The sequence below is a fragment of the Ailuropoda melanoleuca genome, chromosome 2 (assembly GCF_002007445.2).
Source record: "Ailuropoda melanoleuca isolate Jingjing chromosome 2, ASM200744v2, whole genome shotgun sequence".
Lineage (NCBI taxonomy): Eukaryota > Metazoa > Chordata > Mammalia > Carnivora > Ursidae > Ailuropoda > Ailuropoda melanoleuca.
The window spans coordinates 2,810,812-2,954,434 of NC_048219.1; the positions used below are offsets into that span (position 1 = coordinate 2,810,812).

The window sequence follows — 143,623 nt, forward strand, 5'->3', positions numbered from 1 at the left end:
GTTCTAAGAATCTTGCAAAGATCAACTCAGCTAATCCTCATCTCTTATAACTCCCACTCTGGTGATGAGAAGACTGAGGCAGAGAAATGCAAAAACTTGCCTGAGGTCCCAGAGCTGGTGAGTGGTAGAGCCAGAGGATGAGATTGGACGGTGGGCTCTGGAGTCGGTGCGCCCACACCGTATCTTTGTCTCTGTGGAGCCTCGTTCATTCATTTGACAGATACTAAATGAGCTCCTACTTGAGTCAGACATCGGGGAAGAAGTTAGGGATACAGACAGGAGCGCCTTCCACTGACATCTACAGAGGACCTACCGTGTGCCTCGAGGACAGGACTGAGTCTCGCTCACCTCTGCACCAGGCATAGGGTATGTGACAGTCGGGCCTTGATCATGTTTGTCGAGTGACTGAAAGTGCTGGAAAGAGTGCTGAGCGTGGAGTCTGGGAACTTGGATCCCTCCTGTCGGGAAGGAAAATGTTTTGACAAGCTCATCCATATTCAGGTATGTTATATGTCCCCAGGGGCTTATATTGAAAGAATGGAACTGAGATAAGGCAAGAATATCCTCCAAAAGAATGAAGTATTAATGGTGGAATTTCAGGCATCCACAAAGGAGATAATTCGGTGGGTGGGTGGCCCCAATCACACCCTGTCATTGATTGCCTCCTCTAAAGGCCTGGGAATGGGACAAATATTGTCTGCTAGAAGGTGCCAAGCGCTCCACTTGGGGCTGTGAGTCACTGGCTGGTCACACTGGAACCTGGCAGGGAGGAGAGAGAGCACATCCACCCTGCAGACAGCTCCATCCTCAGGGACAAGGCAGGGTCTGTGGAAGCCGATCAGGGGCCTGGCCCTCCAAGCCGACAGAGGAGGAGGCTGCCAGCAGCCCCAGTCTTGCGCCTGGAACTGGCTGGAACTGGCATAGCTTCTCGGAGTCGGAGCCGGCTGAAGCCGGGGGAGGGGCTCGCGAAGGATCTGCGACCGAGCTGGAGCCCGCATCACCTGAAGCACCCACGGGGGCCACTCAAGGCACGCTGGCAGCCAGCAGTGGTAGGAGCTTCCCAAATTCAGTTGGCTCAGCTCGGGGGTGGGCAGAGACTGCTAGACGAGCCTTCTGTCCTTAAGAAACAACACCCGCTGATAGTGAGAAGTGTGCAGTTATCCCTGACACACGGCACCTCATCTGACTTAATCCCGGCCCTAGCTCTACGAGGGGGGCTGTTCCTCTCCCCTTTCACAGAGGAGGCAGTGAGGCCTGGAGCAGCGAAGGCGGTTGCCCAGGGCAGCTAAGGAGGAGTGAAGCCCGGCTGCCACGTGCTGCTTCTGAGTCTGGAGCCGGGCACAGAACCACAGGGCCATGCGACCACCTGCTGGGGACGGAGTCCAGCCCTCAGCTCCTGGCTGCCTATCTATGCCCTGGGCAACGGACTCTGGCATTAGTGGTGGCGTCCACACTGATCCAGGGCTTGGCCATCGTATCTGACACTAAAACCTGCTAAAAGCCCTTCTTGGATCCGAAGCTTTAAGTGTGGCTCATAACAGACGTCAGTGAATCCCCACCCGCCCCCCACCTCCCCGCGCACACACATACACACACTCGGGGTCCACCCTGCCCTTTCTGGGGTCTCCCCAGCCTTGTCCCTTCCAGGTGCCCTCCCATCTACCCTGACTTGCTTTCTCACTCTCCAGGGAGCCAGCTGCCCCTTCCCCGAGCTAGGATAGGTGGTGCTTGTGGCATGGACCTCTGCCATTGGTGGTTTTAGTACTTAGAGTTAAGTACTGCCCCTTCTTGAAATAGCGAGCACATCGTTTTCCCCCCACGTACCTGGTAATGGCATCAGGAACAACCTCGGGGACAGCTTCTGTTCCCCACAGTCAAGCAGGTCCTAGACAGTGGCCATGAACGAGCCCCTGAGAGGCTGTGGAGACCCACGCTCTCATGAACAGATGAGGAGACGAAGCCCACCGAGGCTCAGGGATTCGCCGCAAATCACACAGGGACATCTACCTAAGAATCCAGCTCTGTCCTCCCCCTGCCCCCAGCTCGGGCCATTTGTTAAAGTCAAGTTTCTAGAAGCACCGAGAGACCTCTGGCAACCTCCAGCACAAGTACCCACCCCTGGGACCCTGTCCCCGTGCCCGGGGTGAGGGCAGCTCCTGTCTTGTCCATGGCTGTTCCTGTTCCTGAAAGCCTGCCTCCCTCTCCCCATAACCAAAACAAACATTTTCCCATGCTTCATTTCATCACCAAACAATAGAAGCTGACTTTCCCCCCCTTAATGGAAACGTTAATTTATTCTCTGTCATGCAGGCCAGCTACACGGGGTGGTGCGGCCAAGCTGAGCGCGAAAGGCCAGGTGGGCAGCAGCGTTCCTGAGAGACTGAGGTGTCTCAGCCTTCGTTGTGCGGGTCATGCTCCGTCCAGCCAAGCGGGCAGGAGAGAAGCCCCTCAAACCCCTTCCCCGGCTGGGCCAGAGCCAACCGGGCCCCTGTCCTGACAGCCCTCTGGCTGGAAGGCTCAGCTTCTCTGCGGGGCTGGGGTGGGGGGCCTGTCCCAAGGCACCAAATTAAGACTGATAAAAAGTTCATGGTCAGAAAAAAAAACAGAAACCTGGAGCACGCGTGGCTGGGCCAGCTGATCTGCACCCAGCTGTCCAGGGGTTGGCTGTCTGTCTTGGGGTTCCACCGTATGTGGGCATGTCACGGAAGCACAGATCCCAGCACAGAACGCTCTGAGACACCCCTTTTCAGTGTGTTACTTCAATGCCCCTTTACCTCGCCCCTCCCCAGCATGCAATCCAACAGCGATCCCCCCCCCACACACACACACCCTGCCGGCCCTGGCTCTACCTTTAAAATATAGGAGGATCTGACCACTTCTCTCCATCGGCACCATCACCTCCCACCTGTGCCATTACAACAGCCCCTCCCTGGGCTCTCCACTTGTCCCCTCCTGCTCCCAGTGACCTACCTTCCATATAGCAGCCAGAGGGGTCCTTTAAAACGGACATCAGATTTCTTTCCTACCCTGCTTAAACCCTCCAATGGAGTACAAGTTCAGATCCTCACTTTGGCCTACCACGTCTTACTCACTCTGGCCACCCTAACCTCATCTCTTATGGGTCTCCCACTTGCTCATGTCACTCTTGCCCAATACACTCCTGTCTCAGGGCCTTTGCACTTGCTATTTCCAGGCCTCATTTACTCTCTTAATTTAAAATATTCCCTCCTCTGAAAGCCCATCTCTGGTTCCTATACCTGAAATATCACTCCTTACCCTGTCACTCTCTGTCCCTATACTTTTCTTTCAAGCACTAATCTTTCTCTAACATTGCATTTTATCATCTATGTGATGGTGCCCCCCTCTAGAATGTAAGTTCTATGAGCGCAGAGGCTCTCTCTGTTCTTTTTCATCTCTCCATCCTCAGTGCACAGAACAGTGCCTAGTGCAGAACAGAGGCTCGCTAAACATTTGTTGGATGAGCCAGTATTCTGTTTTGCATAGGGCTGTATTTGCACGTGTAGCCACACTTCCCACCTAGACGACATTCTTACGGAGGGGAGGTATTCTGTACCCCAAAAGCAATTTCCAAAGTGGTATCCAAACTGTCTCGAGCAATAGTGGTTTTGTTGGCATAACAGGGGTTAAATAATAGCATCCTTGCTTCTATTCTGCCCTTCCACTCCCATAATAGGCATTATTTATGGATCATGGTTCACCAGGCTTTTCCCAAATGTGGGTTTGAAATCTTGGACAGGTGATATTACGAACTGCAAGTCTGTGTCCTGCCCAAGTTCATATGTTGAAATCCTAACCCCCAGTGGGATGGTATTGGGAGGTGGGGTGCATGGGAGGTGATTTAGTTTAGATGAAGTCATGAAGGTGGAGCCCCATGTTGGGATTAGTGCCCTTATAAGAGGAAGAGAGAGGGGCGCCTGGGTGGCACAGCGGTTAAGCGTCTGCCTTCGGCTCAGGGCGTGATCCCGGCGTTGTGGGATCGAGGCCCCACATCAGGCTCCTCTGCTATGAGCCTGCTTCTTCCTCTCCCACTCCCCCTGCCTGTGTTCCCTCTCTCGCTGGCTGTCTCTATCTCTGTCGAATAAATAAATAAAATCTTTAAAAAAAATAAAAAAAGAGGAAGAGAGAGATCCGCCAAGTAAGGACACAGCCAGAAGGCAGCTGTCTGCAAACCAGGAAGAGGGTCCTCACCAGACACTGGATCTGTTGGCACCTTGATCTTGGACTTCCCAGCCTCCAAAACAGTAAGACATAAATGTTGTTTAAGGCACACAGGCTACGGCAATTTGTGAGGGCAGCCCCGGCTGACCAAGACAGGTGAGGCACTGCTAGGGTCGCTCTCATCCAAGAAAGCACCCTGACCTTGTAAGTCTGCATGTTTTCTTTGACGTGAGTCGCACGTGGGGGAAACCACAAATGTGGCCGAGGACAGAATGCCCAGAGGGGCTAGACTACCCATTCGCAATTGACATACTGAAGTTCAAGCAAGGTCAATGTTGTTCTTCATTAAAGTTCCCGAAAATCAAGCATTACAGTCTCTCCTAAAGGAATAATATAGAATGTAGATAGAGATTTATGTGTGAAACTGTTTATCATGACCTTATGTATCTTAGTGAAAAACCAGAAGCAACTCCATTTCCAACAAGAGGGGATTGGATGGGTCAAACCTCGTGGATCTACGTGAGGGAGGCACTACCAGACAGCAGGGCTTTTCGCCCTGGCACCATCAGCACCTGGGGCCAGAGAATTCTTTATCGTGCCTCGTGGGCTGTGTTAGCAGCCGTAGCCATGCCCCCCTCTCCCACCAGCTGTGGGAGTCTCGAGACACAGCCAAATGCCTTGTAGGGGGCAAAATTGCCCTCAGCTGAGAACCACTACTGTACATTCAAGAAAAATAACACTTCTTTTTTTTTTTTATTAATTTATTCAACAGAGATAGAGACAGCCAGCGAGAGAGGGAACACAAGCAGGGGGAGTGGGAGAGGAAGAAGCAGGCTCATAGCAGAGGAGCCTGATGTGGGGCTCGATCCCATAACGCTGGGATCATGCCCTGAGCCGAAGGCAGACGCTTAACCACTGTGCCACCCAGGCGCCCCAAGAAAAATAACACTTCTTAATACCATGGGAAATGCTTGTGTTATGAAGCTGGCTTAAGAAGAAAAAGACACACGATGTGTTTTCAACTAGATCCATATATAAAATAGAAAGCAGTTTGGAAGGTAACCTACCAGGAGGCTAGCAACAGTCTCTGAATTATAAAAGCTTTTCTTTAACTCTTTCTAGGAAACATCCATTTATTCATTCCGTAGACATTTATTGAGTGCCTACCACATACCATATACTGTTTTAGGCTCTGGGAGCAGGCTGTGTACAAGACAGACACACGTGTGTGTATACGCAGAGCTCTGCCTTCACGTAGGTGAAGTTCTAAGGGGAGACGGACGTTAAACCCAGAACCTATACGGAACGATCGTCTGAGATAGTGAAGGGAGCGGTGAGATACATAGGAACAACAGGAACAAGGCGAAGGAGAGAGAACTGGCCTGGTGCTGTTGTGTTCATTGAATAGCTTTTGAATGAATGAAGAACACTTCCAGGATTTTAAGAAGGGGAGAGAAATGATCTGATTTCCATCTAAAAATAGTTACTGTCAGAAAAAAAAGTTAGTTTTGGGAAGTTAATACCTGTTTGTTCTTAGGAACATTCAAACGGTCTCAAGGAAAAGCTAGACGGGGGAATATAAAGATCCCATGGAATGCAGCCACAGGGAACAGACCCCACAGACATGTTCGTGGCCATCTTTTCAAGCATCCTTCTCGTTCCCTCTCTCTCTATTCCTGTCTATCTCTGCCTCGCTTTATAAATATATAAAAGCGTTTCATGCAAGTGGATTCAAACCATTCATGCTGATTTGTAACCTGCTCTTTTCCTGCCCTTTGTAATTTTATGCTCATTGTAAACTTTCCACAGTGGGCATATATTACTTTTATAATCCAGAACATAAAAAAAAGCAAAAGACCACAAAAAATAAAGTGAAACCCACAAATACAGGATGAGGGATCGCTGGCTGAGCAATACGGCTGTGAAGAAAGGCTTTGGGGTTTCGCTGACCACAAACTCAGCATGAGTTGACGGCATCGTGTGGTTTCTAATTTCAGCTCAGTTCATTTTATCAGACCATTCCCCGGCTCCTAGTATGGGAAAAGCCAAGGGCACTATGAACAGGCTTCTTTGGGCTCAGCTCAGAGTAACTCAGTTCCGCTCAATCCCCTGCCTTACCGGTTTTGAAGCATCTACTATGTGTGAAACTGGGATGATAATAACAGTTCAAGTTTGCTGAGCACTGACTCTGTGCCAGGCGCCGTGCTAAGAGCTTTCCACATATTAACGCACTTAACCCTCGTCAGAACCCTACGGCATGGGCACCGTTATTGTTCTCATGTTATTGATGAAGAAACTGAAGCCCAGAGAGGTTACCTAAAACCTGCCTGAGGTCACGCGGCTCAGTAAAGTACCATGAGAAATACCAAGAGGACCAAGTTATGGCTCCGCCTTCAAGGAGCTGACAGTCAAAAAGGCAAATATGATAACCCCTCATTAATTCATTCGGCAAACACTCACTGTGCCGGGGTCCCATGAATCCAGTCTCTCAGCCTAGCCTTGGCAGATGCTCATTATTCAGTAATCCAGCACATTGTTACTGAGCACCAACTATGTCCCAGGCACAGTGCTAGGTACTAAGGAAAGAGTGGTGAACAAGGCAAAGCCCCACAGTTCAGCCTACACCTGAGTGGGAGAGAGAGACAAGCAAGTAAGGACCTGGTCTAATTTAGTCCTGTAAGGAAGAAAGTCCGGTGAAGAAAGAGAAGGCTAGGGCAGGGGCTCTAAGCGATGGATGTGGGAGTCTGAGCAGGAGAGCCAATGTAGGTCATTTAGAGAAGACCATCAGGGACAGCCTCTTAAATAAGGTAGCTTTGGAAAAGTGATCTGAACAAAGAGAGGTAACAATCTTGGGAACCTGTGGGTCGGTGCTCTCCAGGCATGAAGAATGTGCAAAGGCCCTGCGGCATGAACAAACTTAGAAAGGCCGAGAACACCGAGGAGGCTGATGTGTCTGGATTAGAGAGAGCGAGGCAGAATTGTAGGAGACGCAGGCTGAGAGGCAGTCAGGAGTCAACAACACGCAGGTGGGATTTGGCTGCCAGGTAGGACGGTATTACATCCAGGCCAAGAAGCCCCTGAGAATTTTTAGTAGGGAAGCAACAATATCTGATGTCCGCTTTTGAAAGGTCACTGTACCAGAGGGCAGCAGGGAAGAGGGGAAGCCGGGCTAGTTAGTAACAGGGACACAAGCTGATGGGATAGCCTAGGGTGCTCATGGGAGTCAAGATTCATTATTAAATTAGCACTGACCACACCTGTGGCTGGATCGAACTCCGGATATGAGGGAAACGGAGGAGGCAGGATGACTCGAGGAATCTGGGCTGAAGCAACCAGGGATGTCATTGACCTAGGAGCAGAAGACAGAGGGAGAGCAGGTTTTGGGAACGTGATCTGGTTGAAGATGCAGTGGGTCTCCTCCAAGTGGGAAGCTGGATAGAAGAGTCTGGAGGTCAAGGGAAAGACCTGGTCTAGAGATAGACATTTGGGGGCTGTCAGGGTATAGAGATTCCATCTACACCATCAGACGGATAAGCCTACCTAGGGAGGGGACAGAGAGCCCCAGGGTGCTCCAACATGTATCCATTTGGGAGAAGTGATAAATCCCAGAAAAGAGCCTGAGAAGGAGTGCCCAGGGAAGATGGGGGAAAACCAAGAAAGTGTGGTGTCCCGGGAGCCAAGTGCTCAAGGCAGGAGACAAAGACCAGCATCCTGAAACCCACACTTCTCGATACCCAGCTCCAGCCACAGACCCCCCAGCAGCCCCGTGACCCCTCCTCGGCCCATACAGGTGTCTGGCAGAGGATCCCAGAAAACACCAGCCAGTGTGCTGGCATGGCCCTCCAGGTCCCAGCAGGACAGACCATCCTTCCCGGTCCAGCAGACGTATGCGGGGTGCCATTTCCCAGAGACTAGTAGCTCCCTCCTCCAGATGGCTGTGAGGGTCACAGAGGCTGGAAGGAACCCTCGTCAACTCAAACATAAGGTAACGTGCCTTCCATATGAGCTCCGATCACGCTCATCAGAAACTAACTTCTCCTTCAATGTCATCTCCTCCTTCCCACTCCTCCCAGAGGCGACTCACCATCCCCGGGGCTCCCCTGCTCCCCCAAGTTAGCCATCTCTTTCCGGGGTCTCTTTGGCCATGTGATTGACAGTTCACCCCAGTCGGCTCAGCCTTCCTTCCCCTCCTCTGCTCATCATATTCCCCACCCCCCCCAGGAGACAGAAGGATAGTAGAGGTGAAAGTGGGGATGATGAGGAGGAGGAATGCCCACGCCCCCACCCCAGCCTGACCCCGTGAGACTTCCCATCTCCTGTCCCTGCAGCCGCCAAGTGGCAGAGCTGTCCCTGACACCTGCAGGTGCTCTTTAGGCACTTAGCACACGCCGGTGTGGGATGGACACCTTCTGCTCACTGCTTCCATCTGGCCTCACATCAACGGTAGGGGATAAATACTCAACTTCAACAGGCTGAGTTGTTAAGTAAAAGAATAAATCTTGGATCGGAATTCAAAACTCGGGGTGGAAGCAGAGAGACTCCAGAAGCAACTGCTAACCATGGTATCACCCTGAGTGCCCTGAGAAATGCAGGTGTGGGGTGAATTGTGTGTTGGATGGGGGAGCAGGGAAATGCGCAGCCCCGCTCGCCTGGGAGTCCTGCCCGGAGGGAGAGACCCCTGGGTCCTTACTGGTGAGAAGTGCGAGCGCCAGAGGCGCCAGTGACTTGAGTGTGTCCCATGGGGGACTGTGGCGGTCTTTGCATTTTTGTGGCATGAGGTGGAGATTTGAAACAATAAAGAAAGGGTAGGGAAGAGACAGAAAGGAGAAAGAAAGAAAAAGCAAGGAAACAATAAAACGTTACCATCTTGCAGGCGCCAGCCCGGGCGATGAAACCGCTAATGAGCCCAAGGTTCTGCGGAGCCCAGCATCTAANAGCCCGGGCGATGAAACCGCTAATGAGCCCAAGGTTCTGCGGAGCCCAGCATCTAATTCAAACCAGACAGATAACAGCCCCAGACGCCCCTATCCAAGTGCTGAGAACGTGCCCTCGAACCAAGGCTGGGGTGGGTGTCCCCGCCCCCGACCATGTTGCGCACCCATCCAGCAGCCCAGCTGGGGCCAGTCAGGGTGGAGGACAGGAGAGGAGAGGGGACGAAAGGTAGCTGGAAACAAGGTGAGAATACACCCACCAGCCGGGAGCTGTCCTGTTGTCTCCTTGCCAGGGAACATTCTGGAGCATCTCCTGAGGCCAGCTTACCTGCAGCTAAACCCGCTCCCCATTTCAATCAGCGTTTCATGTTGGGGGATTTAGATCTTACTAAACCTTCAGGGAGACTTCCCCTCTGATTGTCTACCTTTGAGCATTTTAAGGATTTTTGTTTTATCTTACTCTTTCTTCTTCTTTTTTAAGAAGGGAGGGGCAGAGGGAGAGAAACAATCTTAAGCAGGCTCCACGCTGGGCTTGGAGCCCAACACAGGGCTCGATCTCACGACCCTGAGATCATGAGCTGAGCTGAAATCAAGAGTCAGATGATTAACCAACGGAGCCACCCAGGAGCTCCTAGGTCACTTTTCCAAAAGCACTTGCCCATTTGAATAAGCAGCTGTACTTGTCTCTCGATCGCTGTACTGTGAGTTTACTCTTTTCCAAGTCTTGTGACTACCTTTCAGGGATCTTAGAAGCACGATAGTGCGGGGAAGCTGGAGTACGGCTACCTGGGTTTGAGTCCCAGCGTCACTGGTAGTAGCTGTGTGATCTTGGGTGAAGAATTAACCTCTCTGTGCCTCGGTTTCCCATCTTTAAAATGGAGATAGTGAGAGTGTCTACCTCCCAAGGTAGTTGTCCAGGCCTTAAATGAGAGCATGAAATGAAATGGTATCCATGTAAACCTCGTCACTGAGTAAACATTGAACGAACTTAGCTGTTTTGTCTACTTTGACACATTTTATTTGTTTAAGACTCAGTATTGACTGAGCATTTCCTGGAGCCAGGTGCTGGTCTGGGAACTAGGGAGATAATAGCGAACATGACAAACAGGCCCCTGCCTTCACAGTGCTCCCCGAGCCGTAGGAAAGAGAGACCAGCAAAGAGATGATTACAACACAGTGCATTAGGGGGGATGGGGCAGAGGTCTATGGCAGAACACAACAAAGGCACCCAGTCAGCCATAAGCCATCAGAGAAGGCTTCCTGGAAGAGGTGACAACCCAATTAAGACTTAAAGGATAAGCGGGCATCAGGCAACATAGAGGGACTAGGCATCCCAGGTGGTGGGAACAGGGTTTTGCAAAGGCTCACAAGCATGCTCTCGGAGACCAGCAGGATGCTCTCAGAGAACAGAGAACACTGCTGGAAAGTTGGGTAGGGGGACAAGGCAGCTGACCAGGTCGTGGAGGGAGGCAGGGGCCAGGCCACAAGGGGTCTCCTAAGCTTCAAATGCTGTGCTGAGGAGCTTAAACACTATTCTGAGGTTGGTTTGAAACTTATTTTCGAGCTCCTCCTTCCTCATCTATAAAACTGGGGTGTCTCGCAAGCATTGGGATGACCCAAGCACTGTGCCCGACACGGGCCCGTCAGGCAGCCCCAGCTCCACACGTGCAGGCTGTAACGAGCACCACCATCCTAGTCTGGCGGAATTATCTGGAGAGCAAGTGAGATAATGCAGGCAAAGTTCTCAGCACAGCATAAGAGAGCATGGTGGGGAAGAGTCCGAGTTCTGCAGCCAGGCTGCCTGGGCTCCCTCCCACCTAAGAGCGGCATGAGCCCCCTTGTGATGGTGATGTGAGGATGAAGAACGTGGCAAGGGCCTGAAATGTTTCTGGCCGATGACAAGGGCTCGACGAAATGAGAAAGTTGGAGATCATGAGCATTTAGCCCTTACCATCTCTGCGTCTTCCCGCCGTTACACACAATGCCTTCGATTTCCAATTACACACCAGACCCTTGGAATGAAGAGTTTATTAGCCGGCAGGTGTTTCATTGTTGTTGTTTTTAGGATGGTAGGAATAAATCCAACTCAAATTTTACTGCTTTTCCAATTTGGTGAGGATCGCAAACCCATTAAGGTCATTGCACAGTTAGCAGGTAACTAAGTACTAGTAATAGTTAGTAGGTAACTACAGGTTCCCTGCTGAATGCTGAGTCCTGGACACGCAATGTAAATGGTCCGTGTTATTAACAATGAGCACCTGCCTGGCACCATACTTTTAACAAAGGGCTTTCGTATCCAGGTTCTTTGAGGTGGGGCGGCATCCGCACTTGGCATTAAGGAGATGGAGAGTCAGAGAGATCCCTTGGCAACCAGCACTTGGACTCCAAGCCTGTGCCCTGAGTCAGGCTGTGTGATCTCTCCTTGGGTAGGAGTGGGTGGGGTCTTAACCTCCTTTACCAGCCTCCCTATCTCACTGTCCATTATGAAGCTTATTCAAAGCCCAGAGGGAGGAGACCTGTCCAAATCACACAGGGGGGAAAACGGCAGTTCAGAAGTGTAGCCAGACCCTCCTGGCTCTGGAGGAGAAGGGCAGAGAACAGATGGGGAGTGGAGGGTAAGGGGAGGTCTCACAGTTGGGAGGCTAGGGGAAGAGGGAGGCTAGGGAGAGGAAGGAGGCTGGAATTGGAAGGTTAGAGGCTGGGAGAAAGAAGGGAGGCTGGGACGGGGTGGGGATGGGAGGAGTAGGGAAGCCAAGAGGAGGAGGAATCTTTCCCCTCTGCCCAAGGCATCGGTCCTGTTCACAGATATGTCCCCAGCTCCTAGAGGAAGGCCTGGCACATGGAAGGTATTTAATAAATATTTGTTTCAGACCCTGAGGCAAAGGAAAGCCATCTGTTGACCTTTCTGCCCTTGAGCGGGGTAGACCACTGGCTGGCCTTGGAGCTCAGGCGAGCTGGGGCTGAGGTTAGAGCTGGGAGCAGAGTCAGGCCCGGCTAGGGTTGAGTTTTTGGACTGGACTGGAGCTGCAATGCATCTGAGGTTAGCCTGGGGTTGGCTGAACCTGAGCTGAGCTTGAGATAGACGTGACGTCAGGCTGAACTGTAGACAGGGCTGGGGTGAGGGTAGTTACAGAGATGCTTCACGCTGGGGCCCTGATGAGGACGGAACAGGGTTTTGAAGTGGGTGCTGATGTCCAGCCTGAATTTAAGATGGTCTGGGAATGGCCCTGGGATTTGGGTTAAGGCCGGTTCTGGAGCTGATCGGGGGATAGGGCTTAGGGCCCCCTTCCCGCCACTGCCCTGGCCCCACGCCTCTCTCCACCAGCCCGCCCCACGGGTCCTTCCTGAAGTCCTACCTGCAGCCCACGCGGGCCCAAGCAAACACCACACCTTGACCTATGGCCTGTGACGCAGACACATAGAAGGGCCCCGGGGTGCCGGGCTGGGCCCCAGCTCCACGAGGAGAGGGCACCCTTACAGCTCCACTGGACTGGCCGGAAGCAACGGGGCCCTGCCATTTACTGCGTTTCAACACCTAACATAGACCAAGCGAACCTTTTTTAAGGCAACAATAGGTACCAGTGTGTGGCTTCCTCGGCCCCTGATTTATGGGGGACGTGGGCTGTGGGGCAAGATTCCTAGCAGGGGCTGCCCTGACCCTGTCACGTGTTACAGGCTTGAGTCCAGTTTCTACCCCTCGGGGGTGGGCGGGGAGGTGCTGAAGGGGCCAAGAGCTGCTCAGAACTCTGCCAGCTGGGAAGAAGGAGACCCACCATGAGTCTCAGCTCTCACCGCCGCGTATTAGCACAGGCTTTGCGGTCAAGCAAGCCTCAGATTTCATCTCAGCTCTGGGACCTATAGATCGGCTACCTTGGCTACCTTGTCTCCCTGAACCTTGGTTTTCATATCTCTAAAATGGGGATACTCTCTCCCTCATCGCGCTGTTGAGAGGATACGCCCAGCTCGTGTCTGGCTTACAAAAAAGGTTTGCTGTCCCTTCTTTCTTATAGGGGTTGAGAGATTAGGCTCAAGACTCAAACAGGCCTGGGTTTAAATCTTGGCTTTGCCATTCGTTATCGGGGGGGCCCCCCGAACAAGTCACTTCCCCTTTCTGAGCCTCAGGGTCCTTATCTGTAAAATGGGCAAAACAATAGTATCTATCCCATAGGGATACATTGGTCAGAGCAAATGGTTGCAAGCAACAGAACCCGACTCAGTCTCTCATGAGTGCACAAGCAAACTTACTGGAAGCATATTGGGAGCCCACATATGAACAAACACCACACCCAGAAAGTGGATAGGAAGCAAGGAACGATGAAGGGCAGGGCAACAGAGACCAGAGTAAGTGGGAGCAGCCCAGATGCAGGCCACTGTAGCTACAGGGATGACTTCAGGGGTCCCTGGGCCCTCACATCACTTGCTCAATGTTCCTAACCTAACCTGTGTTATATGTCGATGCCCAATTTCTTTGGTTTCCATAGAGGGCAGCATGATCTCCCAGCAATTCCCCAGGAATTATCCGGGTGCTCATGGGAGGGAGATTAGGAGGTAACCACAAAATTTCATAACAGGGGTCTTTGACAATGAAATAAACACACATGGTCCCTTCTGTCCCTGGCACCAAATAACGCTCCTTGAATGGCAGCCATCCGCTGTCACCGCAGCCTTTTCCAGCACGGCCCCTGCCTGCAGAGACTCCTGTATGAAAGTGGCAAGTGTGGACAGAGCAGGGAGTTTGGCTCGCTCATGAGACAACTGTCTACTCCTCAGGCAGCACGATGTGAAGGAAAGAGCACTTGACCAGGAGTCCCACTCCGCTTCTCGTCATCCCTCTGCCATTAATCAGCAGTGCAGTCTTGACAGGCCCTTCGCCCTCCCTGAGCTCCCAGTTTCTCAGCTACCTGCCCTGGTGGCTAGGGCACCAGAAGTCAGGAGCAGCATGTGTGATAGCATGTGGGAATTTTGTTTCATGTTTTCTAACAACTTTTACGTATTTTTAAGTTAATAAATTTACTCATATACCATAAAATTCCCCCATTAAAGTATATGTTCCTTGGCATATTATCATATTCACAAGGTTGTGTAGCCATCCCTACTAATTCCAGAAAATTTCATCACCCCCAAAAGAAACTTTACACTCTAATAATCCATTTTCTATCTCTATGGATTGACCTCTTCTGGACAGTTCACATAAATGGAATCATGTACTATGTGGTCTGTTGCATCTGGTGTCTTTCATTCAGCATGTGTTCAAGGTTCATCTGTGGTACCATGTGTCAGTGCTTCGTTCCTTTTCATGGTGGAATACTATTCCATTGAATGGATATACCACATTCTGTTTACCCATTCATATAGATTATTCTTATTGACAATGGCCCACCGTTGGGGACTTAGGTGTTCTCAGAAGGAGGGAGGTCAGCACAGAATGAGAAGTGACCACATCAGCACGGGGAGGTGTGTGCAGCCTGAGGAGCTCAGTCTCTGGACTTATCTGTTCTCAAAGTGCCTAAAGGGATTCTAGAAATTCCCTGGATTCCAAGCATGGAGAATTATTGCTACCTAGAATCTGGGCTCTCTATCACCTTTGCCTCAAACCCCAGGTTGCTGTGAGCACCAGCAAGGATTTCCTGGGTGAGGGAAGATAGCTGACGGGGCCAGACCAGGCACATGGTAAGTGCTCAGCAAATACTTGGATGGATAAACAGATTGATAGAGATATATGGATGGATGATGGATGGATGGATAGATGGATGGATGGATGGATGGATTGGTGGGTGGATGGATGGATGGATGGATTGGTGGATGGATGGATGGGTGGATGGATGGATGGATGGATGGATGGATGGATGGATGGATGGATTGGTAGGTGGATGGATGGATGGATGGATGGATGGATGGATGGATGGATGGATGGATTGGTTGGTGGGTGGATGGACTGGTGGATGGATTGGTGGATGGATGGATGGATGGATGGATGGATGGATGGAGCTAGCTCTACATATTGTTAACACCTATTTTATGCAGAGGAGAGAGATAAACTTTCTACCTAGAGAGAAATCCTAGCCAAGGTATTCTTGAACCAAAGGACCTATCATTTATGTACTAACTCCTATTCAGGAGTAGGAAAGATTGAATCTCGAATCTTTGGAATTTCAAGTTAAAATTATTTAGGGGCACCTGAGTGGCTCAGTCAGTTGAGCATCTGACTCGTGATCTCAGTTCGGGTCTTGATCTCAGGATCATGGGTTCAGGCCCCATGTTGGGCTCCATGCTGAGCATGGAGCTTACTTAAAAAAAAAAATCTACCTGTGCTAGGTACATAGTAGGTGCTTCATACATCGTGAGTGAATGAATGACTTAAACAATGGAATGAACCTATTTCCCACCCATTTTATGAATTAGGAAAATGACAGTCATTTATAAATAAGGAAAGTGGCATCTAAGATCACCCTGAGACCAGGGGCAGAATGTGGTGTGGAATCTAGGCCAACTGGAAGCCCACCATTCTTCCCCCAAACCAGGCAGTTTTCTGGTTCCTGATCTCAGTGGGGACATGTCAAAACAGAGGAGTCATTTCCAGACCTTGGATTTTGTGTTCTCCTACCTGCAACAAGGAGATCACTGAGCTGACCACATATCTGTTCGATGTTTGTTTGAGAGAGTGTGTGTGTGTGCGCGCGCACATGTGGGTGTGCATGCACACACGCACACTCAAGAATGGAAAGGCAAATATGTCTTGTCAGTAACTTCCACCTTTCCATGGCCCAGCTGTGGCATGTCAGGTGTACGGGACACTTGAGATAAGCTGCTTTGACACACTGCAGATGCCTTCCTACCTCCCAGGGAGGTTGTGACAGCCGCATGTGACAGGTACCATGACATTCAACATCTGGGTAGCAGCTTATATGAGCTAATGACAGCCTAGCATGCGGTAAGTGCTCAGTGAATGGTGGCCGCTTTCATTAAATAATCACAACCCCTCTGGCCCACACATTCTTATCAGGCTTCATGCTTCTCAGTGCCACTGGACTGGGGATCGGGGGGTCTGGTTCTAACCCCAGCTCTGCCATGCACTCCCTGTGGGGCCATGGCTGTCGAACTTTCCTGGACCCCAGTCTTCTCATCTGCAGAATGGAGATAACCATATCCTTCTCACAGAGCTGCTGGGGAGACAACAAGGGGAGATGGGCTATGACGGTTCTTTGCATGCTGCAGGCTAAACAAGGAGCAGCAGACTACAATGGGCCAAATCTGGCCCACTACTTGTTTTTGTAAATAAAGTTTTATTGGAACACAGTCACGATCATTCACGTGTAGATTGGTTGTGGCTTCTTTTACACTACAACCACAGAGTTGAATAGTTACGATGGAGACTATAAGACCTGCAAGGTCTTAAATATTGACTATCTATTCATTGACAAAAAAGTTGGCAGACTCAAAACCTGGCAATCATTCCCAGGTTTTAGCAGCATAGACCTCCTCTCTTCCCTGGGAGCTTGTCCCAGGCTCACCTCAAGGTTCTAATTCAGTAGATCTGAGGTGAGGCTTGGGTATCTCCTTTTTGATTTTGATAAAGGGAGGTCCCTAACCCAGATCTTGCAACACACTATGGTAGACAGCCTGGGATCAAATCCCTGCTCCCCCACTTCATAGCTGTGTGACTGTGGGCAAGGTACCTCATCTCTCTGAGTCTTGGCATCCTCCTCTACAAAATGAGGACAACAAGGCCTGTCCCTTAGGGCTGCTGCAGAGATTAAATTAGAATCTCTGTAAGGTGCTCAGGAAGGCCTGGGGACTCAGGGCTCAACAGTGCTCTTTCCTTCCTGCATCCCCGGATGTGCATTCCCCCATAAGTCCTGGGCAGGCCGCATCTCCAAGTTCTCTCCAAACCCTCCCCACTGCCCTCCTCAGCCCAATGGCAGCTGGCAGGTCCTGCTTCCCCAGCATGTGGTTAGGGGCAGTGTCAGAGGGCTGGTCTGTTAGAACTTGGAGTCCTCGGCCTGTTTCTGACACCGAAACTGCCACCAGCTCCTTGTTGACACATTTACTCTCATAATATTTGCTTTCCGTGGCCATTATTTGCCCAGGGGCTGACGTCAGATGAAGACAGTCAACTCCCCACTAGAGCTTTCAAAGAGCAAGGTCAACACCGCCCTGTCCCTGTCCACTGTCCCATCCCCTCTCCTTGTCTGTGTTTTCTAAACTGACCACATTCTGGACGACAAGTGACTTGGCAAAATGTGTTGGTGTGAGACAAGAAGAATAGGCAGGTTCTGGTTCCAACCTGTCGCTGACCTTGGGGCTACCTTGGGCTGGTCTGGACCTCTTCCTGGGCCTCAGCTGCCGCAACTCAGCCCCGAGCGCTCTGGCTTGCCAGCACCACGATTCCACGACTCTGGGACTCCAAGAACTCCCCAGCTTGGGAGATCTCAGAGTTCACCTTGCTGTCACTCCCCATCTTCACCCCTCCACTCTTCTCAAGTGAGGGAAAAGTAAGGAGACAGAGAACAGAAATTGTGAAAAACTAAGCCAGACTTCCATTTATGTATAACCATGCAAATAGCACAAACTTTCTGTTATTAAGATACAAAATAAAAGCCGAGAAAAACTACAAGCCCTTCAATCGGACCATCTCCTGGAGGTGTGTCCTTCTCCCACCACAAATACCGTGCAAGCTTGGTCAGCTTGCAGGGAAAGCTACTCTGCATCCCAGGGAGGACGAAGAATCATGCCCGAGTCAGGGGGAAGAGGAGATGGCGATCTGAATTCAGAGTTCCCCACCCTATTGAAATGTGCCACCATATCAAGGACATTGGTTTGTGGGCAGGGTATTGGGAGAGCACCCACACCTCCAAAGGACTAAATAAAGGGCATTCGTCTGAAATCTCGGCCTTAGAGACTTTGGTGAGTTGCACCAAATTCCCTCGTGCCTTGGCACAAAGTGGTGTGGGATCATGTCGTGGTTGAAGGGAAGTCTGTGGCGCTAGACCGACTAAGGCTACCCAGTGGCTGGGTGACCCTGGGCAAGCCAGGTCCCCTCGCTGGGCCCCAGTTTTGTCAACTGTGAAATGGACATGATAGTAATTTGTACCTCGTGGGGCCATTGTGAGAATGTAAAATGATCTAAGAAAAGTTACCCAATGCTATTCTCCTCCCCAGGCAGTGGTTATGGAATGATTCTTTGAGGGTAATACTACAACGAGAAATACTTTGGCATAAACAACACCCAAGTCCTTGCAAGCACTCCCACATGATCTGCCCCTGAAAACATTTCTCGCGACAAGCCCACAGGCATCACTGTCCCCATTTTACAGCTGCTGATACAGGCTCAAAGAGGTGAAGCAATTTGCCCAAAGCTCACCATGCATGAGTCAGTGGCAGACTGAAGCCCAGGGCTTCAAGCCCTGGTCATCACTCTTTGCACTTCCTTCTGCAGGGTCACGTCCTCCTGGCCCCATATGGCCTGCGTACACCCAGCTGTGTCCATAGGCCTCCCAGGTACCCGCCCTGGGCCTCCCAAATTCTCTCCTGGCTCAAGTGGACGGTCAGGGCTGGTGGAGGGAAGCTCACCCAGAACTGTGGGGACACAGCGCCCTCCAGTGGTTGATTGCTGCAATGAGGGAAACTGAAGTCAGGGGGAGCCTCCATTTCCCAAGGGCGGCAACCCAAAAAACAGAGGCACAGACCAGGCGCACATTCCAGCTCCTACCCTCACCTGTCCACTAAGTGCCAGGCTCACTGGCTCCTTTACACCCTAAGTAATCCCTCTGTCCAAGGCTCTTAGAATCACATTACTTTAATCTGGAAAGAAACTGCAACACCTCGTAAGCAAACTCTCTCTTTGCCCAGAGATTATTGAATCCAGGGTGGAGACAGCATGTCCAAGGTCACACAGGGAGTCAGGCAGAGTAGAGACCAGAGCCCGGATCACCTGCCTCCCCCTTCAGCTCCAGCAGGAAGCTCAGGGAGGCTGGATCCAATAATGCTGTCGCATCTGCCCCTGACCCTCCCAGATCTTCCCCTCTGTCCCCTCCCCCACCTGCTCCTCTGCCCTCTCCCCCATCTTCCCCTCTGTCCCCTCCCCCTCACTGGCTGCCAGACACAGCAGGTAGAGGGGGACAGGCTAAGGAGTAAGAGTGACACTCAAACTGTTGATGGCTGTGTGACCTTGCACGGGTTACATAACCTCTCTGTGCCCCAGTTTAAATAATAGCACCTATGTCACAGGATTGCTGTGAGGACCAAATAAGCTGCAAAGGAAGAAAGGTCCGTAGATAGTTACCAGCCCCCAAACACGGTAAACCTTGCTACAGTGATTATTATTTGTGCCGTGTCTTTAATTCATGGGCTCACAGGCTCTCTCAAGCACAGCTCCCCTCCCTTTCTCTCATGCCCTTTATGCTCACCAAATCCCAAAGTGGCAAATGAATCCCCAGCACCTGTATCCCATGTCTATCCCGTCAGAGGAAGTGGCCTGATCAGGGATTGAAGGGTCGACACCCATAGGCACGGCCCCTTTGTGTTAAGCAAGGCCACTCTGGCCCAAGGTGAGCTTGGCCAAGTTTGAGTCTTGGAGAAGGGTTTCTCTGGAGCCAAGAGGAGAACAGGTTGAAAGACGCTGTCAATACCTTCCCGGGCTTCTGGAATGATCCTGAGGGTCCAGCTGTAAAAATTGGACACCACCAGGTTTGGGTTTCATAATGGAAGCCTTAAAAATCCCTCCTCAGTTTTTCTTTTCCCACCAGGTTTGGAGCCAGGCAGACATGGGTTTACATCCTGGCCCTGCTGCTCGTGAGCTGTGTGATCCCCGGAAAAGACGACGTCTCTGAACCTTAGTTTCCTTGTCTGTGAAGTGGGACGATGATGGCATTGTACAGAGCTGTTTCTGGGGTTGGGAATAACGTGCACAATGCAGTACCTGGAATGTGGATTTTTTTTAAAGACAGAGATAGACAGCCAGCAAGAGAGGGAACACAAGCAAGGGGAGTGGGAGAGGAAGAAGCAGGCTCCTAGGGGAGGAGCCTCACGCCTTGAGCCGAAGGCAGACGCTTAACAACTGCGCCACCGAGGCGCCTCTGGAATGTGGATTTTGATCTGCTTATTCATCAGCAACTCAAAACAAATTCACTATCCTTCTCCCCAAATTCTGCTCTTCCGCCCGGATTCCCTGTCCCAGTAGATGGCAGCATCCGCCCAGCCATCCCTGGAGGGGCGGCCCCTGTTCTCCCACCTGTGTCAGCTCAGGAAGGGAGGAGGTCAATCCCATCACACCTAGCCCTTGCCTCCCTGCCCCTCTCCACCCTCCTCCGCCCCTGCTCTTGTTCCAGGACTGGGTTATGGCAGGTTACGCCTCATCAGTTTCCTCCTTCCACCGTCTACACAACTACCCTGGGGATTACACCACCCCCTTGACATTTACACACCTCACTCCGAAACCACTCACTTCCCTGCAGCGTGGAGTCCGACCCGCTCAGCAGAAGTGGGACGACGGAGGCCCTCTGTGCTCTGAGCCCCTGTGCCACCCACCTCCCCGGCATCATCTACTCCCACTCCTGCACCCTGGCTCCAGACCCTGACGGCGGGCGCCCTGCTACCTCAAGCCTCCACGCTTCTGCCCGTGGCCACAGGCATCCAGAACATCTCCCTCTAAGACCACATCTGCGAGCCCACTGTCTGCCCCGGCCTCCCCTGTCTTCCCTCACGGAGGTGAGCACCCCTCCTCCGCCACCCCCCCCCAGTCTCTCTCAGACCTCCGTGGCGGCCCTCCTTTCCTGCATTTGGCACACTTACCTGACCAGTCAGTCCTGGAATACCTGAGAGAGCGCTGGCTGAGACCATGGCCTCTGGGGCCAGGTCCTGGGTCTTTGTGATGACGTGCTGGGAGGACGTGTGTAAAGCCCTAGCCCAGCACCTGCTGCATAGCAGATGCGCCATAAATGGAAACCATTCTTTCTATGACGATTCCCCCACAAGACTACAAATTCCCGGAGGGCAAGTGTCGGACCCGATTTATTTCTGCATCCCCGGCATGGGATCTGGCCCATAGGCAAAGTTTAATAGATGGACGAAGGGATGTGGCTCAGAGGAGGAAGAAAACATAAGAGCTGCCGTTGGTCTGGTAATTAGGGAGGGACGGAAACATGCCGAGCACTTTAAGAAGTGGTGTCACTTAATCTTCACCCCACCACGGAGATGGAATCTATTTTCGTCCCCAATTTCAAGGCGGAGAAACTGGCTCCGGGAGGCGAAGACGCCTGCCAGAGCCCTAGAGTGACGATGATGGTGACGGAGCAGAGAGTCAAAGTCCCTTCTCTCTGGCTGCAAACCGCATGCAACTTCTGTTTTTCTGCACCTGCTCCTTAGAAGGGGACAGTCGGCATCATAGCCGGCATCTGAAGGAAATAATCATCGGCATTCATTGAGAGTTTCCTAAATGGCCAAGTGCTTCATACTTACGTCATTTAATCCTCGCTAGAAGGCAGGCTATGCTCATCCCCATTTTACAGATAAGAAAACCGAGGCATAGGGAGTGGGTAACTTGCTGGCGGATACAGGGCTCTTTGCTACCGTGTGAGCCCTCTGCCTCCCAGGTGCCTAAGGCAGCACGGGAGGGGGAAGCTGGTTCTGGGTCTGAAAGTCAGAGACACACAGAGGCGAGGAAGCAGAGGTGTCAGCAGACGTTCAGGGCTCGGTCTCAGGGTTCCCGGGAAGTGTCGCCGTCATTACTGTCACTAATAGCATCCTCTATTAGTATAATGCTAGATAAGAATATACGATTAATCTCTTACCTTGTCAAGGCACTTTACAATCCTCGGAGCACTTTCGCACGCCCCACTAATTCTTCCTCACCAAAGTCCTTCGAGATACCTGAGGCAGGGATTTTTATCACAGACTTACGAAGCAAATAGCTTCAGAGGGGTTATGTGAATCCTCCCCAGGTCTTAAAGCTAGTACACGGTTGTCCCGGGGTCCCAATCTGGGCTTTTCCAACTCCTGATCTGTGCTGTTTCTCAGGCACCTGCAGCCTCTCCAAGAACCTCGACGGGACAGTACAAGTGGCGGTCAGCAGGTTGATGTGAGTGTTGATGGAGAGAGAGAGACAGCAGAGATGGATGAGAAGAGAGGAAGCGGGATTATTAGGAAATAAGAAGGGAGGCTCTTTTGGGGACAGGGAACAAGACGAGAGACATTCCAGGCCCCTCTGGGCTTCTCTCTGGAACCCAGCGTCTGCTCAGAGCCACGTGCCAGGCCGGCCACCCAGAAGCTGGCACAAGATGGCGCCCTTGGCTAGCGAACCAGCCACAGTGGGCCTGAGGGGGAGACTGTCAGGGCTGCTGGGGAGGCGGCTCTGGATTCCACCCTGCCTCTGGTGAGAAGGGGCGTCTCGGCACATCGGCTTGTTTCAGAAGGACCCTTTCAGGCCTCCTCTCCTGAAATCCTATGACTGTACTCAAATCCACAGTTAGCCAAGCCACGTGGTTAGTCAGGGGCTCGCAGTTTTTACCAGTCAGGTGCACCCGAACACGGTCCAGTCCTCCAAAGTACGTCCTCGAGGAAATGCAAAGTGGGGGGTTTAGGCAGAGATCTTTCTAAAGTTTACTGAGCCCTTCTGATGGGACAGGCACTCTGCTAAGTGCTTCCTCTGCACGTGAGGTTGTCCGATAGAATACAGGACACCCAGTTAACTTTGAATTACAGATACACAGGGAATAATTTCTTAGCATAAGTATGTCCCAAATATCGCATGGGATATGCCTATACTAAAAAAAGCATTCCTTGCCTATCTGGAATTCAAAGTTAACTGAGCATGCTGTATTTCTGCTTGCTAAATCTGGCAACCCTACCTGCATTGTATCATCCTTACAGTCACCCAGGAAGATTCTGAAATTCATCTCCACTTAATGGGCATCATAACTGAGGTTCTGAGAGGTGAAGGAATTTGCTGATGTTCACAGCAGGTGAGCAGCGGGGGGCCGCCCTACTCCCAAATCCACGCCCTCACCAGCCTCCTCCCCAACCAGCATGAGGGACTGAGAAAAGAGGCTGAAAACCTCTGTTCTCTCAGGGAAGAACCCCTTAAAACTGGACTCTGAAGGCCTCAACATGAGAGTAATAGAGGTCCCACTGTAACACAGAAATGGCTCTTATCAATCATGCAGCCGGAGGCAGCTCAGCTTTGGGGTTAAGAGGTGGGCTCTGCTTCTGCACAGCCAAGGAAACAGTCAAAAAAACTAAGAGACAGCCCACAGAATGGGAGAATATATTTGCAAAGGACACCACAGATAAAGGACTGGTATCCAAGATCTACAAAGAACTTCTCAAACTCAATACACGAGAAACAAATAAACAAATCATAAAATGGGCAGAAGATATGAACAGACACTTTTCCAATGAAGACATACAAATGGCTAACAGACACATGAAAAAATGTTCAAAATCATTAGCCATCAGGGAAATTCAAATCAAAACCACACTGAGATACCACCTTACGCCAGTTAGAATGGCAAAGATAGACAAGGCAAGAAACAACAATTGTTGGAGAGGATGTGGAGAAAGGGGATCCCTCCTACATTGTTGGTGGGAATGCAAGTTGGTACAGCCACTCTGGAAAACAGTGTGGAGGTCCCTTAAAAAGTTAAAAATTGAACTACCCTATGACCCAGCCATTGCACTACTGGGTGTTTACCCCAAAGATACAGACGTAGTAAAGAGAAGGGCCATATGCACCCCAATGTTCATAGCTGCATTGTCCACAATAGCCAAATCATGGAAGGAGCCGAGATGCCCTTCAACAGATGACTGGATTAAGAAGCTGTGGTCCATATATACAATGGAATATTACTCAGCTATCAGAAAGAACGAATTCTCAACATTTGCTGCAACATGGACGGCACTGGAGGAGATAATGCTAAGTGAAATAAGTCAAGCAGAGAAAGACAATTATCATATGATTTCTCTCATCTATGGAACATAAGAACTAGGAGGATCGGTAGGGGAAGAAAGGGATAAAGAAAAGGGGGGTAATCAGAGGGGGGAATGAAACATGAGAGACTATGGACTGTGAGAGGCAAACTGAGGACTTCAGAGGGGAGGGGGTGGGNGAAGGGGATAGCCTGGTGATGGGTAGTGGGGAGGGCACGTATTGCATGGTGCACTGGGTGTTATACGCAACTAATGAGGCATCGAGCTTTGCATCGGAATCTGGGGATGTACTGTATGGTGATTAACACAATATAATAAAATAAAATTTAAAAAAAAAAAAAAAAAGAGGTGGGCTCTGGAAACAGGTTGTTGGAGAAAAGCCCCAGCTCCATTTGTTACCAGCTGTGAGACTTTGGGCAGATTACGCAACCTTTTGATGTCTCAGTTTCCCCATTGAGAATAGGAGGAAAATACTACCCATGTTGCAGGGTTGTTGTAAAGATTAAAATGAGGTAATAGGGGCACAGCATTCAGAACAGCGCCTGGCACTTGTAAGGGCCCCAAATTATATATATCGGCGCCGTGAATGCAGTCCAACCACTTTACTTCACGCAGGCAACACCGAAGCCCAGTGGGGGAACTGCCTTGCTCAAGGCCACACAGCACAGGAGTGGCTGAGCAGAGTCTCAAGCCCAGGTCTCTGAAGGGACGTTTGTGATGTCAGCCTTAAAAGAAAAAGAGAGAGGAATCAGCATCAGTGTCAGGCAAAACCCCGTTCCTGATCTTCCGATCCTGACTTCTCCCGTGTCAGTTGGTAGAAAGGAATCCTACCGCGTCTGAGGTCATTGATAGAATTGAAATCTTCTGGTTCTTCTCCACCAGTACAACACTGTAAATTTGTATCTTCCTTAGCTCCACAGACATTTACTGGGGGCCTGCTTCATGCCAGGCTGTGTATTAGGCACATGGGATGAAAAAGCAAGTAGATACCAGGAGACAATGGTGTGATTGGCACCAGGAGTGGGGAGCTCAGGGCTCATGGAAGCCAGAAGAGGGACACCTGGCAAGGTGGTGGGAGTGAGAGAGAGGCAAGTGATAGCTGACCTGAGTTCTTCAGAACAAGGATGGTAGGCCAGGTAAAGAAAGGGCAGAAAAGGTCTTCCAGGCTGAAGGAACAGCATGTGCCAAACCCTAGAGGCCATCAAGAAAATATACCACAGGGTATATCTGGGTGAGCCAAATGCCCCCCCCCAATACTGCTGACCTGTGCAGGGTGGCCAGCCCCCATCCAGTGGGATGGCTGCCCCATGGTCAAAAAGCAGCCAAGCCAGAGGTGTTCACTGAAACCACTGCTCAGTGTAACTGCCAAGCGGCACCCCAATCAATGGCATTTAAGTCTTGGGTTTGGCCTTTGTGCTGCTGTGAATATGAATTCGTCCACCACTGGGTAACTGAACCTGGAGTGGAGGCCAGGTGTCATTGTACCCCGAGAGTCCCCAGTGTAACGGCTGGGGTGCTGGCTGAAGGCAGATCTTCAGCAAATCTCCATCCGTTTCATCTTGGCGCCCTCAAGGCGGAAGACGAATTCGAATTGCTACCAGGCCAGAGAGGCAGGCAGCCGTGCACTCTGAGGTCAGGATGGCTCCAGCTCTGGACTGGAGTTTCCTCCAACTGGCTTTGCGCTCACTTGGATCTTCCTCTGAAGGTCATTACCACCAAGGGCATTGGCAGCACTGCATCTCTGGGAGGCCAGAGGTATTTGCTGGTTATTGGATGATATTTCTTCCAGCGTCCTAAGGGAACCTCTGTTGTGTGAACGCCAGGAAGTCTGAAATGCCTGCATTGCCCAAACTGTTGACATCATCTATGCCCAGCTCCTCCCTCCACTGCAGGTGCTCTCCCCTCTTCTACTGGGAGTTATTCCCCACACCCACCCCCACTCCCTAGAAGAAGATGGAGGCAGATTTAAAGAGGGCATGAGTGTTGAGTCAGTGTCTTCTGGAATCGCCGGAGCCACCCCAACATCATTCTCATGGGCTTGAGGTCTCACTTCTGGCTGTAGGCAGGTTACAGCCACAGGCTATAAACGGCACCGCAACGAGCCAGTTAGTGAAGTCCAAGCTATGGAGACCATCTTTGCCTCCTGTCTGTCCTTCAGACCCCCTGGGCTTCAAGTCTTGGAGCTATTCCCCTCCCAAACCTCTCTGTTCACTTTCTCCACCAGCCCTCCCTCCCACCCTGGTTAAAGCCACGTCATCTCAAGCCTGGGCACCGTGTTAGCCCACCTGGCAGCCTGTCCAACAGCCTACAATCTTATCCCGTGTGCTCTATTTGCAATTCTACAGCTAGAGTGATCATTCTAAAGTTAGAATATTATCTCCCTGCCCCAAACCCTCCCGTTCATTCGTTCATTTAGTCAGTGAGTCATTCACTTTATGCCATTAGGAATACCTCGAAACAAAGCCCCTGCCCTCATAGCATTTACCTCCTAGAAACATACTAGGAGCTGGGGCGCCTGGGTGGCTCAGACGTCTTAAGCGTCTGCCTTCTGCTCAGGGCGTGGTCCCGGAGTCCTGGGATCGAGCCCTATATCAGGCTCTTCTGCTGGGAGCCCGCTTCTTCCTCTCCCACTCCCCCTGCTTGTGTTCCCTCTCTTGCTAGCTGTCTCTCTCTCTGTCAAATAAATAAATAAAATCTTAAAAAAAAAAAAGAAAGAGAAAGAAAGAGAGAGAGAGAGAGAGAGAAAGAAAGATACTCAGGAGCGCCTGGCTGGCTCAGTTGGTTGAGCGTTCAACTCCTGATTTTGGCTCAGGTCATGATCTCAGGGTCCTGGGATTGAGCCCCACGTTAGGCTCCAAGCTCAGCACAGAGTCTGCTTGTCCGTCTCCCTCTGCTCCCACTCGCTCTCACTCTTGCTCTCTCTTTCAAATAAATAAAGTCTTTTTTTTAATCATTAAAAAAAGAAATCTACAACTCCACATGTGACAGGAACAGTATAAAGTGGACAAGATAGAAAATGATGGAGAGGATGGCCATGTTCTAAGAGTGGTAGGGGAAGGGCCCTCGGAGAACCCTGTGAGTGGATACCGGAATGAAGTACGGGCCGGCCAGACAAAGCTGTGGAATCTTGGAGAACGTGTGAAAACACTTGCTCTACGGTACATCAAAACTTGTTATAAAGCGCTAGAAATGGAGAGAGTGAAGTGTGGGCACAAAGACAGAGAAATCGAGGGTAGAATAGAAAAGCCAGAAACACGCCCTCAGCTGTCTGGAGATTAGATTTATGACAAAGGGGTGGATGATGGTCTTTTTGATACATGGCTTGGGGAAAATTGAATATCTATATAGAATAATATTTATCTCCTATCATTCCCCCTGTGCCCCCCCAAAATATCCAAGTGGGTTGTGGATCCTCATGTGACAGACAAAATAATAAAACTTCCAGAAGACAGTATAGGAATAGTTATTCTCATGACTTAATGGTAGGAAAAGATCAAATTGCACCCCTTCTGCTTGGGGGACATTCCATCATCTCTCTGAGGCTTGGTTTCCTCTTCTTTAAGGTGGGGGCAATATTACCTACTTCTGGTTCCTGAGAAGCTTAAAAAAATAGCAAATACTGTACTTCAGACAAAGCTTGAGGCAGAGCTGGAGAGCATTACCTCCCCCCTTCCTGTTACTGTTACTCCATCTTTCACAGCCACACCTCTCGACAAAGGCTTCCCTAAGGAGGGAAGTCAGGTGGTGGGGTTTCATTACCAGAACCTTCCAACCTCCATATACCCTCTTTTGTTAAAAAATGCACACATGCACCAGAGATCCTGGTTCAGATCAGAGGCGATCTGTAGCTTTCCAGGTGATTCCAAGGTGAGGTTTCTAGACCAAAGTTTGAAAAGCACTGTCCTGGAGCTGGAGGGGGCATGAACACTCAGGCAGAGATCAAGCTGGATAGCCCAGGAGAAATAAGAGCTCTGTAAGATGTGTTCTAAGCAAAGCCTAGCTAAAAAGCGCAACAATCTGAGTGCAAAATATCATAGTTAGTGAAAAACAATATCCCATAGGAGACAGTATAAAGTTTTCTGAGTATATAAAACTTAGCAAAAGAGAGTAGGCTGGTCATCCTTACAAAAAGCCAGGTATTTAGAAAAACATGTATTAGCTGTACAAACTTGAGCAACTGACTTAAGCACTCTGTTTCTCATCTGTAAAATGGACATTCTACCGTTAGGACCTATTCATCACGTCATTGTAAGGACAAAATGAGCATATCAAGTGCTTTAGCGTGGTTTCTGGTCCATGTCAGCTATGACTGGAATCACCACCAGCACCTTTTAATGGGGATCAGGGACCCCTTTGGGACTGATGAAAAACGTGCACATGTGCACACACAACTCAGCACACAATTTTGGAGGTTCATAGATTCCCTGAAGCCCGGCCCCCGTGGTGGGGAAGGGGCACGTGCACGGAGCTCAGATGCCTCCCGCTCCAGATTCAACTAGAGAAGCTCTATGTTTACCTGTTTTATGCAGCCGCACATCCTATTTCTACGTGTGATTTCATGTGAAGAAAGGCTATTTTTAAAATATGAGAAATGCTCATCTTTCCCTTCTCACTCTGCAGATGAGGCAACGGAAGGTCAGAGAGGGGAAGATACACAGCCCAAGGTCACACAGTATATTAGAGACACTCCAGGACTAGAGTCCAGATCTCTTGTCTCCCAGGTTCACCACCCCACCCTCAGAGACAAATATAAAAAGGAAATTGGTAGAGGCCTCGATGGGTACAAATGGTCCCATTGGAGTGGGCACAGCTCAGCGGATGAGAACATAGGTCTGGGAGACAGGCCTGGCTCTAAATCTTGAATCAGCCACTTAAGTTTCTTAACCTCTCTGCCCATCAATTTCCTTGTCTCTAAAATGATGCAAAAAATACTAAGGTGTATCAAAAGCCCTTTCTCGTGAAAGGGCAGTGTTGAGTGTCGAATGGAAAAGGCAGCTGTATCTAATCGGTTTGGCATCACTTTCAAATATGTCTTAAAGCCCTCATGACCCTGCATGTCTGCGTTCCTTCTGCATAAAAGCCTTGAGTGATAAGACAGTTGCTAAACAAATCTGTGAAGTTGAAGGCCAAGGTGTGCTTGATGGGAAAAGAGCATCAGGAGGCCCTGGGGAACAGGTGGGGGCGGGGCGAGAGGCGAGGCTGTGCAGGGGCTCTGCACCTGCTCCACGTGGTTGTGCCCTGGATGCCGCTCTCCACAAGCCTCCATCTGGCTTTGACAAGATAATTCTGTTGTTTTAGTTATTGCTCATAAACCGCACGCTTCCAGGAAAGAAATTATGAGACACTCTAATAATATCGACTTCGTGGGATTGTTGCGGATGTAAGGAGATTCATTCCGTGCTTAGCATGGAGTAAACTTTTAGTATGGGTCTACCAATTTTAGAAAGGTGAGGTTACTGTCATTGTGAAAGCAGAAGGAAGAATTTTGAGGCATGGTCTGTGTCATTTGCCTCAGGACCCCCAGCACTGAGGACAGGATCTGGCAAACAGCAGAAGCTCAATAAACCTGCTGAAGATTAACAGCAAATGGGAGACATGTTTTGGAGTTAATTATAAGAAATACATTGAACCGAACAGGAGTATAACGGAGAAGTTTTTACAAAACTTCAGAAAATTTCTCATTCATGCAGGCAGTGCACATTGAGTGCTTTCTCTGTTCCAGGCACTTTTCCCAATGGGGTGGGGGTGGGGCAGAGGAATTGAACGAAGGAGACAAGGTCTCCGTTCTCCTGGAGCTCACGTTCTTGGGGGCAGGGGTGGGGACAGATAATAGATGAATAAATGTATAACATGATATAATAAGTACCAGTATGAGGAAAAATAAGGCAGAGTAAAAAACTAGAGAGTAGGGGAGATGCTGTTATGAACAGTGAAATTTTTTCTCGGAAAAAATGACATTTGAGCAGACCTGTGAGTGAATCCCGGTGACTCTCTGAGGGAAGAGATTGCCACACTTGGAAACAGTTGAAAAGAGAGCAGACTCATTGCATTCAGTACCTAGGCCTCATTTTCAATCACCTGAAACAAAATAAAGACTCTTTGTAGTGCCTCGCCTGCAAGTTGAACAGAAATATACTCAGCATGAAAGGCAAACCTTTAGTTAATCTGTTTTTGTTGTTATTGAAATCTTAAGTACCTCCTTTATCGCAGATGGCTCGAAACCTGCAGGGAAAGAGATACTTTCGAAACACAATTCCAAATGAAAAACAAAAAAACCCAGCAATGATAATGGCCTCACAAGAAATAACTTGAAATTGTGAATGCGCTGCCTGATGAGATTAAACAGTTGGAGGCAAATGATGTAAGCCCCAAAGAGGAAAATATTCATATGAATCATTACACAAATCCCACGTTGTAACACATCAGAACCCGCGATTTTATGCTTGGGAATAGTCTTCCATTCATTCAAGAAACATTGTGGAACACGCGATTATTTGTAAAACTGGGTGTTTTGTGGCTTACAGGATGAATGGACCCCAGATCTACATTTAAGGAACTTTCATCTTGCTCCACGTTGGTACATATTCATTATTTACTTTTATTTATTATTTTATTTTTTTAAAGATTTATTTATTTATTTATTTGACAGAGATAGAGACAGCCAGCGAGAGGGGGAACACAAGCAGGGGGAGTGGGAGAGAAAGAAGCAGGCTCACAGCGGAGGAGCCTGATGTGGGGGTCGATCCCAGAACGCCGGGATCACGCCCTGAGCCGAAGGCAGACGCTTAACGGCTGTGCCACCCAGGCATCCCTATTATTTTATTTTTCAACCTAAGTTTTTCTGTTCATCTTCCACGTCTCATCTGTTCCCCTATAACCATAGGCACTATTCTCAGGTTTTCTGTCCATTTTATTTACACTTATTAATGCATTTACATTTTAAATACACGTATGTCTATTTACGCAATACAACATATGGTATTGTTATGTGTGCATATTTCATGTACATAAGTGATATATTGCCATATACCTCATTCTGCTTCTTTGAGATCTGTTCATGCTGATTAAAGTAGATCTAGTCCACTTCTTTTGAGTATTGCATTATATTCTGTCATCTACGTGCAATATATTGCGTTAGTAATTCCTTATCGAAGAACTTTGAAGCTATTTCCAACTCCGTTATTATAAACTAATGCTGCAATAAACATCCTTGAACATAGACCTTGGTGCATTTAACCAAGAATTTCTCTGGGGTTTATATGTTTATATATGAGAAAGGATTTGCAGTGTAAATTGATGTGCATTTTGTCGCTATCACTAACTACCTCTGAAATGCAAAATGCACCAGTTTTCACTTCCCCCTAGCAATGCATGAAAGTCGCATTTTCCCCATATCTTTGGCAGTTTGATATTGTCACATGTTTAATCTTTGGATGCAAAGAAGTATCTATTTCTCACTTTATTTTGCATTTCTGTGATTATTAATAAGGTTAATCATCTCTTTATCCATTAGCCTTTTAGATTTCTGAGTTCTTCTGTGAATTGCTTGCTTTTCTTTCCACATTTGTATATAGAAATCTCCTCCTCTTTTTTTTTTTTCTTCTGCTTTGCTGGTTTCAGATACTAATGACAGTCATATATATTGGAAATATATTCACCCAGTTTGTTAATTGCCAGTTAACTCTATGGTGTTTTTCTCTCTCTCTTTTTTTTTTTATTGTATAGCTACTAGCTATCCCCAATAACTGCTCTCCTTTTCCTTGCTAATTAAAACAAATAGACAAACTGATTTTTAACTGAATACAAGGCTTTCCGGCATAAAAACTGTATTTCCCAGCATACCTTGCAGGGTGTGACCATGTGACTAAGTTCCAGTCAATAGGACATAAGAAAGGGTATTATGGGAAATTTGCAGGAAATTTTCTTAAGGAGAAACAGATCCTTTGTTTCCCCTTTTCTCCTCACTGGTTGGCATATTGGATCATGAGTTGGGAGCCACAGGCTAAGGATAGGGAAACCACAACAGAAAGACTGGATCCCGGATGCCAGCCATGGACCACTTATTTCTAGACTGCTTGCTTCTCTCAGAGCTTAACCTCAATCTAACTGATGGGAACAAAAGTCTTTCATTTTGAACTAGTCTAATCCTTTTGTTTTCCTCTTTAAAAAATTCTTACCAATTGCAGTCACAATGACATTTGCCTACATTTTTCTTCTAATAATTTGTATAGCTTTGCTTTTTCATATTAGGTCTTTCATCCATGTGGAGGTATTTTGATTTATTTTGTGTGTGTTTTTAATAGCATATTATAGGCGGCTATGTTCACTTTTTCTACATTGTGAGTCAATTATCCCACCACCACTTATTAAATAATTCATTCTTTCCTCACTGAGTTGTAACTATCATATACCAGTTCCCAGTACTCCATTGGACAGTAGTGGTATTGGGAAGTATATTTGTCTGGTTTCCATATTCACTAGAAGTCCACATTTTTTTTCATTAAATGTGGCGTGTTGTTAGTTTTTAATAGAGAATTTTTATCAGGTTAAGAATGCTACTTTAGGGGCGCCTGGGTGGCACAGCGGTTAAGCGTCTGCCTTCGGCTCAGGGCATGATCCCGGCATTATGGGATCGAGCCCCCACATCAGGCTCTTCTGCTATGAGCCTGCTTCTTCCTCTCCCACTCCCCCTGCTTGTGTTCCCTCTCTCGCTGGCTGTCTCTGTCTCTGTCGAATAAATAAATAAAATCTTAAAAAAAAAAAAGAATGCTACTTTAATCACAATAGATCTTTTTCTTATATCTATTGATATACTGTATTTTTTTTCTTTAATCTGAAACACCTTGATAGATTTATCTGATGCTAAATCATCCTTACATTTCTAAACTATTCCCACTTGGAGTTGTTTGAATTAGGAAATTTACATCTATAATTATAAGTAAAACCAGCCTAAAATCATCTTTCCTCATACTGTCCCTATCTGCTATAATATCAAGGTTTAACTAGATTCATAAATTGGTTGGGTGACTTTCCCTCCCCTCTTCTCTGGGAAAACTTGAATAATATAGGAACTAGGTGTTTTCTAAGTTTGGTGGAATTTACCTGAAAAATGACCCTGGTCTGGTGATTATTTTTGTTATTGGCAGGGTGAGGGAAGTGGGTATGAGAGAGTCAGGAGGGGTGAGAGAGGAGGAGTTGTGGTGCTTATTAATCACATTTTTCAAGAGTGCCTAGCACTTAGTAAGTACCCAATAATTACTTATTGGATGAATGGATGAATAGATATTTTATACAAATAGTTTTCTTCTTGTGCCAGTTTGGATGTTTCATACTTTTCCAAGCCCTTATGCATTTTGTTCAGGTTTTCCAAACGTTTGGCATCGAGCTTTTCATAACAATAGCAGACACGTGGACGGCAGTCATCTCCCTCTACCTTGTTTTTCTCCACTTGGTCACGTACTTCAGGAGAGTGTAGCCCCCTGCAGCCTCAGAGAGCCATTTGGACAGTGACCCAGGTCTGGCTGATGCCAAACGCAGTGGTTCCCTGTTGCTTGCCAGCGATTAGCTCAGACGTGAGTATATGACGCAGCAAGACAGAAGAGTACAATTGACCCTTGACCAACGCAGGTCTGAACTGCACTGGTCCACTAATACGAGGATTTTTCACAATACGGTACTCGAAATGTATTTTCTTTTCCTTAGAATCTTCCTAATCTTCCTAATGCTATTTTCTTTTCTGTAGCTTACTTTATTGTATAATACATATAACATACAAAATACGTGTTGATTGACTATGTTATCAGTAAGGCTTCCCATCAACAGTGGGTGAGTAGCAGTTACGTTTTGGGGGGAATCAACGTTATACACACATTTCTGGGGGGCCTGGGGGGCTCTGTTGGTTAGGCAGCCAACTCCTGATTTTGGCTCAGGTCATGATCTCAGGGTCCATGAGATGGAAACCTGCATCGGGCTCCGCACTCAGCGAGGAATCTGCTTGAGAGTCTCTCTCTCTCTCTCCTTCTGCCCATCTCCCCCACCTTGCATGTACTCTGTCTCTCTCTAAAATAAATAAATAAACCTTAAAAAAAAACCTTAAAAAAAAAATATATATATACACACACAAATTCCTGACTGCACGGGGCTGGAGTCCCTAATGTCCACGTTGTTCAAGAGTTAACTGTATATGGTAGAGGACGAGGGGCCTGGGGCAAAGATTTTTTCCTCTGACAAAAATGGGAAGCTTGGAGCCACTAAGCTATTTGTGTATAGGAGAGGAGCTGCTCTGTGGCTGAGTTTGCTGCACTGAGGATGGAAAAGTGGAAGGATGAAAAGAAACTTGACTTTGATGTCTCCATGAAGGTACAGCTAACCAGTCCCCGAATTATCCCCCCATGCACTTCCTGTTCTATAAGAATAAATTTCTTCTGAAAATCAAGTTAGATCTATTTCTTTTTTTATTATTTGCAGCCCAAAGCATCCTGATATGGCAAAACTCTTACAGTTTTTATGTATTTTTTTCAGTTTTATTTTAATAGCATTAAAATTAAATGGAAATTTCCATTTCTGCTGTAGCTACACTTATTTATTCATTTTTATTATGCATTTGGTTTATTTGTTCTGTCTTTGCCAAGAGTTTGTCTATCTCAGTTTTAGGGGTTTTTTTCCTCCAAAAAGCAACTTTTAGTTTTGTTAATTGTCCCCCCCCGCCCCCGCATTTCATTGATACTTGCCCGTACATTATCTACTATTCCCTTTCTTCTTTGGGAAGATTTAGGTTGTTGTTTATTTTTTATTTTTTAGCTTCTTTAAGATTTACTTCATTTTATTCGCATTTTTTTTCTAAGAAATGCATTCAAAGCTATCATTTTCCCTACAAGAAATGCTTTAACAACATCTCACTGATTTTCACATACCTGTGCCTTTAATAATAAGTATTTCTTTATCTCCCTTATTATATTATCTTTACCCCATGCATTATGTAAAGGTATGATGTGAAATTTTCAGACATATGGAGTTTTTTCAGCTCTCCTGTTTGTTACTACTTTCTACTTCTATTGGATTGGATTTAGGCAACTGACCAGGGTGGTGCTGATACTTAGAAATTTATTAATAATTCCTTTGTAGCTTAGCATGTGATCCAGGTTCACCTATTTCATGTGATTTTGAGAATAATTTGTATTTGGGGTTTGAGGATGCATTCACCTGTATTAGCTTATATTCGTACATTGCTCAAATGTTCTATATCCTTGCTTTTTTTTTCTGCTTTATCAGTTTCTGAGAGGGGACTGCTAGCATCTCCAATCACCACGATAAATTCAGCTACTTGGCCTTGTAAGTCTATCAGTAGTTTAACGTATGTGTAAGTTGTATTATTAGATGTTTGTATGTTTGTAATTATCACGTCTCCTCGGTATAACATTCTTTTTACTGATACATGTGATCTTTTTTGGTCTGTATGGGTGCTTTGGTCTCCCAGCTTTCTTCTGATTTGTATCTGCTTGGTATATATTTTTCATCTTCTCGTACTTTTTTAAAGATTTTATTTATTTATTTGAGAGAGAGAAAGAGCAGAAGAACGTGCACAAGTAGGGGGAGGAGCAGAGAGGGAGGGAGGGGGACAAGCCAACTCTGTGCTGAGTGCGGAGCCTGATGCAGGGCTCAATCCCAGGGCCCCAAGATCATGACTTGGCTAAAACCAAGAGTTGGATGGTTAACCAGCTGAGCCACCCAGGCACCCCTCAGCTTCTTGTCTTGAATTTGTTGAGTAAATCATATGTTTATATGATTCAAACTCAGAATAATATTTGAAGGTACACAGTGAAAAGTTCTGCTCCTATCCAGTTTCCATCCACCCCGTGCCAGCTCTCATTTCTTTGCCTCTATGTGCTAGATTCACTCTACTTTATGTTGCTTTGTGATACTGGAACGAGACCCTGTAAACATTTGTCCTTTGGCAGATGGCATAATGCTGCCTTATCAGCAGAGGGTGCAGAGGGAAACTGCAAGAGGAAGAAGCTTGCTTTCCAGTTCTGGTGCTTTGCTTTCCAGCTTCTGTAGTGTGCTGGCTTCCATATAGCAGGTGCTTCTCTGTCAAAGGTATGTAGGAAACCCAGTGATACACACACACCAGCATCCCATGGGCTACAGCTACCCCCTCTCCAATGTGGTACAGATCTCATTGGGGGGGGGCTCTTCCAAGTTTGTTCCTCCTTGAGTACAATCCCTCAGCTTTCGAGCCAGCAGCTTACCCCCCGCACCTCTGCCCCTGCAGTAGCCACTAGCCAAATGTGGCTGCTTGAATTTAAATATAAATAAAGTAAAATCAAATTTTAAAAATCCAGTTCCTCAGTCACAGTAGCTACATTTCCACACGTGGCTCATGACCACTACACTGGGCAGTGAAGACACAGGACACATCCAGTGTTGCAGAACATTCTATTGGACTCACTGCTTCAGAGGTCTCTCTATTGCTCTTAGAGGTTCATCTCCTTTATCAGCTAATAATTCTTTACATTCTCCTAGTTAGTATTATACTGGTTATATTACTAGCTATTAAATCTTTTTTTTTTTTCTAAGTAGGCTCCACGCCCAGCACGGAGCCCAATGAGGGGCTTAAGCTCACGACCCTGAGCTCAAGACCTGAGCTGAGACCAAGAATCAGATACTTAACCGGCTGAGCCCTGCAGGTGCTCCACTAGCTAATAATTCTTTTATTAAAGTTTCTCTGTTCAGATTTCCCTGGTTTCCTGTCTCCTCATTGGCCCTCCACAGATACATACCCCATTTGTCATATGTATCTTTTCAACGTTTTTTAAGCAAATAGAAGCAAATACAAATATATATTCTTATCTATACACACACACACACACACACACACACACACTTATTTACACAAAAATAACAAACTATTCATACAGTGTAGTGGTCTGACAAACTATCAGCAGCACGCCAAATCCAGCCCGGTCTGGCCATACCTGTTTGGTTATATATCATCTGATTGCTTTCTGGCTACAATGGCAAGTCAGCAAGTAGAACAGATTCAACAGAGATTGCATGGCCCGTAAAGCTGAAAATATTTAGTGTCTGGCCCTTTACAAAAAAAAGCCTTGTTGATCCCTGTTCTGTCTCTTGCTTTTTCAATTTAGCAATATATACTGGAGTTCTTTCCCTATCACTATTTTAGAGCTTCCTTGCCAATTTTTTTAAGCTGCATAATATTCCATTGAATAAATGCATCACAATATACCTAAGCAAATTTTTTTGGTTTAAATTCCATTTTGCTCCTAGTGCATGAATTATTTCAGTAAATAACCTTATATAGGCATCATTTTGTACACATGCAGGTACGTGTATAAAATAAACACCTGGAAGCGAAATTATTGGGTCAAAGGGAAAACACATTTTTAAATTGTGATAAATATTGTTAATCTACATAGGAACTGTACTAATTTATATTCCAACCTGCAGTGTATGAGAGTGTCTGTTTACCATCACACTATCAAACTGCCAGAATCTTTCCCAATTTTATGTGTTAAAAAAAGATATTTCGGGGCGGTTTTAATTTGCACTGCTCATAGTATGAATGGGTCGAGCATCTTTCTGTGTATTTATGGGCCATGTGTGTGATAGGTCTTTTCATGTCTTTGCCCATTTTTCTAAGATTTTCAAGAGAGTTTTGTTCTTGTTCTTATGAATTTCTAGAAGCTCTTCATGTATTAGGGAAATTAATCCTTTTAACGTGAGCTGCAAATATATTTTCCCAGGTTGTCATTTGTATTTAGACTTTGTTCATGATTTTTCTTTTTCTTTTTTTAAGATTTTATTTATTTATTTGACAGCGAAAGAGAGCACAAGCAGGGCAAACAGCAGAGGGAGCAGGAGAAGCAGACTCCCTGCTGAGCAGGGACCTCGATTTGGGACTCGATCCCAGGACCCTGAGATCATGATGCCACCCAAAGGCAGACACTTAACCAACTGAGCCATCCAGGCACCTCTGTTCATGATTTTTCTTAAAAGTGTGGTTAAATTGATCAGTCTTTTCTTATTTGGTTTTTGGATTTTGAGTCAATTAGAAAGAACTTCACCACCTCAAAGTTATAAAGAAATTTGCCCACTTTTTCCTAGTACTTTAATGTGTACAATTTTTTAGCTTTAAGTCTTTGATCTATTTTTAGTTACCCTAGCATAAGATGTGGGATAAAATATCTTTTTCAAATGATTACCCAATTATCCCCAAACCATTAATTACAAAATTTACTTCTTCTCTCTTACACTTTTAGCATATACTAAATTTCTATGTATAATTTTGGTCTATGCCTGGACTTTTTATTTTGTTCCATTGGTTTCTTTGTCTTTTTGTGTGTTAATTGCCCACTATTTTAATTGCTGAGGCTTTAGAATATAGTTTAATATCTGGTAGGGCTGGTTCTCCTTATTCTTTGTTGTCTATTTTTCCATTTAAACTTTATAATCATCTCCTTTGCAGAAAAAAAACCCAAACCGTGTTGGTGTGTTTGCTGAGAATTAACATTTTTATGATGTTTAGTTTAGTCTGCTTGCTATTTGCTATTTAAGAAATGGTTNAAAAAAGGTTTTTTTTTTTTTTTTTTTTTTTTTTTTTTTTTTTAGCGAGGGGAAGAGAGAGAAAGAAAGAGAGACAGAATCTTAAGCAGGCTCCATGCCCAGCACAGAGCCCAGCGTGGGGCTTAATCTCACAATCCTGAGATCATGGCCTGAGCTGAAATCAAGAGTCAGACACTGAACCAATCGCACCCCCCAGGTGCCCTGGTATCTCTTTCTGTTCAGATTTTCTGTTGTATCCTTCACTGATATTTTAAGTTGATACATTGGTATTTTTTTCTCTTGTTGCTGTTGTAAATACAGTCTCTTCTTCCATTAACTCTTCTAACTGGGTTCTGTGTAAAGTCTACACATTGATACATCAGTCATGGTTCTCCAGAGAAAAGGAACCAACAGCATAGAGCTCGAGATTGAGATAGAAATATATAAGAGGAGAGGTATTTTGGGAACTTGCTCTCACAATTACAGAGGCTGAGATATGCACTGATATACCCTCTGCAAGCTGAAGAACCAGGAAAGCTGGTAGTATAATTCAGTCCAAGGCCAAAGGCCTGAGAACTGGAGGAGCTGATGGTGGGACTCCCAGTCCAACGCGGGGGGCCTTTGTCTTCTAGCGGGTTTCTGCATGTTTGTCTGATACATTACCACCTTACTTTACCACCTTCTCCTTCTTCTCCTTTCCCACATCCCCTCTAGCTTTCTCTTCCTTCTCTCTCATTCTTTTTTTGAAAAAGATTTTACTTATTTATTTGAGAGAGAAAGAGAGAGAGAGAGAGAGAGAGAGAGAGAGAGTGTGTGTGTGTGTGTGTGTGTGTGTGTGTGCAAGCAGGGGGAGGGGCAAAGGGAGAGAAAGCATCTCAAGCCGGCTCTGTGTTGAGCGTGGAGCTGGACATGCAGGGCTGGCTCTCACAACCCTGAGATCATGACATGAGTCAAAGTCAAGAGTTGGCCGCTCAACCGACTGAGCCACCCAGGCACCCCTCTCATTCTTTTTCTTATAATTGGTTATTCAGGAGATTCTTTCGGGTTTTCCAGGTATTTTTAATCCTATTATCTCTCTTTTCTCTTATCTGATTGTGTTGAGTAATACATTCAACATAATGTTTAAAAAAATAGGGGTGGTGGAGGCTGCCATCCTTGTGTCGTTCCTAACTTTTCGAGAGAGAATGCACCAGGTTTTCCTCATTAAGCAAGTGCACTGTGCTAATAGTTTTCCTCCTAAAAGGAAAAATCGATAAATTGGATTTCATGAAAATTCAAAGCTTCTGTTCTTTGAATGACACCACCAAAAAAAATGAAAAGGCAAGCCAAGACTGAAATATTCATAATGCATAGATCTGATAAAGGACTTGTATCCAAAATATATAAAGAATTTCTATAACTTAATAATGAGAAAAATAACAACATGCAAAAGGAAATGAAAATGAAAACCAAAAGCAGATACCCACTTCACACCCATTACAATGACTACATTTAAAAGAACTGACAATACCCAATGTTGACCCGGAGGTGGATTACCTGGAACTCTCAGCATTGATGTTGGGAATAGAAACATTACAACAGCTTTGGAGAACTCTGGTTGTTTCTTATAAAGGTAAGTCAACAGCTACTGTATAATCTAGCCATTCCATTCCTAGGTGTGTACCCAGGAGAAATGAAAACACACATCTGTGCAAAGGCTTGCACACAAATAGTCATAGCAGCATTATTCATAATACCCTAAAGCTGGAAACACCCAAGTTAACAGGTGAATGAATATATAAATGGTGGTCTATCAAACTGAAGGGCCCAGCAATTAGAAGGAATAAAGTATCCATGAACCTAGCAATGTGGATGAGGCTCAGCTTAGTTATGCTGAGTGAAAGAAGCCAGGCACAAAATACTACTACATACCATATAATTTCAATATATGAAATTCTAGGACAGACAAGAGTCACCTATACTGCGAGCAAGTAGATTAGTTGTGGCTGGGGGGAGGAGGCTGCAGAAAGGCAGTTGAACAGGGAGGGGGCACAGGGGAACAGCGCACTTTTTTAGGTGATGAAGTGTCTTAGGACTCTGGTTTTCTAGCCTAGCACGAAAGAAACTTGGAAATAGCCACTCTGTCTTAACAAGCAAACATCTGAATAAACTAAAAAATCAACTGCTCTTAGATCCATCAGAGAAGTGAGGTCACAGGGCAAACTGCTGCCCCCCAAACTGAGAAACAGACAAGTGGACACAGAGAATCACAACTTACCTGAGCAGAAACCCATGAGCAGAAACCTTGGTGGGAACCAGTGTAGGGACAGGGAAACCTGAACTATAGTTGATAAGATGCCGGAGGTTCAGTGTGGACAAGTCTGAGAGTTAAAAACTCCAGAGGGATCGGGTCATGGGGGAGGTTAGTCTTGTTAGTTTTTGTTAGTTTTGCCTCCTGGAGCTCCACTAATGAATATCAGAGAAAATTCCCTTGGTGCTTTTGGCAGGGGGAGCGGAAAGGAACAATTTTGAAATACACCAGAGCATCTATTCTTCTTAAGAATAAGGTCTGCCCTCCGTAGGAAACCATTTAGCCAGAGTCTAATCTGTTGAGGTTTTATCTGAGCCTAACTGACCTGAGGGAAGGGAAATAGCCAATTCTAACCCACTCTAGATATCCTGTACCAGTTAAGAGGCCAAAGTGATTCCAGAGTCTATATGGAAAGGCAAAAGACCCAGGTTAGCCAACTCAATATTGAAGAAGGAAAACAAAGTTGCAGGACTGACAGGACTCAACTTCAGGACTTAACGATAAAGCTATAGTAAATAAGATTGTGGTATTGGCAAAAGAATAGATCAATAGAACAGAATAGCCCAGAAAAAAAAAAACAACCTATATGGAGTTAACTCATATTTGAAAAAAGTAGCAGAGGCAATACAATAGAACAAAGATAGCTTCAACAAATGGTGCGGGAAAACTGAACATCCTTGCGCAAAAAAAGAATCTAGACACAGACCTTACTCTTTATAAAATTAGCTTAAAGTGAATCACAGATCTAAATGTAAAATGCAGAACTATAAAACTCCTAGAAAATAATAGAGGAGAAAAATCTAGATAACCTTGGGTATGGTAATGATTTTTTAGATACAACACCAAAGGCATGATCCCCGAAAGAAAGGATCGACAAGCTGGGCTCATTAAAATTAAACTTTCTGCTCTGCAAAGGCACTATCAAGAGAATGAGAAGATAAGATACAGGCTGGGAGAAAGTATTTGCAAAAGACATACCTGCAAAAGGACTATTATCCGAAACATACAAAGAACTCTCAAATCTTAGCAATAAGAAAACAAACAATCTGATTAAGAAATGGGTCAGGGGCGCCTGGGTGGCACAGCGGTTAAGCGTCTGCCTTCGGCTCAGGGCGTGATCCTGGCATTATGGGATCGAGCCCCCCATCAGGCTCCTCTGCTATGAGCCTGCTTCTTCCTCTCCCACTCCCCCTGCTTGTGTTCCCTCTCTCTCTGGCTGTCTCTATCTCTGTCGAATAAATAAAAATAAAAATCTTTAAAAAAAAAAAAAAAAGAAATGGGTCAAAGGCCTTAACAGACAGCTCACCAAAGGAGATGTACAGATAGCAAGTAAGCATATGAAAAGATGCTCGCATCATATGTCATCAGAGAAACACAAATTAAAGCAACAATGAGATATCACTATTATCACCTATTAAAATGACCCGAATACAGAACAATGACAACACCAAATGCTAATGAGGGTATGGAACAACAGGAACCCTCATTCATTGCTGGTGGGAATACAACATGGTATAGGCACTTTGGAAGACAATTGGGTGGTTTTTAATAAAACTACACATATTCTTACCATATACTCCAACAACTGTGCTCCTTGGTATTTACTCAAATTTAGAACTTAGGTCCACGCAGAGGCCTGCACACAGATGTTTATAGCAGCTCTATTCATAATTGCCCAAACTTGGAAGCAACCAAGGTATCCTTCAATAGGTGAATGGGAAAATATACTGTGGTCCATACTGATGATAGAGTACTATTCAGTGCTAAAAAGAAATGAGCTGTCAAGCCATGAAAAGACATGGTGGAAACTTCAATGCACATTATTAAGTGAAAGAAGCCAATCTGAAAAAAGCCACATACTGTATGATTCCCATTATATGACATCTTGGAAAAGACAAAACTATAGAGACAGTCAAAAAGTCAATGGTTACCAGGGGTTGGAGGGAGGGAGGACAAAGAGGTGGAGCACAGAGGATATTTAGAGCAGTGAAAACTTCTGTATGAGACTATAATGGGGGATATATGCCATTCTACATTTGGCCAAACCCACAGAATGCACGAGAAGAGCGAACCCTCACATGAACTATGGATCTTGAGTGATAATGAGGTGTCAACGTAGATACATCAACTGCAAGAAATGTATCACTCTGGCAGGGAAGTTGATGGTAGGGGAGGCTATGCATGTGTATAGGCAGGGGGAATATTGGAAATCTATGTACCTGCTTCTCAATTTTGCTCTGAATCCAAAACTGCTCTAACAAATAAAAACGTTCTGTATCTTGATTGAGTGGTGGTTATACAGGTGTATGTGTTTGCCAAAACTCAACTTTGAGTATATTTTCTTTTATGTAAATTATGCTTAATAAAGTTGATTTTAAGTGACATGAAAAACTATGCTGACTTGCATCTGCTGAACAAAGTAAAGGATATCAAAAGAGGCTGGAGAATGAGGACATTACAGTGGGTGAGAGATAAAGGTCAATTGGACATTGGCCATGGAAATGGAGAGTGTATATTTAGAGTTAAAATCAGTAAGACTAGGTGACTGATGGAGCGTGAGCAACAGAAATGACAAGGGCAACTTCCAGGTGTCTGACCTGAGCAATCCAGCAAAGAATGGTGGGTGGGTTCTTTCTGAGCTCAGTTGCTGGAGAGGAGAAGCAGGTTTGGCTGGAAAATCATAGCTTCGTGGATGCTCCATTTCTGTGGAGATGTCAATTTCATTTCATCATTCTAAATGCAAAGCATCTTTTGTTTCGGGGGAAACCAAGGCAAGGGATTCATTCACAATATATGATATTGGTAGGACGAGACCCACAGAATGGCTCCAGAATCCATTGGCTGGGCAGCCCCTTTGCAGGGAGGCAGTGTCCCTCCCCCGAGTCTTTTGTCACGCCTGGATGGATGAGCAGACCGCTGACCTTTCTGAGTCATTCAGCAAATTCCAACAGCTTTCTCATCTGAGACTCGCTGGTATCCACTGGGCAAGATCTAAGACCGAGCTTCATTTGGATTTGAGAAAAGGGTAGTGAAATTTGAACACTTGAAAAGCCAGGAAAAAAGAATGCCAAGGCCCAGATACCCTACTCTAACAAATAAAAAGCGTATGTCGAGCATCTAGCAAACTTCACTTCTACAAATACCGCCACTGCCTGAGGGAACAGCAGAGACATTTGACCGGGTAGCAGCTGTGGACAGGGTGCTATTTAAAGACTCAGCTTTTGCAGCCCAAGGACTCTGGGCTTAGGATTTGATTAGAAGGTGGAGAGGAGACAGCAAAGACGGAGGAAAAAACCAGATTTGGGGAAAAACATCACTGGGTGGTTGGCTGCTGGTGTGAACCCTGAGTATGTGAAATGAGTTCGTTTTAATAAAATTATGTCTCTCCATCTCTCTCTGAGTAAATTAAAGGTGTTAATTCATGGAAAGCGATTGGAACAGTGTCCAGCACATAGTTCAATACTGGAGGGAAACTCATTCTTATCATTGTTATCCCTCCGTCTACCCACCTACATATATATGCCCAAGGATGGAGAAATGCTCAGCTTTAATGGTATGTTACTGCTAAGTGCTAGGATTTATAGTGATTCTATTTTTAAATCTCTTGTTCATTTTTTTTCCTGTAATCCTTGAACTCTTTATAATGGACACATACATTTTGTAAAACCCTCAAGTCATTATCCTGAGGGGAAAATGTGAAGACTCTGGAGTCAGACTTCCTAGGTTTAAACCCCAACTCCCCTTCTTGGGAGGTGTGTCACCTTCTCTGAATCTGTTTTCTCTTGCATAAAGAGGGTGATAATATCACCTACCTCTTCGGGGGGTGATGAGAATTCAATGAGATAATCTAGGTAGAGCTTGGCATGGCACCTGGCAGAGAATAAAGGCGAGGTAAGTGATGCCTGGCTCTTATTAGCAGTAGAAGCGGTGACGGCTCTGCTGTTACCTACAGCAGGGACCATGCCCTATTCACCTCAATGTCCTTGGCATGTAGTAGTCACTCCAGAAACAACTGGCAGTTTAGCAGGAGCCCCCTCAGGCATCCACCTGGGAACATTCTCTGTCAAGGTACAAGAAAGGGTGAAAAGTTCTCACGTACCTTCCTCCTTTAGGTCAAGGATTGGGTCCTTCTGGCAATTGGGAAGCACAAATTATTTCTCCAAAAATCCTTGAGGCTCTCTGAAGGGATGAAGTCCTTAGAGGTTCCCGTCCTTGTTTTCTTACTCTCCCATGTGATGGCCAGATGGAAGCCGGCGCCATTGTTTCCATGACCCTATGCTGTTCTTCATGAACTGTAGGCAAAGCAGTCCCCTGGGAACTTCTAATAATGCAAAACCTCACGTAAACAGTCATGGAGAAACTGCAGCCACTGACCCATGACTGTGTATGAGTGTGTGTTGAAGGATGGCATGTTTTGTTTGTTTGTTATAGCTAAAACAGTCCTTCAGAAAGAAAGAATCCCTCCTATGTTTTATAAACACATATTCCTTTTAAAATAAGAAATACAAAATTAAGAAATCCTAGTCTTTGTAATTGTGGTCCCAGGAATTCATATACGTGGTAGCCACACTTCTCGTGTTTTCTCCTAGTCCCAGTAGGATGCAGAAACTTGTAAAACGGAACAGGGAGGACGAATCATGGCTGAAAACTTATTCTTATTGTTTGAGATGTTTGAACTTCAAGCCATTCACATTTACATACAGTATATCAGCAATAATACTGTTTTGCAAAAAAAAATCCATTAATTGGAGAATTTTTTAAGCACCTACTATGTGCCATGTACCATTCTAGGTATTTGTTGCTTGTTTGCCAATTCTGGCAACCCTGCATATTGGGGGCTCCTATTAAAGGAGAATGCAGAGATGGTGGAAATGAATGATTGGGGGAGGACAACAGCTGTGGTGTGGCTCTAGTGACTACAAAAGTGACTGGATGTCCGCTATAGTAAATCTGACCCTGAATGTGACAGTGACATGGGAGTATAATAGTGAAAGTGACTAATTGGGCAGTAACGAGGACAGCTGTGTACCCAGTAGGGGCAGGCTAAATATTGGCTTGACTATGGAGCTCTGAAAGTAGCTGAATGACAATGACAGTGAAAACAACCGAAAGGGTGACAGCTGGGCACAGAGTCCAATTGCTACACTGTACGGAACTGTTTGAAGTTTGTGGTCATTGACAGTGGTCGCCTATCGGACAATGACAGTAAACAATAATGAACCCAATGACAGCAACAACGCAAGTGACAGTTCTGCCCAGCAGGTTGAATTTGTGATTAAAAATGGTGATGGAGTGGGAGTCAGTCTGACAATGACAGCTCTCAGAACGACCGAATTTTGACATTGTGGATGTAACAGCTGTAACCACAGAGGGAACTCGGCATTGTACTGAGACTGCTGGATTTGGGCGGCATGACTGGCAGTGACAGAAAAATTGGCTGCGCGTCAGTGAGAGTGACAGTGTGAGGTTCAGTGGGCCAGCGCTGATGTGAATTTATGTGATACTGTCTGGATCTGACTTAATCAGTTGGGCTGCATGAGGGAGGCAACAGGAGCCCCAACGTGGAACACTCACTGCGCAAGAAAGCGTGTGAAAGAGAAACTGAGCAAAAAAGCTATGCTCGCCCCCCCCCCACACCCTAAATTCCTGAGGGGTAGGAGGGAGAGGAGGGATCAAGATATCTTCAAGACACTACGATTGGCAGACTCGATCCTGTTAGCCTATCATGACCGAGCGGTGCCAAGCCTGTCGACCAATGAGGATGCGTCTGGGGACGCGGCTCAGGTCACGTCTCCGCCTTGCACGTGAACATGTTTTGGAAAAATGTAGAGAAACCTTTGTGTCTACTTTTGTGCCATTCTTGAAATAAGATCTTAAGCCTAGCACTGCCCCAGCAAAAGTCCGTGGAACTCCGCTAAAACTTTCAAAAGAGAGAGCGGGGAGGGGACGGAGTGGCTAAAGGTCACAGGTCAGAGAACAAGCCCGCAACGCAGCTAGACCCTGCGTCTTAGCGTTGGTGGAGGGCGCGCGCGACGCAGGCCCCGCCCCGTGAGGCCCGCCCCCGGCACGTGACTGTGGCGCGCGGGGCAGGTCGGGCCGCCCCTTCGCTGCTTATACTCCTTACGCGCCGGCCTCAAAATGGCCGCCTTCTGGCGTCTCTGGCGCTGTTGAATGGAGAAAGCTTTATTGTTCCCTTCGGGCAGGAGTGTTCGTGTCCTCTATGGCGCTGTCAATAAAGAACGGCAGTTTGAATCGGTGCTGAACAGGTAACCATAGAAACGGGGCTGGGACTCAGCGTGGAGACCCCTTTAGTAGCTGAGGCCCGAGAGGCGCCCCAAATGAGGGGCGCGCTGAGACCCTTCGGCGTGCGAACTCCGCGGGTTCTGCCAAGTCCCAGTCGCTTCCTCTCGCCCGGGACGCGGACCCCCTGGGGCAGCTCCCACCCTGAGCGCAGGCTCCGCTGTAAGTCTGCGGTGGGGAGAGGCCGCCGGGCCCCGTCGGGGCGTACCCGGCTTGGACCCCGCCTGGGGCCTGCCCTCGCCCCTCACCGTCTGCTACTTGGCGCGATCTGAGGCCTCCTCGCTGTTGCTTCTCGAGCCTGTCCCCCCCTTCTTCTGCCAAGTGCACCAGGCGTCGGCAAACTCCGGCCTTGGGCCAATCCCCACCCCACCCCATTTTTGTCTGTTGGGAACTAATAGTGGTTTTTACATCTTTAAATGGCCGGGGCTGGGGGCGGGGAGAAGACTTTCGTGTAATTTGTGAAATGTGTATGAAATCAAATATCAGTGTCCACAAGTGAAGTTTTATTGGAGCACAGCCATGTTCATTGTTCTGTATCATCTGTGGCTCCTTTCTTGTAACAAGGGCTAAGTTGAGTAATTGAGACAGATACGGCATAGCCCACAAAGCCGAAAATACTTAGGCCTGGCCCTTCGCAGAAGTGTGCCAACCCCGGCTCTAGACACAAGCAGACTGGTCAGTGTCGTCCAGCGGTTTTTCTGATCACTTCTCACGGAATGGCAAACTCCAATTAAAACTATCCCGTACACCCAAAGCCCTGGTCTTATTGATCTATTACTCAACGTGGGAATTGTTTCCCCTATTTTTGATAACAGAACCATCCATCTAATGCCTACAATAAGCCAGGTGCTTTATTTATGTTCATATCCGAGGTTTTTTTTGTTAACAATACTTGATAAGTAAGTGTCCATGTTTCCACCTAAGAGAGGAAGACCAAATTCTGAGGTTAAGCTTCCTAAGGGTGCAGTACATTATAGGTCTGGCAAATTGAGCTCACCCCTGGAAGCCCTCTGCTTGGTAACCCACCTCATGCCACTTCAACTTCTTTCAAGTCTCAACCTGGGGCTCCATGGTTCTGGCTTGAAATTGTATCCAAATCTGTATATGGTTTATGGAGACATAATTACAACCTCAAAATGAAGTTTTTCTTTACTTAGCTAAATCTTCAAACTTCTGCCAAACCCTACTTTCTGATTTTAGATGACTTTCTTCTATGGCAGTAGTTCCCGAACCTAGCTATTCCTTTCTAGTTTAACTAACAAATGATTTCAGAACACCCCATGCCTGCCTGCATGCTTTCATGAATCATTCAGTATTTGTTGAGCACCTACTATGTACTAGGGATGTTCAAATCCCCGGAAATACAGTGGTGAACAAGGTCAACGTGATCTTAGCCTTTCACAGAATTTAAATTCAGTAGGGTCTTGGACAGATGGTATACAAGTAAACAAAGGTAATTTCAGATACTGCTGTTATAGCATCATAATAAAATTAGTAGTTAATATTTATTAAATGATTTCTGCATGCTAATGCACCATGTGCTTTTTTTACGTGGATTATCATTCAGTCTTCTCACCAATACTATGGCAAAGGTAGTATTAATATTTCCATTTTAAAGATGAGGACACTGAGACTCAGAGAAGAGAGATGTCTGAGGTTACATAGCGAATGTTCAAGGGAGCTGAGATCTGAACCTCAGCTGATCACACCACCCTGTATTATCCCATGTGTTTATTATCTTTTCTACCAACTTGGGATGCCCTCAAGGGCAGGAGCGCACCTCACCTGTTTTTGTATCAGCTGCTAGCCTGTGCCCACGGCCTGTAGTCTGGTAAGTTTTAAATAAATTCAGGCCATTGGTTGAGCAAATATTTGAGTGCTTGCTATGTACTAGACACCACTGTGCTAGGCCTTATGATTACCATGAGCAGGAGGGACCTAACACCTTATGTCTAAGACAAATAGTGACATCTGTGATGAAGGCAGTCAAACAGTGCTAACCTGGGAGCCCCCCCTTACCGGGATGGCTCAGCAAGCCTCTGGTGAAAGGTAGTTTGAGCTGAAACTTTCTAAGTGACAAGGACCCAGTCCAGCAAGAAGGGAGAGGGGAGACAGGAGTCCTTCCTGGGAAGGAAGAACTTTTTAATAGGATAAGGGATTGTGAGGTGGCAAGAATTTGGGGTGTTGGAGGAGTGGAAGAAGTGAGTAGTGGTGCTATGATTCAGTCCTGTGCTCCGAGTCTCTGGCCCTAAAGCCAGATTTACTGCTGAGAGAGCGGCCCACCCATGGGCCGGTTACAGATTAATATGTGAAAGGCGGATGATGGTACCTCCTCAAAGGTGGTTTTGTGGATTATTAAGAGAAAATGCAATAACCTGTTGGGTGTTTTCTTTTTGTTGTTGTTACACATGTTGCTGAATTCCAGTTAGAGAAAACTAACCAAAGTTGGCCCCAAATGGAAGTTTATTTGAAGTGCTAAATAATAACAAAAATCTAGGATTATGTTACCAACAGAACTGAGGTTATGTATGTATGTTTCTCTCTTTGATGGGGTGCGGGGACAGGAACAGATCTTATTTTTTCTTAATGTTTCTGTTGAGAGAGGAACTCTTCCAAATGACTTTTAATTTTTTTTTCAACCAAATTATACAACTGTCTATTCAGAGCACTTTTCATTATTTTAGCGAGTTCCTCCCTTGAAGGCATGTGCATTTTCTTAAGGCAGTCTAAGATGATAGGTTTCTTCTAGTTGGCGGTCATTTCAAAGTTTGTTTGCAGATGATTTTGGGTTTCCTCTGAAAGCTTTCAAAATAATGTTGCATACTTTATGCAAGGCATTGGATGCTTTAAAGCAAGTAGCAGACTTTTGGTAAAAAAAAAAAAAAAGGTGTTTGGGTTCATGAATGTGAAAAATTGCAGAGGCAGTAAGAAATCAAGCAAACTGTATAGGAAGATCAGCAATGTCAAGTTTTGCTTTAAATTGTGTCTAGTAACCGGATTGCACATGTCCTTAGAAGATGTAATCCAGCCCAGCAAATGGAGCAAGGAACTGGACAGAGAATGGCATGTTAATGCAATGTTAACAATAAGCCCTGCATTAAATTGCTATTTTAGGTTTGGGTGGGACCTTCACATTTCAAATATTCCAGTTTTACTCTGTGATTTGGGTCTGTTGGGTTCCCGTGAAGAGAAGGTGGTAACACTAGTTTTGAAGGATAATATAAAGCTGCAGGAGGAGCAAGGGCATACCAATTTGTTTTTCAATCTATTTTATTTCAGTTCAAAGCATCATTGCAGACAGGCACTGCAGGAAAACAAGCCACACTTTGGCAATACTCAACTGCTTTTGGGGATTGAAGAAGACTGAGTATAACCAAAGTGTGGCTTATTTTCTTGGGCTATCTGTCTGCAAAGAAGCTTTGAACTGAAATAAAATAGATTGAAAAACAAATTGGTATGCCCTGTTGCCTCATACTGAGTATTTACGTTACCCTTCTGGAGTACTGCCTGTACCAGCACCCCAGAGGAAGGCAGTGACCCCTCAGCCGCTTTCAGCTCTTCAAGAAAGTGAGCTCTTTGATTTTCACAAGGAAATTGAATTGGAATTTATGGTTTTCCAGATCTTCAATAGGCTGCCTTCTAAAGCCATCATCCCGATGATGCGAAGAAAGCAAGCTGGAGCCATGTAGAGGAAAAAATTAAATATTAAGGGCATTTAAATTCAGAGATGAGATTGTCACTTTCTTTAAGTCATGGAGGGGGTTCGGTGTGTGATTTGCAGAGACCATTGCAGTTTGGAAGCTTCTGAAGCCCTCTCGGGAAATAAGGGTAAGGAAAGAACGTTAGCTTTCCTTATATTTCCCCAATGTTGTTATTTAACCCCAAATCCTCAAATTCATGACACCAAATATTTCATTTCCTTAAATGAAGTAAATACATTATAGCTGATCCCAGGTTGTTAATCTGGGGTAAATGGTTGAGTTGCAGGGGACCCACAAATCCTTCGAATTTGCCTGCAAATTTGTCTCAGTGTCATTTTTCTGGGGAGTGAGCCCATCTCTCTAATTAGGTCTCAGAGGGATCCTTGACCCTCAAGGTGCAGAGCCAACAATGAAATGTCACATGTAATACCACTGGCCCAAAGTAGTGTTGAGAATCCCCCTGAAACCAGTTACTTCTTACTGCTGTGTGGTCTTGACTGCAGTTTTGAAAGTATCTTTCCAGGCCTTGTTTCCTGTCAAAAGTGGCCAAGCATGGTTGAGAGTGATCATGTCTGGTAGAGGTACTTACCCAATGAGCTACTTCAGAAATGCCTCAGAGGTCATTGTCATGATGTTACAGGAGACTGCCACGCTGGCGATCTGTTGTCTTGGCAACCTTGGTAGCAGTTGCCGTATTTGTTTCTTCTGACAGGTGAAAGGAAGAGTGGTAGCAGCCTAGCACTTTGGCTCTAGGCATCAACTTCATGTAGATGGACTTGGTGCCTCAGGGCCATAGGAAAGTAGGGGTAGGAGGGAGGGAGGAGGAGGAGAGGGATGGATTCAAGGAGGCAGAGACAGGAGTGAAGGAGGAGGGATATTGCCCCTGCTTTGTCCTGGCATCCCTCTGTGTCTGTGAAGGGAAACAGCTCTTTCTGAAACCAAACTTACCTCACTTACCTAATACTAGGACCTCTGAAAAAGTCAACTCAAAGATGCAATTTCTGGTTTATTAGTACTCAAATGGAAAGAAAAGGAAGGGACTATCTTTAAGTCTATCTTGGGACGTTTTGCAAACATGGGACCTCAGTAGGAAACTGCTGTGGCCCATGGTATGTTTGGCCCGTACAGTGTTTATCAGTGAGTTGCTTACATTTACAGAGAGAGATTTTACATCTGTCTGACCCCTGGAGGTATTTGCATGAGTGACCTCTGCTATTAGCAGACAGTCTAATTCTGGGACTCTCAACGTTTCATCAAGTAAATTTTTATGAAGGAAAGGGAGGGCCCAAGAAGGGTGAGGGAGATTAGAAACAAAGGATTACTAGCTTTTGAGGCTCTAAATATTGGTTACTTGAAATTTATTAAAATATAAAAACAAAGTGAACAGTGTGTGGTTCTATTTCTGATTTTGGGAAAATATTGCAAGAGGTCATCTAATCTGCTAGTTTCATCTGTTTCTCAGCTTTCTAAGACTACAGCCTGACTGTTGGATCTTTGACCTTGACTCCTTTAGCTCCTTGTCCCCACTGGCTCTGAAGGATGATGTCAGGGGCTCTGGCAGCAGTGAACTTGCCATTTTTCTTCCATCTGGTATTTATCTTCAGTTCCTAGTCTCAGTGGATGGCACCACAGAGTTGCAAAAGGCAGAAAGTCCCCCCACGTTCTTCCCTTTCTGTCAACCCCCCACCCTCCTTCCACTCCCTACCCGCAAATAGCACACATTTATTTAGGCTACAAGCCTATTGATGTCCCCTTTCTCTTTTGGTTAAAGCTACTATAATCTCTTGTCCTGAATTACTACAACAGCCTCGGAGCTGGCCAGCTGGCTTCTTCCTTTGTTCCTTTCTAATCTATTTTGTACACTGTTGCCAGTGATCTTTATAAAGCACAGATCACGTGTGACTGTTTCCCCCTTGCTTAAAACTCTCAAATGGCTTGCCTGCCCTCAGGATAATGCAGGCCTTGGCTTGGCCTGTGCTGCCCTCAAGCTCTGGGTAGGCCTGTGTCAAGCCTCATCTTATTCTCTCTCCTCCCCTCTCACCCTTCTATTTGAGTACCAGTCCGTCATGCTCAATGGGCCACAGAACTTCATCCTTCCCAGGACAAGTGGGCTGCATCCTGGGGCTTTGGATTTTCCCAGCCATGTTAGTAACCAGCAGTGCCACTGTCTGCATTGACCATTAGATCACCGAATGTTGTTTGAGTTTTTTTATGTGGTTCCTTTGTCCCGAAACTGTGTGCTGCCTCAAATGTGTAGTCAGATACTGTCCTCAGGTCAGTTGATGTATTTATTTTTCTCTGGTGCTTATGCCACCAACTTGATAAGCTTTATCAACAGGCTCACTTGTTTAAACTTTAAGAATTGCTTTTAGGGGCGCCTGGGTAGTGCAGTCGTCAAGCGTCTGCCTTCGGCTCAGGGCGTGATACTGGTGTTATGGGATCGAGCCCCACATCAGGCTCCTCCTCTGGAAGCCTGCGTCTTCCTCTCTCACTCCCCCTACTTGTGTTCCCTATCTGGCTGGCTGTCTCTCTGTCAAATAAATAAATAAAATCTTTGAAAAAAAAATTGCTTTTAAAAATCTAATTTTGTTTTTTAACTATGTAAACCATTTACGTGGTTCCAAAATCAAAACTACATAACAAGGTGCACTCACAGAAGTTTTTATTTCATACCTGATCCTCCTTCTCTGTTTCTCTTGAGTCTTCTTATCAAAGTTTTGGGGGTTTTGCCCATCTGTTAGGTAAGAAATAATTTCAGTATAGTTTAAATTTGTTTTCTCCTTTAAAATGAGATACAGGATATCTGTCCAATGTCTGTGGTTTAAGTTGCAAAAATATTTTTTCCAATTTGTCATATGCCTAACTTTGCATATGTTGTTTTATTGCTGTACAAAAGTTTTACATCTTTATATATTGTATTTATGGGTCTTGCAGTGTATTGCTTTAGGAAGTTTGCCCTGCTCTTAATTTATGGGGAATTCATTAATGTTTTCTTCCAGTATATGTATGGTTTTGCTTTTTATTTTTTAAACATCTAAGGTTCTTTCTTATCCTTTTGAAATTTATCTTGACGAAGGATCCAATTTTATCTTTTCCCCAATAGCCAACCAGGTGTTCCAACACTGCTTATGAAAAGTTCTTATTAGGGCACCTCAGTGGCTCACTCAGTTAAGTGTCCGACTCTTGATTTCAACTGAGGTCCTGATCTTGGGGTCATGGGGTAGGGCTCCACGCTGGGCGTGAAGCCTGCTTAAGACTTTTTTTCTCCCTTCCCCCCTCCCACCCCAGCCCCATCCTTTCTCTCTCTCTCTTAAAAAAAAAAAAAAGAAAAGAAAGTTCTTATTTTTTGTCTATTGATTTGAGATGCTCTTTTAATTGGATACTAAACTGTTGTATACATTTCGGTTTCTTACTATTTTGTTCCATTGATTTGATTGTCAATTCATACGCTGTTACAAAACCATATGAATTTTAGAGGCTTTATAATTTTTTTAACATCTGGAAGGGCCAATTTGTTCATATTGCTCTTTTTTAGTGTTTTCCTGGCTGCTTTTGCTTGTTTATTCTGCCATATAAACTTTATAATCAGTTTGTCTAGTTCCAGGCAGCAACAAATGGATGGTATTTCTATTGAGATTATGTTAAATTTATTAATTAGCTTAGAGAGAACTGACATCTTTATGATGTTGAGTCTTATCCAAGATTGTGGCCCGTCTTTCCATTTGCTAAGGCCACTTTTGTGATTTTTCAGGAGTGTTTTATGTTTTTTCCTATAAATTTTGTATGCTTTTGTTAAGTTTATTAGATTTTCAGTCTTAACTTTAAAAAAAAATAATTCCTCTTAGAATCCCTCCAGAACTTCTCAGAGGCATGTACACACCCGCATACTCAAAACTTCTTGTATATCATTTCAGATGGTTCATAGATGTTCCCTCCAGCCCATCCTATTAATATTGCCCCCTCACAAGCCCTTCTCTTGTCTGTCCTCCTCCATTCTCACTACATAGCTCTGTGTCCTACATACAGTAGGCAGTCTGTGCATGTTTGTTGAACGGATGAATAAAGCAGGAAGGGGAAGATGAAAGTAGATGAAAGAGTGAGCCTATAAGACCCATATATGGAAAGATTGTCCTTGTACAGACATCCAGATATTCCTAAGCGTACAGTCTGCAGCTATTAATTCACTGGCTCGTAGAATTTTGTTCTCCTTGCCCTCATCCCAGAACTTTAAAAAAATAGCATGTTGATAATGATAGTTATCATTTATTGAATACTACAAAGTGCCGGGGGCTGGCTAGGTATTTTCTGTAATTATTTCTTATAATCCTTATAGCAACTAAGCAATAGGTATTAGTATCTCCCTTAAAATAGGGACATTTCAAACATGCAAAAGTATGGATAGCATTATATATATAAATGTCACCTCCCTTTTACAGTTGAGGAAACAGGTTTTGAAAAATTAAGTAACTCAGGGTTACAAAATCAAAGTCAGGTTTATAACCCAACTCTTTTTAGCTCCTTAAGATTATTTTTCAAATTTTAAACTCCCAACTGGCCAGGGAAAAGCGGAAGCAAGGGAGACAGTCAAGAACCATTCTAAACTCCATTCTAACTCCAGCTCATAGTATTACCTTCGTCTCCTAATTCATGTCACAAAGATTTCCCTCACTTCTGTTTGCAAAAAGGAAGACCTCCTATCACCCCTTCCCTCCTGCTTCCCTTATGCTCTGCTCTCACTTGCCTTCTCTTGGCCTAGTTTTATTAATGTAGTCCAGAACTAGTTGATTTCTAAGGCCTGCCAGTGTTTTGAGTACCCGGCTCCCAGCATGATAGTGGGAACATAGTAGGAACTTACAAATTTAAATAACAGTAAAATGCGCTGCTCTTATTCATTTAGCCCATAGGTTTAGTGTCACGCTGTAACTCGTGAATGATGCTCCGAAGCCCTGGCAGGCGTTAGCTCTGACCGCCCTCCATACCGGCTGCACATATAGCTGGCACTCTGCTGTCAGCTGCCCTCAGTTCTAGGCAGGTTCAAATCTTTCTAAGGTCAGACTCCAAGACAGCAGAATAATTGGCCTCTAGAGTTCTGGATTTTTTTCTCAGGTAGTGAAGTGTTGAGGATGAAATTTTCCATGTCTTCCTTTGAACATTTTTGAGCAAATACTACGGAATCCCATAGGCTCTTTCCCCAAGTTAGAAGCAATAGAGAAGTTATCCTCTTTGCATTTGTTGTTGTTGTTGTTAGCTCCTCAAGTTAACGCTTTTGTCATACACCTGGTGATAAACAAGAGAAAGCTAGAGATGAAAATAATTCCTGCTTCTTCAAAGACAAAAGCTTTCAGCACTCGGAGTTCATCTCGAAGTGTGCACAGAGGTCTAGCGAAGGTTGGGTGATCTGCAAGGTGTCAGAGGGCAGTAATGTGGGCGGTGGGAGCTCCCTAGTCTTGAGTAGTTGAGTCTGATACTCAGCTACTGAGGTATAAGAAGAGTAGCGTTCCAAGCTGAAAGTGATCTGTTCTTACGTGTGCCATGAGGGTTCTGAGAGCAGGATTATGCTGAATTTCTTCTCTATGTAAGGACAGCTTTAGTTAAGGGTGTTCGGCTGGGCTCAGTAAAGATCTGCTGGATGGACAGGCACACACTGTCCCCTGACTAAGGAAATGGGGCCTTAGAGCCTCGCTAGGGCTGCATGGGCTCCACCTCCCCCAGCAGCACCATCACGTGCTTCGTGGCTTTGGACAAGTTGGGGGGCCCTGACAAGTGTGTGTGGCGCCTCATATAGCACAGAATAAGTAGCCTCTAAATTAGTGGCATCTCCTCTTACTTTAAAAACACTTCATTTATGTACACTATCAGTGATGAGCCCTGGCTAATGTACAGAATGATTGAACCTCTATATTGTACACCTGAAACGAATATAACACTGTATGTTAACTCTACTGGAATTAAAAACAAACAACAGCAACAACAAAAGCCCCCAGTTTCTTTACCACGTATCTCTGCACTGCCTCTGAACAGAGAAGTTACCAGAAAAGTAGGAGAAAGACTGAGGGATCAAGAGCTTCACTGCTTTTTCCGTTCCCACGCTTGGGCAGTATCCAGTGGTGAGGGTTCCGGCTCTGGAGTCAGACGGCGTGGGTTCATCTACGGACTCTGGCACTCACCAACTTTGTGATTTGGGGCAAGCCGTTTCCTTTTGATAGGACTCTACTTTCTCAGTTGAAAGAGGAATTAATAATAGTAACTACCTCACAGGTTTTGCAAAAATTATGTAAGGCTACCATGCAAAGTGCTTGGCATAGTGCCTGGGATATAATAAACCTTTGCAAATGTTAGCTCCTATTGTTAGATCCCTACCTTAACCCTTCCAAACTTTGTCTTTTTCCCTTTCCAAAATGTGTTCTTCATTGCTTTCCACTTAGACTATGTACCAAAAACATGGGTAACTGACCTGGAAGATCTTAAGACACTTGTCAACACCTCCGTTTCCTCATCTACAATATGTTGGAATTGGACCAGGTGATTTCAAAAGTTCCTGTATCTCCTGCTAATTTTCAATGAGTTTAGGACTTCGAATTCTCTCACATTATAGCCCAGCACTCTTGTTATGAGAGGCCTACCCACCCCATTTTCTCTCCCTTTCCTAGCTGACCCCCATCTCAGACCAGCTGTTTGAAACTAGCAGTGTGGTTGTCTATAAAGTCTGTTCTTTAAAAAAAAAAAAAAGCAGTATTTGACATATAGAAGATACATGTGTAACGTATATAAGTGATGAGGCGGAGTGATTGTTAAAAAGTACATATCCAACCTAAGACCTATAAAATCAGATATTTTGGCAGGTGGATTTTTCTGCTTCCTTTTGACATTTAATGAATCTTTACAATGTTACAGGAAATGTTCTTTACATGTATTGACTCATATACATGCAGTGACTTATTACTGCTTATAGTCACCCCACTAGTAAGCACTAATATCCCCGTTTTACATATGAGGAAGGTGATGCCTAGAGAGTTAGGCCACTTGCCTAAAGTCACACAGCCGTTGAGGGGGACAGTGCTGTGATTCGCCCCTGGGCGGGCGTGCGGGCTTTAGAGCCTCTGACCTTGATCATTAGGCACCTGGTCTCTTGAGTCACCAGGCCTGGTTTGGTATTGTGTAGTTGCCTAAGTTCTCTAATTTTTATATTAAATGGGTATCTTTGAATTTGGGCTTTGGTGCGGTGTTACTGTGTGTCCAGATTGATGATTCGCTGCTGAGAAAAAGCATATTCTCAAGTTGGTGAAACCTCAGAACTTATCCACATCTTCAGGTCACTCAAGATGCCTGTCAGTACCAGTGACAAAGCCAAGAGTCTTTTTTTTTTTTCTTTTTAACACCTAAGAGGCTGGCTATAGAAGCATTGGCACAGTGATTTCTTGTTGAGACTCTCGACTGTAGGATGGAAGAGTGGCCGTGGGCGGAATGCAGTCGCAGCCCCCAGTCACTCGGGAGATGACTGTGTTGCTCCACAGACTGCCGTTTGGCCTGCGGAGAGTCATCATGGGTGAACTACCGGATCAGAGCAGCACGGCCAGAAAGGCAGGCAAAAGACAGATAAGCCTCTCAAAGCCTCCTTCCATTAGAATCGTCTTGAAAAATCACTTGTTTCTGGGAGTTAGAAGATACGAGGACACAAGCAGTTGGTTACGTGGAACGTTTCGATGTTTTGTCGCATTGTGTGTTATAGCCTGCCTCAAAAGGAGAGTTTCCGTAGAAATGGAGAGAATCTGGAAAAAGAAATTAGTTTAATACAGTGGTTATTATAGGCTTATCAAGAATCAGATGCTGCCAGTTTTGAGATGTGGAAAACAGCCTTTCCAGTGGTCTTTAGTCCATTCTGTCTCTGCCTCCTTGAGAAGTTGGTGGTGGGGGGGTGGTGACGATAGTGGTTGGCAGCTCGTGCATTTATTGAGCACTTACTATGTCCTCCGAGCATGGTGCCGGTGCTTTAGGTGTATTAACTCATTGAGTCTTCTAACCACCCGGTGAGAGAAGTATTATCATTACCTCTATTTTGTAGATGAGAAACCTCAGATCACACACTTTGTGATTGGACATTCAAGCTTCTCACCAGGTAGTCGGGCTCCAGCTCTATCCTTAAAGCACTAAGGCACACTGCCGCTCAGGACAGCCGCGGGCCCTCTGCCCCACAAAGTGTGCAGTTGGACAACATTGCGTGTCATTTAGAGAACACATGGGCTCTTCTTCCTTTTCCCAGTCTGTGGACTCAGGTTTAAACCCCACGCTAGACTTGCGTAAATTCCCTGCAGGCAGAGATTATATCTTATTTCATTTGCGTGGTACATAGTAGGAACCAAATAAATGTTTAATGAATGAATAGGTTGTTGTAAATGACACTGGCTTTGAAGCCAGCCAGACCTACCTGGGTTTCTATTTTTAAATTCCCTTGTTATAACAATAATACATGTTTACTATAAAAAATTCTGAAATGTATGAGGAAGAAAATAAATCCCCCATCATGACACTACCTAGGAATGCAGTTAGCATTTTGATATATTTTGTCTTTTTATTTATTTATTTATTTTTTAAAGATTTTATTTATTTATTTGACAGAGACAGAAACAGCCAGTGAGAGAGGGAACACAAGCGAGGGGAGTGGGAGAGGAAGAAGCAGGCTCATAGCAGAAGAGCCTGATGTGGGGCTCGATCCCATAACGCCGGGATCACGCCCTGAGCCGAAGGCAGACGCTTAACCGCTGTGCCACCCAGGCGCCCCAAGTCTTTTTAAATGTTAATGTGTATATGTATGTACATATATTTTTAAACCAAATTGGAATTATATATACAATTACATGCTGGGTTTTTTTTTCTTTTAGTATATGGAGAGCATTTCCTCATGTTATTAAAAATCTTTGAGAGCCTAATTAAAAAATTTATTTAGATATAATTCACATACCATACAATTTACTGTTTTAAAGTGTACAGCTTAAAAGTCTGTGTAACCATCACCACTTTCTAATTCTAGAACATTTTCGTCACTCCAAAAAAAACCCCATACCTATTAGCATTCACTCCCCAACTCCCTCTCCTCCCAGCCCCTGGCAACCACTAATCCACTTCCTATCTGTGTGGATTTGCCTGTTCTAGACAGTTCATACAATGAATCCTCCAGTTTGTGGCCTTTCGTGACTGGCTTCTTTCACAGAGCATAGTGTTTCTAAGTTTCACCCCTGTTGTCCATTTTCTGTATTCCGTTCCTTTGTATGGCTGAATAATATTCCATTGTATGGATATACAACATTTTGTTTGTTCATTTATCAGTTGGTGGACGTTTTGGGTTGTTTCCAGGTTTTGGCTGTTACGTGTAATGCTCCCGTGAGCATCAGTGTACAGGTTTTTGTGTGGATATGTGTGTTTTTTTTTAAGATTTTATTTATTTATTTGACAGAAAGAGAGAGAGACAGCCAGCGAGAGAGGGAACACAAGCAGGGGGAGTGGGAGAGGAAGAAGCAGGCTCTCAGCGGAGGAGCCTGATGTGGGGCTCGATCCCATAACGCCGGGATCACGCCCTGAGCCGAAGGCAGACGCCTAATGACTGAGCCACCCGGGCGCCCCAGTGCGGATATATGTTTTCATTTCATTTGGGTTAGACCTAGGATTGGAATTGCTGGCTCCTAGAGTATCTCTGTGTAACTTTCTGAGGAACTTGCAAACTGTTTTCCACGGTGGTTGCATGTTTTACATTCCCACCAGCAATGTGTGAGGGTTCCAATTTCTCCACATCCTCAGCAACACTTGTACTTTCTGTCTGTGTGTGTCTGTTTTATTACAGCACCCTAGTGAGTGGAGAGTGGTAGCTCTTGGCAGTTTTGATCTTCATTTCCCTAATGACAGCTGATACTGAGCATCTTTTCATGTGCTTATTGGCCATTTTGTATATCCTCTTTGGAGGGACATTTATTCCAATCCTTTGCCTGATTTTAATGGGCTTATTTGTCATTTTGTTGGTGAGTTGTAAAAGTTCTGATCTGTATTCTGATATGCTATATTTATATATTCTGGATAGTAGACCCTTATCAGATAAATGATTTGAGAGTATTTGTTCCCATTCTGGAGTTCTCTTTTTGCTTTCATAACAGTATCCTTTAATACACGAAAGTTTTTAAATTTGATAAAGTCCAATTTATTTATGTATTTATTTATTTTTGGTTGCTCGTGCTATAGGTATCCTATAGAGAGCCTAATTTTTACTGGCTGCATATTTCATAATATGTCTGTATACCATATTTATTTAAAAACCTCATATTGTACGTCTAAGTTTCCAGTTTTTTACCAGTGATGCTATTCTTCTGAATTCAGTATACATAAATATTTCATTATATCTTTAATTAATTATTTCCATATAGATGGATTCCTAAAAATGGGTCTAAAGGCATAAATGTTAAAAAATTGTTTTCTTCTATTATGGACTTCTCATTTTTTTTTATTTATCTATAATTATACAACTGATGTGTAAACATTCTGGTAAAACATTCAGACAGTACACATAGAGTATATCCTTCCCAACCCCCCCAAATTCTCATGTCTCCCTCCAGAGACACTTTTTATGGCTCTAGATGAGCAGATTACCTACCGTATTACTTTTCTGAAGGATTTTTACCAATTTATACTTTCATCAGCACTGTGTGGGCACCTGTCTCTATGCTCCCTCCCTTGCATTATGAATACAGGTAATATTTTTATAATAATAGCTAACATTGAGCATTTACTGTTGACAGGAACTTTGCTAAAACAATTCAGATGCATTATCCCATTTCATCTTCACACACACACACATACACACACACACAAACTGTAAAGACATTAATGTCACAGTGATCAAGGTGACTTGCCCAAGGTCACTGACCTTGCCCAAGGTCTAAAACTACTGCTTCTCAATTAAATATTATCATTGCAAAATTTTTCCAATTTGATCGCCCCAAAATAGTGTTAATGTTTTAATTTGCATTTCTCTAATTATTCATAAGGGTGAACTTTTTAAATCCTTTTGATTTTTTAATTTCTTTTGTGAATTTTTTTTTGTCCATTTAAAAAAATTTTTTAAATGTTAATTTGTTTTCTTTGTTGATTTGTATGATCTTTCTATTCTAATATTAACCACTTATTTTTCACTTGATATGACACATTTATCATTTATCTTTTAGTTTTGTTGATACTGTTTTTTGGACGTTTATGTTTTTATGTAATCACATCTATTGATTATTTGTGAATTTCTCCTGTTTCCTTTATGTGTAAAAAGGGCTTCTCCATCATGACCCCAGTTACTTATTCATTAAATATGTTATCTTTTAAGTATCTTAAATAGTCACTTTAAAAATGTGGTTTTTCTTTCTTTTGTTCTTGTTAAGTCACAAATCTACCTTACAGTTCTAATGACGGGAATTTGCAATCATATATTCCCTGAGACACTTTTGGGCAGTTTTCTGGCTTGAGGTTGATAATTATTTTTTCATTGAAAGAGCTATCAGTGGTTGATATTTAATCAACATTCAAAGAAAAAAAATAGTAAATGTCCTAGCACACCTAGTGCTAGTGGCTGCCAGTCTATGAGATACCGAGGAAGCCTTCCCCATTGAGCCCCTCCTCTGTTGGGTATGCTTAAGAGTTTGGTATTTTGGTTCAAGTGCTGGCTTGAAAAACCCAGAAATCTGGGTCCTGGGTTTGGCCCTGCCATTATCCAGGTACATGACTTGGCAGGTCACTTAATTTCTATCAGTTTTTTCATCTCTAAAATGATAGGCCTGAATTACATAGTCTCTAAGGATAATTTTAGTTGCAAAATTCCCTGATTTTTATTATCCTTCTGATCAAGAGTCATTTCACGTATGTGTGGTGTTGATAAATATTTTTTAAAAAGTTGTCATTAGTGATGTGTGGTGGAGTGGCTGAAGGGACGCAGAGTGACAGATAACGGACGTGCATGGGAGCGGGAAGTGGGTGAGGAACAGGGAGAAAGGAAGGGAGTGAGGACTGAATCTGGTAGTGGCCAGGGGAAGTTAGAGGGTGGCTAAGTTTGACGTGCGCCGAGAGCTTCAGTGGGTGAAGCTCCTTGCAGGAGGGGTAGTTCTGATCTGACAGATGTTCGGAGCACTGAGTGGCAAGCCTGTTGGCAGGGGCAACAGGAGGGCGCTGCCTGCATTCTGAGAGAGACTGAAAACTCAGCCCACAGTCAGTGCTACAAATACCTGCGCAAGCTTACCTCAGAGACAAAGCTGAGTCCAGCTCTTTCAAAAGAGAGACTGGAGGGGCGCCTGGGTGGCACAGCGGTTAAGCTCTGCCTTCGGCTCAGGGCGTGATCCCGACGTTATGGGATTGAGCCCCACGTCAGGCTCCTCCACTATGAGCCTGCTTCTTCCTCTCCCACTCCCCCTGCTTGTGTACCCTCTCTCGCTGGCTGTCTCTATCTCTGTCGAATAAATAAATAAAATCTTTAAAAAAAAAAAAAAAACAACAAAAGAGAGACTGGAGCCACAGAAGGGTCCAGGTGATAGAAGGGACACGACAGAATGCCTTGAGGTGCCTGTGTAGTGTGCATTGACACTCAGACTCTCCCTGGCCAAGTGAAGACAGATGCCCCAAGTTTCCACTGAAGGTTGGTGGCATACAATCTTGCCGGATGATACTTGACCTCACTGCTAGAATTGTTTCACACGTAACTGTAAAGAGTAGGCCTATTTCACTAAGAAATGAACTAATAAATTCACTTTCTGATTTCTGCTTCTTCTCTTATGAGTTTAGACGGTGTTATCGAACCTCCAAAGTCCAATTAACTGTGAGACTTTTATAGGATGGTGTGTTTGTATCTGCAGGGTTGACAACTAGACCTTTTGGCAAATTAAGTTCAAGCCATCAAGGGAAGTCTCTTGGCAGCCAGCCAGCCAGCCAGCCTGTTCCAGCGGCACTCTTTCCAGATACACATCTCCATCCATCTTTCAGCAGAGACCAGCAAAAGAAATACGGCATCTCAAATGCAGGTGCTCCTGTCAGGCCAGCCAGCAGCCATCTCTGTGGAGAGCGGTTGAGGAGTGATAACACTAAACCCAGAAATCCTGTCAAGCCTAAGGTAGTAATTAAGAACAGGGAGCCGGCAGATCTGCATTTGAACTGTGCTCAGACTTATTAGCTGTATGGTCTTGGGCATAACCTGTTAGACGTTAGTTTCCTCATCTGTACATTAGGGGTAATAATGGTATCTATCTCATAGGGATGTTAGGGAAATTGAATGGAAAAGTGTATGGACAGTGCTTACTTAGCACAGTGCTGAACGTTATTACCCTCATGGAGCAGTTGATGACCTTGCCAAAGGCATTCAAGAGATTCAGGCATTCGAAAAGAGCAGAGGCCAGTGGATTGGGCAATAAGGATGATTTAATCACCTCTTATTCACCCTGTTGCTGAGGGAAGAATTCCTACCCTAGGGTTATGGGGATGGGTGGACACACAACACTGGACACTGGCAGGTGAGACTGACCACAGCTTTTACATCACATATACCCGCAGCCCCAGAGGAGGACACAGTTTGCTACTCTGGGCCACATGGGGTTGCCCTCAGGAGCAGAGTGAACAATCAGGGGCCGTGGGAGGCAGGCTTTGTAGTATCAAAAGGGTGGGGTGCTGGTTTCTGCTGGGGGATGTGATTGGCTTGCTAGAATAATCTTGAGGGCTGATAAGGAACTGAAACCCACTACCCAGGGATAAACAGGACCTGGACCTTAGTCCCTTTGATAAGGAGGATTGTTTGGCTCAGGGACTTTGTCCACCAGAGCAGAGTGGATAGTACAATTTGTAATTCGGTCATTTGAGGCCTTCCTGATTTTACCAGATGGCAAGGCAGCACATAATATTGAGCCTTGATTTTAGACTTTGTGCCTCAAAAGAGAATGCAGGCCTTGAAATGCCGTTCAATACAGCTGTCGGGGACACTGGGTAGAGGGCTATGGAAGACAAATGGTGTAGTGGCTGGAAAGGAAATACCACAGTAGTTCATAGGTAGTGTCATAAGCTGAGGAAATACCACAGTAGTTCATAGGTAGTGTCATAAGCATCCATTCATAGATTGGCCTTACCATCCTAGGCCCTTCCAAGGCTTAACCAGGTTCAGTTGACCACGTTAGATCAGGAGCAGTTTGACCTCTAGTTACTTTGGCATCAGCCGGGGAAGCTGGACTAACCCCAGAAGACCAGATCACTGAAATGCATTCTGCAGGAACTGGGGTTGGTGTCAGGCCATAGAGCTGTTCACCTCAGGCATGGTTATTGGAGCGTTCCATATTTTGTAGGTTTTATTCCCAGAGCTATTATGGAGTTTGTTTTTCTGACTGGCGCCAAAGGCGGGTGCCAAAGGGAAGGATTTGAAGATGAGATTTTTTAGAGGTGAAGGGTTGCTTAAGATGTAATTTGATATAAAAAAAAAAGTGATTGGAGAACAGACAATGTTGTATAGTGCTTTGTTCCTCAGAGAGGGTTCCTGGACCGACAGTATCCATATCACCTGGAGCTTATTAGAAATGGAGAATTCAGGCCCCACCCCAGAACTTCTGGATCAGATTCTTTTCTTTCGACAGGATCCCAGGTAAGAAACCTTTCTAGTGGATAGAGGGGCAAGAGCTTTAGGTCAGGCAGATTGGATTAAGATCTCAGTTCCTCTACTAATCTGCTGTATGGTCTTGGGCCGTTTCCTCAACCTTTGCACTATTAGGACTTACTGTAAGTTGGGTTTACCTATCTTGCTGGATTGTTAGTATTAAAGGAGGTAGCATTTAAAGTGCTTAGAAACATAGTAAGGTACTTAATTATTAGTAGTTCTTAATGTTTAATAAATAATATTTTATATAATTTGACAGAATATGAAAAGAAAGAGCAGGATATCATTAGGGCTAACTCTGTCATGAGGCATGAGTTGATAATTGAGAAAAATACGGTCTCCTAAGCTGATGGGGCAGTGGATGTGTTTGGCTCATTAACCAGTTCCCTCAGGGTGAGACTAAGTATACTTGTTAAGTAACCAAGAGTTGACAGCTATGCTCTTAATGGCTGCTGAACTACTGGAAGGGAAAATTCTCTACAGAAGTGGTAGCTAAGTCTTGGCATCCAGCAAGGCCTTCACGTTGTAGAAGACAGAACAATGGCTTGAGAATTGAGACTTGGGCTTGCTTCTGCCCCTTGGTAACTCATGACTCTTAACCAGACATTTAACATCTCTGAGCCTTAGTCTTCATCTGTAAAACAAAGATAAATGGGATGAGGTGTAAATCCCGGTACACAAGTAAGGGATTATCATCTCCATGTCATCCTTACTTGGTGTCTTCCATATCTATCACTAGACAGCATCCAAAGCCCCAGAGGTGAATTTTATACTTGATGCCGACAGCCACTTGAGAATCTTCACTCTTGGGGTTCTTTGGAGCTATTCAGGTTACTTGGATTTCCCAATGACCAGAGTGTACCTTAGGAAAGCACATAGGCCATTCAGGTATTGCTATAAATCTCAAGGACTAGAACTGTAGGAGACTAGAATGGAATGGGGATGATGGTCATAATACCATTAGAAACAACAATGACAACACATATGATAGGATACTACCACAAATTCAGGAGTGCCAAATACGGAAACCTCCATCCCTTACACTGCATGTTACTGCCTTTCAGGCCCTCCGTGTAAGAGACAGGACCAAATGACAGCTGCTTTTGAACTTGAGAAATCAGGGCCCACTAAGAGCTGCAGTCACCCTTTTCTGACCTCACCCATCCACCTTGTATTCTCAGAAATAATTGCTAGTGGTTCTCTTTTAACTTAGCTGATTCCTTAGATACCTTACATTTTAAATCATCTTTTTGTGTGTAGCAAATGCCCCATTTCTTGTCTCTGAATGTGTGATCTTTGGTCTAATTATGTTGAGAGTGCCTGTTATTTCACCTGACTCTGGTTGTTTGTGAGATACTAAATAGCCTTGGGGTTAAAGCCGACTCAGATCAAAGAGCAACTCAGCCTCTCAGGGCCTCAGTTTCCTCCCTTAAAAAGGGAAGAGATTGGACTAAGGTCATTTGGTCATGCGACAAGAGTACGTGATAAAGTAATGAACTTCTGTTTGCTGAAAACAATGCATAGGGCTCTCCAAGGTCTCTTCCAGCTCTCTGGTTCCAGCAGAGCCCAGGCATCAAGGTAGAAGTAAAGATTTTATTCAGGAGAAAGGGATTATCAACAGCAACACACACACACACATACACACACACACACAGAGAGAAAAAAAACTTTGAACAGATAAGGTTGCATTGAGCCAGACCATAAGAGGTCTCAGACCATGAGATAGATGTGCCCAAAGGAGAGTGCAGAATTGTTAGGGCAACTAGAATCGAGGACCCTTGATTAAGTAATAGAATGGCTTTTCTCACTTGGATGTTGGAACACACAAATCCAGGCAGAGGTGGGCCCAACTTCTCCATGGAACTCCATAATATAGGATGTCTAAGGCAACAACCTGTATAGACAGCCAATATAGACAACATAATGGAGGAGTCCTGTTCTTCCTTTCCATTGCTAGCCACTTTCCTTAGTAGTCCAGTCCTCCTGTCACTGGGAAAGCTCTGCTTTAATTATGCTATTCCTGCTTCAGAAGCTCCTCCCTCAAAGCAAGAGGAAGTTCCCCTGCTCATTTTCTGGCCTCCCTAACCTAGGTAGTCTTGTGCTCTGCCCTTCCTCTTCCGTGAGTGTTTTTGGAGACCCACCTTAGCCAGCCTGGTGTCCACAATAATGATGGCAGCTAGTTACTGGATGCCCTCCTAGAGCCGGGTGCAGTGCCAGTGTCCTGGATTTCCAGCACACATGCCAGGTATGCCTCTCCTGGAACTGAGTTCATGGCTCTTCCTCTGTCTGGAGTTCTTTACCTTTCACCCTGGCCTGTTGAGAGTTGTACCTCACTTGTGTTTACTAGCTGTAGCTCTTGCCTTTTCTTTGCCACTCCCTGGGATCAGTCTGTCTTGTCTCTTATGGATTGAGTCCTTTTAAGAGATCTGTTTTCAATCATTCTAGCATTGGGTCAACTTTATTACCAGCTCCCTGTGGACAAAGCTCTTGTTCTATAGTTCATGTGAATCCCTCACAGCACTTAGCAATGTGCTGAGGAAATAATAGGCAAATGACCCATAATTAGGAATTGGATGACATGTGTGTATAGTATAATAATTGGGGAACACTGGGTCCAGTTTCTGAGGTGCAAAGAAGAGCTTCCTACTCTCCAGTAGTGATAGCAAAGGCCTTTGTTTGAGTGCTTTGCTAAGGACATCACCTGCACTTACGGATTTCGGAACATCTATTTTATTTAATTAAGCAGTGCGTATTGAGAGTAAGTCTTCAGTGTGGTATTCCTCCTTATTCAGTAAAGGGATTCCATGTTTCCTACGAACTATGACTTAGTTCTCATTTTTGCTTTTTCTGGTTTTTCTCTTGTTTCTTTTTAACTTAACTTTCAAATCCTTTTTGGAAGTAGACAGAATAAAAATTTAAATAAATAAATAAATAAATAAATAAATATTCATCGTGCTCCTTTTAGAAAGCTGGCCTAGTTTCCACTTTGTGTTGAATTCCCATTTGTGTTTTGGGTCATTATGCAGCACTTGGTTCAGCCAGTTAAGTTTTTTCTTTCTAAGTATCTTTATTCTATATCAGTGTAGTCTTTTCTTGAGGCTTTAATATTGTTCCTTTGAGTAACATCCATCTTTCTGGTGCTCTTTTGTTGCTTAAATGTTCTTCCTTTGGGACCTTTGACAATTTTCCCAAGCCTAGCAATTTCAGTAAGCGCTTAATAACATAATTTAGGTTGCCTCTATACAAGAATCTACAGGACTTCACTTAGAAATTCCAACATGCAGTGTTCTAACTCTGAAAGGTACACTTTCACGACATTATATCTAATGCTGTATTCTCTCTCCTCAGTTTAACTTCCCTACGAAGGGAATTAGGGGAAACATTAAAATATGTTAGAGGCTCTTACATTTTAGTTGTGAGATCAGCAAAGTATAGTTTAATCTCTATAATACATTTCAGTAGCCCCCAAATCACCAGTGTATCCCTCATGATTACATATTAGATTTATTTAATAACAGTACTCTGTACCTGAAAGTGGTCTACAAAGATTATCTAGTTTGTTTATTTACAGATAGATACTTCAGCTGTCAAGTCAGATGGCTAGTTGCAAAACTATTTAATGAGGATGATTCACAGTCTCTAGAAATAATAACTACCACATGTAGTAGTTTCTGTGCGCCAGGCCCCGCTTTACGTGTAAACACGCCCACTCGTTAATTCTCTTATAAGTAACATATAGCTGACTTTTTAAAAACCCAAAGAACCTCTCTGCCTTTTAAAGATTTATTTATTTATTTTAGAGAGATGTAGAGAGCACGCATGCGTGCGAGCTGAACACAAAGCCTGACGCAGGGCTTGGTCTTGATCATGACTGAGATCATGCGACCTGAGCTGAAACCAAGAGTTGGACACTTAACTGACTGTGGCACCCAGGGGCCCCATCTCTCTGCCTTTTAACAAGAAAGTTCAGTCTGTTTATTGTGATTACTAAAACATTTGGAGTTATTTCTGCCATCTTCAGTTGTTTTCTATTTAATGCGATCGTCTTTTGCCTTACTTTTTTCCTTTTCTCACTTGCTGTTGGATTAATCACATTTTCTTTATTTTCTTTTGTACGCCCTGTTTGCAAATATTTATCTTGCTTCTATTCGCCTGCATCCTTATCTGTTAATATACATACTTCATTTAGGCTAAAGGCTAAAGTCAATCATTGTTTTTGTCATCCTCTTGACTCTTGGAACACCCTGACTCTGGTCTCCTCTTATCTTCCATGTTGTTGTTGATTGTTAATTTCAGAGGGACGTTGAACTTCTACGAATACAGACTTTAGAGCCTGGCTGCCTGAGTTTGGACCCCAGCTCTGCCACACATTAGTGTAAACCCTAGGTAAGTTATATAACCTCTTTGTGCCACAATTTTTTTAATCTGTAAAAGGTGGATAATAAGAGTACCTACTCTGTAGAGTTTTTGAAAGGATTAAATGAGTTAATATACGCAAAACATTTAGGCCAGTGCTTGGCACATAGTGAGCTTTCAGTAAGTGCTGGCTACTGTGGTTGTCATTATTCTATTTTGTTTTTAACCTCTCCTTCCAGTACTATTTTTAAACAGTGCATTTTAAGTATACCAACACATTTCTTACTTTCTTTTTTATTGAGATACAATTAACAACTGAGCTTAGGTGTTATATTTGAAGAGGTTTGACAAATACCTACTCTTTAAATACCACCCAAAATAAGATGTAGAACATTTCCATTTCCCAGAAAGTTCTTTTGTGTCTCTTTCCATTCACTTCCCTTCCTTACACCATCCCCACAACTATCTGATTCTTATCGCCATAAATTAGTTTTACCTGTATTTCTGTTTCCTGTGAGTTGAGTCCTATATATGTACTTTTTGTGCCTGGCTTCTTTGACTTAACATAATAGTTTTAAGGTTTATCCATGTTGTTGCATTTATTGGCAGTTTATTCTGTATTATAAGAAACCTCCACATAGTTCTCCCAGGTAGTTGTACCATTTTACATTTCTACCAGCAGTGTGTGAGAGTTCCAGTCACTCCACATCCTCACCAGCGTTGATGTCGTCAGTCTTTCTGATTTTAACTTTTCCAGAGGATTTGTTTAGCAGTTTCTTTGCTTGCCATTTGCTATTTCTTCTTATGTTCTATCCTTTTTTTTTTTTTTCTGGTTCAGTTTCCTTCTTAAAGTAATTCTTCCAGTGATAGTCTGTGTCTGAAGATAATTTTATTTCAATCTGGATATTGATACTGGATTGTTATTTTCCTTAATATTCAAAAACTGTTCTTGAATTTTCCTCTGGCATCTGTTGTTATTAAATAGAAAGTCTGTAGCAGTCCAGTTGTCATTCTTTTGTAAGTAATGTCTTTTCTCATGGTTTCCTTACAACTTCCTTTTCTCCATGTTGTTAATATTTTGAAGTTTTCTTCTGAAGACTTGTGTTTGTCTTTAATTCTAGAATATTCTCAAAAATTATATCTTGAAATTGCTTCTCCTACACATTTTCCATTGTTCCATCTGGAACACCTTCTCTGTCTTCTGTGTCCTTTAATTTCCCTTTCATATTTCTGTTTTTATAAACTCTGCTACCTTCTGAGTAATTTTCTCAGACTTCTCTTCTTAACCACTAATTTTTTCTTTAGCTGTATCTAGTCTATTTAATTTATCAATGGATAAATGTCAGTTACTTAATTTTTTGTAACTAGAAGTTCTTTTTCACATCTGACTCTCCTTTTTCCATATTATCTTGTTCTTTGATTTTGACTTCCTTCACTTTGCCTGTTTATTAAAATGAAATATAATTAATTTATAGCATTTTTCATAGTATTCTATTATTTTTATGGTTTTCAGTTCTTGGGGGCTGCTATTTGTGCTGATTCCTGCATTTAATGATTTCCCTTCTAATGATTCTGCATCTCCTCCTCAGGTGACTTTTCAGTTTTACTTTTTGCCTTTTGGGGGTGGTGCAGGGAGCCCCTCATCTGTGACGCTCTGGGATTTCTCTGGACAAGGCTCCCCTTGTTCAATTTTATTTTTCTTTCTCACCTCCAACACCTACTCTCATTCATTCCCCTCCCAAACTATAGGCACCCACTCTAATGTATTTGATATAAAGTCTTTGGCTACCAGTGTGGCTTTATCAAATATATAGTATTGCTTTGATTATGTGTTTTTGACTTATGTAAATGCCATTATGCTTTAGATCTCATTGTGGTTGTTATTTTTTCATTCAACACTGGGTATCTATCCATGTTTCTGTCTTAGTAGCTAGTTGTTGCTTCTTTCTAATGCACTGTTTTCCATAGTATACCTCCTGTACATTTACTTATATTCTTTCAGTGATGGACATCTAAATTGCCTTTGATCTTCCTGCTACTAAAAACAATGCCCCAGTGATCTTTCTGGCCATGCTTCCTTATGGACCCATGTAAGAATTTTTCTAGGATATGTATGCAGGAGTATGATTACTGGGTCACAAGGCATATATATACAGAAAATTTCACTAAATATTAGAATGTTTTTCAGAACAGCTATATCAATTTATATATGCACCAGTGGTGCCCTAGATTCAAACTCGAGTTCTACCATGTGTTACAGTGAGAGCTCAGAGAAATTACTCAACCTCTCTGGGCCTTAGTCTCCTCATCAGTAAAAGGGGATAATTACAGCATCTGCCTCGTCAGGTTGTTAAGAGGGCAAAATGAATTGATATATGTAAAGCATATTCCTGAATACAATAAACACTTCCTGAATATAATAATCATCAGATAAATGCTAGCTGCCATTATTTTATTTTAGGATTTTATTTATTTATTAGAGAGAGAGCACGAGCAGGGCAAAGGGAGAGAGGGAGAAGCAGATTCCCCGGTGAGCAGGGAGCCCGATCTGGGCTTGATCCCGGGACCCTGGGATCATGACCCGAGCCAAAGGCAGACACTTAACCAGCTGAGCCTCCCAAGTGCCTCTGTTACTCCTATTATAACAACTACTATTACTACTTGTCAATTAATTAAAAGTAAGCTTTTCCTTCTCTGAATTGCCTGATTACATCATTTGCTCCATTTTAATTTTTTTCTCTAGATTTGCAGGAATTTTTTATGTCTTTTAAGTATTAATTCTATGTTGCCTTTAAACTGCATAATATTATCTCCTGATTTTACCATTTGTCCATTGTCTGTTAGTCATGTCTTTGATAGAAACCTTTACTATCACTGCAGTCAGATTCATCATTTCCCCGTTTTTTGGCATTTGCGGCATTCTTTAAGAAGTTTCCCTACCCCTGCTTCAAAGACACCTTCTGACGTTTTCTACTGTCAGTCTTTATAGATTTACCTTTCACATTTGTGTTTTCCTCATACGGTTTGTAATAGTGAGCTCTGTTCTATGTTTCTCTTCTTCACTGTGTGAGTCTCTGTGCCTTGGGTTGTGAAAGTACTCGGGTTTTTTTCTGCTGCATGCCGAAGACAAGTTTTTGTGTTAATTTCTCAGCTCAGGATTCCTGTATGATACAAATTTGCATACATACACATGCCTCTGTATGGCATAGGCCTACATTTTAGATTTCTTGTGGGTGCCTTTTCCTCTTCTTAAGGCCTAGATAATTAACAACTTTTATTGCTCCTTCCCTGAGCCAGTGAGCAGAGATTTTTCAGACTGCATATCAAAGAAGGGTAGGTATTTGAGGCTCTGGGCTTTGTGCAAGGGTCTCAGTTTCAACTCGTCCACCTTCTACCTGCCTGGAGCTGTATTTCTAGGCTCCATGTGAGAATTAATGCTTTTTCCTCCAAGCCCAGGGCCTGTATTGGAGTTTGAAACCCCTGTGGGCCACCATGGTCTCAACACCCACTTAATGTTCCAGTTTTGATTTTGATGTCTCTTTCATTTTAGGTGCCTGAGGATTTCCTTTTTTTTTTTTTTTTTTTTAAAGCTTGACTGTATATTTTAAAAGCATTTTTAAATGTTTTACCAGCATTTCTGTATGAAGTAGGAGAAAAGGTTCGTTTACATCAGCTTGGCGTGCCATTTTGCCAAAAGTTTGCTCTTCAATCAGTATTCCTATTAATCTTAGTAAAATTTCAACTTTCAGCTTTGCCAGCTTACATTCATTGAATAGCTCTTGATCACACTTGAAAGTTTTCTGCCTTACCTGTCTCCATTCTCCCTTTACTGCAAGTTTATAAGCATGTTTTTTTTTTCACCTATTTAATCCTTCTTAAGTAGTTTTATTGAGATATAATTCACAAACCATAAAATTCACCCATTCAAAGCATAGTATTCATTGGTTTTTAGTATATTCATGGAGTAATATAACCATCACCATTATCTGCTTACAGAAGATTTTCATCATCCCAAAATGATTACATTTAAACATATGATTAATTTTGGATTAATTTTTACATGTGGTGTTAAATAGGGATCCAACTTCATTCTTTTTATAAGCATGTTTTTAATACCTGTGTATTGGTAAGCCACGTAACTCAGTACAGTTTTTTTGAACCTTGCTCAGTTGCTTATTCTGCTATAGTTATTCTGTTATTTCCCCCATCTAATTTATTTCTCTTAAAGATTTTATTTATTTCAGAGAGAGAGAGTGTGTGTGCACACAAGCATGAGCCGGGGGAGGGGCAAAGGGAGAAGCAAACTCCCTGCTGAGCAGGGAGCTGGATGCCGGGCTTGATTTAGGGCTCCATCCCAGGACCCTAGGATCATGACCTGAGCTGAAGGCAGCTGCTTAACTAACTGACTGAACGACCCCGGCATCCCCCCATCTAATTTATTAACAAATAATTGAAATAGTTCTGACCCCCCAAGGTTCTGTAGTTAATGCTCAAAATACCTACCTCTGGATCATTGCTAGATCTTTATTTTTTTTTAATCTGATGAAAGATGTAGATAACTTCCCCCAGAAAAATGGCCAAGAAACATCTTAAGTAAATTCGTCCTTAAAATATAATCCCAATCACTTCTTTCATATTAATAAGAATATTTAAAAAGATCTAATGTATGTCCAGATAAGTCTTTTGATTTATTGAATTCATTCATACGGCTTCTCTTAGGGGAAAAAATCACATTCTACTGATATAATTCATTCTTTAGAAAAACTTTAGTGCCTGTTTATTAGTTTATGCTTTGTGTTATTTGCAAATTGAATTCTTATTCCGATTTTTTCCTCGGTTACTAAAATAAGTTAATTTACAAATTTTAAGAATTATCCTCTTTTTAAAAAAGATAGTCCCTACTTTTGTCTGTTTAAATCTTACAGAATCTTTTTGTTTTGTTTTGTTTTCCACCAGTAGCAGGAGATAGGAATTCCAGGCCTGCCCCTGCCACTGCTGTTAGTGTAAGTATAGCAAGTTGGTAGCTCCTAGGCTGCAGTTTATTTGTTTTTTAAAAGTACGCATTTTTACAGTACGGGTATTAAGACAAACAGTAGGGCTAGATGTTCTCAAAGATACTCTGAATAAACTAAAAATAGTACATGAATTCATGAATGTTCCATAGTATTAAATACCATGGTATAGATAGGGCTTGGGGTGATGAGAACTGAAAACCTTACGTTCATTTTACGAAGTTTCATAAATAAGTGAACTTTATTTTTTAGAGCAGTTTTAGTTTATGGCAAAATTGGGAGTACACGGAAGCCTCCCCCACTACCCCACAAAACAGTGGTATGTTTGTTACAATCAGTGAACCTACACTGACATATCGTTGTCACTCAAAGTCCATTGTTTTTTTTAGGGTACACTTTTGGTATTGTACGTTCTATGGATTTGGACAATGTATAATACATGAATCCACCATTGTGGTATCATGAAGAATAATTTCACTGCCTGAAAATTGTCTGTTCCGCACCTATTTATCCCTGCCTTTCTTTAGCCACTGACAACCACCGATCTTTTGGCTATCTCCATAGTTTTGCCTTTCCTAGAATGTCGTATAGTTGGATTCATTCAGTATATAGCCTTTTCAGATTGACTTATTTCACTGAGCAATATGCATTTACGTTTCCTCCATGTCATTCTTTGGCTTGTTAGCTCATTTCTTTTTAGCGTAGAATAATATTCTGTTATCTGGATGTACCACAGTTTATCCATTTACCTACCGAAAGACATTTTGATTGCTTCCAAGTGTTGGCAATTACTACTAGAGCTACTATAAATATCTGTGTGCGTGTTTTTGTGTAGATGGTTCATTTGGGTAAATATCAAGAGCACAATTGTTGGAACATATGGTAAGGATATGTTTAGTTTTGTAAGAAACTGCTAATCTGTCTTCCAAAGCAGCTGTACCATTTTGCATTCTCATTAGCAATAAATAGGAGTTCCTGTTACTATAAATCTTCACTGCATTTGGTATTGTCAGTGTTGTGGATTTGGCCATTGTAATAGGTTGCTTTAATTTGCAATTCTCTTATGACATATGTTGAACATTTTTCATCCCTTTTATACTTGCTATCTGTATCTCTTTTTTGGTGAGATGTCTGTTAAGGTTTGGTACATTTTTGAATCAGGTTGTTTGTTTTCTTACTGTTGAGTTTTAAGAGTTCTTTGTATATTTTGGATAGTAGCCCTTTAATAGATACGTCTTTTCCAAATATTTTATCCCAGTCTGTGGCTTGTTTTCTCATTTTGTTGGTATTACCTTTCACAGAACAAAAGTTTTTTTAAATTTTAATGAAATCTAGCTTATCGGTGATTTCGTTTAGGGATAGTGCCCTTGGTGTTGTGTCTGAGAAGTCATCGCTGTACTCAAGTTCATTACAGTTTTCTCCTGTGCCATTTTCTAGGAGTTTTATAATTTTATGTTTCACATTTAGGTCTCTGATCCATTTTGAGTTAATTTGTGAAGGTTTTGAGCTGTGTGTCTAGATTCGTTTTTTTACATGTGGATGTCCAGTTGTTCCAGCACCATTTGTTGAGGTACTATCTTTGCTGCATTGTATTATCTTTGCTTCTTTGTCAAAGGTCAGTTGACTATTTTTGTGAGCTAATTTATCTGTTCTTTCACCAATGCCATGTTGTCTTGGTTACTATAGCTTTGTAGTAAATCTTGAAGTTGAATAGTGTCCGTCCTCCAACTTTGTTATTCTCCTTCAATACTGAGTTGGCTAATATGCCTCTCCATATATACTTTAGAAACAGTTTGTCAATATCCACAAAATATCTTGCTGAGATTTTGATTAGGATTGTGTTGAATCTATAGATCAAGTTGGGAAAAGTTGAAATTTTGACAGTACTGAGTCTTCTTATCCATGAACATGGAAGATCTCACCATTTACTTAGTTTTTCTTTGATATCTCTCGTCAGAGTTTTGTAGTTTTCCTCATATAACTCTTTTTTTTTTTTTTAAAGATTTTTATTTATTTATTCAACAGAGATAGAGACAGCCAGTGAGAGAGGAAACACAAGCAGGGGGAGTGGGAGAGGAAGAAGCAGGCTCATAGCAGAGGAGCCTGATGTGGGGCTCGATCCCGTAACGCTGGGATCACGCCCTGAGCTGAAGGCAGACGCTTAACCGCTGTGCCACCCAGGCGCCCCTCATATAACTCTTGTACCTATTTTGTTAGACTTATCCACAAGTATTTTCTATATTTCATTTTTAGTTACTAATTGCTAATTTTTAAAAGATTTTTTATTAGAGAGCATGCACGCAAGTGTAAGTGTGCAATGGGGAGGGATACAGGGAGAGGGAGAGAAAATCTTATGCAGATTCCACACTCAGCATAGAGCCCAATGTGGGGCTCAATCTCATGACCCTGAGCTCATGACTGGAGCTGAAACCAAGAGTTGGATGCTAAACTGTGCCACCCAGACACCCCTTAAATGGTAATGTTTTAACTTCAAGTTCCAGTTCATTACTGATATATAGGAAAGTGGTTAGTGTTTGTATATTTACCTTGTATCCTGCATTCTTTCTGTAATTGCTTATTAGGGTTTTTTTGTTGTTGATTCTTTTGGATTTTCTACATAGACAATCATATCATCTGTGAACAAAGACTGTCTTATTCCTTTCTTCCCAATCTATATACCTTTTATTTCCTTTTCTTGTTTCATTAATTAGCTAGAACTTCAAATATAATGTTGCAAAGCAATGGTGAGAGGAGACATCCTTACCTTATTCCTGATTTTAGCAAGAAAGCTTCAAGTTTCTGTTAACTATAACATTAACTGTTGGGTTTTTTGTAGATGTTCTTTATCAAATTGAAGAAGTTTCTCTCTATTCCTAGTATGCTGAGAGTTTTTTTTTTTAATCATAAATGCCTTTTGGATTTTGTCAAGTGTTTTTTCTGCATTTATTGATAAAATAATGTGATTTTTCTTTAGCCTGTTGATGTGGTGGATTACATTTATTGATTTTCAAATGTTGAACCAGCCTTGGATACCTGGGGTAAATCCCACTTGGTCATGGTATATCATTCTTTGTATACATTGTTGGATTTGATTTGCTAATATTTTGTTGAGGATATCTATATCTTGGTTTATGGGAAATGTTGGTCTGTAGTTTTTTTGGTTTTTTTTCTTATAATGTCTCTGTTTGGTTTTGGTGATAGTGTAATGTTGGCTTCAAAGAATGAGTTACAAGTATTCTCTCTGCTTCCGTCTTCTGGAAGAGATAGTAGATACTTGATGTAATTTCTTCCTTAAATGTTTGGTAGAATTCATCAGTGAACCCACCTGGGCCGGGTGCCTCCAGTATTGGAAAGTTATTAATTGTTGATTCAATATCTTTGATAGATTTAGGTCTTTTCAGATTGTCTGTTCTTGTGTGATTTTTGGCAGATTGTGTCTTTCAGAGAATTTATCCATTTCATCATAGTTATCAAATTTTGTGGGCATAAAGTTGCCCATAATATTTCTTTATTATTCTTTTATTGTGTGTGAAATCTATAGTAATGTCCCATTTTTCATTTCTGTTATGAATAGTTTGTGTCCTCTCTCTCTTTGTCTTTTTTTTTTTTTTTCATAGTTAGCCTGGCTAGAGGCATATTGATTTTATTGATTTTTTTCAAAGAACCAGCTTTTGGTTTCATTGATTTTTCTTTATTCATTTACTCTTTTCAATTTCATTTATTTCTTTGCCTAATCATTTTTTTCTACTGTTTAATTGAAGTTACTTTGTTCTTCTTGTTCTAATATCCCATGATGGAAGCTTAGATTATTGGTTTTAGATCTTTCTTCTTTTCTAATATATGCATTATCTAATATATGCTATAGATGTCCCTGTAAGTACTGCTTTTGCTGCATCCCACAAATTTTGATAAGTTGTATTTACATTTTCATTTCGTTTAGAACATTTATTTTTAAATTTCTACATCAACATGGGGCTCAAACTCACAACCCCGAAATCAAGAGTCTCCTGCTCTACGGACTGAGCCAGCCAGGCATCCCCTAGTTTTGAATATTTTTAAATTCTTCTTGAGATTTCTTCCTTGACCTCTGTGTTATTTAGAAAACTGTGTGTTTAATCTCCACATATTTGGGATTTTCCAGCTATCTTTTTATCATTGATTTTTTTTTTTTTAAGATTTTATGTACTTGAGAGAGAGAGAGAGCACGAGCAGGGGTAGGGGCAGAGGGAGAGGCATAAGCAGATTCCTTGTTGAGTGGGGTACCTGACGCGGGGCTCAATGTTGGGACCCTGAGATCATGACCTGAGCTGAAGGCAGACACTTAACTGACTGAGCCATCCAGGTACCCTGTCATTGATTTTGAGTTTAATTACATTGTTATCTGAGAGCAGAGATTGTATGATTTCTACTTTTTAAAAATTTGTTAAAGGTATTTTTTGGCCCAGAATTGGTCTATCTTGGTAATGTTCCATGTGATCTTGAGAAGAATGTGTGACCTGCTGCTGTTAGATGAAGCAGTCTAAAGATGCCCATTACATCCGGTTGACTAACAGTGCTGTCGGCTTCCACTGTGTTCTTATTGATGTTCTGCCTGTTAGATCTGTCCATTTCTGATAAAGGATGTTTAAAGTCTCCAACTATAATAGTAGATTCATCTAATTCTCTTTGCAGCTCTTTCAGTGTGCCTTACTTGTTTTGATACTCTGTTGTTAGGCATATGCACATAAGACATTATGTTTTCTTGAAGTATTGACCCCTTTTTCATTATGTAATGCCCCTCTTTATCCCTGATAACTTTGCTTATTTTGAAGTCTGTTCTACCTGAAATTAATATAGCTACCCCTGTTTTCTTTTGATTAGTATTATCATGATATGTCTTTTATTCATTTGCTTTATTTTTATTTTTTTGAAGATTTATTCATTTATTTTAGAGGTGGGGGGAGGGGCAGTGGGAGAGAGAGTCCCAAGCAGACTCTCTGCTAAGCTCAGAGCCTGATGTAGGGCTCTATTACATGACCCTGAGACTATAACCTGAGCTGAAACCATGAGTTGGGTGCTCAACTGACTGCGCCACCCAGGCACCCCTGCTTTTACTGTAAATCTGTATGTGTCTTTATATTTGAAGTGGGTTTCTTGTAGACAACATAGAATTGGGTCCTGTTTTTTTGTTTTTGTTTTTTAATCTATTCTGACATCTGCCTTTTAATAGGTGTATTTAGATCATTGATGTTTACAGTGATTATTGGTGATGTTGGGTTTATATCAGCCATATTTGTTAATGTTGTTTATATGTTGCCCTTGTTCTTTATTCCTGTTTTTGTCTCCATATTTTTTCATTCTTTTGTAGTTTTAGTTGAGCACTTGACATGATTCCTTTTTCACTTCTTTCTTAACATAGCAGTTATATTTCTTCTCAGACTTTTTTTAGTGGTTGCCCTGTAGTTTGCAGTATACATTTGTAACGAATCCAAGTCCACTTTCAAATGACACTGTACCACTTCACAGGTAGTACAAATACCTTATACTAATAAAATAATCCTAATTCTTCCTCCCATTCCTTGTACCATTGCTGTCATTCATTTCACTTATATATACATAAGTATATCTAAACATAAGCAAACATAATCAAATAAATTGTTGCTGTCATTTTGAACAGTTACATGTTACATCAATTAAGAATTAAGAATAAATTTTTATTTTACCTTTACCTATTCATTCTCCAGTGCTTTTGGTTTTTTAATGTAGATTCAAAGTTCTGTACTTCATGATTTTCCTTCCCTCTGAAAGACTTCTTTAGTGTTTCTTGCAAGGCAGGTGTAATGGCAGCGAAGTCTCTCAGTTTTGCATGTCTGAGAAAGTCTTCCCTTTCACTTTTGAAAGATAATTTTGCAAGGTACAGAATTTTAAGTTGGTTGGGCTTTTTTTTTCTTCTTCTTCTTCTTCTTCTCAACACTATTTTGTTCTACTCTCTTGCTACTTGCATGGTTTCTGAGGAGAAATCAGATGTGATTCTTATCTTTGCTTCTCTGGAAAAGTGGGTTTTTCCCTCTTTTTCCGAGATTTTTTTTAAGCTTTCCTTTTTTGTAGTTTGAATATGATATGCCTAAGTGTAATTTTTTTTTAAAGATTTTATTTATTTATTTGACAGAGAGACAGCCAGTGAGAGAGGGAACACAAGCAGGGGGAGTGGGAGCGGAAGAAGCAGGCTCCCAGCGGAGGAGCCTGATGCGGGGCTCGATCCCAGAACACCGGGATCACACCCTGGGCTGAAGGCAGATGCTTAACAACTGCACCACCCAGGGCCCCCTAAGTGTAATGTTTTGGCATTTATTGTGCTTGGTGTTCTCTGAGCATCCTAGACCTGCGGTTTGGTGTCTGACATTGATTTGGGGAAACGCTCAGTCATTATTGCTTCAAATATTGCTTCTGTTCCTTTCTCTTTCGTCTCCATCAGATATCCCCATTTGCACGGATGTTTTACCTTTTGTAGTTGTCCCACAGTTCTTGGATATTCTGTTCTGATTATATCCTCAAACTCAGAGATGCTGTCCTCAACTTTTTCCAGTCTACTAATGAGCACATCAAAGGCATTCTTAATTTCTGTTATGCTTTTGACTTACAGTATTTCTTTTTCATTTTTTTAAATTTCCATCTTTTCCATTGTTCATGTGTTCTTGCATGTTTCTTCTTTTTTCCATTAATGCCATTAGCATATTAATCACAGTTTTTAAAAATTCCTGACATATCTGACTAGTTCTGATATTTGTTCAGTCTCTTCAGACTATTTTTTTAAATATTTTAATGTTTTTTTATTGTATTATATTAGTCACCATACAGTAGTACATCCCTGGTTTCTGATGTAAAGTTCGATGATTCATTTGTTGCGTATAACACCCAGTGCACCATGCAATACGTGCCCTCCTTACCACCCATCACCAGTCTATCCCATTCCCCCACCCCCCTCCCCTCTGAGGCCCTCAGTTTGTTTCTCAGAGCCCATAGTCTTCAGACTGTTTTTTGCCTTTTAGTATGTCTCGTAATTTTTTCTTGAAAGGTAGACATAAAGTACTGGGTAAAAGGAATTGTGGTAAATAAGTGTATAGTGATGGGATGATAAGGTATGGGGGAGGAAGTGTTTTGCAGACTGATGATGAGGACTCAGTCTCTTGGTGAGCCTGTGCCCCAGGACTGTGAGCTTCACCAGTGTTTTTCAGTTAATCCTCTCCCACCCCCACCACTTAGGATGGCTAGAAGTGGGCTGAAGGGTGTTTCCCTTTCTCCAGTTAGGTTGGAATCTGGTAAAATAGTTTCTCCTGAAGTTAGGCCTTGTTAAGAACAGAGTGCTCCAGCGTATTTCAAAATGGTTAGTTCTCCCCTCCCCCTTCCAGAAGCAGGAGGGAATTTTTCTCCTGTACTCACCCCTGAGAGCTCCTAGAGGTAAAACTCACAAAATTATGACTTAGTCCGTCTGGAGTTTTTAACTCACACTTGTCCACCCTGAGCCTCCAGCAATTTGTCAATTTCAGTTTAGTTTCCTTTTCTTTCTTTTTTTTTTTTTTTTATACATTTTTTTTTTAAAGATTTTATTTATTTATTTGACAGAGATAGAGACAGCCAGCGAGAGAGGGAACACAGCAGGGGGAGTGGGAGAGGAAGAAGCAGGCTCATAGCGGAGGAGCCTGACATGGGGCTCGATCCCATAACGCCGGGATCACGCCCTGAGCCAAAGGCAGACGCTTAACCGCTGTGCCACCCAGGCGCCCCATAGTTTCCTTTTCTGGTACCACTTCCCATGGATGTTTCTGCTCTGAGAAGTTATGATTCTCTGTATCTGCCTGTCTTTTTCTCCAGTTTGGAGGAGAGCAGTTTTGCCCTGTGACCTCAATTCTCTGACAGATCTAAGAAGAGTTGTCGATCTTTCCATTTGTTTAGCTTTTTACCATATCAGGTGACTTCCTAAGCTCCTTACGTGCCAGACCAGAAACCAGATCTTGGAAATATTTTTATTTTTTAAAAAATATTTATTTATTTATTTGAGAGAGAGAGAGTACCTGAGCATGAGCAGGGGAAGGAGCAGAGGGAGAGGGACAAGCAGATTCAGTGCTGAGCATGGAGCTAGATGCGGGGCTCAAGCCCATGACCCTGAGATCATGACCCAAGCCGATATCAAGAGTTGGACGCTCAACTGACTGAGCTGCCCAGGCGCCCCTATTTTTATTTTTATCTGTCAGCTTATAAATGTGGAAAAATGAAGAAGTAGTGGAGGAAGGAAAAGGGGATCACCCACAATCTTGCCAACAAAAGCAACCGGCGTTATTTTGAATTTGGCTTTCTGCCTTTTTGTCAGTGTATTTTCTTTTCTTTATACAAGTGAGATTATAGAATTTGGCTATCATCATAAGATTCTCAAACCTAAAACTGAACTACATGTCTTCTTCCCAATACTGTTTTCTTGTGTTATCTGGATCATCTCAGCATCCTCTCCCACTTACCAGCCCAGGACCAGGGAGCTGTCTTTCTCTTCCGTCACATCCGGTCAGACTTTAAATCATGACCGTTACATTTTCTAAATATTTTTGGCTGTCTCTTTCTCTCACCACTTTTCTGGGTCAAAGTCCTCATTGATTTATCCGTGAACTCCTGCAATAATAGAGCCTGTCTCAAGTATTATCCCCCTCAATTCTGTGCAGATGTCACTTAGGTGATCCATTTAAGATGCATCTCTGACCATGTGACTTCCCTGCTTAAAGCCTTCCAAACCCTTCAGTGGCTTCTCGTTGCCTTTCGGATAAATCCAAGCTCCTAAGCATGGCCCGTGTATCTGTTGGTGGCCACAACCCCTGCCTGCCAGATATAGCTTCTGATACTCCCTGTCCCCTGCTTATGTTCCAGTATCCCTGAATTCCTTACAGTCCCACCTGCACCCCTTCCTCTGCACCAATGGGGATGTTTTCTTCTCTGTGCGTCTCATGCCAGCTCCTACTCAGAGTGCCTGGTGTCTCACTCCCTTCACTTCATCGGCGCCTACTCATTTATTCAGGCAGTCATCTCCTCCTTCAGACCTCACTCTAACTGTTCCACACCCCTTTTCCCTAAGCTGGGTTTCTGGGCGCAAATCTCTGCCATTACAGCTTCTTCCGTTCATTTATTCATTCCACCAACTAATCAACAACATCTGTGCGAAGCAGAATTTTAAGCACTGGGATATAGCAGATGATTTTTACAAGTTCCTTCCCTAATGGAGCTTACATTCCAGTGAAGGGAGATACATGATAATAAGTAAAAATATATATCAGTAGGTGATAATGGTGTGATGATAAATAGAGTAGGAGGGATGGAATGTTCTGAGGTTGGAGAAGAGGCTGCTATTTAAAGGACATTGTCAGGGAAGCCCTCAGTAATGATGTGGCCTTAGAGCAGAGACCTGCTGGAAGGGAGAGTTAGCCATGCACACACGTGGAGACGCCTGTAGATGAACATGGACAGAGTGTTCCGTGATCGGTAAGGAAGGCAGTGTGCTTAGGGCAGAATGGGTGAGGGGAGAGCGGGAGAAGATGACATAGAGAGTTAATGCCAGCCAGGTTATGAGGGGAGTGTAGGCCATTAGAAGAACTTTGGCTTTTCGCATTTACTCTGAGACCAGAAGCCAAGAAGACTTCTGTGCAAAGAAGGGACAAGCTCTGGCTACATGCTAAAAAGATCCCTCGAACTACCGGATTGAGGTAGGGTGGTATAGGGGTGGTGCTAGAAAGGGGCAGGGGTGTGGAGACCAGTTAGAGGAGATTGCTGCAGTAGGCCAGATACAGGGTGATGGGGGCTTAGACTGACCAGACCAGAGCCAGTGCAGGCAGCAGTAAGTGATTGGATTTTGGATATATTTTGAAGGTAGAGCCAACAGAATTTATGAAGAATTGGATAAAGAGTATAAGGAAAACACGAGTCAGGGATGACTCCCGGGTTTTGGTCTGAACAATTAGAAAGACAAAATTGCTGTGGAGTAGGAAGATGGCAGGAGAGTTTTGGATAAAAGTTTAAGCCACCCATCAGGGCTCTGATCGGAGATGCTGAGTGTGTAGCTGGAGGTGTGCATCTGGACTCCAGAGGAGAGGACCGAGCTTGAGTTGTCAGCCTGTAAGCTGTCAGCATTCGTTGATATTTCAAAGGTGTGGAATCAGATGAGACAGAAGACAAGAGGGGAGATGACTGAGTCCTGGAGCATTCCAAACTGTAGAGGCCAACGTGACGCAGGGAACCCAGCAAAGGATGCTGGCAAGGTGTGGCTAGGGAGGTCACGGGAGAACCAGAGAGAGCAGGAGCAAGCGAAACATGCGTTTGAACGGAGGGAGTGATGTCCTGTGTGCCGTGTTGCAGATAAGTCAAACGAGAGGAGGACATTGTGCTGTACCTCTGTGTATATAGTTGCCTCTTCCGTAGGCTGAGAATACACTGGAAGTAGGAATGCGTCGTGCGGTGTATTAGCTACAGCTCTGAGGGGGTGATACATTCATGCCATTTAACGGCTGCTTCGCCTCAGGCTGGTTGTCTCAGTAGCTGTAAGCTTCAGTCTCATCTGTAAAATGGGGAAGGGGCGGTATCTTTTCCACTGAGTCATCGTGAGGCTCCAGTGAGACTGTCCAGGTGCAGCACGAAGCATAATCCCTTTCAGAGCCTTAGGCCCCTGAAGGCCCTCATGAGCGTTTGTAATGTAGCGGACCTGGCGCAGCGCCCCCTGTTGAGCAACATTGGGCCAGTGCGTGAGCACCTTGCCTGTTCGTTTCATTCATGGTCTTTCCCGTGTGCTTGTGATGTATTAATGTGGCACTTTTGGGTTTCTCTAGGAGACAGCACGGATCCCGCCAGGGTGGGTTCTGGAAGGAGAGGGGGCGAGACGTCATCAGGGTGGAGCGGAGGCGATGGAGCTCCCCGACTACAGCCGGCAGCTGCTGCGGCAGCTCTACACTTTGTGCAAGGAGCAGCAGTTCTGTGACTGCACCATTTCCGTCGGTACCATTTACTTCCGGGCCCACAAGCTCGTCCTGGCTGCGGCCAGCCTCCTGTTCAAAACCCTGCTGGACAACACAGACACCATCTCCATCGATGCGTCCGTGGTGAGCCCCGAGGAATTTGCCCTCTTGCTGGAAATGATGTACACTGGCAGACTACCTGTGGGCAAGCACAACTTCTCCAAAATCATCTCTCTGGCCGACAGCCTCCAGATGTTCGATGTGGCCGTGAGTTGTAAAAATCTTCTGACCAGCCTTGTGAACTGCTCTGTTCAGGGTCAGGTGGTGAGAGATGTCTCGGTACCCTCCTCAGAGGCATTCAGGAAGGACCCGGAGAAGCCTGAAGTAGAAATCCTTGCCTCTGAGGGCGCTGGAGAGTCTCGTCCTTCCCTGGAGGCTTCTGCCCCTCCAGGCGGCCCTGTGAAAGCCGAGACTGAGGACGCAGTCCATACGGTTACACGAGAGATGGGTGTGGGGCCTTCCACTGCCCAGGAGATGCAGGGGAGCACAGACACCCCGGCAGAGATTCCTCGTCCATCTGAAGTTTGTTCCCCCTCCCCTGCTGTACCAGCCTTCAGTGAGGCAAAGGAGGCAAGCACAGAGCCAGGTGATCGTTATGTAATAGTTCTTCTGTCATCTGTCCTTCATTGTCACTACTATATCCAGTGATCTTTATGAATTTTTTTGTTTCAATGATAAATTTACCAAAAACCACTGCTAGATAGGAAACCAAAGTCCAATCCAATCCAACACAGAATCCAAAGCAAAAGTCCTACTGGGGCATTCTTCTTTTTTTTCTTCTTCTTTTTTTTTTTTTTTTAAGATTTTTTTTTTTAAGTCATCTCTATACCCAACATGGAGCTCAAACCCATAACCCTGAGATCAAGAGTTGCATGCTCTCCAACTGAGCCAGCCAAGCACCCCAAGGGGGGCATTCTTCTTTGTTTAAAGTGTCTGTGTTTTTGAGTGGTGGAAGTCTGAGTATGACCTACAGAGCGGAAAAGCAATACAGAAATAACAATGTACCAGGGGTGTTTTTGTTTTTGTTTAGAGAGAGAAAAAGGAAAAGAGAGCAAGCAGGGAGGGGCAGAGGGAAAGGGGGAGAGAGAGAGAGAGAGAATCCCAAGCAGGCTCCATGCCCAGTGCGGAGCCTGCCTCAGGGCTTGGTCTCATCACCCTGAGAACACGACCTGAGCCGAAATCAAGAGTCGGGTGCTTAACTGACTGAGTCACCCAGGCGCCCCTGACGTCCCAGTTTTGATGCTTACCCGTTACTCTGACCAGGATGAGGATGGCACGACGGGGGGGAGGCTCGTGGGGACACTGTTGTCTCTCACCCACAACTGGCGTGCTCAGCATCAGTTATAAATGTAGCATATGACCTCAAGGCTGTCAGTTAAACTTCTAAAAATCATCCCAAGGAATGAATCACTGGTATTTTTTTTTGTGTGTGTGTTTTGTACTCAGAGTATGAGAAGAAACACCATCGGCTGAGTTTTCTTCTAGAGAATGAAAGTGTCTTCTCTGACGCGCTCTTGGTCACCCAGGATGTGTTAAAAAGACTAGAAGAATGTTCAGAAATTACAGGTGTTCAGGAGGAGGTGGGTACCCTGAGCTCCATTTGTTTGCTGACGACATGTTCTCCGGATACCAGGTCAGCGCCCTGTACGGGACGGAACTATGAAAATGCAAAATACCCCAGGGTCTCAGTTTTTTCAGACTTCAGTTGTTTTTTAAAGATTTCATTTATGTATTTGTCAGAGAGAGAGAAAGAGAGCACAAGCAGGGGGAGCAGCAGGCAGAGGGAGAAGCAGGCTCCCCGCTGACCAAGAGCCCGATGTGGGGACGCGATACTAGGCCCCTGAGATCATGACCTGAACTTAAAGTGAACACTTAACCAACTAAGCCACCCAGGCGTCCCTCAAACTAATTTTTTTTGACATTCTCTAAAGGGCAGTTCTTGCAAAAGTACTAGGCAAGATGTTTTCAAAACTAAGTTACATTCTGATCACCGGGCTTACAACCAGTTTTGATCCAGGATACTTAAATGGTCATACCATTTCCTCCTGATTAATCAAGGATAAAATGAGGCAGAAGGTAGTCATGGATAACCACAAATCAAGACTAAATGATAAATACCAAACCAGAACAATAAGAAATACTCAAAACATGGTACGAAAAGGACTTCATGTAAACCTTACATAGTAAAGCACATCCAGTGTTTAGGAATACAGTGACCATTTTCCGACATAAAACCACTAATGGTGAACATTTATTGAATACCTACCATGCTATGCTTGGCACACATGTTATCACATTTAATTCTCACAGAAATCACCAGGGTGGATACTGTTGTACTGTTTTTTAGCCCCATTTTACAGATGAGAAAAACAGTCTCAGGTGTATATTAACCTGGCCAAGGCTGCAGAGCTCGTGGGACTGAGCAAGAATTCAAGGCCCAGCATTCTGACTTTGGAGCTGTTCCCTTGCACCCTGGGTTTTACTGCCAGTAGGGGAACATGATACACGTATGTCCTGTATGTATGAGTTTTGAGGAACGGCCCGACAGAAAACTGCCCAGTGGTTATCATGCTCTTATTTCTTAACTGACCTTTTCTTTTCTTTCAATATCTCGACAAGACGCATCCCCACCGGTGGGCTTCCTCACTACCTGACTTCTCGTCCCTTGAATATACGGGATTGACTCCACAGCCACTTTAGAACTCCTCTTGCTTCGCCTTTCCCCCGGGAGTGGCTCCCGTGCAGAGCAGTTGGCAGAGCCAGTGGGCACCGTCCCCGCAGGCTTGCTCATCTGAGCAGTGGGGGAGTGTGGGCGAGGCCTCCCATGTCACTGCAGGCCATTGTGTGTCTGTTAGTTACCTTCATCCGAGCAGTAAATGTCTTCTGCTATATAAGTATTTCCCAGATTCGTAGCAAGTTACTTTAAAAAATATATATATATATCACAACAATTCAAGGTCAGGTATTTCTTTTAACCATGGTTAATTGACAGTTGACTGTAAATTACTTTCTTGAGCGAGCAGCTTTTTATAACACTGGGTTAACCCCAACGACTCTGTTAGGGAGGCGACAAGTTGTAAAACCTTGGTATTCTTTGTACCGATCTTGCTGAAGGACATTATGGTTTTATATTTTTGCATGTAGATGTTCTCTTAACTGTTCAACCTATCATTGTTGTCACAAGTTTGTCTCCGTGATAGCTTAGAGACACACATCTTTGTTTTCCCTCTTAGCACTTCCTCTCCACTTAATTTGGTGACCGAGGAGCAGCAGCGCTCCTTAGACCAGCAGTACTCACATCACTGGGGTTGCCTGGGTACTTACTTGAACTGTGTGTTAAGCACTTTTTTCTAACACAGGTACCTAAATAAGTGTCTGGCAAGTAACAAGTGCTCAAGAAATTTTTGCTGTACATGGTCTCATCCAACATTTTTTTCCTCCCAGTTCTTGTCCTGATCTTTTGGTGACAATAACATTAGGAGTACTTAGAAAGAACACTAATTCACTGCTGGGGATCATTATAGGCTTATGTTATTTCTTCCTCGGTTTTAGAGGCCAGAGTTAGAGCTCTACAAATCACTTGGTGGCTGTATTTAAAACTGATTCTGTTATATTCCATAATAAACCTTTCAGCTGCAGAAAGAAAAAGAGAAAAAAATACGTGACGAGCATAAGGTTCCATTAAACAAAATGTGGAGTTGGTGAAGTACTGCTTTGTGCTTAGGCCCTCTGCTTCTCTCTTTTTAACTTTCTTTTAGACAGGTTTATTAAGGTATGACTGACATACAGCAAGCTGTGTGTATTTAATGTGTACAGTTTGATAAGTTTTAAAACCTGAAGCCATCACCACAAGCAAGATACTGAACATATCCATCACCCCTAAGTTTCTTTATGCCCTTGGTAATCCCTCCCACCTGCCCTTTTGAACCCACCCATCTCCAGGTGACACTGACCCACTCTCTCTGTCTGGATGAATTTGCATTTTCTAGAGTATTATGTATAAAGGGAGTCATATAGTCTCTCTTCTTTTTGGTCTAGCTTCTTGCGTTCAACATAATTCTTCTGAGGTTTATCCATGTTATTGCATATTTATCCCTTTTTATGCCTGAGCAGAGTTCCATTGTGTGGATATACAATTAGTTATTCAGCTCTACCATTTGCTGGTGTTCTGACCTCAAACAACTCAACCTCTGTAAACCTTAATTTCCTAATTTGTAAAATGGGAATGTTGTCACCTACAGCACAGGATCATTGTGAAATTAATAAAAGATTATTGATGGAAAACTCACACTAAAATGCCAGGCACAGAGAAAGAGCTCAATTGGTGGTGACTGCTATTGTTTGTTTATATGTTAACTCTGTATTTTTAGACTTAGTTGACCTTGAAACCCCTTTTTTACTTAACGCCTGGTAATATCCTAGTGCCATGGTCATTTGCTCTGACACATGAGATGGATTGCTGTTACTTTAAGCTTAATTTGCAAGTCATGCTTTCAAATAGGGACCATTACCCACTTGGAAGTACCTTCCTGAACTGTAGGTATAGTGTCCGGGACAAGGCCATCAGTCTCTAGAACAATGGTTCCGTGGATATAAAAATCATCCGGTGCACTTGTTAAGATGAACACGTCCAGACCTCATTTCCGGAGAGCCTGATTCTTAGGTTGTGGTAGAGCTTGGGGATGGACATCTTTAGCGAGCTCCCTGGGTTGCTGTTTTGGTATCTGTAGACCACATTTCTGAGAAGCACTGCTAGAGAAGTTAATGGCTTGCACAGTTCTTAGTGTGTGATGGCAGATGCCACAGTGTCTACGCTGACACCTCAGTGTTTTGAGGGGCCACCGAGTACACATTTTTCCCAAGCGTTATTCTTTGCTTACCCCTTGATTCAGCAAATATTTACTGAGCAGCTGGTGTGTGCCAAGTATTGAGCTGGTTGCTAGGAAAATAAATATAAATAAAACTGGATCCCTATCCCTATAGAGTGTCTTGACAGCAGAGATATCCTGCCACATATGTAATTATTTTTTTGGAGTCACCAAACTATGGGAATCCCCAAAAGGCCTCGGTATTGAAAGCATTTACAAACTGTTCACTTGAAACATCAGTCTGCATTTCAGCTCCAGTTGTAAAGGCTGGGGGTTTGTTTGTTGTTTTTCTGTTGAAACAGTTTTAGCTCCCAAGGAGCTTTGAATGCTTTTTGTTGTTGTTATTTGGTTAATCGGCATAACATCAAAAAGACAGCTTAACATTAAAAATAATCTGTGCTTCGATGTGAAATCTGGAGGCTTTTGAAGGCCTGTGAGGGTTCTGGTTGAGATGGACCAGCCTGTTCCTTTTCTGAAACACAGACACAAGGTGTGTACCTGGCCTGGACCGAGCTGCAGGAGGACACCGTGAACTAGTGTCCTGCTTATTTTATTTCCTGAGATAAATGATGAAAGGTGGCAAAGCCATTCCCTGAGCAGTGATTGCAACAACACAGGATGAGGCTGGGCCGCTTGGGTTGTGTGGAACCAAAGCCAAAACTGATTAAGGAGAAATCTCTTGGGTGCTGGGATGGGAAAGTGGCTTCTGCCAGTCTTTATCTCGGTGTAATATCCCTGCCCATTAGAAAAAGCAGATACTGACCTAACAGGCTTTCTGGCTGAGCTGAGCAAAACCTGTGTTTAAAGGCAAGCTCGTAATTTTTTTTTAGCTTTTATGCAGGAACTTTTTAATTGTCTTCTTTCTTTATTCCTAGCCATGTCCCTGCTTTAATTAATTGCGTATATAGCAAAGCGAATCTTTGACTAGAATAAGGAGATAACTTCTACTATTGATTTCTTGCTGTTTGATCCACTTTCCACCTAAAGTTCTAGAAAGACTCCCAAAGCTTAAGGCCTAGTAGCTTTTTTTTTTTCTCTTTCAACTTTGTTTCAAAGGCAAACAAGTCTCCTCTCCTATGTGACTCTGCTGTTTTCAACCATGTCACTACTTTGGAGATTTGTCAAGAAGTACAGGCCTGTGTTTTGTGGACTGTGCTCACTGACAGTGTGGGCTTCATTTTACAGGTCTATGAGAAATGGAAGTAAGTTGTTGTTTTTCCATATCTTCTCTCTGTTAATTATGAAGTCTAAGATAAGCAACCATAGATAGAAGGCTGTTGGTTTTATGGCACGGGAATTTCATTTAGTTAAATAAATATTTATGAAGCGCCTGCTGTGTACCAGTCTGTATACAAATCATTGGGACCAGGAGCAATGGTACAGATTGTCTAGATATGACCCAGTGTCAACGTGATGTTGACTCTGGCAAGTCTAGGAGAGTGCAGTGTAAATGGATTCGGTTACACTCAAAATCTGGGGGTGGGAACTAGTGAAAAGGGTGCTAAGTCATTGTAATAAGCTCAGGGTTTCCTCCCAGATAGTCTGCTTACTGTCCACGCACCCTCGGGTGAGTTTCTTCACCTTTCTGACTCTCATTTAAGTAGTCATGGTAATAATGCCTCCTAGGATGTGAGGAGTTAAGTAGATGGCACATACGCCCAGTGTCTGGGATGGTGTTGAGCTCTGTGGTCTGTGTCATGAGTGCCATCATCTGGCCCTTGGCATTCAGGGTAGGCATGGGTGAATAAGAACACAGTATAACTCCCAACAAATCCAAAGGCAGTAGGCAGACAGTTGGGAAAATAAGTAAATTCAATTAAAAGACCTTAGTGTGGGGCAAAGATTAAATTTTAAGAGGAAAGGAAACTGTCCCATCTTTAAATATGTGGACCTATAGTTTATTCATAAATCAAAGTATGTTGATTACATGTGTGACCATTATTTGGTATGACTTTATCGAAGTACTTTTAACTCTAAGAATCAGAGGAATTCCAAATGTTTGCTTAAAGAGCAAAACCGTGTTTTGGGCTCAAGTCTTAGAGTTCTGTTACATGATAGCAGCCAGTGACCTCAGTCTGCCACAATATGGGACGCCCTCTGTTTAGGCAAATACACTATTTCAGAAAAGGGCTCACTGCACGGAGGAGCCCCAGGCAGCTTAGGGGGCTGATGGAGTCACAGTTAAAATGCTGGCTCTGGTGCCAAGGTCCCCAGTAGGTTCTGGAAGAAAGGAAAGAGCAGGGCTGTCCAGGCAGCTGACTGCTCCCTCCTGGCCCTTTCATCAGACCACCCCTGCTCCTCTTCCCAGATGGTCACACCCTAGCATCACTGCTGAGCAATGAAGTTAACAAATGTTTTAATTTCACTGCTGAGCAGTTCTGCGGAGGAAGAGACAGCAGAGAGGATAATGAGAAGCGCATCAGATGCCACCATTGATGAAAGCGTCTCTTCCCCACTGGCTCAAATGATAATGCCAGACAAATTGGATACTGAGAGAGGTGGATTCGCAATATTCAGAGAGCTTCAGGTGGAAACACACTGGCCTTGGACAGAAGAAGACGGCTAAATGCTGTATCGGTTAAGATGCATCGAAGGAAAGGAGAAATAGAAACATGTTTACTGAGGGCATTAGCATTGAGAGGGTCTGTATTAGGTATCTATTGCTGTGTAACAAATTACTCTAACATTTAGCAGTTTAAAAGAACACACACACTTATTACCTCACCATTTCTGTGGGTCAGGAATCTAGGTATCCTTCGCTGAGTCTCTGGCTCAAGGTCCCTGGTAGGTCTGCAGTCAGGGTATATTGGCCAAGGCTGCAGACAGCTCAGGGCTCCGTGGGGTGGGGTGGTGGTGGGGCGGTGGTGGGGAGTGTCTTCTTCTAAGTGTATTCATGTGACTGTTGGCAGGGTTCTAGAAGATTCACTTCCAAGCTCACTCACTGACTCTTGGCCGGAGACATCCGTTCCCTGCCACGTGGGCCTCTCTGTAGGGCAGCTCACAACATGGCAGCTTGCCTCCAGAACGAAGGCAGAGTGTGCCCGCACAGACAAGAGGGAAGTCACGGTGACTGAGCCTCAGAAGTGCCCTCCATTACTTTTGCCATATTCTATTCCTTGGAAGCACGACATCAGGTTCAGCCCAAGGGCACGAATACCTGGTGACAGGGATGTTGCGAACCATTTAGAGGCCGCCTCCCACAGGTCCCTACTGCTGTCAGGGAAAAGGCATTCCTTAAAGAGATTTTAGGCTGACTAAGAAGAGCGTGGAAGGTTGCATAAATGTGACTAAAAGCGATTAAGCATTCAACTGAGTTGGTATTTCATTTGTTTATATTTTCAAAATGAAGACAAGATGAGTTACTCAGGTTCATGGAAGTTACTTAATTTAGTTAATGTGGATTCCTAAACTGGGCTTTATTTGAATTTACTTTTGTACATGACTACAAATCATAGGAATCTTTTTTTTTTTAAGTGTAACATGGCTTTATATGTCCATTCTGTGATTAGGAAGCAAGCTCAAGCAAAGCCAAGAAACACAGTCTAACTCCTTCATAATTCCTATTTATTTGGGAGGAGGAGAGAAAGATAAAAATCTCTTTAAACAAAAATTTTAAACCTGTAATTACTACCAGAATTTATAAGAACCGGCTAGCTGAACTTTGCAAGTATAGATATTCATGAGATCTTTTCATGTTGTGTGTGTGTGTGTGTGTGTGTGTAGAAAACCATAACTTTTTGCTTTCTTGTGAGGAAACTCTTTTATAATATTGACCCTAAAAAAACATCAAAGGTAGGTTGTAGTTTTGCCAAGTAGAAATATAAAGGCTATGCCCACGAAATTAACTTTTGGTTGCAGACTTTTAAAAAATAAATTCGTTATTGCTAAAATAGAAATATTAACCCTTCCTTCCAGCTGGTCTTCCTCCTGCTAATTTTGTTTATTTCACCCCTGGAATTGCTGGTATTTTAGTACTCCAGGGTTAGAAGAGTCCATATGGTGGCATGTGGTGCCAAGACCTCTGGAGGATAAGGCATTTCTGGTAGAAACCGTGTGGCTCTAGGTTTAAACAGAAAGCTTAGGATCAGGGAGCTAGTTTTCAGGGTTATTGGCCTAGAGGTGATAATGAAAGCTGTATATATAAGAGATTTTCCAAAGGGAGAAAAAAACAGAGTTGGGACCTGTTTTCAGTACTGCTTATGGTTAGGGATTTGGAAGGAGAACCAGTGAGGAAGGCCGAGCAGGAGGGGTCGGAAGGGTGGGTGCTTATCCATCCCAAAAGCTTCAGTGTTCTGAAGTCAGAAGAGCCGTGATACAGAAGCCATTGGAATGCCAAATACCACGAAAGGCCAAACAGGCAGGGGTCACATTGTTGAGGACTTCGCTTGCCAAATCCAAGGAGCATGGGGTTCTTGTGTCTGGTTGATCTCTCTTTCTGGTTACTTGTGTCCACAGACTATAATGGGATGTCTTGAGGGTGAAGAAGGACATTCAGCATTCCAGAGAATCCTGGATAAAGTAAGAGACGAGAGCCTGGATGTTCAGACTGTTGTGTCGCTGTTGAGGCTGTACGAAGATTCCAATCCCGCGGTAAAGGCAGCATTGTCATGCAGAAAGCCAGATGTCAACATGGTACAGCCAAAAGGTAGAGCAAAACCCTGTCCACCTGAGTGGCTTGTGTTGTATTCTGGAAAGATGCTGTCAGGTTTGCTCTGGTGATACATTTCCTCAGTGGCTTAGTTATCGCCAAGTGATTCTGACATCAGTTCTACACATAATTCCAGAAGCTGCATGTTAAATATATACAACCTAAATTTGAGTCTCCATTTCTATCCCCTAGTTAACTAAGCTGACACCTTGAAGTTGGAGAAGACCACCAGTGTTCTCCTGCCCCTTCACAAGCCACACATCCCAGTCAGTGTTTTCAGTGCCCAGGGTGAACTGGTTTGCCGGCGGCACTGACGGCTGAAGTTTCTCTCGTTTGGGTTAGGTACAAAGCAGTGGCCTTGCCAACCAGAAGTTAACCTCTGGCTGGCTCTGCAGCTTTGTGTTTCGACAGATAAATGAAACATTTTTCCTTTCATAGAGTTTAAACAGAATAATAAAGTATTTTCCTCTCCAAAAAGAGATTCTGCATTCGGGTGCTCAAAATAGGCTGAGAATCACTTTACTATTCTGTTAGATCTCTCTTGACAAACCATGCTGTCATTTTCTTCAAATTGACTAGCTTCTCCTGTGTGTCTCTCACTCCCTCTCCCCCCAGGGAGCACAGAGGAGGGAAAGACCTTGTCTGCTCTGTTACTAGAACACAAAGAGGACCTGATCCAGGGTGTCACACAGCTGAGACCTATCCTGGAGTTCCTGGAAACAGCCAAGGAGGAATTCCTGACTGGCACTGAGAAAAGGGTAACTGTGGTGTCGAGCATCTCTTCCTCCATCCTGAGTTTACGTAGCACTTTTTTAAACCTCTTTTGGGGGCACATAGCGCTTTTTCCCTTGCAGCGTTTTGTACCTGCTGCATAGTGAGCACCTAGAAGTTTACGTGCTTGAACCGTGTCTCTTTGCAGCCCTGGCAGCCGCTGGCTGAGGGGCTCGCACACCGTGTCGTACGATGCAGTGTGGAGCTGCGTGGATGGGTGGATGGTCCTGCTCTGACTCGATGAGCTGTTAATATAAAACAGTTGACCCAAGAATTAAACATTTAGGCATGTTTGTAATTATGATTTTAACATTTTTCTTCTTTACAGAAACGATACACTGTTCACCTGTAGGAGAAATTGGGGAAACAAGCAAAAAGAAAAAAAATTAAACTCTCACCATCTCACCACTCAGATGATCACTGCTGACATTTTGGAGCATGTGGTCCCACTTTTTCTCGTTTGAGTCATCCTGGGATAGGCTTATACAGAGTAATTGGGTTTTTCATTTAACGTGTTGTGAATATATTTCCATACCTATGATATGGACTTTGGTAGCTGCGTTGTGTTTTGTCTGATGAACATACCGTAGTTCTTTAGTTGTTGGTTGTTGCACATTTGTTTCCAGTTTTCTGCCATAATAAATGATGTAGAGAACATCCTGGCACACAAATCTTTGCATACTTCTCAAATTATTTCCTTCGAGTAATTTCCAAGAAGTGGAATTTTGGAATAGAGAGTATAAAGTTTTTCAAGTGTTTGCTATATATTGCCAAATTGCCCTTCAGAAGGGTTGTACCAATTTACTTTCCCACCAGCCAGCTACTAAAATCCTCATAAAACTGCTGGCATGACTTCTCAAGTCAACTAGATAACTGTATTTGTTGGTGTTATTGATTTCAACTTTGTGCTAAAAATATTTTTATATCTGGAAGGAAGGAATAGGGACAGAGAACCTCTGTGGCATCAATTCTTAAAACTGTGGGAAGTGGCTTACATGGTCCAGAGAGAAAATGTTTAGAAAGCAATGGTAGGACAGCTGAGCATGGATCAGTGGTGGAGACTGGATCCTCAATTCTCTTTTTCTCAGTGGTCTGAAATTGGAGTTTTTTCCCATATAAAATGGGAAAAATCCTTGATCTCAAAATTATATTTTATAAATTATGTGTTCCCAAAATTTATAACTCCTTTGAATTTCTTAGAAAAAGATAATATACAAAATAAGATTAAGCCTCTGGTTTCTCCTCAGGCTTAAGACTGAATGTAATTTCGGGCACTCAGTTTAAGTAAGTTGCTTATAGTTCTAGAAGTACCTGATTCCCTGTTTAGGGATTTCATTCGATTACTCATTCAAACCTTTTCCTTATTAGCTAGATTGAATGTGTCCTTTGAACTGTTTCATTATCTCGGTAAAACAGCATTTATAGGAAGAGTCCAGACTCAGCCTCATTCTCTGCACCAAGACAGTCCGCACTGTCATTTTCCTCTGTCACTTTCAGTTTACTTGACATAAAGGACTGAAGCAGAAGTTAAATTAGTTATAAATCACAAAAACCCCTCTTAGAATTGGGGTTCTACCAGAGCTTCATTAAGCTACTTCTCCTCCTGAAAATTGAAGTAAAACAATAAAGCAAGAAAGTAGAGGGGAATATTGATCGAATGGCCATAGGGTGTAGGCATCACATGGCACACGCACTCCAGGCCTTTTAGAACTCTCTTCTGTTACGGAGCGGTGTTCATCAAGGCACCACAGCCCCTATGTATCCATACCCTGGGTTCTGTAAGACATGATAAAGAGAGACGTCTTTTACCTCAGGGTTGGAAACTGATACAGAAATAGTGATTACGACAGTTGTCGTTAACTTAATGCTTACCGTGTGCCGAGCAGTGTGCTGAGGACCTTTTAAACGTGACTAAATCCTCCCTCGCAGCAACTTTATGAAGTCACAGATATTACCCTCATTTTAAAGATGAGGAAACAGACACTTAGGAAGGTGAAGCAGCTCACCAGAGACACAGCTGCTGGGCCCCCGTGCTGGAGCTCAGACTTGGAAACACGGCGCGTTCTCTTAACTCCTGTGCATACAACTGCCTCAGGGTATCAGTACCCACTGTCATTTAAAGATCACGTATGTCGTAGACGTTATGTCAGGCTCTACAAATAGCAACTTGACTTTAGAGACTCCTAATAACAAGTGTACAAGAGGTGGTATTGTTCTCTTCTTTCGCAGATTCGGAAGATAAGGTTCAAAGAATGAAAGAACTCACCCAAGGTCACACTGGCTGTATATTTTAGGACCAGGGTTCCTACTAGGCCTGTCTGGCTTTAAAGTCCCTACCCACTCTTGACAGTATCTGGCTGCCTCATTATGTATGTATCAGGTCATTGCTTAGGAACTACAAGATAGCACCGGAAACAGCGTGGTTTTTAGATACAGGCGCCTTAATTTTAAATTATGATTCATTTAGTAGGAATCTAGTATATATTAGACATCAAACAGAGAGAATGACTGTTTTGTACTGGCAAATATGACAGTTTAATATATAATGTATGCATTCCTTTCATATATATAATATAGATACTCCTTTCGTATACATAAAACCAATTTGGTTTTATAGCTAAATGTATTTTTAAATGGGAGTTAATTTGATAATGGCATCCTCTGGCATGCTACTGTGATGGTGTGCTTGACTGTTTCTCCTGAAAACTGGCATTTTCCCAAAGGAAAGCTCAAAAATTCGGTCACTAGGAATCTGTAAATTATAGGTGTTGAAATAATCTCCCACGTTATCAGTGCCGTAAGAGCCAAGTTATACATAACGAGTCGTAGTCCATTAGGAAGTAGTTCTGTTGTAATAGGAAAATATCTGTAAAATAATAGTCGTATGTTTTATTGTTGAACCTCTTGCTGGAGCCCTGTGCCCTCCTGACTCGGAAAATCCTCTGGCACACCAAGGAAGAACAGGGGGTGGGAGTGGGGGATGATGACTGGAGCCGTGTGTGTGTGTGTGTGGAGCTGATAAGAGAGCTCGAGAATACAGAATCTACAAGAAAAATTATCCAGAAATGCACTTTAAATCTATTATTTTGGAGGCCACAGACTAATGTGTAAATTTTCTGGGCATTCAAGCTGCTAGGAAATTAAGTAAAAGGAAGTAAAATAATAGGATTGCCCTGAAATTGCAGCCTCCTACCACGCTCGTGTAGTTCTTGAGGGGAGGCTGGAAACCACTGTAGCTGTGGCCGCAATTAATTCGTTAATTGCCAGTCTGTTTCTCAGTCTCCGCGTCTGAACAAACCAAATCTGAAGAACGGGGTGAGAGGTAGGTGACCTGTGCTGCGGTGTCGGCCTCGTGTAGGAATCTTCTCACAGCGCAAACTGGGGGTGGGGACAAAGAAAACACACAGACCTGCAGTGGAGGAGGAAGGATTTTCACGGAGCTGTCCGTGCGGCGAAAACTTGGGCTTTTTACTGACATGGCACGAGGAAGAGACTATGGGAGCAGCGGTGCGGGAGACCGCGGAGGAGGACCCGGGGACAGGCGCCTTGTCCTGCCCTCTCGCTGGCCTCGCCAGCGGCATGTCCAATGCACTTAGAAGTGCCGGTAACTGCCATATGCCTGATTGCTTCCCGCTGCAGGTGATCCTGAATTGTTGCGAGGGCGGAACACCCAAGGAGACGGTGGAGAAGCTGCTGCACAGAATGTCTGAAGACAAGACTCTGACTGCAGAGAGTTTGCTAAAGCTCCTTCAGGCTGTGAAACCGACGTCCCCAAACTTGGGCCTTCTGCTGGAGAATTTGCAGAGATTAGCCACCTCGCCAGGCACCACAGGTATCCATTAATTGTCAGCTCTCTGGACTGGAACCTCTCCCACAGAAAATTAGAGCTTGAACACCCTTTGGGCTCCATGCTGGGCAGATGAGGTAATGGTGAGAGATGCCCTTGTGCAACAGAAACTAGTGTCAGAAATCGGTGATTCTCGGTAGTTCTGGAGTTAGGATCTGAAATCTGAGAAGGGCTCTTGTCCGCCAAGTGCCCTCATGATGTTCCTGTGGTTCGGGGTGTGTGATGGTGTGGCTTTCCCAGAGCTGGCACCCGGTACCTGGGAATGCCGAAGGAGCAGGCCGGCTCACAGAACACATGATTTTGACAAGCTGTGTTGATAAATCCAAGCAGCGAAAACTCCGATCTTGATTTCCCCACTCCCGTGTGAGTGCTGTTTGGTTCTGGCAGTGCCCAGAATTACCCACCCCTCGTGTAACATTCAGTCTGGGGGAATGAGTCCCTGTCCCAGTCCTGAGAAAAATGGGCCAAGTCTAGCCACTTGTCCCCTATCCCAGCGCACTTGAGACCGAGACGGTTTTCAAAAAAGGGTAGTTGGAAAAGGAGAGAACTTTCTTCTAGCTTATAACAATAATGAATACCTGTACAAACTTGAACAGTTTACAAAATAAAGAAGAAAACAACCTGAAACCCTCCCACTCGATTTTGTCAGTGCCAGTACATTGACGTATTTGTCACATTATTTTACAATGTTGAGATATTCTACTGTATTTTATAATTTTATAATTTCCTCTCTTTAGCAGTATAACATAAACATTCTCCCCCACATTTCAGAAAATGCTCTGTAACCCTATTTTTTGAAGGCCTTGTAGTTTTCTATTGTAGGGACCCATATCATGCCTGGCTCATGCCCTGTTTGGGGCACGTGTGGTGGAACGGTTAGGGCTGTCAACACCACCTAGGTCTGTAGCCTGACTTTTGTATAGCTGTGTGCCCCCGAGCCAATGATTTAACCCTTCTGAACATCGTTTTGTCCTCTCTGAGATGGGGGTGAGAATGGCACCCATCACATTCATTTTTGTGGCTACTGTGAGATAATATATTTACAACGTTTAGCAAATCATAGGTCCTCAGTAAATATTAGGTGTTGTCCTCCTCCTCATCATCACAGGTTACGCAGTGACAAATATCTTCGTACACAGACTTTTCCCTCCGGAGCATTTCTTAGGGCATGATTCCCAGAAGCAGAGTTCACTGGGCCAAAGAGGAGAATACATTTTCGAATATCTGTAAAACTAAAGGAAATGCCTGGTAGTTTTAATTTTTCTTACTTTGAAATTAAATATGACCTTTGAAAAGAGAGTAACTAACAGATTGGCTCAACGGCAAATACGTAGGAGAACGATGGGTCAGCCTCACTACCGGAGTCTTGACTCACACCTGCTAGTATTTTGGATTGCCACATGGATCCTTAACCTCAGGCTGGATGAATAACACCCCTTGAATCTGTATGTCTGAATCTCTTACAAGCAAGCCTTCTAATTACCTCCCTGTTGAGCAATCACTGGCTTCTACCACTGGGCGCCGACTTTCAAAGTGTGAGTGGTTATGCGACCCTGAAGCACCAAGTGATTAAGGGTAGACCAAAGGAGGTCTGAACACACATGTATGAGGCCCCAAGCCAGGAGCCACACTTGCCTTCAAGAGGAGACAGAGCGCTTGCGTGGTAATGCTCTCCCTCTGTCACATGTAACTCCCCTAATCTTCCGTAGCAGAAGGCCATAAGGACATTTTGTTGTAGCAAACATTATTGTTTTGCTAATATCCTTGCAGTCCAAGCAAACCCTGATGATTATGGGACCGAGCTGTTGAGACGGTATCATGAAAACCTCTCGGAGATTTTCACAGACAACCAGATATTACTAAAAATGATCCCACACATGAAGGGTTTAGCCCGTGGAGAAAGAGAGGTAAGAGAAAAAGAAGGGGAGAGGGAGGGAGGGTGGGTAGAATGAGAGAAGGATAAAAGATGAGCATGTATACATACTTAAAAAATATATTTTACATAAATGTACACACGCAGCCATGTTGAGAAATGCTAAGGCGTCCGTAGAGGAGAAGAACAAGGTGATTTGATTTCTAGGGCAGAGTGATAAGTTGGAAGTTGTAATTTCTGCAGTAATAAGGGCATTCAGAAGGAAGTGTGAAGAGCTTTGGCGGATATAAAAGTCTCTCCGGTTGAGAGGTGGAGGACGTTGAGAAACCCCTCCCCGGAAGTACGTCCACTGTAGCCCTGGACTGACTCATAGTTCTGCAGCTGGGCTGGCGGCCAGAGGGTCCCTTACGTTTCTTTTTTTGTGCCACATCTTGAAGGTCATGGAGAAACTCGTGAAACACGACTCTGGCTCGGGTGGTTTCAGTTCTCTGATGTCAGCAGTTCTGGAAAAGCAGACTCTCCCTGCAACAGCCATTTGGCAACTGCTGCTGGTGGCCCAGGAGACCAAGACCTGCCCGCTAAACCTGCTCATGGAGGAAATACGAAGGGAGCCTGGTGCCGACGCCTTCTTCCGGGCAGGTAGGCTACCCGATCTCTGTCAGAGCTTTGTCCCTGGTGGAGAGTAGCGTCCGTCTTGCCAGAAAATAGCAGGAGCTCTCTTAAGGTCGTCTTCCACATCCTCACCATTGGAAGTAAGGACTGGCAGTTTTGTTCAAGGACATGGGAGTTTGTGAACCTTGTAAAATAAAGTACTCCGTGAATATTTTAAGCTTATATTAATTAAATTCGAAGTACAGCACCGTGTGCCATTTTCCCCACCCCAAGCCCCAGAAAGGAGATGGGTGAAGTGTATTCTCACTGTGAAGAGTTGAGTTGAGAAGAGGTGAAGGGAAAGTGGTGCTCATAGTTTCACTCATGAGTTTTCAATCCCCCTTCCTTTCAGTGGCCAGCCCAGAAAGTGCGGCCTTGGAAGCCATCCTGAGGCATCGCGGACTGATCCTAGAGGCCATCCAACAAGGGACGGGACTCAAGGGCTTTACTGCAGAGGAGGAACAGCTGGCAGAGGCTCTGAAGGAGGTGCGGTGGGGGAAAAGCCCGTTGTTCCAGAGAATTCTACCAGGCTAATGCCGGGGACGGTCTCATTCCTAAGGGAGGCACCAGATTCTACAGAGTGCCTATTGCGTGCCGAGCCCCGTGCTGAGCCAACATGTCTTTGTTTTTTAATTCTCCCAACTCTGCGTGGCAGGTGGTGTCATCCACATTTTACAGATGAGGAAACTCAGGCTCCAAGGGGTTTGGTGACATGTTTAATGTTTAGGGTGCTCCAGCTGGTCAGAGTTGAAGCCAGGATTTGAACCCAGGCTCATGTGACTCAAACCTAGATGTATTTCAGTTGCCTAAGCCTGGGCAAACTGAGAGGGAACCATGACATTGTTCCCTAACATGTTCTAAGAAGCAACTGCTTTCAGAGGAAGAAAAGTGAAAATGGTCTTATTACATACTCTGTTCTGGCGTCTAGGAAGAGCCAAGATAAACATAGCTAGAACAAAGCTTTTGCCCATATGGGGTAGCAAATAGTGCCAGCTCATTTTCTGTAAGGCTTCTCAGTGTGGCCGGCATCCCAGAAAAACCAGGTGGGGACTGGGGGGGATTCATGGATGTCCAGCCCAGGATCATGGGCATCTCGAATAAGGAAGAATTATAAAGGGACTAAAATTAAACTGCAGGTTCACCTGTGCGTGCTTTTTCATCCAGGTGGGCGTGGCAGGTGTGCAGAAGGGCAGGTTTCTAGCACTGTCCACACAGGTGACAGCCCCACCTTGGTCTGACTCGCAGGTGGGAGGAAGGTGGGGCTTCAGAGGAAGGGTGCATCTGCTAGGCTCTCTCCAGCGTGCCTCGCGCTTCAGAAGCGGAGCTCCTGCGGTTGATGAGTTTGAGCCTCGCTAATGAGTCTCAGGCCTGCCTCCAGGGACATCAGGTTTATTTAGATAGACTTGAAAAGAGCAGAAAGAAAATGTCTTCCCAAACCAAAATTCCATTTGGCCATCTGTGGATGGTTTCGCTTTATTTTCTCAGTGTACGGACTCTGTCTGCTGACAGCTCTAACATTCTGAAAGAGGGTGGCTTTGAAATAAAATTCTTGGCCTCTTTAAAGCCCCTATTTGAACCCTCTTTAAAAAGCTGAGTTTTTTTCATGAAAGAAAATGTTTAAAAGGATACATCTAAGTGTCTAAAAATGTGAAGCCACTGATCACGCAGAATTACTTGCAGACACTGCGACAATTACGTGTTATGAAAAATTACCTTGATCTTCGAGACAGAGCCACCAACACCAAATCATACAGCTTTCCAAGCTTTTAATATTAAGATCTAGAAAAGTTCTTTTGGGTACTCCTGGCTTCTGGGAAGATATTTCTCGTAGAAAATGCCCAGTGCTTCCTTGCTGGCGCCTTCTTTGTATTTGCACGTTTGTCTTTTTTTTTTTTTTTTAAGATTTTATTTATTTATTTGACAGAGATAGAGACAGCCGGCGAGAGAGCGAACACAAGCAGGGAGAGTGGGAGAGGAAGAAGCAGGCTCACAGCAGAGGAGCCTGATGTGGGGCTCGATCCCATAACGCCGGGATCACGCCCTGAGCCGAAGGCAGACGCTTAACCGCTGTGCCACCCAGGCGCCCCTGCACGTTTGTCTTGACACGGGCCTCCCTTTTCTTCTATTCTTTTTTTAACGTTGCCAGTTTCCCTGTTCTCTGGAAAAGAGGGTTCTTCACTACATTTATCACAAGAAACATAAATTTGTTACAGATGGAGCAGTGCCTTCCTGAAATTAGCTTTTTCCCCCCTAAGTTGAAAACCATGGAGAAAACTGCTGATATTAACCTCAAACCTTTGTCTCATGGTGTTCATTTAGATTCTGAGCATTTCCTCTGAGACAGCCAGCCCTGAAGCTTCCCTGAAAGTAGTGCTGAGCAGAGCCGTGGAAAAATCTGTCTCGGCCATTGAAATATGTCACCTCCTGTGCAGCGTCCACAGATCTTTCCCAGGCCTGCAGCCAGTCATGCATGAGTTAGCATACACTGGTAAGGAGCGGAGCGGGTGGGGGTCCCGTTAGGCCCGCTGGTTGTGTCCATTGGAGAGAAGAGGCAGCAGTTCTTACAAGGGTTTGTCCGTTGCCGCCTCACTACTTTGCTATGCTCTCGGTTCCTCGACAAGTCACAGGCATGGCTGTAAAATGCTGCTACGGACTTGTAGTGGAAAGTAAAGGTGACAGCGGTGTTACTCCAGAGTTTTAGAGGGTCCCACGTAGTCTGCAGCCTCCTCTAAGAGAAGTTAGGAAGCAAAGTAGAAACGCCAAATTTCCAGAGCCATGCGAGTTCTCTCGTCTGCAGGCTTCCTTACTCAGGAAAGTGGAGGGAAGGAAAGATGGAAGGTGAGCACTAAATTTCACCGGGAAGCCAACGACAGAACAGATGAGAAGGTAGCCGAGCCGGCGGAGGAAGGCTGCCAGTCTGGGAGACCGAGCAGTCAAGGAGAGACCGGTTCCTTGCTAGAACAACAAGAGAAAGACGTGTCTGCCTCCCCCGACTCTGCCAAGAAGAGCTTCGTCTGCAAGGCCTGCGACAAAAGCTTCCATTTCTACTGCCGTCTAAAGGTGCACGTGAAGCGCTGCCGGGCGGCCAAGAGCAAACAGGTGCAGTGTAAGGAGTGCAGCGAGACCAAGGATTCTAAGAAGGAGCTGGAGAAACATCAGCTGGAGGCCCATGGTGCCGGAGGAGAGCCCGATGTCCCAAAGAAGAAGAAGAAGAGGCTGCCAGTGACGTGTGACCTCTGTGGCAGAGAATTCGCCCATGCCTCAGGTACTTTGAGGAAGGCGAAGTCATTTCAGAGGGTGAGGGTTCTGGATATTGTAGTGTGGATTCTAGGCCTTGCCTCTAGCTGTGTGCAGTAGGGGCTGCGAATGGGCCTGGGAGACAGCAGGCGCCTACGGAGACAGGGTAATGTCTTGAGAAAAGCACGAGCTGTGGAATCAGCTCTCCAAGCTTGAATTTCCCCCTGTTAAATAGGCACCCTGACACCACCCGCTTTTTTGAATTGTTGTAAAGATTTACGATAATATAGTTAAACACCTACCTGCCTTCAATGGAGTGAGTAAATTGTGGCTACTATTAGTCATAATAATAACCAGCTATTTAACACCCGACTCTTAGGTTCCCACATATCACTTGTTTCTTGATAATAAACAAGTCACAGAAACCCTGGGATGTGTAGTCAAAATTGTTTACCCTTCCCCAGATGTTGGATAAACCTAATGAAATATAAAAGTGAGTTTTGTTTCACTGTTTCTGGGTGGTGGGTCCTATTTAAGAGAGAGGGGGGATGGGAAAGATGAACCCAGAGAACTTTGTGCCTGACCCAAACAGGAGCGGGAGCGAGGTGACTTTCGGAGTGCTGGGCGGTAGGCAGATGAGCATGGCTGAGTGAGGTCCGAGTGAGCGCGGCCGGCTGTCCCGTGGTTCAGGCTGTGCTTCCCCTGCAGCCTGGCCTCAGACAGTGCTGTTACGTGTCCTCATGCTGGATTCCCCACGTTGATTACCTGTGTCCCTCTGGTCTCTGGCATGGTTTCCCCAGGCATGCAGTACCACAAACTGACCGAGCACTTCGACGAGAAGCCTTTCTCCTGTGAAGAGTGTGGGGCCAAGTTTGCAGCCAATTCTACCCTGAAGAACCACCTCCGCCTTCACACGGGGGACCGCCCGTTCATGTGCAAGCACTGCCTCATGACCTTTACCCAGGCTTCTGCCCTGGCCTACCACACCAAGAAGAAGCACTCGGAAGGTGAGGCGTGGAAAGCTGCTTCATTTTTCCTGCCAACTTTGGGTGAACTGCCCCAAAACCCGTTTGGAGCTAGGCATGACATATCTCAAGTGGCTTAAAAACAAAACACGATGCAAACTCTGCCTAGAGCGATGACTGGAGCACGTAGATAGATACACAGGCATGTAAAATGTTATGTTTGTGAGGAGAGGCTAGCTAACGTAGGATCGTGACCTTACAGTTACAGAATTGGCAGAAAGCCAGGAATTCCCTGGGCTTCGAGGTGGAGTTCAAGCATGAGAAAAACCCTGGGTGAGCACCTGCTGTGGAGCAGCTGAAACTGCTGTGAGCTGATGGGCCCTGGGGTGTCGGGTGTAGAGACCTGAGGAGTGCAGAGCCATCAGCGGTGGACTAGGGAGTAACCCCAGCGAGATGGAAGGATGGAGGAGGGGTTTCTAGTCTGGTCAGAGCAGGGGAGGTGCGTGCTCAGAGAGCTCGAGGGACTCTCTGCCTTGTTTGGTACATCTCTGGGTAAGGAGGAAGCCACCATCAGGCTCCTGGGTGGCTCAGTCGGGGAAGCGTCTGCCTTTGGCTCAGGTCAGGATCCCGGGGTCCTGGGATCCAGCCGCACGTTGGGCTCCCTGCTCAGCGGGGAGTCTGCTCCTCCCTCTCCCGCTGTGTATGCTCTCTGTCTCTCTCAGAGAAATAAATAAAATCTTAAAAAAAAAAAATCCCACCATCATCTCGCCTGGATTATGGCAGAAGCCTCCTAACTGGTCCCCTTACTCTCATCCTTTCCCCAGACGGTGCTCGCGGGACACAGGCCCCAGTGGTCCTTTCAGTGCTAACCCATATCCTGTCACTTCTCTGCTCAAAACCTTTTTGCAAAGGCTCTTCACCTCGCTTGGTGTCAAATCTGAAGGCCTATCGATAGCCTGCCAGGCTCCCTGTGACCAGGTCCCCTAAGACCTCCCATCTTACGCCTCTCCCCCGCCCTCACCCTGTTCTCCCCACTGCAGCCTCTTTGCAAGGCCCCAGCCCATGGGACACCTGCCGCAGGCCCTGTGCTCTGCTTGGAAGGCTTTCTGGTCCTTCCTCTCACCTCCTTCAGGTCTTCGTTCACACCTCTTCCTCGCGAGTCCTTTCCCGACCACCCCTTGTAAAATCTCAGCCCCGGCTCCAGTTCCCCTGTGTCCTTTTCCTCCATAGGGCTTGTCATAGGGTGTATTATCTACTTCATTAACTTCTGTGTCTCCTGTCGGTCTCCCCCTGTTAGAGTGCAAGCTCCGTGAGGGTAGAGCTGCCGCCCCCTCCCCTCACTGCTGCATCACTGGAGTGGTGCGCAGCAGGAGCAGACCCTTAGCAAACCCTTACCGAGGGAATGAATTTCTTGAGCGCTGTTCCAGGCGCTGTTCCCATGGCGTTTACATTCCAGTGGGTAAGAGAGACCATAAACAAATGTGTCATGTAAGTTCAGGTAGCAGGGATTGCTGGCAAGGGAAACAAAGCAGGGTAAGCAGCAGGGGAGCGGCAGGGTCTGCTCTTACCAGAGAAGGCCTCGGAGACGTGAGGCTGGTGTAGGAACCTGAGTGACATGAGAGCTGGCTCCTACAGAAGATCTAGAAGAGCATCGCGACTGCAGAGCCCCCTCCCCAAGTGGGAGGGGCCTGACCTGTTTGAGAGACCACAAGGAAACTCGAAGGAGCCAAAACAGAGTAGACGAGGGAAGAGTGCTGAGAGAGAAGGCCAGGGAGCTCACCAGAGGCCAGGTCTTCTAGGGCCGTAGAAGCCAGGGTCAGGACTTTGTTTTTTGTTGGTGGTGGTTTATTTTGTTCTGCTTTTAGGACTTGGGTTTTTATGCAGAGTGGGCTAGTTTCCATTGCCGCTGTAACGAATTGCCACACACAGTGGCTGAAATCAATGCAAATATGTTATCTTGCCACTTCGGAGGTTAAAGGGCCCAAAGAGGTTTTAACCAGGGAAGAGTCAAAGTTTTGGCAAGTGTGTTCCTTCTGGAAGGTCTGGGAGAGAATTTGTTCCTTGTTTTCCCAGCTTCTAGAGGCTATGTGCCTTCCCTGGCTCATAGCCATGCCCCTGCAACCTCTCTTTCCTCCATTGTACCTCCTCCTTTGACCCTCCTTCCTCCCTCTTCCAAAGACCCTGTGATCACATTGGGCTGCTGGTATAATGCAGGATAATCTTCTCATCTCAAGATCCTTAACTTAATTATATCTGTAAAGCCCCTTTTGCCACGTGAGGGGACATATTCCCAAGGTTTGGGGGTTGGGACATGGGCATCCTTGGGGGCCATTATTCTATAGCAGGAAGCCATAGAACAGTTGTGAGCAGAGAAGCAACAGGATGTGACTTAGGTTTTCTGGAGTTAATTTGGCCACTCTTGACAGTCCGCTGTAATAAGGCCAGAGTCGTGCTCACAGTGAGGCAGGGCGGGCCAGTTGTCTGGTGTGGAGGTGACGGGGCTCTCAGCTGGAGCGTGCTAGGGGCGGTTGTCAAACGTTCAAGTTTGGGGATGTGGCGTTGAAGCGGAACTGATAGGACCCATGGTGGGCTGCGTGTGGGTGTGAGGGGAAGAGTTAAGGATGGCTGTGGGGCTTCTGGCATGAGCAGCCGAGTACATGGCCCTGCCATTCACTGCAGTGGAGGAAACTGGAGTGCGTGGGGGCTGGTGGCGGGTCACGGGGGTGCTGGGGACGGAGCCCAGGATCTCTGTCTGAGGGACTGGTGAGACCTCCAGATGGAGAAGGACAGTAGTAAGAGGTTGGATGTGTAAGTCCGCAGTTCAAGGGGAAGCTGGGAGCCAGCAATAGAACTGTGGGCGCTATCAGGGTACAGATGGTATCTGAGCTCTGAGATAAGGTCATCTGCAAATGAGGATAAAGAAGAAGGCTGAGGGCTAAGTCCTGGGCTTCTCAATAATTTCAACTCTTGATTGAAGAAACCCTTTTTTTCCTAACAAAATCTTATTTCAAAGCCCAACATGTGAAAAATGAGAATGACGTCGATTGTTCTAGCTGAAGTAGGCCCTAGGATCTGGGGGATCTGGACCCTCGCCTCACTGATTTCTCCACTTCTGTGCTGGCCTAGAAGGGAGCCTGGAGGCGCAGCTGGTCTGGTGGTTTTTTACAAATGCCAGTTTTCCAGCCTTGCTCTTTACCTCTATTTCCCAACAGTCTTCGGCAGTCTGGTCATCGTATCCTCATTATGTGTGTGAGAGAAAAGAGAAGCCACATGATTTACAATAACTTTATAGCAAGTCAGCAGCGGAAGGCTTCCCTTCTCTGAATCCCCGTCTGTCACCTCTGTGTGCAGTCGTGATTCCGCACGGCGCATGTGGTGAGGGATCCAGACCCGGGAGTTTCTGGGCATGAGGATATGTCTGTTTCCTGGGAGTGGAATGAGCTCTTCCGTACTTGGGGTGGCCTGGTTAACAGGTGGTTGGTCTTGTGTGATGAGAACTCTGTCCTTATTGCTCAGGGGAGGCCACACTGCACCCTCAGCTGTGCGTGAGATGCCATCTGATAGAAGGGCCCAGACCTCTCACCCAGTGTGTGTTCTTTTAACTGTGTGTGGTTTTAACGCTGTCTGCCAGATTATAGTCCCCAACACGTGCCTTACCGTGTGATCCTGTGTTCAGGGTGCCGTATGTGTTTGGTGCTGTTTCTAATAAGGAAACTCATGCGTGTTTCCAGGGAAGATGTACGCCTGCCAGTACTGTGATGCCGTGTTCGCCCAGTCCATTGAGCTGTCCCGCCACGTGAGGACCCACACCGGGGACAAGCCGTATGTCTGCAGGGACTGTGGCAAGGGCTTCCGGCAAGCCAACGGCCTGTCCATCCACCTGCACACCTTTCACAGTACGTACTGAGATGGCGGCTGTCAGGCGCTCGGTGCCAGGCCTGGCTCTGAGAAGGTGTGTAACGATCATGACAGAAGTTGTCACTCCACCAGAGCCAGGCCCCATTTGGTGCCTTCCCCTCCCCTCTTCTCCTGCAAAACTGAGTCCCTCGTTCCTATTTCAAGAAAAATCCCATTTTAACATGTCATTGTGTAATGTCCGGGCTGTTTCCTTATCTCCTTTTTAGCCCACCTGGCCCTGCTTGGCTGACAAAGGCAAATTATGCTTGAAGGAGAGTCTCAGTAACAGACAGGCCGCAGATGCACCAGAATATTCCCATTAGTCCACTGAGCTGCTCTTGCACGCCCCTTCCTCCCCCACCCATCTTGTAGTCCTACCCGCCTTCCCCATGGGAGCAACCGGACACTGTCTGAGTTAATGTCTCCCGTCGTGAGTGGTCCCTGCTCACGCCCCCAACCCCCCGGCCCTGGAAAGCCTACGGCCTTGCATTCTCTCCCCTGTGCCCCTGTAGCCGCTCAGGTGGTGGGGTCTGCCCCCACCCTTCTTGCCTTCTACCAGAACTGATACAGACAAAACACACTTCTATTCAACACACGCACAGGAAAGCAAAGAAAACTCTGTGCGTCCTCATTACAGCCTCGGGAAATGGCCCGTGTGGCGTCTGGCGGCCACGTGCCATCTGCCCCAGCAGACTCGTTGCGGTGGAAGTACGAGCAGCACGACACAGCAGGGGGTTAGGAGCTGGGCTCCCACACCACACCGGCCTGGAACTGGACCTTGACCCTGCCATTTACTTCCTTGAGATCTTAAACAGATTTCTTTACCTTTCCAAGCCCCCTCTGCCCCTTCTGGAAATGAGGAAAAGTAAGAATGCCGCCGCGTTGGATTGCTGTGAGAATTAGTGAGGTGTCCCACGTAAAGCATGAAGCTTCCTGCCTGACACACACAAAATGCTCAGTACACACCAGATAGTGTTACTGGGGATGAAAGCAACCCTCTCCCGTGCCATTTGTCACCGTCAGAGCCTGTCTTTCTGGCATGCCGTGCACCCTGCGTATCCTTCTCCCCTCTTTCCTCCCCACCCCTGTTTTCCACACACCTGTTTCTAGCTGTCAGCAAATGCAGAGGCTCACAAACATGGGCTTTATGTTGGCACGTTCAGGTATATTATCAGGCAGCCAGCAAAGGACGTTGTCAGGCTCCTGTGTGGCCAACATGGGGCTGGGCGCTGGGGGTGCAGGACGTGCATACGGTGCTGCCCCTTCCCCCAGAGCGCTCACCAGTGCCCGTATGTAGCTGCGGAGGTGAGCGAGACCTGGCCTGGATCGAGTGCCATAATTTCGATGTCCTTTTGACCTTTTAAAAGGACATTCAGCTCTAGTCTCCTTTTCCTGGTAGCATTACCTGGGAGCGAGGGGAGGGTGGGACTAATCAGTTGTCAGGACAAAGAGGAGCCCAAAGACTTCCGTGTCTTGGGAAAGGTCATTAGCAGCAGGCCAGCAGCCTCTGCCTCTCCTGGACCGCTCCTTGCCTGTGTCACAGGCCCGCGGCACAGCGGACGGAGGACTGCTTCCCCATGCCTTTGGAGACAGTGTAGACTGAGATTTCTAGAGCTCATGTCCACAGGGACACTGGTTAGTGACACCAAGTGCTGCTGTGTGTCCAAATTCCGGAATTAATTGGACTCTGTGCACATGTAAGATTGGCTTGTGGGCAAAGGATTTTATTATTAAAACATTCTGCTTTCTGTTGCTTTCAGAAAAAATAAACGAAGTCTCTTGCCATAGGGACAGCAAATGTACCCTTCATCAGTGCTCGTTCTTATTTTTGAGGCCTCCCTGAGGAGTTGGCATATCTAGTTAAGCAGGTGGCTCGGAGCACAGCCTTGGGAGTGAGAGCTGGGACTGTCACCCAGTTCAGCCATTTCCCACTTGTGTCACTGGGCACTGTCTAAGCCTTGCTCTTCCTAGTCTCTAAAATAGGTTAGATCCCACTCACAGGGTTCTTGGAAGGGTAGAGCGAGTTCGTATTTGTAAGGCACTTAAAATGTACCCTGTCATATAGCACTCATTAATCATTGAAAATATTTTTATTGTTGAGTCTAAGGTGAGGAGCAAGGAAACATTCTTCCTATCAGTCACATGCTGACAACAAAGGAAAGAGTGAGGCTCTGGGGAGTATGCTGGAAGTCCCTGCAGAAGAGGAGAACACTCAGAAATGCCCAGGGCAGGCAGGGGAAGAGCAAGGCCAGTACTCCCTGCAAAGTAGTTAAATGGAATTGAACTCGTAGGATGTAACATGAGGAATGGGAAGGAACTGCTTGGTGCCGCCGAGGTGGTTCGTACAGAAGCCTCCGAGGCATCCCCCCTCCCGGGGTGAAGGTAGGGGGTGGTCAGGTGATCGCCGCACTCGCGGCTGGGTTTTGGAGTCTGTGGCCATGCCTGACCTGTGCACAGAGTCTCGCCCCTGGAGCCGTCCGCAGCGGCCGCGTCTCCCTGACGGCTGCCTGTGCTGTTTTTCCCCTCCCTCTCTCCTCACGGATGGCGGCGAAACTAGACATAGAAGATCCGTACGACTGCAAGAAGTGCAGGATGAGCTTCCCCACTCTGCAGGATCACCGCAAGCACATCCACGAGGTGCACTCCAAGGAGTACCACCCCTGCCCCACGTGTGGGAAGATCTTCAGCGCCCCCTCTATGCTGGAGCGGCACATGGTGACCCACGTTGGAGGGAAGCCCTTCAGCTGTGGGATCTGCAACAAGGCCTACCAGGTGACCGTGCGCTCGGCTGGGAGCGCCCCCCCCACCCCTACCCTGTCCCCAGCCTGCCCTCCCTTGATCTGCCAGGAGTCCCAGACGTGACGATGTGGCTGCCGCTCGTGAAGGATGCGGCTTGTAATTGCTCAGAGTCTCTAAGGTGATCTGGTCAGAGTAATGCAGTTGGGAGCTCTCATTGGAGACGAGAATTTCCACACCTCTTCTCTTGGATTTCAGCTCTGTCGTGAGCTGAATGCTGCTTTTCCCCTTGGACACTCACGCTGTATGGAGCCTATTGACCCCATGTGTCAAGGGATGTGAGAGTGACAATGGGCTGTGTAACACTGCCTGGAGTTTCTCTTGTTTAGCACAATGACTGGGTGGTTGTTGCCATTGCTAAACTCCTAGGGAAGGGGTCTGCTTTTTCACCGTAGAATTTGGTATGTAATTAAAGTGAAACCCCATATGGAACTAAAAAGAAACCACATATGAGAAACTCAGCTCTAAAACTACCGAGAAAAAATGATTCTTGCAACGTCTGTAAGATTTGGAAGTAGAGAAAAACGCAGCGCTAATTTCAGCTCCACAGACACGGAGAGCAAACTTTGGGCCATGCCTGGTGCTGTGACCTCAGGGTTACAGAGCTGAGTAAGGCCTGGACTTGGTCTCTGGGAAAGCCTGGAACTGTAGGGAGAGTGTCCCAGGGCTGCTCTGGAACCCGGGAAGGAGGAACAATTGCTGCTGGAGCAGGGACAACACATGCTTCTGCTCCAGAGGCTTCTCTGCTGCCTCCCAGGGCTTTTGGGAGGCAGTGAGGTACAGCTCAGATGCTCCAGTTGGAAGGCCAGGGTCTGAATCCTAGCCCTGCTGTTTACTAATGATATGACCTTGGGCAAGTCGTTGAACCCCTGTGTGCCTCAGCTTCCACCTCACTAGAAAGATTTGACACCTCCCTCATAGGCTTGTTGTGAGGAGTGAGAGTTTCTGAAGGACCAGGCCATGCCTTGCCCTGTAGTGGTGCCTCAGTGAGTACACAGGTGCCTCATCCCACGAACGCCAGCCTTCCCTCTCATGTGAGCACTCAGTGTGACGGGTAAGAGAGTGATTCTAGATCCATAAACACATTTGTCTCCCGAGGGCCTTGGGACCTGTCCAGCTTGCTGGAACCTTCTAAGACTTAAGATTTGCCATGTTCCTTGCAGCAATTGTCTGGTTTGTGGTACCATAATCGGACCCACCACCCTGATGTGTTTGCCGCTCAGAACCATCGATCTTCCAAATTCTCGTCACTCCAGTGCAGCTCCTGTGACAAAACCTTTTCCAACACCATTGAACACAAGAAGCACATCAAGGCAGAGCATGCAGGTGACGTTTGGGTGCCTAGAGACCACGAATGTGAGCTGATGAGTGGGAGTGGCTCGATGACAGCATCCTGGGCTCCAGCCCAAGATCCCAGCTTACGGTGCTGTAGTGTGGTGTGCTGTGACAGTGGCCTGTGTGCTGTCCCAGCACACCTGAACGAGGCCATCCTGGCCCATCAGTAACGGTGAACAGTAGCTTGAGTGTCAGTCGTTCTCAAACCCGGGGGCCTAGAACACCGTAAGCTCCTACCAACCCTGTGGGACCTGGGATGGGTGGCGGCTGTAGTGGCAGACAGGCTCAGGCAGAAATCCCGGCTCCCACCCTGATCGGCTGCATGACCTTGGCAAGTGACCGCTTTCCTGAGCCGGTTTCCTTCTCTTCAGAAAGTCAGTTAATACCCACCTTGCCGGTCAGTCTGGGGATGATCACCACAGTTGTGAAGCATCATCTACTGTGTGCAAGGCACGTGCTAAGCATTGGTGGGCGCTTCCTTATTCCATATTCCCATAGCAACCCTACTTCCATCCAGGCAGCCTGGCTCCGACCTGGCGCTCTTTAACTAGACTGTGCTGCTAGCTCATAGCTGTGAGGTTCCTGGCTCTTGGTAGATGCTTGCTAAGTGTTGGCCATCGCCACCCCGCCCAGCCCTGTTCCTCTCCAGCCTGAGGGAGCCGTCCTCTGGTTGGTTCGAACCACTTCTTTCCTTGTGTGCTCCACAGATATGAAGTTCCATGAATGCGACCAGTGTAAGGAGCTCTTTCCCACACCAGCATTGCTACAGGTTCACATCAAGTGCCAGCATTCAGGTCAGTGCCCTTGCAAGATGCTCCTGGCCCGGACTGCCCCGGGGCATCTCATCTCCTTCATCCACAGATGTGCAGTCCAGGCCAAGTAACCGAACTGACTTGTGCCTCAGTTTCCTCATGTATAAAACAGGGACAATTATAGTGCTTCCTTTTTTATAGGGTAACTGAAAATTGAATACGTTAGTACCCAGAAAACATATAAGGCCTGGCATCCCTCTAGCGTGACCTGTGATTATTGTTGTTACTGCCTTATCTCCTCAAGTCTAAAATGCTAGTCTTTCATGAACCATTCAGAAAGAAAAACTGTTGTCAGTTAAACTATACTTTATCATCACTTAGAATTTGCAGGTGATTCTAAGTGCTGTTTTGGACTTAATTTGGCATAGATCGTACGCACACTTGTATGTGTACGTTGGAAGGAAAATACGAGAAATAAATCATGGTGAGCATCCCGCTTCTCAGAGCAGCTCTCGCTTCTGACTGTCGAGGTGCATGTCATCGCACATGGCGTGTGCTCCGCCACCAGCAGCCCCGCTGACGGGGCACAGGCAGGCCGTTGGTTTGGGTCTCTCGAGCATGACGTCAAACTGGTCTGCTTTTGCTGCGTTGGGGATGGAGCCGAACATCCACCCCTTACTCGTCCCTTCTAAACCTTTTGTTTCCTGGGAGTTAAAAACGTGCACCACTCCTGGCTCAGGGATGGCCTTCGAAGCCAGGGACGCACTGTCCGCAGGTCTTGGTGCTGCCACCGTAGACTTCCGTGTATGCGCAGTCATTGGTAATTTTACGTCCCCCTGCCGCCTGGCCTGTAGCGGCTGTCAGATGGCATTGAGCCCAGGTCAGAGGTGTTAAAGTGCGCCTCTTAGACTTGATGAAGTATGGTGTCCTCGGCATCCTGATCCACAGCTGCGTGAGGAATGGCCTTCAGCCGAGGCAGAGTTGGTCTGAAGCTAATGCTGACGACTTGTGGCTGCAGAGCCCCTCGCTCACGTGGGACCTGTTCCTGCATTTGCGATGTTGCCTTGTTTTTCCTAAAGAGGAGCCCCCAAATGGGAGAAGCTTCGGGTCCCACAGAACCCGACCCTGCCTCTGCACCTCGATCCTGGTTGCTGCTTCCTCTCCCCTCCCCCGGCTCGTATTTCTCTCAGTCGTTCCACCCACAGCCCACCCTCTCTGTCCCGCCTCTTCCAGGTTCCCAGCCATTCAGGTGCTTGTACTGTACAGCCACCTTCCGCTTCCCGGGCGCGCTGCAGCACCACGTCACCACAGAGCACTTCAAGCAGTCAGAGAGCACGTTCCCCTGCGAGCTCTGCGGGGAGCTCTTCACCTCCCAGGCCCAGCTCGATGGTCACTTGGAATCTGAACACCCAAAGGTGACGGGCTCTGAACCCCAAGCAGCAGCCTCACGGGTGGTACAGGTGATTCTGGGGCCATCAGATACAAGGGTGCGAACACGGGGTCCCTGAGTCTTCTCTAGAGGCAGCGTGCAGCCTTTCTGTCTGGGGCTCCCAGAGGATCCCGTAAGTAAGAACATGACCAAGAGGGCCTTGCAGAAGAGTCTCTCTGGACCTCTTACCAAACAGAACAGAACAGAACATTCTAGTCTCCTGGCAAGCACCTGCAAATGGCCCCTGGGTAGAGGGAGCCTGGAACGAGAATTTCCAAAAGCAAAACACCCTTGGTTTCTCCTAATTCACACACTTCCCCACCTTCTGTGAAACACCATGGGGTGCGGCAGAAGCAGCGGGAAATCTCGGAGAAGGGGGGTGAGCTCTCTGTTGGGACCGCCTGCCACTGAAACACTTTGATAGCTCCTCTAGGCTGGGCACAGGACACTGGGTATGTCAGGGCTCCTCACCTTTACCTGGGGGAGAAGCTCGCCTCTTCTGTCTTCTCCCGTGAGGGTGGGCGGGAAGAAAAGGAAAAGAAACTCAGTTCTGTGGATTGTCTGTGGTGGGCGGGAGCAGCACTGTTAACTGATTGGACCGTCCTGCTGTCCAGCCCCACAGAGGGGTCCTTGATGAACCATGTTCTCACAGGCCTCTGTGCAAGCAGAGAGCAAGTCAGGTGGGCACGCTGCAGCGGAATTCCTTCTGCCGTGTCACCCAGAATGGCTCTGCTTTGATCTTTTTTTATATATTAGGATTCTTGGTAATATGTCCTTTGAGGAAAAAGGGGAAAAAAAAAAAAGAAACGCTTACATTGCTAAAGAAAAAGAAAGAAAACCAGTTTGAAAACTACTATCCTAGATGATTTTTGATTAAACATCATAATCCGTCTTCTCACCCCCCACCGCACAGACATGGCACTGAGCTCTGCCTCCCCCTTCTGCCCCCTCAGGCCTAGCACTCTGCTCCCCACTCCCGCCTAGTTCTCAAGGGCCAGGGTGGCTGTGCCCTCTGTGGGCTCTCTAGTTTGAAAATATCAGGGGACACCGAACTGTCCTGAGTCCCCACAGTCCCAAGCATCAACTTGGAGGTTGGAGCGGGCACTGGGTGTGCTTTACCACAGACTGTGTCTCCCTGAGCCATCTTGAACAGGTGACGCAGATTGGGAAGAGTCTGTGTGGCCTTTGGAGAAGGGCTGCCAGCTGGGGGGGTGCCGAATGAGGGAGTTGCTAGAAGTCACATCTCCACCCATTCCTGCTCCTAAGCTCTGTAGTGATGTGGCCTCCATGGAGGGCTCGTCGCGTGACTCAGGGCCAGAGACTCCACCATGGGCCAGCCAAGGCTTCTGAGAAATCCTTCCGTGTCCATGGTCAAGCCTGAGACGAACCACTTTCAGTAGCATTCCTTTCACATGGCACTTACCTCCGCAGAGGGATCCTCGAGACAGGAAAACCCAGTGTAAGGAACTGAGCCGGTATTCGCTGGTGCGTAATCATAGAGTCCGGGCACCCTGAGATGGCGCACTGAGCTAAATTATAGCAATTTAGCACACGGAGTTATTTAAATTGTTTGCCTGCCTTCTCTTTTGCATCGCTGGTGTGTTAGACTTGCCTCTTCCCATTAGGTGCACGTAATTGCTCTCCTCAGGTGAAAACATAAATATCATCATTACAGCATGAGCCAAAAACCATGTAAATTCTGGGGAGCTCCCTGTGGACACTGCCCAGAGCAGCCTCACGGTCTTTCCCTTTCAGGTGATCCAAACCCCGGAGCCGGCGGCCCCGACAGAGCAGATGATCACTTTGGAGGAGACCCAGCTTGCGGGGTCACAGGTGTTTGTGACATTGCCAGATTCACAGACGTCTCAGACCAGCTCTGAGCTTGTGGCAGTGACCGTGGAGGATTTGCTAGATGGTACTGTGACCCTGATCTGTGGCGAGGCCAAGTGAGTGGCCACTCACCCCATGGAGGGTCCTGCATTTGCAGCAGAGAGAACATTCGGCGGCTTGCTGTTTGCCCTTCGTCCCTGGCTGTCCTGAGTAGCGAGCATCGTAGCCTAGCCAACCAGAACACTCTCACTTTGTGCTCATAGAACCAGCAGTGTTGACGGCCTTGGCATGGACACTACTGCCCTCCACAGGGGACGGGCCTACTGCTGTGGCCTCTGTGATGAGCAGTGGGATAGGAGCTGGGGACTGGGGCCCCGGAGAGGTGCTGCATGCCGGTGGCCTTCACTGTGCAGAGTGGCAGGTAGAGGCGGGCGTGCAGCCCACAGACTGGCTACCAATGCTGCCGGGACCTCCTGGCCGTTCAGAAATGAGAGAAAAGCACCAACGCGCCATCCAGAGACGCCCGACCGGAGCACACCTGGCTCCTTCCTCACTCTGTCGTCATCCCTTCCGCTTGGATGGCCCAGCCCTCTCCTGGTGGCAGGAGGACAGGGAGCAGCATGTTAACACAAGCCGAGTCCCACCTCCTCGGTACAGTGAGCCCTTCCCCAAACTGAGCCTTGCAGGGTTTCTGCGGCACGTGCTCCGTGTGGGGCCGTCCATCTGCAGAGACAATCCCTGTCCTTCCAGGATCTTCTCCGGGGTGTTCTGTACCCAAGGGCTGTCCCCGCAGCCTTCCATGTTCTCCTCAAAGCTGAGACTATCTGCGTGGCCTAGAAGGCCTGGCCCTCGCTCTGGAGCCCGTGGTATGGCTAACGATCCAGCGCCGGGGGCCGGGGCGCCCTGGCTCCTCCTCCCACCACGTTCTCCCTGCCCCGTGAGTGGCCTGCTGTCGACTCGTCCAGGCGGCGGCCGTTCCTGCAGGGGAGTGATCCTTTGGAGTCTGAATTTCACAAAGCTTTTTTATCTTCAGTTCCTAAAATATAATCTGATAATTAATGGTTTGCGGAATCCATTATGAAGTGCAATTAGATGGATGTAGGTTCCCGCCATTCGGAGGGAATGACTAGCATTTATCTTCCTTTCCTCGAAGCCAGAAGGTCGAAGTCTGCTGGTGCAGTGTTTACACACCGGGCAGGGCTGCCTGGCACGGCGCGCGGCTCCGCCCCCAGCAGAGGCGCTGTGCAGTCTCATCGCTCACCCCCCGGCTACAGGTTGGCAGAGGACGAGCCTGCACCTTCTTTCCAAGCACATTTCATGTCTCCAGGTACAAGCAGGGGCTAGGGGTCAATCTGGGACACGGTCGGGACTCGGGCTGCCTCTTCACGCTGCTGGTGGGACGGAAGGCAGAGCCCTGCCCCTGCCCGCCGTGGCCACTGTGGCCTCCTGGCTGTGCACCGGCGGTGAGTTCCAGCGCCGGCCTCCAGGTGGGTCCTTATTTTGATCTGCAAGTCGCTTGAGCTTGTCAGCTCAGGGATCTTCCCATTCTGGGGGAAACGAAGTTTTCAAAGGCAAGTCCTCAAAAGCCAAAACCTGACCAGAAGATGGTGCTCAAACCTTGAAGACGTGGCCTCCACGTGAAGCCCTCAAGGCTCCTGCCACGGCTGGCTCTTCTTCGGGTGGTGCAGTCCTGGGAGCTGTCAGGCCTGAAGAGCACTTGATCTGCAAGTGGCAGAATGGCACTGAATCTCCCCTGGCACCAGATAAAACCCTCTGAAAGGGACCGGAGCGGCCCCGCCCAACGGCAAGGATGCTGCCCCACGGCGGTGGTGGGGGATTGCGGCGGCGTTGGAATTCCTTCCAGCCGGAAAACAAATAAAAACTTAATTGCTAAGAGCCCGTAGGGGAAAGTGATTTTTCTTTTTCAAAAGTCTTGTGATGAAAGAAAGCTGTAAGTTTTTAAACCAAGTTTCAGATCCTTTCAAGCACCGGGAACTCTTTTTCTCAGGTTTCCAGTGGAGCCCCAGATGGTGGCCGGGCACACGTCTCCTTTAGCATCGCGGGGCCCACAGCTCGCTGTGCTGGCAGCCCACAGAGAGGTGGGACCTGCCGCTCGATGTGCTCTCACCCACCGCGTGGCACGCCCGCAGGAGGCGCGGACCCTGTGCTGCTCCCAGTCAGGAGTGAGGACACGCGTATCCTGAACGCAGCCTTCGCGCTGAGCGGACCTCTGCAAGGCGCTGCATTGGCGGCGATCTTACAGTGTCACTCCCTGGAGATGCCCAAGTGTGCATTTTACTGTAGCAAGACTTTTTCTAGCTCTACTTGGCCATTTTGTTCTTTCCCCCCACGGCTGCCCAAGAGACCTTCTGAGTGCCACGGAAGACGCTGTCATCGTGCTCCCTGCGGTCCCCTCCCTGGCTGTCTTATGACGGAGGTGTCCCTGCTTCATTGCCATGGGTGCACCCTGGTGGCCTCCAGGCTGAACCCTGGGGGCATTTATGGTGGTTGCAGGAGCCTGTGGGCTTCCTGGAACCCCTGCCTGAATATGTCCATTGGGACCCCAGACTTCCCTGCTTCCAGAGCTCATGAAGCAGCTGGCGAGGAGGGACAGGCGGACTCTAAGCTGGAGTCGGATTCTGTGGGAATAACGGGGTCACTTAGGGAACAGGATTTGCCATCCCAGGTAAGTGAGGTGACAGATAGGAGATTCAAGAACCAGGGTTGCCAGAGGGAGATGGGACTGTCCCAAGGACGTGTGCAGCGCCTGGCCACAGGGACAGCAGAGGGGCAGAGGCAAAGCTCTTCACTTGTTCATGTAATAAAGCCTGTCTCTTCGTCTCAGAAGCTTTGTGTTTAGAAAGCTTGAGCCCAGCAGGTACCAAGGCCTGCACTGTGAACCCTGGGTTTCCCTGGTGATCCAAGGCTTCTCTGCAGAAACGCTGTGACTTTCCCTTCTCACCGACCACCGGCATCGGCCTCATCCCTCAGGGAAGAGCTCTGATGGTCAGGTGCTGAGACACAAAATGGGGTCCAGTCTGACAGGTGAATGGGGGGAAAGGTCCCCTTCTCTGCTCATGGTTTCCATAAGTGAGGGATACTCTCAGAATCAAGAAAAAAGAGGAGATGGGCCCCTAAGAGTTTCTCACCCAAGGTGATGTCACGGTCACCACAGGCCGATGACATATTAATGAGATGGGAAGGCTGTGCCTTTGAATCTCACGTGCCTGAGATCTGTGAACTGCCCAAGGGGTGGAAGAAACTGCGCACCTCACGTGGAATGGTTCTAGCGGGTAAGGAGTATTTGTATTGGGGCTAGAAAGCGGGACAGTGACCGAGAAATGGCTGGGATGCTTTAATTATTTCTCCAAAGAAAGAATAGCAACCTCAGCCGGTGTTTCCCGGGGACCCTTGGGAGGTAGGGAAAAAATGGGAGTAACAGTAAGATTTGGGGTTGAAGAGGATATCAGAGGCAAGCTGATGATTGTTTTGTTGCCATGGAAAACCTTGGGGCTCATAGGACTTGGGCCAAAAGCTCAAAGCACAGCCAGAGCTCAGAACCTTCCCGCATGTACAGCTGTGCCTATGAGGACGAGAGAAGCTGTCTGTGCTCTGGGATCATGCTGTGGAGAAAAATTAGCCCCTGGGCTAATTCACATTGTGTCCAAATCATGGAAACCTTCGTTGTTTCTCTTCCCAAGGCCGGCCACACCTTCCACCACTGTCAGGACAACCAGCCAGCCCCTGACGCTGTGTAAATTAGATTACAAACCATTATTTTCATTTAACTTGCACTATTCTATATAAATAAAATATGTACTTTGAAAAAATTGTGCTGCCTGAGTTTCAAACAGACTGAAATGAGACCTGTTTCCTCTTCGGTTCTGCCCAGCTGTCACATGGGCACAGGCTTGACAGGCCTGGATTCCTCCAGGCTCTTGTACCTTCAGGCCGCGCCAGCACGGTGGGCGGGGATGCTGTCTTGTCATGGAGGCTCTTCCCAAGAGCCCTCTTTCCTGGGGAGCAACTGTGGGTGTGCAGCCTGGGTATGTCTGTGCCGTGCCACTTGCAGACCACGTGACCTTGGGGGAGACACCCTCTCAGCCCCCTCCCAGCTTGCATCTGTAATGGGGGACAGTGCCGCATGGAATGGTAGGGGGAATTCCAAGGCTGGCTTTAATGAACCTAGTGTTGAGACTGTAATTGTCGGCTAAGTCTTTCATGTGGCGGTCAGCCCTTCCCCTCGATGGCAGGCGCTGAGCGGTGTCCATTCCTGCACCTTTGCGTTTCTTCTCTCCCTCCCCCTCCTCCCTCTCTCTCTCTTATAACACCCACCACTTTTCATTTATCTCTTGAATCTCAACTGCCCCCAAACACAAAGTGCTGAGCAGATGAGTATAAAATAAGCAGAAACCTTTTGTGGTAAATAGCTGAAAATGGCACGTTGCCGGCAGCCAAAGAGGAAACGGAGCGGCAGCACACGGACAGGATGTACATCATTTCTGCAGGAAGAACTGGCGTGAAAGGCAAGGGGAGGCACGTCCCATCTATTCTGTCTGCTCGTCCTCTGAGGTCAGGTCAGCCCCGAAGCCAGGGAAAGCAGGGGTGAGGTGACTCTGTGCTCACGTCTCCTGGGACAGTCCTGGAGTGGTACGAGTAGACCCTTGTCCGGAGCCCACAGGGCCTTTATGAAGAAGGACCCTTGCCTGGAGGTGCTGGAGCCAGAGGCTAGAGCTCTCTGTTGTATTCGGAGCAATAATCCTAGGCAGCCCTGGATGAGGGCTGGTGGTGAGCAGTTAACACCCCTCGGGGCCCCAGCCACGAAGGGGAAAGTGTGAAGAGGTAGGAAGTGGGCCAAGTGATCCCTTGGCAGTCCCACTATCTTAGCCCTGGGCCTGGGGGGCTGCTGTAGGTGGCTAGGGGGCACCGTGAGAAAGGCATGGACTAACTAGACGGATGACCTTGGGCAAGGCCTTCCTGGACTCCTAATGGCATGTTGATGCTTTGGAAATGATGTCTGTTACAGCTTCCAGTACTTCTAAAGAGCCCGGGGGAGGAGGGCGGAGAAGGGCAAGAAGGAGTAGGCCCAACGTATCCCTAAGATGGAGGGCCTGGAATAGAGTGCAGGAGTGCCCAAGACCAAGGTAAGACTCACCTCTCTGAGCCGCGCTGTGGTAATCCCAGGGCCTCTGTCCCAGACCCAAGTGAATGGGGACAAGAGGGGGAACTGGACGTCCCGACTTGAAGCACAGCTGAGGGGTCTTGTCTGAGTACAGGGGCAGCCTCTGAAGGTCGGGTGGGAGTGCCCGCAGTGAGAACCAGGGAGTGGAAATGGAGTACGTAACGGTGTCTGGCCTTCCCACCCTGCCTCTGGAGCGTTCTCTTCAGCGTTCGTCTTACCTTCCGTATATGCTCAGGGGTGTGTCTGGGTGAAAAGAGAAATGTAGCTCCTGGCTGCCTCCGTGTGAACTTGTCCTAGACCAAAGGGCTTCAGCCTTTTTTGGGAAATAGTCCAGTTCTCAGGGCTTCACTGGAAGAGAGGGTCTAGGTTTGTTGCTTCTTGCGAACGTTCTTGAGGCTTTATTCCCGTGCATCTGTCCCATCTTCTGTCCTGTCACCGGCGCTACCAGATCGTAGGTCCCATGCCGAGTAAGACACTTGCACCCGCTCTGCACGCTCGGCGCCCCGGCCAGCGCGCTCGGTGCCTAGGAGACACTGCTGCTCGGCTCGCTTGCCCTCACGCCCCTCAGGGAGAGACCAACTTCCACATGTCACCCCTGCCGGCGAGGCAGTTCCCCAGGCTACCTGTGGGCTGGTCTATCAGAACATCCCCCTTTCTTTGTCCTCTGAGGAGAGATTAGCAGAAGGTGAAGAGTGGCTAGCCAGGCCCAGAGCTCCCCAGCTGCTCTGATCAAACAGCAGTCCTGGCGGCTCTTCCTGCACGGCTTCCCCAGCGTAGGCCAGAAACAGCTGATCAAACACATCAGGGCAAGGTCAGTCCGGGGACCCACTGTCCCCTCCAGGGGAGATTTCATAGACCTGCCATCAGGAGGGTCTGATAAAAATGGGCAGGGCGTGGGGAAGGGGGCCCACGGGGCTGGCACAGGACCAAACGGCTTTTCATTCCTTTTAAGGTTGAAACCTCTCCGCTCCACACAGGGTCCAGAGCAGAGCCAGCCCGAGAGGCCAGGGCTAGCGCTGCCTGTGAGCCCCGGGGGCCTGCAGGAAAGTAAGGAAGAACGTAGCTGTGCACACACGCACGACAGGGTGAGAGAGGTCAGGCGGGAGCCAATGTGGGTTTGGGAGCATGGGGCTATTAGATGATCACAGGGTGACTTGAGATCCTCCCTCACTAAACTGTGACCCCTTCAAGGGCAAGAGCTGTGCGTCATCCTTTCTGTTAACACACACGCGGTGAGCCGGACATGTCAGGTTCTGATTGCCAAGGTCTGTTCTCCCTGAAGTTCTGGAGTCTCTGAGGTCCTGTTATGTGCCCAGTCTCATGCCAGGTGCTACAGAGGTAGGGTTGTGCTGGGCTGAGATGGCATATGGTTCCTGCTCCTAGGGACCGACCATCTTGTTGGCCAGGCAAAGACTATGAGAAATAAGAACCAAAGACATCAGTGCAGGTCCAGACCAAGACCTAAAGTACCTATAAATGCTGTGTTTCTCTCTCTCTCTCTTTTGGTTGTCTTTTTCATCAGGATGGTTAACATTTTTTAGAAGTAGTCTCATGATAAGTAATGCCTGTTAGGGGCCTAGTGTATGCTGCACGTGGGATGGAGAAATTGTGTAATTCTTCCTTCACCGGCGCAGTGACGTAACTACTGCTCTCCTGGGTTACAGACGAGGAGACCCACAGCAGCAAGTCATGTGACGAGTGACAGCGCCAGGGAGCTGGGATTTGAACAGGGGCAGTCTGGCCCCAGGGCTTGCTCTTCCATACCATGCTGCATCCCAGCATTTCTTGCTTAATCCCTAGTCAGCTAGAAAAGATCTCGTCCATGGTAGTTCCCAGTCCTTAGCAGCCTGGTCTGTCACACCTGGACGGTTGTCATAGGACCTAGCAAGTCTCCCTGCCTGCTCTGTCCTTTCCCTTCCCCTCCACCCATCCTGCGTGAGACAGCCAGTCAGGCCTAAACTCTGCTTCTATGTGCTACAGGAGTGCTGTCCTGTGGCAACAAGTCACGTCCTTTTGCCTTGGCTTCGGGACTAGGTGGTTTGTTGCCCGGGGCCCACCCCCGGTTCACCAGCCCTCAGTCCAGACTCTTTCCTGGAGAGCAGGAGGACGGCGGCCGGAGCTGCCTGAGGCTCCGCAGGGCCAGCGGAGGCCCATACAGCGTGGCGCAAGGATGGTTCCTCCATGCACACAGCTCTGGAAAGCATCTTGGCCTCTCCGACTTCCCCACCTCTCCCATAACCCTGGCATCTGAAAGGAAAATGTTTCCAGACAGCTGCTATGTTATTGGAGAGGGTCTGATTAGAAGCCGAGATGAAACGCAATGGTTCAGAGCTACCCTTTCCAGTTATTCAGATCCAAATTCAAATCCCTGCCCTGTTCCTTGTTAGATGCGTGACTTTGGGTACATTAAGCTTCTCTTTACCTTGATTCTTTTCTTTTTTTTTAAGATTTTATTTATTTATTTGACAGAGAGACAGCCAGGGAGAGAGGGAGCACAAGCAGGGGGAGTGGGAGAGGAAGAAGCAGGCTCCCAGTGGAGGAGCCTGATGTGGGGCTCAATCCCAGGACTCCGGGATCACACCCTGAGCCGAAGGCAGACGCTTAAGGACTGAGCCACCCAGGCGCCCCCCCCTTTTTTTAATCTGTAAACGGAGGTAATAAAAACTGTCAGTAATTGTGGAGAATAAGGTCATGCATATAAGACTTTGGTATAGGTCATGGTATGTAGCAAGTGCTCAAGATAAAATACCATTCATGCCAACAGGGGGCCGGAGCTCTGGGGTGGTGTCTGCCCCAGTGCAGAGACCCCATGGGCACCTCTGAAGCTCAGGGAAGGTGGGCTTCTGGGTGGGGGAGGCAGATAAAAAACAGGCCAAGCTGGACCGAGTCCCGGGAGGGCAGGGCCTCCTCAGCCGCCTCTCTGTGCCCCACTTCCCTGGCGTCCGGGGCATGGCGGGTGCTTAGGAAACACCCGTTGGATGCAGCGAAACCGGGAGTAGCGCTGGGGTCCAGGAGGATGCCCCGGAGTCCTTACGCGGCACCCTGCTGCACCACAGCGCCACCGAGAGCGAGGCCCTGCAGCCCAAGGCGCGGGCCACAGGTGCAGGCCGCCTTCTTGGATCCGAGCACACCCCGAGGTCCCGGCCCTGCGGCCCCAGAGGAGTTGGCGTTTTGTTCTGGCATCAGCAGAACAGGCTGTCTTGGTCCATTTGGTGCCTCCATTTCTGCTCCAACCTGGTGTGTTGGCTCGGAGCAGGAGGGCAGGCGGAGCACAGAAGAGACAAGGTGACAAACGTGTGGCCCAGCTTGGCCTCCCTCTTTTCTGTATGGGCAACGGTAGTCCCATAATGCCTTACCTCCTCTTGAAAAGCGCTCAGCTATTTTCAGGTCATTGCTGAGCCTCACAGCAACATGAGAGTTTCGGTGTCTTCATTTTTACCCCTTTCACCGGGAAGGAATGCAGACGCGGCCTCCTCTGCGGACGTAAGGGTCCTCCGCGAGTGGGAGGTGGAATTGCAGTGCAGCTGTCTGACACCAGGTGTAGGCTCTCCCCCTCCACCGTGCTATCCTTCTGTCGCGACGGTCCTCCTATTTCAGAGCATTTTGAATCATTTACTCTCTTGACTCTGGCAGCAATGCTCTGAGGCTAAAAGAGCATGAATTATTATTTTGCCAATGAAGAAATTGAGGTTCCAGAAGGCGACATCACTTGGTCACCCAGTAAGTTGGCAGCACAACTGCAATCAGAGCAGCTGGACCCAGCAATACATCCACTTTGCAAGAAAAGGCACTACTTAGGCCTGGGAGTAAGGGGATGCGGGGCCCAGCCAGAGCCCTCCAGGCAGGGACGGGGCGAGCCCTCCTGTTTGTTGGCCTTGGCCTCAGCCTCGGATGAGGACTGTGCCTCATCCCCGATGCAGGCGTCACCTCTCCGTCCAGGTCACCAGACGAGCGCTGCCCATTGAGGTTCTCTGCGGTGAGGGAAATGGTCTGTTCTGCACCGTCTGATCTAGGAATCACTAGTCAGATGTGGCTTTGAGCGCTTGAAATGTGGCTGGTGTGACCAAGAAACTGAATTTTACATTTTAATGTAAATGGTCACCTGTGGCTAATGGCTATCGTGCTGGGTGAGAGCCCTACGGGGAGTGGCTGAACCCAAATTCAGGCCCAATCCTGTTAGTCCCCAAAGCCTGTGACATTTCCACGGGTGCCCGGTGCCGGGGGGACGGGCACTTGAGCGGTAAACGGCGGCTGCCAGGTCGAGAGAGCCTGCTCTCATTGACTAAGGCTAGTCCCCCCCTGCAGCCCCCGCAGTGAGCACCGGCCCCGCCCTGGCCACCTCCCTCTTCATCCTCATCGTTGTCCATACCAGGAGCCCCACCTCCGCGATGGATGCTGAAACTGCAGTGACGTTCCTTCTAGCCCAGTTTACGGGTGAGTTACATTGGAGCTCAACGGGGTTGAGGAGCTTGTCCAAGATGACCCAGCGTTTGCTGGAAGGGTCTCACTCGTATAAACACACAATGCCTAGTTCTTTCTCCTGTTTGTCACCAGCTCCAGACCAGAGCTAAACGCAAACAGAAGGTGCCACAGGGCGGCCAGGAAGCCCTCTCCCTGCCCCATCTTTGAGAGGACACCGTCACACTGAGCGGGGTGCCTGGGCGCCAGCCTTGTCCACATAGAGTGAGCGTCCAGGGCCGATCCTGTGCCCAGGGCAGGCTCACCTTCCTGTGTCCCTGGCATTCTGAGGACTAGTGTAGGAGGGGGTACTTGCCTCAATTAAACACATTTTTTTAAAGCATACTGTAAATTTACATGCGACTTTTGTTTATCTTGGAACTAACAAGATTCCTGGCCATACGTCAGCATATTTATAACAGGAGCCCTAGGAAAACTAAATGCATTGTCACCCATGAGCCACGTGATGTTGGGCGCGTGTCTCCAGCAACCCCCCACCCCAGTGACTGAATTAGACAACCTCTCAGGGCCCCCCTCCAGCAGTCTGTGATCCCCTCCATAGCACTGGTCATAGAGAAGTCAGGGTTCCGGGCCTGGCTCTGCCGCTTTCACGCTGTGCAGCCTCTCGCTGAGTCTCGGTGTCCTCATCAGCGACGGTGCCGCCCCTGCGGAGTGCTGCAGTGAAGGCCATCTGCACACAGCACCCCAGCTGTACCCCAAGTGGGAGCGGAAACATGTCTCCTTTGGGCCAAATGCTGGCACCGATGCGGGGAAGGGCACCAGAGAGCCTCCCATGGCAGCTTCTGTCCAGTGCAGCCCTGCCTTCCATCCCCTTAGGCGCGAAGGGACTGTGCCCGCCCCTGGCACAGCTGGGAGGAGCCGGCACGGACCGCCGGCATGGACCGGTGACAACGGCATCTAGGCCTGCAAGAGGGAAGCTTTCCAGAGCTGGGGGGAGGGGCTGCCCCAGGAGGACAGTGGGACATAGGGACGGTGGCTCTGCCCTCCCTGCAAGCCCTGGTCTGAAGCAATCCTAGTGCTCAGGGTAGCTCACGGCCCCCGAGTGTTCTGGCTTCGGGCAGGCCACTTAGCCTCTCTGAGCCCTCTGTTCCTTCCCTGTGAAATGGGTAGGGTAATAAATAGTATTTGCCTCTCCCAGGGGTTGTAAAGTAATACCCCTGAAGCCCCTTATGGTGCCAGGCACAGAGGGGACTCAGTGAGTGGTCAGTCCTAGCTTCCCTGGGCCCGACCTAGAAAGGGCAGCCGTCGCAGTGGCGGCTCTGCTTAGTAGTCTGGACTGTGGCACCCACGGGGCAACAGCGAGAAGGGAGTCCAGGCGTGTTCCACCCTGACTGCTGACGCTGTGGCCTCAGCACGACAAGAGTCAAGGCCTGAGGCCTGGTGTTTCTGTGCCCTGAGTCTCCCAGGTCAGGCCTACCTGGAGGGGTGAACAAGCCCAGAACCCTGGCTTTGTGGGGGCATCTTCAGCCCTCCGCTCGGCAGGCCTGAGGAGATAGGATCCCCTGGATACCATGAGCTGCCCCCTATTTCCTGGTCAGAAGCTTCCCCACAAGCATTCCTGGGAGCTCAGATCCAGGCTGGCAGGGGGAGGTGACAGGCTGCAAAGTTCCCAACTTGGGGCCGCGTGTACCCCAGCCAAGCACACATACACAGGGCCAAACTTAGCTGCTGGCCTTCCTCCTCTCCCCCCGACCCCCATGTCCTCTGCCAGACTTTCCCCACCCACCTTCTCCGCATCCTTCAAGGCCCATCCCAAATATCTCTCACTCCAGAAAGTTGCCCCCAGTCATGCCAGCCAAAGTATCTTCTGGACTTCTCTGATACCTTGTGTGTCCCACAATACTGAGCATGTGGTAATCTCCGTTCTTTCACTTTCTTTCTTTCTTTTTTTTTTCTTTGCCTTCTTTTGTGGTAAAATGTACATAACAAAAAAATTTCCTTTTTAGCCATTTTTAAGTGTAAAGTTCCATGGCATTGAGTACGTTCACACTGTGAACCATCACCACCATCCGTCTCCAGAACTCACTCATCATTTCATACCGAAACTCCACCCACTAAACATGTTCGTCGCCCCTGAAAGAAGCCCCAAATCTGTTAGCATCACTCCCATCCCCCCCTCCTCCCAGGCTCTGGGAACCACTCTACTCCCCATCTCTGTGAGTCAGTCTGGGTTTCTCACAGAAGTGGGATTATACAGCATTTGTCGTTGTTCATGTCTTAACCCTCCACAGAGCCCTGGGCCTCTGCTGAGTGACTGAGTAAAAAGGGCTCACGAAGAGGTCAAAGAGCAAAGATCATGCCATGCCTAAGGCTTCCTGGGCCAGGCATGGCCCCTGCCACACCCCTCCCACATCCCCAGACCAGAATTCATTCATTCATTCACTCGACAGCTATCAATCGAGCACTTACAAGGGCTAGACGGTGTTGTAGGCACTAGAGACACCACAGTGAACAGAACAGAATAAAATCCCTGCTCTCATATTTTAGGATGGGAGACAGACAGCAAGTAAAGTATGTAGAATGCTAGATAACATCGAGTGTCCAGGAGAATGTTGGCAATGTCGCCATGTTGTAGTTTCAGGTACGGTGTCCAGGAAAAGGCCTCACTTAGCAAATGACTTCAGCAAAGACCTGATGGCTTGAGGGATTGGCCACGTGAGTGTCCAGGGGAGAGACCCCCCAGCAAAGAGAATAGCCAGGGCAAGGGCCCTGAGGCAGGAGTACACACGGCCCGTTTGAGGAATACAGAGGAGGCCACGTGGCCACAGCAGAGTGGGCAAGGGAGAGAGTAGTGGGAGAGAAAGCTAGAAACAAATCAGGGTCCAGAGGATGTAGGACCTTTGAGGTCACGTTAAGGATCCAGCCGCTGGGGGGTTTAGGTGGTGCTGCAGCTGTGGGTGGGGAATAAATATGGGGAGAAGGGTAAATGCTGGGGGATTACTTAAGGGCTGTTGTCACATCTCATCACAGCAGAATTGCTTGAAATTTTAAAATGAAAACTGTGATCAAAGTCAGTTTCTGAGTGGCTCCTTTGTTAACTAGCCAAGCAAGGGAAGGGGACGATGACGATGGCTTGTGCTGGGGTGGTGGTGAGGAATGGTCAGATGCTGAAAGTAAAGCCAACAGAGTCTGCCGATGGACTGGATGTGGGATCTGGGGGGAAGAGGGGAGAGCCAAGGCTGACTCTCAGATTTGTGGCCTGAAAGCTGCCATGTGCTGTGGTAGCGCCAGCCACAAGCAGGCGAGTCTTGGAGGGAAGAAAGGAGTTGACCTTGGGGTTGCTAGGTGTGAGATGTCTATTAAATGCCCAAGTAGAGGTGTGGGGTGGGCACTCGAAGCGTGAGTCTGCAGTCGGGGCATTAGAGATCACTCTGCCCAGTGTTCCTATCTTGTTTTCTGAGGCCCACCTGGCACCTGGCATCACCAGAGCTTTCTAGAGACCTGGGCTGCAGCTTGGACTCCACCTCCTCAGTGTGGGGAGAAGATTGGGCAACAGTCTGCTCTTCCTTTGTCCGTCTATCAGTCCATCCACCCGTCCATCCATCCATCCATCTATGTGTTCATCCATCCATCCATCCGTTTATCCACTGTGCCCTGCACATCTTACCCGTCAGACAAAATGTCAGGCACGCGGGGGCGGGGGGGGGGACAGGAATGAGTACGACATGGCCTCCCCTGAACAGACTCACAACCTGGTTACAAATTCTCTAACCCCCATGCCTCCACATGCCTTCTTTGGCCTCAATCTCTCCATCAGTAAAATTAGTTTGGACCGGACAATCTTTAAGAGCCTCCCCAACTGAGACTTCCCATAACCCCCGTGAGGCCAGCTTGCCCTTGGCCTCCTCTGGGCTGGGCCCCCACCACTTGGGCAGAGCTTCCTGCCCCCAGAACACCTGTCTGAACAGCACATGGGCCGTGGCATCAATGTTGCCCTCTTCGTTTTCCACCAGAAGTGATTAACTGCGGTGAAGCGATCAAGCCAACCAAGCAAGGGTGGCTTGCAGTGCGCAGGACGCACAAGTGACTTGGGTTGAGGCTCGCATCCTCGAGGGGGATGATAATCGGCTGTTGGAGGGTGGAAAGAATCATGTTCTTAGCGTGTACGGTACATACACAGATAACACAGTGTGTCTGTCCTCGAATTTCGTACGGGTGGAGATGAGGGGAGACAATGTCTTACAAGACGCCATGGGGAGCAAAACTGAAATAAAAGGATAAGAGGCACTAGTTAAGCAAAGGAGGAGAGGGTCAGGGCTTGGAGCACACACTCATTTGACCACACAATAACAGAGGGCTCAGTTCTGGTGCTGGGGACAGAGGGGACCAAGCTAAGGGACACTGCCCTTAAGCCCACAATCTAGTGAAGGGCGAACAGGAAAATAGGCAATCATTATGCCCAATGACAAGAGCCATGCCAGGGGCAGGGGGTGGAGGTGGGGCCCTAGCATCAAGAAGGTTCCAGAGACGAGGCCAAGCAGGATTTCAGCAGGTTGCATAGACAGTTCTGGGCAAGGCCGGTGCCTCAGATCCGGGCTCCCTGTCTAGGGGCAGAGAATGTAGATGCCTGGGTAGAACGATTCCTTTGGGTAGGTGGGGTACTGAGTGGGTTTGGGGGAGACTGAGAATATCCTTCTGTTATGTCCTCAGCTCAGAATAACACTGCAGCTGGAAATTGCTTGGAACCCCACATCAGATCTTCGTCCCTCAACCCGGGATACTGCTTTTGATGACATCTGAGAGAGTGGAAAGAGTTCTAGACCAGGTGCCAAAATAGGACCTGAGTCCTGCTGCCAGCTGAGGCCCTGATGTGCTGAGTGAGTGCCCAGGGACAGACCACCTCCCTTCAGTCTCAGCTTCCCTGTCTCAAATGGGAGATAAGCACCGTCTCCTCCCCTGCCTGCTTCATGTGGACGCTAGACAGAGGCACGCAGAAGCCATTGGTCATAGATTCTAGATATGTGAGCTTATGCACACACACACACACATACACACACACACACACACACACACACACACACACACTGAGAACACTCCTCCCCATTTTATAGGTGAGGCACAGAGGCACGAAGTTAGTCTTGGCCCAAGACCACACAGGGAGTAAGTGGGGGAGCCTGGGTTTGAACCCACCGGCTGAAAGCAGGCATGGCTGGGGTGAGAAGATGCAGGTAGGAGTGGCTTTAGGGAGGCAGATACATGGGCCCTAACAGGGGCTCTGCGCGCAGCTTTCCCGTGGGTGGCCCTGACTGTCCATTTGAGAGCCACAGTCTCTCACTGTTCTGGGGCCATTTCCAAGTACAGGGCCTGCTGAGGAGATGGGCGGGGGACGGGGGCAGCCAGAGGCCCTGGAGACCCTGAGCCGGAAAATGGAAGGCCGAAGGGGCCCTAAAGCTGTCTTCACAGACCTTTCAACTGTCAGTTCTGACTTGGTCGTGCCCTGACTCCGCCACGGTGCCCAAGATGTAGTCCTGTCGTCTTCATCAGCCAGGCAGGGCCCTCCGAGATCTGACCCCTGCCGGCCTCTCCTCTCTGCCAGCCTCCCCAGCCTCCTCATCACTCACCGCTCCCTCATACTTCACTCTCCGTGCTCTCAAACTGCCTGTAGCCCCTGCCACACGCTGTGTGCCCAGCCCCACTTCTGAGGCAAGAAGGAGGTGTGGCTCCCTGCTCCCCGGACCCAGGCCAGAAGGCCCATCCATCCCCCAATGTGTTTCTGCTGCACCTTCTCCTTTCCCTGATCCTGGGACTTGCAGCTGTCGCCATGGCTGTCCTGCCAGAGGGGCCTTCACCAGCAGCCAGGGTAGCCTCGCTGGTGTTCCTGTCCCCATTATACAGGTGAAGAAATGGGGTCTGGGGGAAGTAGAGGAAATTCCCCAAAGTCCCACAGCTGCTGGCAGGTGGAACTGGGACTGAACCCTGGAAGTCCCATGTCAGAGCCTCTCAGCTGTGCTGGGAGAGCTCTCCTGGGGGAGAAGGGCAGGGAGGTGGGGGTCACTGTCCACGCTGCCGAGAGCCATCCCGAGCCACTGTCTACCTCCCGCCCTCCTTCGGCTTTCTGGTAGCACTTACCACGATCTAAACTTCTATAAAGTACCCATTGGTCTCTGTCCTCACCTACAGCATTCTCACTGCAGGGGTGGGGATCTGGCCTGCCTTGTTCCCTGCTGGATTCCCAGCACAGGTGTCCTGCCATCGTTCACTGAGCGAGTGGGTACTTGCCGTGTGCCGGCGGGGGCTGAGCCCTTCCTGCCGGTCATCTGCCCATTCTCCCAACAATCCTTTAAGGTAGGAGTTAGGCACACTTTTCTGATGAAGAATGGTGGCCCAAGAGAGGTGATGTGACCGACTCAGGGTCATCGATTAAGTGGCAGAGCCAGCGGCCGGGTTCGTGGGGTTCCACAGCCTGCACCCTCAGACGCTAGGCTGCAAACGAGGAAGCTGACGCCCAGAGAGGCTCATGGCCTGGCCCGGGGTCACCCCACCAGCTTCGGCCGAGGACGCTGGCTTTGTTCTTCACACGGCCCTCCTGCCGGGTGCCTTGAGGGTCTTCGTCCAGGAACAGGTCACGTTCTCAGGGCTCCCATTCTGCCTTTTAGGAAGCACGTCGAGACTGCAGCCTTCATAACTGCCCACCGTTCAGCTTTGCCTTTTCCCCGCTTTGTAAATGAGCACACTCTCCGGCGGTGTCAGTGATTCTCTGGCCTGGGTCCTTGGGGAGGACCCTGGAGGGGACCCTGCACCAGCTCCAGTAGGAGCCTGTCCAAGCTCCTCACCCTCCTTGCAGCCGTTGGAACCGTCAGGGCTATGCCTTCTCCCTCCCTGCTGACGAGCTGTGGCCCGCTAACGCCAGAGACCTGCGTGTGTCTGGCCAGCTCTGCTCCCAATTGCTAAGCATAAATCTTCCAGATGCCCCTTCCCAGCTGTGTGACCCAGAGCAAGTCCCCTTCCTTCTGGGCCTCAGTCTCCCCCACTTCCCTCAGGTAAAATGGAGGTTTGGAGTCTTGGATGTTTAGACGTTCTAGAACAGAGTGGTCCCATAGAAAGATAATATGAGCCACATGGAATTTTAAATTTTCTAATAGCCACAGTGAAAGAGTAAAGAGGAACAGGTGAGATTAAGATCATATATTTTATTTAACCAATGCATACAAATTATTTTCATTTTAACATGTAATTAATGTAAAAATACTCATGAGATATTTTATATTGTTTTCATACGGAGTCATTTTCATTCAGGTTCCCCCGTGGCCAGTGGCTGCCAGCACAGTGGTCCTGGGCAGTGCTGCTCGGGAACTCTCATCTTGTTGTGCCCGCCAGCCTTCACTCCCATGCACCCAGGAGCGCTGTCGGGGGCTGTGGGCTGCCTCTCCTTCCTAATCCCTCCCCACCCGGCCAGTGCCCTTCTGGACTGCAGTCCCAGGGGCTCTGAGGCTGGAGACCTGCGTGGCCTTGAAGGTATGAGCTGCCCATAAGGCTCCTCTCCCCTCCTCCCTGCCTCCTTGCCTCCTGGCCTCCCTGCTCACCTTGGAAGCAGATGGAGGGGAGGTGGGTACTGCCTTCCTCTTCCCCCAGGAAGGGAGCGCATTGGGAAAATAGACCTCAGAACCCAGGGTCCATGTGTTTCATTGGGAAAGTGCTACCAGAAGGGTCAGCTGAGATTCACCGGAGCCAGCGCCAGACCAAACCCCGTGCATGAACGCTCTCATCTCAGCCTCCCCAGGACCCACGGGGTGTGAGCTCTTCTCTCCTGAGTTTCTGCAGAGGAGGAAACTGCATGCAACTCAGAGAGAGGAGTGACCTTTCCTTTGCTCCGAGATCCTCTTTCCTTCTGGGTCTCCCTTTCCTCTCTCCTTCCCAGTGTTCTGTGTGTATGTTGCGGGGGGAGGGTTCAAGTGAGAGTGCCTGCATGTGTATGTGCCCGTATGTGCGTGCACACGTGTGGGGCCGGCTCCGTGGAAATGAGCTCCATCCTGCACGCAGCCCTGGGATTGGGCCCCAAAGTTCTCCCCCTCCCCCTGGTTGCAGGGCCCAAACTGGGGTGGAAGGCAATTCTGAGCAGCCCCGGTGGGAGACATGGGGCTTAACCCCTCAGCCCTGGAACACCAGTGCCAGCTGAGGTGGGAGCTGGGGGAGAGGAGGGGCTGGGAGACAGGACTCTCCTCTTCTGCCACCCAGTGCCCCTGACCCTGTCTGTCTAGTTCCCCCTGGGACTCCGGGACTGCGTGGGCCTGTCACTGAGCTCGCTTAGCAAATTTGAGTTGGCCACAGCATCTTTCTCAAGCTCTCCTCACCCCTCTCCCATCCTCCGTTTGCCCCTCTTCCTCCTCCCCTCCCTCTTTCCCTGCCCTCTACTGTCTTCCTGGCTCTCCATCTCCAACTCTGTGCTTCGGCTCCACCGTCGGTCAGGTCTCTCTTGCTCACTCCTTCAATCTGGATTTTGACCATCAGTCTGTCTCTCTCGCTCTCTGTCCCCCTTCTCTCACCTTTTCGCCTCTGGGTTCTATCCCTGCCTCCTGCCTCTGTTGTTCTCTGTGGCTCTCCTCCCCCCAATCCCCGACCTCACCCCTGTTCAGACTCCCTTTCCCTCCTCTCAGCCTCCAGCTCCTGTCTCTGCTCTCCCGTCCCCTCCCTCGCCCGCCCTTTCCCTGTCACTGGCGTGTGCCTCTCCTCCCTGAGCTTCAGTGGGGCCCCAGCTCCTCTCAGCCTGCTGTCTCCCCTCCTCGGGAAGCCAGGCAGCTGCGGCAGCCAGCAGAGGCCCCACTGGATGACAGCCGAGCCGAGCAGCCCTCGGAGCTGTCACCGAGGAAATCACACACCAGCGCCTGAAATTCAAATTAGAGTTTTGCTGAAGCTGCTAAAACTCATCAAATACTATCTTTGAAGTCCCCTGGCAGGCCGGTCATCGCTCTTTAAAGAGTCCCTGTTGGAAATGAGAGGGTGGCCAGAGGCTGTGGGCAGGGCCACCATGCCAGGGGCTGGGAGTGGGCTCCCCACATGCCCAGCCTCCAGGAATCACCCTCTGGGGGCTCCCTCAGAACATGCTTACCGGGTCAGCCACCAGCCTCACCAGGCCCCCACCTCTCCCCGGGACACCCCTGAACCGCGGGCTTCTGGAAACCAGGGGCTAAGGATCAGGAAGGAGCCTGGGCAGAGAGCCTGAGGCCCTGGGGAGAGTGTGGGCTCTCCACAGACTCTGCTTTGGGGTCCTTGGCTCTCTGCTGCTGCCAAGCTGTGTGACCCGGGGCAAGGGACCACCTCTCTGGGCCTCCTCCGCAAGCCGGGATGAAAGAATTTGCACACAGTGTGATGGGAACGACGCGAGCTCCTACACAAGTGGTGCCTGCACGCCGTCGCTGCTCAGGCGATGATCGCCACTCCTCTAACGAGAGCAGCAGCCCGGAGGGGTGTGGGCAACGGTCATCACAGCACCGCACAAGCTTTCCCATCGGGCATTGCTCCAAGCTGTGTCTATGAAAGCTCGTTTCATCCTCACGACTACCCGTGGGGAAGCTACTGGTATCCCCATTTTACAGATGAGGAAACGGGGCCAGAGAGGTTACATAGCTTGCTCGTGCCTCCTCCCTACCGACTGCCCCCTGCCCCGCGCATCCTCCCCTCCTGGCATCCTTCAGTGTGCCCAGCCCCAGGGTCTGGACTTCTGTCCTGAGCCTGCCCCTTGCCACCTGACGGCTCTTCAATTTCCCCTGGCAGCCCTCTGCTTGCCTTCCTGTCAGTCCCTTCTGGCAGCTGCGGCCTGCCGATCGAGGGCCCGTCACCATTCCCTCTGCCTGCCTGGAGTCATCAGACCTTCCAGAGGGGCCTCCCTGCTTTCCCACCATGACCTGTCCCCCACCAGCCTGACCTTTTCCACTGCAGATAATCCCTTGCAGTGTGGTCTTATTACAAGCTACCGTCAGGCAAGGACAGGCAGTTTTCTGTTCAGGAACTTGCAAATAAAAGTCCTCGGCACCCTGCTTGCAGTATCGATGCCAGGTGACCCCTGGGAGGGTGGAGAGTAACTGAGTCAGGTGGAAGATAGGGCCCGGAGGCCCTCATGGGTGGGAGAGAGTGGCCGGCTTTTTTGCACTGGCCCCATGCCTGGCACTGAAGAAGGACAGTGTTCCAGCTGAGCCCACCTGCAGCCCTGGGCTCCCCAGAACAGGCAGCCCACGGAAGGCGTCTTGGCCCCAGAACTGGCCACATGTGGCAGGTCCGCAGGTACCTGCAGAGCCAGGGGGACACCACCGTCATGAAGTGGGAACTAGTGGGAGCTGCAGGAGTGTATGCCAGGATCTGCAACCCTGAGCTGCTCTTGGGTCATTCGTCCCTTCAGCAAGTCCATCTCAGGGCCCACATGTGCTGGGCCAGCCTGCGAGAAGACACCACCCCCGGCCCCTCACGCCCCCAGGTGCCTGGAGAGGAGAAATGGGGCCCAGCAAGGACACGTCACTGCGATACGTTCTGTGAGAGCAGAAGTTGAGAAGGCTGAGAAGCATGAAGACACACCTCACCCAGATGTGGGGAACCAGAGAAGGCTTTCTGGAGACCAGAAGTTTGAGTAGGCTGACGGTGAGGTCCTTGGGCAAGGGGACAGGGCAAGGGAAGAGGAGTGTACCAGCCTAGGGGCGGGGGGGACTTGAAAGTTCAGAGTAATTCTTGCTCTGAGTGGGAAAGTGGGGGTGGTGAGACCCTCGCCTGGAGAGGAAAGCAAGAGCCAGGACACAGAACTCTTGGTGGGCAATTGACCCAGAAGAGATTCCTCAATGCTTCCTGCAAATTCACTCTTACAGGATTTGGTGGCTACTTTCAGCCTAACCAACCCTCCCTTGTATGTTCCACGCGCCTTTGCTAAGTGCCGCATGGAGACAGATGATTGCCGACCGAGGAAGCGCCCCTCGTGGAGCCTCCTCAGCCCCGAGCGCCCGCTCGGCTCCGAGCTCCCGCCTCCATGACCAGGGCAGGCCAGGGACTTTTTGGATAAGGAAACTAATGCCCAACAGGGGGAGGCCTTGGTCACACAGGAGGCCAAGGTCATGCAGGAGTGAGTGGCAAGGCCAGAACTCAGGGCCCAGACTCCCCAGGCAGGGCTTTCGACCCCGCTACGTGGGCCTCAGACAAGGCACGAGGTTGTCAGGAAACCTCCTCGATGCTTGTGCAACTGACTGTCTCCCACCGGTGCCCGTGTCCCGGGCCTGCTGCGGGCCGGGCACCACACTGCGTGTCGGGAGCCTACGCCCTGGGGCGGGAGGAGGCATGGGTATTAAACAGCATCTGACCCACATCAGGCCTCCGGGCAGGATGCAGGGGATGGTGAGCGGTACGCACCACAAAGTGCGGTCTGAAAGAGGGGACAGCCAGGAGGGAAGCAGGCTTGGGCCTCCACCCAGGCCCCGGCCCCATCTCCCATCCTTAGGCCCAAGGGGACTATTGGAACCATTCCCCTGGGTCCCCAAGCCCACCCTCCGTGGTTCTACCTGAGCCTGCGTGTGCACGCACGCCCGTGCACACACGCATGTGCCCACGTGTACACAGCCTGCATGCGTGATGAGCGGGAGCTGCTGACAAGTGCCCCAGGTGTATTTCAGGGGCCGTTAAAGCTCCGTGTTTAATGGCTGGAGCCACAGTGGTCACGGCTGTCATCCGGGATTTCACGGGCTCGTTTACATCTTTAGCTTCTTCCTTCTGAGACGACTTCATCATGCCCAGCGCCCCCAGCCCCTCAGCAGCGGTGGGGAGAGGAGGTGGGGCCAGAGCGTTAAGCTCCACGTTGGGGTTCACAGCTCTGGTGGGGGGAACAGGCCGACAGAACAAGCCCAAGGCCAGACTGAGGGCCTGGGGGCAGGGCTTCTGGAAGGATCCAGGGTCAGAAATGTTTATCCTCCCCCTCCAGCCACCACACAGAGCCTGCGAGCTGGAGGGAGGTGGGGCTGAGAGGCTAGTCTGAAATGTAGAGATGGGATTGCACGAGGGAGGCGAGATCCTGACGGAAGCCCAGAGGTCAGGCCCGAGGGAGGTCAGGAACTCCAGGATCTGCTGAGGGGCTGCAGAAATGGGGCCAGGAGAGCCGGAGGGGACACGCTGTGGATTCCCAGCTGCCCTGGGAGCCTCAGCTCCTCCCTGCCCTGCCTCCCACCCCCCAACCCCCACCCTCCATGGGCAGCTGCTCAGAGGCCCAGGGCTGCCGGGGTGGGGTGGGGGGCTGGTTCCTGCCAAAGCCTGGCTGAACAGGGCTGACCTCCAGCCAGAACCAGGAAACAGCCCCCAGGCGCTGAGATACCAGGGGTGGGATGTCTGGACAGCCAGGATCCTGGAATTCTTGGTTCACTTCCGCCACTTACCTGCTGTCCCTTTGGGCAATCACTCCCCCCGCTTTATAAAGTGGGTAAACAGAAGGCACCCCAGTTTGCTGGGGGAGATGGCCACACGGGCATTTGCCATGCTCTGGTCGGAGCCAGGAGGGAATGAAGCAATGTGGGCACTTAGCACATGCCCTGCACGCATGAGTCTACCACAGCCAGCCGTCAGGACAGGGAGGATGACGAAGGGGTAAGTGCCGGGGACCTGGGGGGGCCCTAAGCCAGACTGCAGGGCTTCTGTTCAAGGAAGGCCTCAAGGAGGAGGTGAGTCCAAGCAGAGACTTTTGGGAGAAGAAGAGGTTAGGCCCCATGGGGAGGCGGCAGGGTGCCAGGAGGAAGGAGGAGCCCGTGCAAAGGCCTGGAGCAGAGAGAGGAGTATGAGCTGTAGCCCCAGACAGAAGCAGAAGCCAGACCACCAAGGGCTTGGCTTTGCAGGCCACCGTCCGCAGGGGCGTGTGTCGTTTCAGAAAGATTCCCCTGGCTGTGGGTGGGAGCCGGATTGGAGGTGGGGCACCTGGAGGCAGGGAGGCTGTGACCAGGAGCGGGGCAGGGGATGGAGCTGAAGAGGGAACGGATACAGTGGACGGTCCACAGCTGGGACCAGACCGGTGGCTGGGTGATTCCCGGGGCTTCTCAGGGAGGACGCATCGGAGAGCCTGAGGCCCTGCCCGGAGGCCAGAGCTGGATCACTGTCCGCAGCCATGGGGCCAGGCTGTCTCCACCTCATCAGCACTCTCTCCGCAGCCCGGGCCTGTCACCGGGAGCCCCAGGAAACATCCCCTCGGAGAGGCGCCTGATGGACCTGTCACCACAGTGCCATCCCGCCCAGCCGGCCCCTCACACTCGCAGGGTAATCTGCTTTCACCGGGAACAGTGTCCTTCAGCCTCCCCCAGCTCCCAGCTCAGAGCGGGGAGGGCGGGGCACGCAGGGCTCCGAAGCTGCTTTCTTCCCGAACAAATGACCTTGGGCCAGGAGCGGGAACAGCCTGGCTAGAATTCAAACAGCGTGGGCCCCCAGCAGCCCTGGGTTCTCAGGCCCCCTTCCACTTGCATCCCAGGGAGTAAATCTGCTTTGGGGACAATTCCAAATCAAACTAGACACTTGGGAGCTCCTTCTAGGTGACCCCAAGCAATTGAGGGGCTCCAGCTTCCAAGTTACACTCTGTCTCCTTCCCAAGAAACCTGCCCCCAGGGAGTTGTCTGGCTGAGGGCAACAAACCCAGATTTGAGGGTCTGATACCCTTGGGTTCACCTCTCAGTTTGGCTATTTCCTGGATGGGTGACCTTGGACAGCTCGCTTTCCCCCTCTGAGCCTTCTGGGAGCATAGTGTAAGAGACACGGTACCCCTGAAGCCTTGGAGTGGGGTTACTGGAGGAGAGGGGAACTTCAAAGCATCCAGTCCACCATGGGTACCTCACAAATGATGACCTCTTCCAGCTGACTATTTCCTCCTGCCCTGCTGGGGAGCAGGACAGAGATTCCACCACTCTGCGTCGCCCAAGGCTGACTTGTGAGCAAACCCACAGCCCTGCCCTTTCTCCATGTTCTGGCTGCTCCAGAGTGAGACAGTCTTGTGTGGAACACTGGGCGAGGAGCCGGGCAATTGGGTTCTGGTCCCACATTCGCTGCTGGCTGTGTGACCTTGGGGAAGTCAGCTGCCCTCTCTGGGTCTGTGACTATGCCCCTCTTCCTCCCCACATTACACCATCACCATGCTGTTCAGCAATCCTTCCTTTTGACCCTTCCTTAGCTTCTCGGAGTTCCCACCCAGCACCAGGAAATGACCTATTCGAGGTCAGACTAGCAGTTCCCAGAGTTCACCCCCCAGCCCCTGCCCCAGCACTGCCCGGGCTCAGAAAACACGGGCAGAAGGAATGGGACAGGGGTTCCTTGCTCCCACGACAGAGGACCATGGAGTGGGGGGTGAAGGGCGAGGGTGATCGGCCCACACAGAGCACTGGGGTGGCCCCCCTCGGCTCAGCTCAGCCACCTGGCTGCTCAGCACCCAGGATGGCCTAATGCAGGGCCAGGGTTTCCCCTGGGCCGTGGCGACTAGTGGCGGTAGTAGCGGTGGTGGCTGGAAAGGCAGCCTCCGTGTGGTCCTGCCCCTGGCTCACTCCTGTCATCAGACCTTCCCAGGCAGCCCTGGAGCCGCGGCCCCTCCCAGCCAGCCCTCCGCCTCAGCAGCTTTAATGAAAATCAGACAGAGATCTTTAGAGCTGCTTAGCATTTCAATACTTTCAATAATGGGTATTACCAAGTCACCCTCCTAAAACTATTCCTCTGCTCTGGAGAGATGCCACCAGCACCCCCGCCCCCGCCCCCACACACCCACACAGCCCTGGCCTCCCCACCCACAAGGCACTGTCACCCAGGCTCCCCCTCTCACACACACTGTGTGCTCACGCTCTCCCTCCCTCTCTCCTTCCCTCCTTGCCTCCCTCTCTCCCTCTCTGTCTCTCTCTCTCCCGCAAACACCCGCAAACACAGAGAGCTGTTCCCATCTGTCAGAATGCTGATGTGGGCTCATCTCCGCCCGACAAGGCAGAATGATGATAAGGTTATTTTTTAATATCAGGGATATTAATACTCCTCTTTCTGATAATGAGCCATGGCTGATCCCTCCTGCTCCCTGAGGGAGGTCTTGGGGTTGGGGGGGGAGTGGGGGGGTGGCTGAGAGGCAGGAGGACCTACTGTGTACCAGGAACCCTTTCAATCTTCATAATATGAAGGCAGGTGGTGGTGTCCCCATTTGACAGATCGGGACCTGAGGCTCAGAGAG

At 47.2% G+C, this 143,623-nt stretch overlaps 1 protein-coding gene across 8 annotated transcripts; it reads left to right on the top strand.

Moving 5' to 3' along the window:
* The first annotated feature begins 46,983 nt into the window (after nt 1–46,983).
* On the top strand, nt 46,984–120,719 carry ZBTB40 (zinc finger and BTB domain containing 40). Of its 8 annotated transcripts, XM_034646096.1 has the most exons (22): nt 46,984–47,150; nt 63,758–64,011; nt 65,407–65,520; nt 69,829–69,918; nt 74,845–74,891; nt 85,739–86,510; nt 87,371–87,504; nt 95,248–95,437; nt 96,056–96,198; nt 99,851–100,043; nt 101,829–101,965; nt 102,369–102,570; nt 102,935–103,068; nt 104,902–105,070; nt 105,380–105,847; nt 106,620–106,826; nt 110,516–110,680; nt 113,239–113,453; nt 114,641–114,803; nt 115,520–115,606; nt 116,798–117,024; nt 118,749–120,719. In XM_034646096.1, exons 6-22 carry the CDS (start codon nt 85,814–85,816, stop codon nt 118,941–118,943), a joined length of 3,726 nt encoding a protein of 1,241 aa, XP_034501987.1. In that variant the 5' UTR covers nt 46,984–47,150; nt 63,758–64,011; nt 65,407–65,520; nt 69,829–69,918; nt 74,845–74,891; nt 85,739–85,813; the 3' UTR covers nt 118,944–120,719. The 8 variants fall into 8 exon arrangements, with proteins under 8 accessions (XP_034501987.1, XP_034501963.1, XP_034501968.1 ...); XM_034646072.1 differs by lacking the exon at nt 74,845–74,891; XM_034646077.1 differs by lacking the exons at nt 63,758–64,011; nt 74,845–74,891.
* The last annotated feature ends 22,904 nt before the right edge of the window (nt 120,720–143,623 follow it).

Coding starts and splice junctions, on each gene's coding strand:
- ZBTB40 (XM_034646096.1), top strand. CDS start 85,814: ATGGAGCTCCCCGACTACAGCCGGCAGCTGCTGCGGCAGCTCTACACT. Junction 103,069..104,901: donor TGGCAGAGGCTCTGAAGGAG/GTGCGGTGGGGG, acceptor GTGTTCATTTAG/ATTCTGAGCATTTCCTCTGA. Junction 110,681..113,238: donor CCACCTGCACACCTTTCACA/GTACGTACTGAG, acceptor CGGCGAAACTAG/ACATAGAAGATCCGTACGAC.